Raw genomic sequence first — 144,179 nt, 5'->3', positions numbered from 1 at the left:
TCAATTTAAAAAAAAAAAGGATGTACATAAACAAGTGTGGTTTTCTAATTCAACATGTGATCTGCAAGGATTCTTATATATAATTTAATGGTTTCCACTTCTAATTATTTGATACCACTTCATTAGACAGTTGTATCTGTGATGTATAAAACTTAGAAGCTACAGAATGACTGTACTAAATGAGTTGACATTATAATATTGATTCAGTTTTTAGTAGAAAAAATACTAATTCTTTTACATAGTTCATTATGAGTTTTGCCTGTGACTGGTTAGCTCAGTTTTTTTAAAAAATGATGTCAGGGTCATAGGCTTGATTTCCCAATGTGAGCTAATTAATGAATTTTTATTCCATGGTACACATACAGTATCTGCCAGATTGGCTGACAATATAACAAATGCTTACTGTTGGTCACAAGAGGAATGAGGAAAAAGAATATTAAAGGGCCTTTTCAAACTGATTACCATGACTAGAAAAATAATTCTAAGACCATGCCCTACTAATGATGTGTCCACTAACATTATCAGGACAGTATGAAGTTTAAAATTTCTAATTATTCAGATGGATGATCCTCAGAATATAACATGCTTTAATATATTGAAATGACATTTTAATAGAACAAGACAGTTCATAAAAAGGTAAAGACATTTTGCATGTTGTTTGATAGGCATAGCTACATTTCACATAATAAAACAACCACCTGACAACATATGAATATGGGTGATAGGCCAACTTCAATACTCCACCCTAGCAGACCACAAAAGAAACAGTAAGGGCAAACAGTTCTCAAATCACATTCTATATCATAAGTTCTTTGAGAACAAAGGCTGAATCTTATTCATTGTTGTATCTCTCACAGTATTTAGCGCAGATTTGAACATTAAGTAGGTGCTAAAATATCCATCTAGTAAATGAAGAAATGAATGAGTTGCCTATCCACCCATTCTAACAAGTATATTTTTCATGTGATTGGGATAGACATTCTTCTGGATTGGGGGATAGAGTAGAGGCAGAATGACCAGCTTGGAGGGTATTATAGTAATTTTTAATGAAGGATCAGGACCTGACTAAAGATCGTTTGGTAGGAAACATGCACAAAGGTGCAAAATATTTTGTGAGAGTGGAAGTTGTCAACCAATCAGATTTGAAGAAAGAGGAAAGAGTGAAAGAGTGAATTTCCAAATGTTCAGTGACAAGAAAAAGAGGAAAGGGTGAAAGGACTGAGTTTGTGATACTCAGTGACAAGTGATGGTGGACAATATAAATAAATTAGTGAAAGTGGTAGGTTTGAGAGGAGAGATGGTGATTTCAGTTTTGGACATATTAAGCTAGAAGGATACAGCTATCTCCAAGATAGCTAAAAATATAAGTGGTAATTTGGGAAGAAATTCTGGGGTAAGAGATACATTTTGAAATTACTGCAGAAAGATGATGTTTAAAGCCAAGAGCATTGTTAAGATTGCTGGGGTAAAAATTGCAGAGAAGAGAAAAAAGTAAAGGATAAAACCTTGCTTAAATAATATCTACCTTTAGAGAGTAGAAGGAAGATGGGTAGCCAGCCAGGAGTGAGGAGGGGGTGGAATGGGGAACTGAGAAGAAATAGTCAGAGAAGTAAGAGAACTATCATGAGCATACAGTCTCAGAGAGGTCAAGGAAAAAGTTATCAAAAGAGAAGCACTGACCAACAATGTTGAGGCTGCAGAGTTTCAGCATGGAAGAACTAATGACTGTGACCCAAGCCAAAGAAAAGCTGACAGTAGGCCAGACTATACAAAAGCACCCTCAAGGCCATAAAAGGATACATTACTGACACTAGTCATGGATAGTTAGTATGCCAGCTCTAGAATGGTTGTGACAGAGCTGTGGAAAGTTGGAGAATTGAGAGTGAGAGAATGGAGCATTGGAGAATGTAGGTACGCCCCTTGTGAATTTGGAAAGATGGCTGTTGACTGTTAGGTCTTGGAACCACTTCTGTAAGAGTAACTTGTCAGTCTGGGAGTATGAGTCAGTCTTTGTCATTTATTCTGAGTGATTAATGGAGAAAAAGTAAAGACGCAAGATAGTGAGAATTACTGCTGAGTTTGAGTGAGGATGATTTCAGATAGGGAGCCCAAGAGTTCAATTCACTCCCCCACCTCCCCCAGCACCTGTGTGAGAAAGAATGAATGGTGAAACTGGTGGAGGTCAGGCAGCACACTATGCTGAGACTTCAAACCCAGAGAGTATTTGTTTGTAGGTAACAAAGATATTGGCATTTTTATAGAGTTTGATTACAAGTTGTGAACAAATCTGATTATCAAAGACATGAAGTTCTTTGCCCATGTTGTCTCTGGAGGGAATGGAAATGACTCAAACAAGAATCAAGAGTAACATCTATTATAGGAAGTATTTGTTCCCTGATAATGGTAATGTCTTGGTCCCGGACAATGAGAACTTCAGAAAAGTCATTGGAGTTTATGATCAAGTGTTAATTTTTCAGCTCTTAGAGTCTCTTTTCAAAAGAATGGTAGGACCAAAAGCTAAATTACAAGAAGATGGGGAATGAGAGTATGGTGAGAAACTGGAAGCAGCAAGAATGGAGTATACGCAAAATTTCAAACTACTTCCCCTAAGAAACAGATTTCAATTTGCCTCATATAAGATTTAGCTTTTTGTAAAATATCCATGACTGAAAAAATAAACTTTCAAATGGGAATGGGCAATCATTAATCCAATAAAAATTGAACATCATTGAGAGCAGATATTTTCTTCTGACTTTCTCCATATCCTCCATACTTAGCATAATACCTGGTACATAATGGATACTTAATAAATGTTTATTGACTAACTGGAGACATGATAGTCATCTTTAACTATGTTAAGGCATGTCACCTACGAGAAGGATTAGACTTGCTCTGTATAGCTTCAGAAGGCAAAATAAGAAACAGGAATAAGTTACATTAAACAGATATCAAATCAACAAAAGGAAGAATTTTCTGAATGATTTAATAAGCCCACATTGAATGGAATTTTTTGATGATATTTGTTACCAATAAGAACATTAAATTATTTTATATGTCAAAATTTTCAAATTCATTTCACATACAATACCTCATTTGGTCAACACAACAACCTAGTAGGCTAAATGATTCAAATATTGTTATTACCATTTTACACATGAGCAAAGTGAAGTTTTACAGATAAGTAAATTGAGGGTGAAAGAGGGTAAGAGCTTTTCTTACTGCCACATAGGATTATATAATTTATAAGCAGTAAAGACTGGCCTCAGAATCCAATCACCTCCATCATTATCTTCCCTGTAGAAGAGATCCTTAGTACAACAATTCTCAGACTTTCAAATCTTAATACCCCTTTACATTCTTAAAAATTATTGAGCATCCCAGAGATCTTTTCCTTATGTGGGGTGTATCTATTGATATTTACATCATCAGAAATGAAAGATAATAAAAAATTTAGACTATTAATTAATTTTAAATAATAATAAACCCATTATGTGTTAAAATTAATAATTTTCAATGAAAAATAACTCCATTTTCCAAAACAAAAAACATTAGTGAAAAGTTTTACACATTGATGAAAATTGCCCAAATAGCTCATTTAATTGAATCTCATATCTGCTTCTGCATTCAATTTATTGCCATGTATTTGGTGGAAGTATATAAAGGAATCTAGCCTCATAGAGATGTGTAGTTGGAAAACAGTATTTTACTAGGCATATGGCATTTTAGTCTTACTATGACTTAATAATATTATAAACTTAGTATTAGACTTTTGACCTTGATGATCTCCTAAACAAATCCTTAGTACCCCAGGGGTCTATGGATCTCTCCCTGAGAACCAGTGTTATAAAGGAATAAATGATGTATAATGTTTCTTCCAAACCTAAAAATGTAAATAATCTTGTTTATTTGTGTCCAACCCTTCATGACCCAATTACTAGAGTGGTTTGCCATTTCCTTCTCCACCTTAATTAATTTACAGTTGAAGAAACTGTAGCAAACAGAGTTAAGAGACTTGTTTGGGGCCATGCAGTTAGTAAGTATCTGAGGCCAGATTTGAACTCAAAAAGAGAAGTCTTCCTGACCCCAAATAAGATACTCTTAAATAATCTAAAAACCCTGCTTAAAGAATCTAAGAACTATTAAAGGACCCTAACAGGCAGCTAAGTGGCTCAATAGATAGAGTAACATGCTGGAAGTCTGGAAGATTCATCTTCCTGAGTTTAAATCTATCCTCGGACACTTACAAGCCGTGAGACCTTGGACAAGTCATTTAACCCTGTGTGTCTCAGTTTTCTGACCTATCAAAATACCTAGAGGAGGAAATGGCAAATTACCTCAGTATCTTTGCCAAGAAAATTCCAAATGGTATCATAAACAATCAGACACAACTATAAAACAAGAGAAAAGTTATATAAAATATTGAGAAAGATTTTACATGAAGGACAAGCTGTTACACTGATTATTAAAGTGTTGTTTATAATAGCTATTGAAAAATGTGGCTTTTACAAATACTTTTTTGAAGCTTGTCATTAAAATCACTGCTTTTCATTGTTCTATTAAACATTTATTAGATGCCCATTAAGTGTCTCCAATTCATAAAATGCTTAACTGAACATGTCCTGAAAGAATTGTGGAGCCAATTTTCTGCTAACATAATCAAATCAAAATCTGCTTTAAAAAGTTTCCAATTTTCCATATGTGTGTATATATGTGTGTGTGTTTACATATATATGTATATATAATATAATATACTATAATATATAGTATAGTATAATATAGTATAATATCACCAACTTATTAGAAGAAATGGTACTCAGATGCCTTAATAGATCTATGATATTACTGACATTGTTTTTAGGATATCAACAGGGCATGAGATACTTACTATTTTTATGATCCTGGGTAAATCATGTATTCTCTCAGCCTCCCTTCTGTGAAATGAAAATGATAGTGACATGTAAAGTGCTTTGCAAACTTTACAATGCTACATAAATATGAGCTATTAACACTCTTCTGTGAATTGTGTCTGTGTCTTCCCATAAATCCTCTGGAGGTACTCTCTTCAACTTGCTGAAAGGCTTCCTCTTGACCTTCATATACAATGAAAGCACTAATGGCTTGTCTGTAATGTTTGGGCTAGCTTTCTGGAGGTCCTTTGGATAGGCCTTGGTCTCAGCAGGACCGACACCACAAGAATAGTCAAGAATAGAGTCTATTTTCTTTATTCTGGCCCAGTCTTGATCTTAGTGCAGGAGGTATGAGAGCCATCATGAAGCTGGTCAAAGATAGAATGTCTATCTTCCAGTCCTATATATACCTTATTGTAACTACATCATTACAGAATACTGATTATGTGTGAACTTAGAGAACCATTACATCACCATACTAAGTACTAAGTATATATGTGAACTAGAGAACTGTTATCTCATCAATTCTACTGAGTTAACAGCTTGTTTCAAGTATACTTCTCCAGAGTTCCACCTTCTACTCTTGTCCAATTGTTATCTCTTATTCTCAATTGCATAACAAGTCTACCTTATCAAATTATAAATATCTTTAATAATATCTTCTCATACCCCATTTTTCTGTAATTCTTCATTAGTAAAATCTGCCAAAGCATGTTTATGTTTATCATGCTCTTATTCACCAATGCTTGGTTGATCTTCACTTTTGCTTCTTTGGATAAGTCTTTCTTTTAGAGAGACATTTAGGAGTAATTAATAATATTTAATAATTTCCCAAACATGATCCTACTCACTCTCTTATTATTATTCAATTATGGATCCAGTTCAGTGTTCTTCTAAGTGCTTATCCCATCTATCTATCTATCTATCTCTCTAAATATGTATGTACACATGTATCTCTATGTGTTTATACATATATTTGTGTGTCAATTCTCATGTATACATACAGATAGATAAATAGACAGGCAGATGGATAACCAGCTAACTAGATAGAAAGATATCAGACCTATCGAATGTATATCCAACTTCATATCAGATTCTAAACAAGAGGAATTTTTCATCCACTTTTTTATTTTGTGTAGTAAAAGCTAATCTCTTTTGAATGATTGTGGATCTGATTTAAGAGACTACAAATTGTCAAAACTTGATATAATTAACACATCATCTACAAGAAGGAAATCAGCATTTCAACATCTGTATTAAATACTTCTTTCATTTACACAATGCCAGCTTTATCCTCAATGCTAGTGACAAATACCTTTGATAAACATGTGACTCTATTTCATCTTTCATTTGATGTTAACTGTCAAAACAAGTAATATATGATATTTCCCAAACAAATGTACATGATTTCAGTATACATATAGGGAATAAATTTTTGGAAGTGTGTTTTTTTAAATAGTCAACAAACAGCAAATCCAGTGGGATATTCTATTTATTTAACTTTTCAGTTATTTATATAACTGTAAGGTGAAATGTGTTTTTTAATATAACTTATTTTATAAATCTATCTTTTTTATGCCAGAATCAAGGAAGCTCCTGGTGGGTAGGTTATTTTCATAAAATTTTTAGAGATGAGAAATGAGTTGTATGCCTCAGAAGTTATTCATGTTGTTTATTATGTGAAATCAAAATGTTCATAATTTTTTCCTAAGGATTTGTTATCTTTCCTTCTTTCAGATGTCTTGGAAATAATTTATTTAAAAATGTTAGTGCCTCCTGTAAAAAATTATTTAGCTATTCTTGGTTTTGTCCAGCTATTCTTCTCATCTTTATTTCATTAGTGACAGTTATGCTTAGTCATGAAGCTAATGAGGAGCTAGAATATTTGTATTCAAAAATGGTAGTTGGCATTTCATTGATAGAGAAAATAATTTATTATAAAATTTGTGAGAAATCTTTTCATTATTTGTCCTTATAGTTTTATCATTAAATGTGATCAGAATGATATGGTTTAATAGTAACTTACTCTAAATTTTCTTCAAATTCATGTTTCTTCTGCAATATTTTTCTACTTTATGATATGTCACTGCTTATAATATTCTGCCTTTCTATTCTATATTTAGTGTCTATGTCTGACAAGAATTTAAATTAATTCCTCAAAGAGAAAATTATGTGTCAAATTGTTTATATTTACTAAACTTCCTAAGGAATTAGTGATGGTCTGTGTTAATGTCTGTTCTTTTTATTAGTTCCTATTTTTCAGGATCATTTTTTTAAAAATAGTTTATATTGGAGTTTTTGTTTTTTAATTTTAGATAATGTCTTAGAAAGGTATTGTGGAATGATGGGGATAGAATTTTCTCTAACTAGAAGACCTAAATTCAAATTCAGCCTCTGATACAACCTGTATAAGCCTGAGTGAACCATTTGATCTCCTTGATCCTCAGGAACCTTTTAGCTTTACATTTTCAATGCAAAGGTTTTCATTTTTATTCTTCTACTTCTGTACTGATTTTTATTTTTCTTCTAACAAAGTTGACTGACTTAGACAACAAATTTGAAAATGTCATCTCACACCAGTAATCAATATTCCCTTTTCTTTAACAGAGTAAATTTGAAATTTTATGTTGTAATTTGATACTAACCAAATTAAATACTTCTTAATTCTCTTCTTTTGAAAAAGGTGCTTATGATATACAAAAAAAAGTTTTCATATAGTTTATAAGTGATTGGCTTCTTTTATTAATCCAGACCCATATTTTCCAAATGCCCCAATATCAATTTTACATTCAAGTCAGCTACTCCAATTACTGAAGTATATTTTGATTTAATTTAATGGTTAGTAACTTTTGTAAATAGAACTTCTATATATTTCCATTCTTTGTAACAGATCTTGACAAATAAACTGGAATTATTTTCACATTTGTCTCTTGGCAAATATTCATTATTAATAGAAAATAATTTCAACTCCATCAGAAAAAAATCTCCAGAGCAAGATGGATTTACAGGTGAATTCTACCAAATATTTAAAGAACAATTAATTCCAATACTATGCAAACTACTGGGAAAAATGGGGGGGGGGATTCATTTTATGACACAAATATGGTGCTGATACTTAAAGTAGGTAGGGTCAAAACAGAGAAAGAAAATTATAGATCTGTTTCCCTAATTTATATTGATGTAAAAATCTTAAATAAAATTTTAGCAAAGAAATTATAGCAAGCCATCACTAGAATAATACACCATGACCAAGTAGATTTATACTAGGAAAGCAGAGCTGGTTCAATATTAGGAAAATTATGAACATAACTGATCAAATCAAAAGACAAACTAACAGAAATCATATGATTATCTCAATAAATATAGAAAAAGCATTTGACTGAAAAAATCCAACACCTATTTACTATTGAAAATACTAGAGAGCATAGGAATAAATGGAGTTTTCCTTAAAATAATCAGTATCATCTACCCCAAACCATGAGAAAGCATCATATGTATCCAGTATAAACTAGAAGCATTACCAATAAGATCGGGGTAAAAGAAGTTTGTCCACTATCACAATTATTATTCAATATTGTATTAGTACCTTATTAGTAAGTAATGAGGAAACCAAATTGTCGCTCTTTACTGATGATATGATAGTATAATTAGAGAATCAAACTAAAAGATTAGAAATTATTTTTCTATTATTATTATTATTAGAAACAATTAACAACTTTAGCAAAGTTGGAGGATATAAAATAAATCTACTTAAATCATCAGCATTTCTATTATGTTTCTTTATCAACAAAGTTCAGCAGCAAGAGATACAAGGAGAAATTTCATTTAAAATAATTATTGATAATATGAATATTTGAGTTTAGCTGCTAAGACAAAGTCAGGAGCTATATGAACACAATTACAAAACACTTTCCATACAAATAAGGTCAGATCTAAACTATTGGAAGAATATCAAGTGCACATGGATAGAGCAAGCTAATACAATAAAAATGACAATTCTACCTAAATTTATCTACTTATTAAGTGCCATACTAATCAAGCTTCCAAGAAACTACTTTATAGAGCTAGAAAAATAATAAAAAGTTCATCTGGAAGAACAAAGATTCAGGTCAAGAATTTCAATGGAATTAAGAAAAAATGAAAATGAAACTATTTTAACTGTACCAGATCTAAAAGTATATTATAAATCAGTATAATATACTGATCAAAATCATTTGACACTGGATAAAAAATAGAAATGTGAATCATAGTCATCTAGTGTTTGATAAACCCAAAGATCCCAGTTTCTGGGATAAGAAGTCACTATTTGACAAAAATTGCTGAAAAAAATGGAAAATAGAGAAAAATTTGAAATAGGTTCATGATTTAGACGTAAAGGCTCATATTATAAGTAAAATGCAAATAAAGAGAACAAAGGATAATCAATCTCTTAGATTTATGGGAAGTAATTTATCACAAAGAAAAAGTAGAATACAATACAAAAGCAAAATGGATAATTTCGAGTATATTAAATTAAAAAGTTTTGTACAAACAAAACCCATGCAGACAAGATTAGAAGGGAAACAGAAAACCAGGGAAATTTTTTTTTTATATTCAAGGGCTCTGATAAAGGCCTAATTTCTAAAATATATGGAGAATTAATTTAAAATTTATATAAGAATGCAAGCTATTCTCCAATTAATAAATGGTCAAAGGATATGAATAGGTAACTTTCAGATGATGAAATTAAAATCATTTCTAGTCATATGAAAAAAGTGTTCTAAACTACTATGGATTGGAGAAATGCAGATTAGGTCAACTCTGATGAACCATTACAGGCCTCTCAAATTAGCCAAGATGACAAGAGAAGATAATGATAAGTTTTGGAAGGAATGTGGGAAAACTGGGGTACTAATACATTCATTGGTGGGTTTGTGAACTGATCCAACCATTCTGGAGAGCAATTTGAAACTATGTCCAAAGGGTATCAAATTATGAATACTCTTTGATCCAGCAATGTGTCTACTAGGCCTATATTCCAAAGACACCGTAAAAAAAGAAAAAGGACCCATGTGTGCAAAAATGCTTATAACAACCTTTTTTGTAGTGGCAAGGAACTGAAAACTTAATGGATGCCCATCAGTTGGAGAGTGGCTGAATAAGTTATGGTATATGAATGTTATGGAATATTATTGTTTTATAAGAGACTATCATCAATCAGAATGATTTCAGAAAGGCCTGGAGAAAGTTACATAAACTGATGTCAGGAGAAGTTAGTAGAACCAAGAATATTGTACACAGCAATAACAAAATTATGTGATGATCAATTCTAATGGACATGGATCTTTTCTACAATCTGGTGATTTAGGCCAATTCCAACAGACTAGTGATAGAGAGAGCCATCTGCATCCAGAAAGAGGATTGTGAGAACTGAATGTGGATTACAATATAGTTTTTTCGCCTTTTTTAATTTTCTTTCTCATTTTTTTCTTTTTGATCTGATTTTTCTTGTATAGCATAATAAATGTTGAAATATGTATAAAAGAATTATATATGTTTAACATATATTGGAGTGCTTCCTGTCTAGGGAAGAGGATAGCGCAAGGGAGCAGGAAAAATTTGAAACACAAAGTTTTGTAAGGGTGAATGTTGAAAATTATCTTTGCATGTATTTTGAAAATAAAAAACTATTATTCAAAAAAAATTAACAGAAAGTGACCATGTTTTCCTTGGAATAATATTAATATAGATTAACTCAAATTTCCATTTGCCACTTCAAGAAGAATCTAAGAGACATCCTTCCTTCCATTTATCAACTACCTTTGTCTTTAGGATTCATTTATAGTGAAAATAAGTTAATCGATATCTAATCTCTATTTAATACAATGTCATATTTTGGTAGGAAAATTTTTTCTAACCCTTTACCCCCTTGAAAGTTAGGCTAATTTTTCCATAAAAGGTATTTAAAATATTCTTAATACCTAATTGCTTTGGGGGATTAATGATTCATGCTATTGACATCATTTCCTATACACCTAAATCCAAAATAATCAGGTAGAGTTGAAGAATAACCTGATGTTTAGCTGTTGGATCATGACAAGCAACTCAGGCCAGGGAGCTTTGCTCAGTTAAATCCACTGTGGCTAATCAAATTGTCTCATTTTGCTGAATATTCTTCTGCTATGGCTACGTAAATATTTATTTATTAATTGCAGAAGGACCTATATCCAGGAAAGGAGCCCTGACTCAGAGCCAATTGAAAATAATTGCTTTGCTCATCATTGAAATAGAATCTCATAGAGTACCAAAAGATATTTTATGTTTATAAAGTCTAAAAACTGTGTGACTCAATAATTTTTTTACCTTTAATTCAAATTGCCATTATCATTGCAAACGTGGGGACCACATTGGACAGAGGAATATTTATCTTTTTATTCATTCATTCATTCCTTTATTATTACTCATTTTTTATTTATCAGCAATGAATTTGTCACTTCATAGTCAATTTATTTGTGATGAAACCCTTTCTAATTATAAGTTTATCCTTGGATAGCAGGCCATCTGTTGCTTGATCTCATATTATCATACTCATACCTGCATGGCTAACATTGATTTTATTCCTTTGACATGGAATATGAGAATTCAGATTCAACTTGTTATCAAGATTCACTGCTGAAATAGGACCTTTGTGGAGGAAATAGTAAGAATAGGACCACATTCTATAAGGATGAAAATTATGATGAATTCCCATTTAGCCCATATATCTCTGCTTTACTCACGTATCATTTTAATGTAAATTTTGATGAATACTACCAGATACATGAGTATTTTTAATCTCTTTTAATCACTGAGCCATTAGTCATACTAAGTCAAATTGGCAATATATAATATCATATTATATATATATATATATATATATATATATATATATATATAAAACCTCATAAATCTCAGTACTTAAATAGTTTTCCATTCTTAGTAGTTCTTTGTATAGCTACTTGATTTTTACTTTAAAAATAGTTCTCATGTTCACAGAAGTACAAAAAAGACATTGTGTTCAAGAAAATACCGGGTGGTTCCATTACTTTCACTGGCATAGACCTGAACTCATCAACCAAATTACTGTTGGTCATTTGTGAAAACAAATTTTCTCATCCCTCCCTCATCCTTATTTATAGACATTCCAAAATTCAACACATATTTTGGCAGGAATATGAATGGTTATCCTAGTGCTAAAATGAATCCTAAATATAAGGATGTGTATTAGAAGACTTGCTCAATAGATCACTGCTTTTCTTGAACTTTGCCTGATTTTTTTGTTTAAAAGATATGTTATTAGTTTAATATAATTCTTCCCTCCATTGGCATAGATTGTGCTCCTTCATGGTCCCCAAGAAATATTGTCAATCTTTGGGTAAAGAGAATTTTTCACTTTAGTGAATCTTGTTCTCATATATCAGAAAGAAAATCCATTTACCAGGCACAAAGAAAATCTCAAAGCCTTTCCAACTTAACAAGATATAACAGAGCTTTTGTTTCACCTTGATGATTTCCAGAAGGCAAAGTCATCTCTGTACCATGAAAAAAAAACTAGAGTTGCATTTTTAGTAATAGACATACATTAGAAAGGAAAGAAATTCCATTTTTAGAGAACTTGCATTTAATGGGAGAAATAACATACAAAGGAGGTTTCAGTCATAGGGCAGATTGTCTCAGGACTCATAGGAGAAGGAAAAGGAAATGCATCTTCTTTAGTCATAGTTCTTGATTAAAAAAAACATTAATTTTAGACTCTGAAACATTTAACAGTGCCACAAACTTTATTGGTAAGAACTTTCTTTTCTACATCTTTAGTAGGTATAGCTGTTGGGTAATCAGGAATTAAAGCACTTGCAGGGATGAGAATTATTGGCAGTTAGGTGGTACAGAGGATAAAACACTGGATTTGAAGTCAGGGACATTTGAGTTCAAATCCTATCTCAGACATGTATTAGCTAAATTGACCTAGATTAGTTATTTTCTCCCTTAATCTGTTTCTTTATCTTCAAAGTGAGGATAATAACATTTCCCTTATATAATTACAGTGAAAAATAAATGAGATAATATATATGAAGCATTTTGCAAATATTAAAGCTCTATCTAAAAGATACCAATAGCCTTAAAGCCAATGGACATGAATGTCTTCCTATAAGATCATACACATGTTATGGACATAAAAAGAAGAACTCTTTAGCTCTTTTACAGATTGTCCCTTTTATTAAAATTTATGACTGGATAAAAAAGATAATCATTCACTAACATTGTTCCAGCTTATATTTGACTGACCAAAAAGTTTCTTGCATGTAAGCTCATGTTAACTGTGACATGGTATCAAAAATATTGCACACACAGCTATCACATAGATGTCAGTTGTGCAGATACATACATATAATTGAATTTATCTTAACACTTCTTAGTTTAGTAAATCAATGAAAGAAGCCATTGACACTAGAGAACAATCTCAAGTTGAGCTCCTGACAGGCAAGATCACCATAATTTGCGGCTCTGTTAATGATTCTGGAGAAGAGTATCAAATACACATTTATGTCATTTGACATGGTTTTGTTTTTTGAAACTTCACTTGTGGAAGACATCTTCCATTTCAGGTGAGAGCAACTTTATGGAGATCTCTGATTATTTTATACCTAAGTTTATATTGATAATGTTAGGAACAATGAACCATTATTTATGAGTCAGTATCTACCAAAAAATGTATCATTTTAACATGTACATAGATAGAGAAAAAAGACTAAGGCTGCATTTGGAACTATGAAATCAAATAACATATATATATATATATATATATACACACATACATATATATTATATGTATATATAATATATTTATATGTGTATAAAACAATACACATATCTGTATTAATACTCAAGCAATAAGCATTGAGATCTTGTGTTCTCTATATCTAGTAATCTAGGTGCTGATTAGTGCGAATAAAAGTGAATTATATTGTTGAATATTATTGAATTCTAACTATTTGAAGTTATAATTATGCAAAACATGGTCATTGGTTGCAGCCAATTAGAAATGAGTATTGATAATTTGATGTATAGGTAAATATATATGGGAACTTCCAGGGAGTCATTTACTCTAATCAGGACCTAGCTGTAGATGTAGAATGGGACCAAAAAGTGAATTTGAAGACAGGAGAAATTGAGTTCCTATCCCAGAATGATCTCTTACAACTTGTATAACCATGAATATCTTATTAAAGTTTTCTAAGACCTCAGTTTCTTCACTCATAAAGCAAGGGGATTGGACTATATGTCATCAAATATCACTTGCAGTATTAAATGTATGATCAATGCCACTGAAACAGTAGGTTGACTGTAAATATATGGTCTGTGAATTTTATTTGCAAAAACCTACCAGACACCTTTTAAATGTCCATTAAGGATACTCTCTATACTTCTATAGCTCATGCTCACAAAAAGTTTATAGCAATGAGAAAATACCTATATAGATCTGTATTTGTTTGATTCCCAGTTAGATATAATAACATCCATTCTTCTGTTATCCTCTTCCATGTGAGTTATCTTGATATTTACCCTTCAAATGACTTCAAAATTCTATTTCCACCAATATGGATATTTTTTTTGTTCACTTAGTCATATTCCATTCCTTTTCTTGATTTCATATTCTTAGGGATTATTCAACTTCTCCTACAAGACACAGATAACAACCTAATACACAGTTAGACTCCAAAGTATAATGGCTTGATTTTCATTAATGTTAAGAATAGGTGACCAAATACTACTGTTGAACTTTGGCTTTATTTTTTTGCTTTATCCAGTTTTATCTCTAAATACTCTTTGGATAATTTGGTTTAATTTAGTCACTTAGAATATTTTTTTAGCAGATCCATTTTGTCTTACAATGATTTTTACTGTTTTGTAAAATAATACTGCTGGCATTTTCCTACAATCTTCCTTTTTAATGTTTTATAAACATTTCTCTCTCAGCATAGCAGGGACAGACTCTTTGAGTTTCTTAATTTACTTTTATGTATTATCAAGAAAAAGATATACCCATGCATATTATATGTATATACATATAAAGAAAAATATTAGATCTATTTTTGTATAATATATAGATATGCAAAGCTTTTCTAATAAATCATAACATTCAGCGGCATTATCTTTACTTTTACTCATTTCACATTTCAGCAAAAATACTTTTTTTAATGCAAAAGTGGAACTATTGTATTTGCACACCATTTATTATCATCTTTACCTTTCTAATTTAGCACTAATTTGACCATTGTGCCCATTTGTCCTTGGCCAAACAACACACTGACAATTTATTGAATAATGACTCCATTGTCAAAAGACCATTTGTAGAATATATACTGATTTCAAATAAGCCAGTGTGGATTTTCTTAAAGGAAGACAATTACTAATTCAGTCTTTCTATCTGAAGATCCTCATTCATGAATTTTGAATATATTTCTGTTTCCTTAGTGTATTATGAAAAAATGGGACTTTTTGGACTATGAGAGGCAGTTCTGTATAATGAGAAAAGAATTGAAATGGAAATAGAGTTGAAAATAATCTGTCACTTATTACAGGGCATGCAAAAGGGTACATCAGGGACATATGCACAAATATTCTTAAAGTCAGAAAATTATTTTCTCTGTGGCATATAGGTATTTATTTTCTGATAAGTCAAAATGAATATGTGGTAGGAAAAGTCCAAGACGTCCAATGTTTATACAATATTCAACTTTAAAAGGAATTTAATTTCAAATTTTGTGCGACGTACATAGATACTACATTTTAGTTCTACCTGAGAAAGAGACCAAGTTTCCAGTAACCAGCCATGTGACCCTGAATTAATTAGATATCAATTGTTTATGCCTCAGTTTTCCCAACTGTAAAGTGAAGGAATTAGATAAAATCATTTCTAAGATCTCTCCCATGTTTAATAGTTTTTGATTTTGGAGGCCAATAATGTCCCCATAGCTTCTTAAAATTTAGACATTCACATGCATTCATTACAAATGCTGTTGAATTAGAAAATCATGCTGGCCATCAAGTTTCTTTGTTATAGACTTAAGGGCTCTATTAAATAAGGAAAATAAATGCAGAGTTTTTTGGCTTTCCTAAAGGGTTTTCCCTGGCTGAAATCTTCTAAAGTAGATCCCAGATACCAAAGCTCCTGGCCATCGCCCACATAAACATCTCCAACAGTGTTGGCAATCTTACTATGTAGAGTCAGAATCCATGAAACAGGGCTGACACTCACAGAAAAATGACTTTACAGATTGTAGTCAGCAGGAAGGATTCTCACAACAGCCATTCCCATAGAGGAGGTCAACACATATATCCTTAAAGGCATTTGATTCTTATTTTTGACTCAGAGTTGGCATATTGCATAAAATTGTCTATTGAAAATCTAATTCTGATATTTAATCTTATGAGATTTCTTTCCTCCTTTCCCGTATTTTGAACCCTGTCACTAAAATAAAGTGAGAAAATAGTTCAAATAACCATTATTCTCCATGCAATAGAAACTATGCTGAATTTCAAATTAAAGGATCTAGGTTCACACACTACCTCTGTTATTTGCATGACTTTGAACAAATTGTTCAACTTGGCTAGACCTTGGTTTCCCCATCTTTAAAATTAGGTGATTTGACCAAATAGAGACGTGAGATTGGAAGTTAATAGAGGTTGGACCAGGAAGGGTAGACTTGAGAATCTTAAGCAAAAAGATGGTAATTAAATCCATGGAATTTGATATTGTCATGCAGCAAGTGAAGTAGTACAAAAGGAGAAGAGAACCAGGGGAACACCTATGGTTAGAAGGTGTGATCTGGAAGAGGAAAAAGAGAAATCTGGAAAGGAGACAGAGAAGGAGCAGTCAGTTAGGAGGAAAACACAGAAGAAAGCAATGCCCTGAAAACCTATAGAACACCACAAATCTTCGAATCATTGGAATTATATATTAGAAGATACTTAATAACAGTGAAACCTTCGGCAATTTACCTAATTTCTCTGGGCCTAAGTTTCTGCATCAGTAAAATGAGACTACTAATACAGAAGTGGACTAACTCAGGGAGTTATTCAGAGAAAAGTGGGTAGAAAAAGCAAGAAGAATTTAAAAATTTGATTTATAATTACTCTAAAAATCATTTTAAATGTTAGTAGTCCCAATTATTATTAAATTACTTAAGTAGGTCAGTCATGGAATTGTAAATTGGCACCAAGACTACCCCATACATTTTATACATAGAAACCCAGAGAAATTAAAACATTTTTAAGATCACATAGGATGTATTTAGTCAAGTTGACATTTGAATGACATTGAAATTTGACCTTTGTTAGTCTTTTGACTACAATGTTTGAGGTTAATACCATGTTCCACTTTTATTTTTAAGTCTATGTACAACTGTTTTTCAGTTTTTTTGTGAAATAATTCTTGATTCTCATGAGTAGACTGAGCTAATGTAACAAAGATGATAATTCTACTTAAATTAATTTGCTTATTCAGTGCTATGCTGATCAAACTACCAAAATATTTTATAGGACTAAAATTAAATGACAAATTCATCTGGAAGAAAAAAGGCCAAGGATAACAAGGAAGTTAAAGGAGGGGGAAAAACTGCAAAAGAAGGTTGCCAAGCTATACCAGATCTAAAACTGTATTTTAAGGCAGTAATTATCAAAACTGGCTGGGAAAACTGGAAAATAATGTCAGAAAATCAGCATAGACCTACATCTCTCACCCTATACCAAAATAAGGTCAAAATAGATTCATGATTTGGGCATAAAGGATGAAACCATAAACAAATTAGGAAAACAAAGATCTTTGGAGAAGGGAGAAATTTATGACCAAAGAACTAGAGAAGTTTATGAAGATTATGAACAGCAAAATGGACAATTTTGATTGCATTAAATTAAAGTTTGGGCACAAACAAAACCACAGAAACAAGATTGACAGGGAAGCATAAAGCTTGGAAAAAATCTTCATAGCTAGTATTTCTGATAAAGGTATCATTTCTAAAATATATAAAGAACTGTGTCAAATTTATGAGAATAACCAGGTTATTCCTCAACTGATAAATGATCAAAGGATATAAACAGATAATTTCCAGGTGATGAAATTAGACATTCATAATTATATGAAAAAATGCTCTAAATCACTATTGATTAAAATGCAAATTAAAAACTCTGAGGTACCATCTCATACCTCTCAGATTGGCTAAGATGACAAGAAAAGATAATGATAAATGTTGGAGAGGATGTGAGAAAACTGGGACACTAATGCATTGTTGATGGAGCTGTAAAATGACCCAATCATTCTGGAGAACAATCTGTAACTCTGCCCGAAGGGTTATAAAACTGTTCATTCTCTTCGACCCAGTAGAGCCATTACTGGATCTGTATCCTAAGGAAATCATAAAAGAGGGAAAAGGACTCACATGTGCAAAAATATTTGTAGCAGTTCTTTTTGTGATAAAGAATTATAAAAGGAGTAGATATCCATCATTTGGGGAATGGCTGAATAAATTCTGATATATAAAGGTAATAGAATATTATTGTTCTACAAAAATAAAGAACAAGCTGATTTTTAGAAAGACCTGGAAAGATTTACATGAATTGATACTGAGTGAAACAAGCAGAACCAGGAATACATAGTACAAACAAGAATGTGCAATGATCAATTATGAAAGGCTTGGTTTTTCTCAGTGGTTCAGTTATCTGTAGAGGGTCCCAGATAGTGCATAAGATATAAGGCCCTTCAGCCCAGAGAAAACTTGCTGACAATGTCTGGTTTGGCTCCCCATCTCTCCTAAGTGTTCTCGGCCTTTCTGAGAAGTCAGGCAAGGGATGACCACCTTCCTTTGGTGTTCTCCCCCTTCCTGAGAAGTCAGGGAGGAAATGACCACCTGTGTTCATTATCTTCTCACATGAAGGAATATATTCTGCTGGTCTGAGGTGGCTCCTGTATCACAACAGTGATCCAAAGCAATCCCAATAAACTTTGGACAGAAAATGCCATCTGCATCCAAAAAAAAATCTAAGGAGACTGAATGTAAATCAACACATGTTCTGTTCACTTCTTTTTTCTGTTTAACTCTCCCATGTTTTTTCCCTTTTGCTCTGGTTTTTCTCTCCCAACATGATTCATAAAACAATGAGTATTAAAAATAAATTTACTACTTAGAAATTTATTTGCCAAGGAAAAATCAGAAACTTTATGAGCAAAACTACAAAACACTTTCCACACAAATCTAACCAATTGGAAAAATATTAAATGCTCTTGGATAGGACGAGCAAATATAATAAAGATGACAATACTACCTAAATTAATCTATTTATTTAGCACTATACCAATCCAGACTCCCAAAAATCTATTTTAACGACCTAGAAAAATAACAACAAAGTTTATATGGAAAAACAAAAGGTCAAAAATTTCAAGGGAATTTATGAAAAAAAAATCAAATGAAGGTGGCCTAGCTGTACCAGATCTAAAATTATATTATAAAGCAGTAGTTACCAAAATCATTTGGTATTGGCTAAGAAATAGATTAGTTGATCAGTGGAATAGGTTAGGTTCAAATGACAAAACAGTCAATAACCCGAATACTCTAGTGTTTGACAAACCCAAAGACCCTAGCTTTTGGGATAATAACTTACTGTTTGACAAAAATTTCTGGGAAAATTGGAAACTAGTCTGGCAGAAACTAGGCATTGATCCACACTTACCACTGTACACCAAGATAAGGTCAAAATGTGTTCATGACCTAGGCATAAAGAATGAGATTATAAATAAATTGAAAGAGCATAGGATAATTTACCTCTCAGACCTGTGGAAGAGGAAGGAATTTATGACCAAAGAAGAGCTAGAGATTATTACTGATCACAAAATAGAAAATTTTGATTATATCAAATTGAAAAGTTTTATACAAACAAAACTAATGCAGACAAGATTAGAAGGGAAGCAATAAACTGGGAAAACATTTTTACAGTCAAAGTTTCTGATAAAGGCCTCATTTCCAAAATATAGAATTGACTCTAATTTATAAGAAATCAAATCATTCTCCAATTGATAAATGGTCAAAGGATTTGAATAGACAATTCTCAGATGAAGAAATTAAAACTATTTCTAGCCAGATGTAAAGATGCTCCCAGTCATTATTAATCAGAGAAATACAAATTAAGACAACTCTGAGATACTACTACACACCTGTCAGACTGGCTAGAATGATACGGAAAGATAATGCAGAATGTTGGAGGGGATGTGGGAAAACAAGGACATTAATACATTGTTGGTGGAATTGTGAATACATCCAACCATTCTGGAGAGCAATTTGGAGTAATGCTCAAAAAGTTATCAAACTGTGCAAACCCTTTGATTCAGCAGTGTTACTACTGGGCTTATATCCCAAAGAAATCTTAAAGAAGGGAAAGGGACCTGTATGTGCACAAATGTTTGTGGCAGCCCTCTTTGTAGTGGCCAGAAACTGGAAGTTGAGTACATGCCCATCAATTGGAGAATGACTGAATAAATTGTGGTATATGAATATTATGGAATATTATTGTTCAGTAAGAAATGACCAGCAGGATGAATACAGAGAGTATTGGTGAGACTTACACGAACTGATGCTGAGTAAAATGAGCAGGACCAGGAGATCATTATATACTTCAACAACAATACTATATGATGATCAATTCTGATGGACCTGGCCATCTTCAGCAATGAGATGAACCAAATCATTTCCAATGGAGCAGTAATGAACTGAACCAGATACACACAGCAAAAGAATTCGGGAGATGACTAAGAACCATTACATTGAATTCTCAATCCCTGTATTTTTGCCTGCCTGCATTTTTGATTTCTTTTACAGGCTAATTGTACAATATTCAGAGTCTGATTCTTTTTGTACAGCAAAATAACGGTTTGGACATGTATAATATATTTAATTTATACTTTAATATATTTAACATGTATTGATCATCCTGCCATCTAGAGGAGGGGATGGGGTGAAGGAAGGGAACAATTGGAACAAAAGGTTTGGCAATTGTCAATACTGTAAAATTGCCCATGCATATAACTTGTAAATAAAAAGGTATTAAAAAATTTAGAAAATAAAATAAAATAAATTAACTTACTACAATAAAAATTTTAATTCAACAAAAAAATATTAAAGCTGTTTGGTACTGTTTAAGAAATAGAGTGGTAGATCTGTGGAATACATTAGATACACAAGACTCAATTGTAAATGACTATAGTACTCTACTGTTTGGTAAACCCCAAAACTCCTGTTTTTGAGATAATTCATTACTTGACAAAAACTGCTGAAAAGAAAAAAAAAAAACAGTGGAATTGTCTAGCAGAAACTAGACATAGACAAACATATCACACTATATATCAAGATAAAGTCAAAATGGGTATATGATTTAAACATAAAGGGTGACACCATAACCAACTTAAGAGAGCAAGGAATTTACCTGTCGGATCTTTGAAGAAGTAAAGAATTTATGAGTAAATAAGAGAAAGAGAGCATTATTAAATGCAAAATGGTTAATTTTGTTTACTTTAAATTAAAAAGGTTTTGCACAAATAAAATCAATACAACCAAGAGTAGAAAAAAAGCAGAAAGATGGTAAACAATTTTTATAGCCAGTATTTCTGATAAAGTCATCCCTCATTCTCAAATATAAAGAGAACTGAATCAAAATTTAAGAATACAAGTCATTTATTTTGTAGTTGATAAAATATCTAAGGATATAAACAAGTTGACATTTACTCTGGCCTATTCATATTATCCTCCCCAATATAAAATTTCTACTTGCTTGTTGTCATGAAAATACTTTTTATTAGAGAAGAAGAAAAAGAGAATGATCTTAGGTATGAACAGTTCAGGAGAGCTAACCTGAAAATCCTGGGCTAAGTTGACCTGTTAGTATGATGGGACTACTAGACCCAAAATATTTCTTGTTATATTGTCTTATTTTTTCCACTTTATTTTGCAACTATACCTGAAATTTCATTAATTCGAAATTATTTTGGTTAACAAGAATTTTCTTTTAAAAATGCAAATACTTCAAATGTAAAGATTTGAGATAGCTTACACAAAGGAAATTATTTTAAATGAATCAGATAGGGAATTGATTTTTCAAATGTAAATATTTGAGATAGCTTACACAAAGGAAATTATTTTAAATGAATCAGATAGGGAATTGATTTTTAGTCATAGAATATTCTTAAGGAAAGGATTGGTCATAAGTGATATGTTAATACATTTTTTGGAAAGTTGATGGATGTAAATGGAACTATGATGGCATTTAGTAACAAAAGAGGATGGCGGGTAGGTAATGATATGGATAGAGCTAAGATTTAGTCAGGAAGAGAATGTCAAATTCTGACTCAAATATTTATTTGATAAGTAAATCCTGGGAAAGTTATTAAATGCCTCTGTGCCTCAGTTTCTTCTTTTATAAAACAGAAAAAAATTTAAAAAAACCTACTTTGCATTGTTAGTGTGAGGATTAATTGCTATGTTAACATGAGTTAAATGTTTTATGAGTATTTAAAGCACCATGTAAATGGTAATTATTCTTAAAGAAATTGAAATGGGGCAAAAGTACCAAAGGCAAATTGCTGTCTTAAAATATGACATAGAATCGGGCCTAGACTCAGAAAAGAGGTAAGAAAATTTGTCCTTTTGGTCTACCTCCACTTCTCTCTCCTTTTATTACACCATTAGGGTCTGTTCTCCTCAAACTTAGACTTGGGTGAGACTGTAGCTCTAATCCATTGTGATTAAATGGGGACTGACATGAAAACCTAATAATGTATAGAATTATTGTCATGCAAAATGCACTTCAAGTTACAAACAATCAAATATAAATACAACCTATTCATAAATTGGGAGAATTCCTATTTTGTACTATACTTTGTTTTTATTGATATGTTGAGGTTTTCAACCCCAGAAGAGTCATAAGGTCAATTCTTTCAGTTTTTCATTCTACTAAATATGTGGAAAAGGTGAAAAAGTACTTTGGAGAGTACTAGGATACACAGAGCATTTTTTCATTTCCTAACCATAGTGGAAACCTCGGCTCTTCTCCAGAAAAAAAATTGGCAGCCTCTGGGAACTGTGATAAGTACATCCAGCTCATTTTCCTCATGTTGTCTTTTTTAAAATTAGTTCTCTTTTGGTATATTTACCTTTTATATATGACTTCATTTCAAAGGGCCTGGGTGTTTTCCTGTATTTATTTGTACTGTTGGAATTTTTTACATATAGCTTTTTAGTGGAAACATTTAGCATAATTGCTTAATATTTCTTGAAGGGAAGTTTTAATGGAACCCACTTCTAACAATTAGTTTATGCTATGATTAGAAAGAATAGATGGCAATGTGATTTATGCTTTAATTTTTAAAAAACAACAACACAGGATACAAAAAAAAATTTATAAACTTCTATGTTTTCCATTGCTTTTTGAGGGAAATGAAGACATAATTTAATATTAAAATATTCATAAATAAATGGAAAGAAAATTCAGTTACATAGAGATAAGATTCACAAGAGGTAGAACTGAGACTTAGTTTCTTTATTTGTAAAATTAATAGAGTGTAGAGTGAGGTAAATAATTTTAATGAGCCCTTTTAGTTCCAACATTCTATGATTTTATGATAAGCAAGTGCTATGGAAGATAGTCATATAATCTCAGAAAGGAGCTGTTCTATAGAATGATAGATTTGAAATGCATATTTGAGATCATTTACTTTAACCTCCATGCAGTATAGATGTGTAAAGTAAGAACCAGAAAGATTAAATGACTTGCCTAAGATCACACAGGTGACTGATGGCAAGCCTGGGAATATACCTTGGCACTTCTGACTCAATTGTACCATATCCTTGTGGCAAAATCAGTCAGGATAACTACCTCGCATCAGGAATAGTAGATCACTCATAGTTAAAGGATTTAAGCAAATAATTATTTTGCTAAAATCATACCCCAATATTCTTAGGTAGAAGCAGTTCTTCAAGGAAGTTTGAAAATTGCCCAGGAATTAAAACCAAGTAACAAGTGCTAGTAAGAAGCACTTAGCAATAGGTTGTTGGGATCTCAGGAGCTCCCCATCAAAAGATCAAAAACTACTTTTACAGTCTTCTTATCTAAGGGTTCTATAGATAGGTCATAGATCAGTCCACTTGAGGAAAAAGTTAATTCCAACTGCTCTAGATATATACAATTTTCTATCTTCATTTAGTATTTCTGATGGTATTATGTGAAAATAAGGGGTTAATTCATACCTTCCTAGCTTAGATGTCCTAGCTTACAATTGGGATATGTGAACATATAATACTAGAAAAGTCTACAATTCCCTGGGGTTATTCCTTAGGATTTTGTACCAAAGGACCTGATTTCAAATCAACTGCCCTCCAGGGACTCAATTTGGTAATGTTTGTGGGAGCATCCCAACATTATTTCACAAGTGAGAAAGTTTGACCTAAATAGATTAAATGATTTGCTAGGATTCCAAGATTAAATGATTTACTAGGATTTGAAATCAGGTTTTCTGTACCAAATATAGAGGGGCCCACCACTCCAGTTAGTCATATGTAGTTTTTTTTAATTTCTCTTATTCATAGTTTGTATGGTTCAGTACTATTATTTATTAAATCATTCTTCAACTTTTTTGTGTGTGGGCAGTTAGATAGCACAATGGATGAAGTGCAGGGTCTAGAATCAAGAAGATCTGAGTTTAAATCCAGGTTCAAATTACTTAACCATGCTTTCCTCAGTTTTATCATATGAAAAATGAATTGGAGAAGGAAATAGCAAATCATTGCAGTATTTTTGCCAAGAAACCAACAAAGGAATCCCAGAGTTAGACACAAGTAAACAACAATATCTGCATATTTGGGGTACCATAAAAATGTTGGTATAGATTCACTATTCCCAATAGATACAGATATAAATGCAGAACTAGCTAGAGACAGATAAATAGATATAGATAGATGTGAATATTGAAATCAAAATTTCCAGAGAATTGCTGAGTCCTAAAACAAAAAAAAAAAATCTCTGTAGTGTAGGAATGATCTCTGAATGGCATACATCCCCATCTATTTGTAAAAATATTTAAGAAATACCTTTATGGATCTAAGAAAGAGTGGGCAGAAGACAGTTTTGGAATCAGGAGACTTGGATTCAAGTCTACTTCATAGCCTATATATTCTACCAGAGTTGCAACTGTAGGCAAGTTACTCAACCTCAAGATGTCCTAGACAATTCTCTAAATTTCAGATAATTATAAAATATATGTCAGTGGATGTAAAGTAAGTTTTTATTCAAGAAATTAAATGATTAAATCAGACCAAATTAAGGCAAACAAACAAAACAAATAAACTGCTAAATATAAGAATGAAGAATGGCCTAGCAATAGACCATGGCAGACAGTTTGACTTCTAACTGAAATTCCTATTTACAAGGTGCTTCCTATAGATCAAATACTGGTCTAGTCAGCTTCATTTAGTGAAGGAATGGAGGATTATCCTGATAACAATCAGTTTAGCAAATTCTCATGAATCCATTTAGCAGACTTTCCTATGACAGTGTTTTTTTGATAGAATTGTGAAGAGAGAGCAAGGGCTGAAACTTCAAATTCTGAGTCATCTAATGATTAAGTCCTCTAAAATTTCCATTCCTACTCAGTCTCTGAATTTGCCCAGCAGCAACAATCAAACATAAAGACAGAAATCCAGAGGTCTAGGCTTTCAATATGGGTATGTAATCTACCATATGTCTATTCCACCTCCATCTGAAGAACTGGGAAGTCACATATATACACCTATGAGTAGAGAACTTGTCATAGTTTGAGCTTTTATGTTCCTTCTCTGTATGTTGCTTATGATCTCTTTGCTGTAAGATACTATGCTAGGTGCCCCAAATAGGAGAAATTCTGACTTCAAGGACTTTACAATTTAATTGATGAGTTAAGATATAAATATAAGGAAGTAAAACTTTAAACATAAAGCAATATGAATAGCAGTATATAAATAAGTCAGAAAAATTCTGTTGGAAAAATATAAAATTTCACTTAGGCAGAAAGGCCCACCAAGTATTAAGTATTAAGTATTTATCAATACTTAACATCTTCTCAGGTTCCTCAATGCCTCTCCCCTCTAATTGGAAAGTTGGAGGGTAGAACAATAAACTCTTCTCAAAACTTTCTCTTAAAGAGGGCTCTGAATTTTTTAGAACTTATTTTCTACAAATACCACTGCTTGATTTGAACTCCATGAACATATTCCATTGCTGGGGTAACCATTGATGTCCTTTCTCCAACATTTTCAGCTTTCTTTTATCCCATCTTTCCCCATTAGATTATAAGCTCCTTGAAGAGAGGGCCTGTCTTTTCCTTATTTGTATCCTAGACACTTTAATAAATGCTTGTACAATTGGGAAACAAGAAAGGCTCAACAAGGAGATGGATTTGTCCTTACAGGCTAACAGATTTTGAGTAGGAAGGAATATGTGAATATGTGGATGAGGAGAGAGGTAGACTTGAGATCCAAAACATTCAGGTAATAATGCAATGATTCCCATTTGGATGGGAAAGGGGAACAAGCTTTCCTGGTACCTAATGAGGAACAATAAAAGATAAATTTGTAAGAGAAGGTTGGATCCATATCATCTTAAGAAAAAACAATCTAAGTCTAAAAGATATCAGTTGCAAGTCCTTATAAAAATCAGGCAATAAGCCTAAAATAAATTATTTATATTCCTTCTATTTCCTCTTACTTGGGAAGATATAGCTTTATATTTCTTTTCAGGGGAATACTACATCTGTGAGGGAACTCTGAGTGACTTTGCTAAAAGCAGATGTTCATGCTCTCTTATTTTAAGAGACAATTTGTAGAAGTGCAATGGGTGGGCCTAATAAGAGTTTTGTGAGTTAAATAGAATTTTTGAAGTACTAATGATTTGGAGGAAACCATCTGCAAGAGTGATACATATACTTTTGAAAAATAAATTTGCTTCGCAAACCGTTTTTAATCCTGCCAAGTTTTGGATATCCAAAGTGACATTTGATATGAGATTTATTTCAAAGAATATCATTTATAACTTTCAGTTTTCCCTTTCCCCTAATTTCCACAATTTATCACTCAGAACTCACCATCAGTTAAAATTAACTGGATACTGTAGTTGTCAGGGCTTTTTCTTTCTGGCATTGCTGTTTGATGTCTTATGGTAGTTCCATGTCAATTTATTCCTTTCCAAACCAACAATTTGACAATTCTAACCAAAAGAGCTGATTGTTGCAAAAAATGACTAGCAATTTTACAGTGATGTTTGACTTTGATTCTTGAATATATTACTGCCTTTATTAAACTTGCAGTACACATGGTAGGGGAAAGGAACTTCAATTTTGTTTTCTGAATTTTTGCTCAACAACAAATACTTCATTGAAATTAGCCTTTGTTCCTTGACTAGAAATATGTTCTATGTCTAGGAACATTGTTCATGTCCTCAGATGAAGAAAATTTCTCTTAAGCATCATCTTAACTTGGTTTCTATTATTTTGGTTCAGAAATTAAAATGCCTTAGTTGATTACAAGTAGACTTCTTTGGGTGCTGGGAAGGAAAATGGTTTTATAGAAACAAGTCAACAGTGCTTATTTTTATCACCAATTTGTTTTATAACTTTAGGTAAGGTATTTTTAAAAAGACCAGTGTCTTTTTTCATCTTTAAGATAGAAATATCAGTGGCCACCTAACTAATTTGTGTTGCAGAGAGAAATGAAAGCCTTTTTAAAAGTTACATAAAATAACACTGCCATCAAAAATAAAATTGAGTTCAAGTTTAAAACAGAACTACTCGTGGGGCCTTGGAAAGTCATTTAAATTCTCTAGGCCTCAGATTCCTCATTCACACACACACACACACACACACACACACACACACACAAATAAATTGGAAGAGATGACCTCTGAAGTCCTTCTCAATTCTAGATCTATTCCTCTAATGAAAAAGTCTCTAAATATTGAAAGTTTAAAATGTTATTAATGAAATGAACTAAATCAGTTAAAGTTGGTGGTTTTCCAGAAATTTAAAGCTCCCATGTGATGCATTCTCAAGTTTTCTCTGTTTTATGTTTTGTGTTTGAGGTTTGAATGAACCAAAAAAAAAAAAAAAAAAACGCAAAGTAAATATAAAATGAAAATGAAAAAACTGGGTATGCATAGTTTCACCATGTATCCCTCTGAAATCACTTAAGGTTCTTGAGGTTTCCACAAGAGTTTCTGTATGTATGTAAATGACTTATATGTTCTTCCTCTGGCCCATGATTCCTTGGAGGTCTGACCATCTTCTCACACTGACTTCTAAACCAATTTCATTTTCAGCAGAGAATGATATTTGAATTTTGAGAAATTTGAACTCCACAGTAGATTGAGAATAAGCAATGTGGTTTTGGAATCATATCACCTGAAGAATGATAGCTGATTTGGTTTTCTAATGATATCTTGGAATGTTGGGCATACGTGCATGTTGTGTTTTGACTCTCACCTGAAATGTTCTTGCTTAAGATTTAAAATTAGAAGAGACCTTAGCCATTATCTGGTTCAATGTCCTTACTTGACAGATTAGTAATTAGTCCATCCTAAATATTATTTCTTAAGTGCTTACTATGTGCCAAGAACTATATGCTAAGCATTGGGAATGCAAATGCCGTCATCAAAGAGCTTACATTTTAATAGAAAAGGACAACAACATATATAGAGGAAACTGAAAATGTGTTGGGTAGAGAATGGGATAGAGAGGGATATAGAATGCATCCTCAAGAAGAAAAAGGTGTGTTTGGTCTGGGAATTTTTAAATGGAGGTTCTGGAAACAGTTTTTAATCAGAGGAAGAGTACTTCCAATGTGTGAATTCCAAGACTGCAGTGAGACTTCAGAATGAAGACCTAGGACATGGAAAAGCAAAGACTGAGTGAAGTCTGGAGAGGAAACAGGGAAAATAAGACCCAGAAATGTTAATACTTTGTTGAAAATTCACTAAGATAGTAAGTAGCAGAGAAAGAATGAAAACCTACAACCTTATTTCATATCTCTTAACTTCAAATTTAGTTTTCTTTCTGTTTTACCATAACTACTTCTTACTAAAACTTCATGTATCAACTTAGGAAGCTAGACAAATGAAGGTATTGACTCATTGCTCTTACAATGAAAAGTATAAAAATCCAAGGAAAATATGGCAGTTTGGCTCCCTTTAGACATGGCAAACTCCAAATTGTGCGTTGATGGGTATGTTGATATGCATTTCTATATATTGAAATGTATGTGTATGTGTATACATACATACATTGTATATATTGATGTATATGCAAATTCATATCAATATCCATTTCCATACACATATGCACATGTCAGGTAGGGGGTAGATAGCCTCAATTAGGCATGTCTGAATCCAAATTCCAAATGTGACACACACCAATTGTATGATCCTGGGTAAATTACTTAATCTCTCAATGCCCTTTTTACCTCTCTAAGATAGGAAGATACATACAAGTTATTCATCTTCATCAAAAGAGAGGATTTACTCAGTGGGGATCTTTGTACTAAGATGAAATCCTATATCCAAGCACAATATATGTTTTTTGTTATTATATTTAGTTTACATATGAATATATATTTATTATTGGTCCCTAACAAATATTTTTGAAATTCTAAGGTGAATCTGCTTGGGATTTTTGGTCAAAAGCCTAAGCAAAATTTAATGAACCAAAATAAACTGGTAGCAGAAATAAAATTTCCACTGCAGACAATATAAAATATCTGGAAGTCTACCTGTCAAGACAAATTCAGGAACTGCATCACACAATTACAAAACATTATTTCATTTATATAAAGTCAGATGTAAACAATAGGGAAAATATCAACTGCTTTTGGGTAGGCTGAACTAATATGGCAAAAATGAAAATTCTACCTCAATTAATTTGCTTAATTTGGGTGCCAGTGCCATGCCAATCAAACTGCCAAAAATTATGTTATAGAGCTAGGAAAAAAAATAATAAAATTCATCTAGAAAATTAAAAGGTCAATCAAGGTAAATAATGAAAAAAAAATCAAAAGAAGGCAACTTACCCATACCAGATCGAAAGCTGTATTAAAGACCTTAGCCATCAAAATCATTTGAAAATGGCTAAGAAATAGAGTGGTAGATCAATGGAACAGTTTAGATATACAAGACATAATAGTTAATGATTATAGTAATCTGCTGTTTGATAAACTCAATGACTCCAGTTCTTGGGATAAGAATTCACTATTTGACAAAAATTGCTGGGAATTTTAGAAAAGAGTATGGCAGAAACTAGCCATAGACCAACAACTTATACCTTATACCCAAATAAGATCATGATTTAGAGATAAAGTGTGATACTATAATAAGCATATTAGAAGATCAAGGGTTAGTTTTCCTGTCAGCTCTATGGAGAAGGGAGGAATTTGTGACCAAAGAAGAACTAGAGAACAATGTGGAATGCAAAATAGATAATTTTGATTATGTTAAATTAAAAATATTTTGCACAAACAAAACCAATGCAGCTAAGATTAGAAAGGCAATAGAAAGTTGGGAAACAATTTTAATACCCAGTATTTCTGATTAAAGGCCTCATTTCTAAAATATATAGAGAACTGAGTCAAATTTATAAGAACACAAGTCATTTCCCAAGTAATAAATTGTAAAAATGTATGAATAGGTAGTTTTTAGATGAAGAAATTAATGTGATCTATAATCATTATTGATTAGAGAAATGCAAAAATAAAACAACTCTGAGGCATCACCTCACACCTATCACACCTTAACTAAGATGACAGAAAAAGATAGATAAATGTTGGAAGGCATATGGGAAAACTGAGACACTAATGCATTATTGGTCCAGTAATGAACTGATCTAACTATTATAGAAAGCAATTTGGAACCATGTCCAAGATGCTATACAACTGTGCATATCCTTTGGTCCTGCAGTGCCACTATGACATCTGTATCCCAAAGATATGTAGCAGCTCTTTTTTTGTGATGGGAAGGAACTGGAAATTGAGGAGATACCAACCAATTGGAAAATGACTGAATAAATTATTGTATATGAATGTAATAGAATACAGTTGTTCTCTAAGAAATGATGAGCAGGCTGATGCCAGAAAATCCTGGAAGGACCTACATGAAGTGAAGCTGAGTGAAGTGAGCAGAATCAGGAGAACATTGTATACAATAACTACAAGATTATCTGATGATCAGCTATGATAAACCTAATTCTTCTCAGTAATACTATGATCCAAGACAGTTTCAATAGATATCCAGAGAAAAAGAACTAGGGAGACTGAATGGAAGTTGAAGCATACTGATTCCATTATTTGTTGTTGTTACTGTTTTCTCATGGTTTTTTTATTTTGTTCTGATTTTTCTTTTCCAACATGATTCATATGGAAATGTGTTAAAAATTGATTGTGCATGTATGATCTATATCAGTTTGTTTTCTTTCTTGAGGAAGGGGAAGAAATGGAAGAGGGAAGGAGAAAAAAAAATTGGAACTCAGAATCTTGCTCCACTGGTGGTTAAAGGCCATTTGAAGGTTTTAAAGAAAGAATAGGTTAGATAAGTAAAACTGGATGCAAAGATGTTTCCAAAAGGAGAGAAAAAAATGATAAGAAGCAAAACATAAAAGGGATGACCCATTGGACATGTTTGGAGAATGAGAAAAAGAACTATTTTTCTGAAGCAAAGTATTCTGAAGGAACAATATGGGAGTTAACGCTGAAATTTCTTTTTAGGCTGAAATCATGAATGTCCTTGAAAAATAGTTAAAGGTGCTTCAACTCTTTTAGTGTTAAGGATGCCTGGGGTGCTAGCTGTGTATTCTCTGTTGATTCAATCCTAGTATAATTCTGGGATGTTATAAGATATATAGCATATACTGTGCTAACCATGAGATGAAGAGGAATTTCTTTGACTTGCTTGGAATTGGAACTAGGGTGTCTTCAAAGGACACTGGCCAGCAAAAGTGAGACACTGGCTTGACCTGGTTGTTTTTCTGCCTGGCTGCTTTCTGGTGAGAAAGACAATGCTGTAAGGGAAACACCCTAGGGCCTTCCCTATCCAAAGATGACATGTGTCCTGTGAATATGGGCCCCTGTTCTTGGCCTCTTTTTGTTTGTTCTGTCTGGCTTTTAGGTGAAGGGATATTGGAAACAGATATGACCTTGTATACAAGTCTGGAAAGATCTGAACAATGAACCACTGAACCATGGGAAGCTGGGAACACAGAGTGTATGGCAGGTTTTGCACTTAGCTATCAAGGCTCTGAGGAATGACTTAAAAGATCCCCTAAAGAGCAACAAGGGCCTGTTAAAAGACCCAAGGGACATAAGCCATCAGTAGCTGAGACACAGATTCCCCTTCTCCAACACCTATCACATATGTGGAAGTGAAATTGGTGGGATCAATGTTAAAACTGAGTATAATTTCCTTAGAGACTAAGGTGGTATAGGAGTGAAGTAATTTTTTTTAATATTAGATTTAGACATTATTAGTCGTTAAAAACAGGAAGGAAACAACAATAGGTGCTGAATATGAAAATTATGCTCCTGACCTCTCAGATATCCCTTTGAAACTGATGGGGGAAAAGGTATAATTGGCATTTCTCTGTAAGAGTCAATTCAGAATATAACTGCATTTGTAAGGTAAAGTGTTCTATGATATGTTATTTCAATGAATTCTTTGGGTTTAAGTTTTATTGTAACTTTTTGTTTCTGTCCTGAAAAACAAAATTTCTCTTAAACTCTCCCTTACCCCTACTAAAACCTTACTTGTAAAAACAAAGACAAAACCTTTAAGCAAAGCCATTCAATAAAGAAACTGCATCTATCTGGGCATTTATCCCACATTTCATAGCTATAATCTCCCACTTCTCTCCTGGGAGGAGGGGAGTATGCTTCAATTTTAATTTTCCAGGACTGAGACCATTAAAGTATATTGAGTTTAAGTGCTTTTCATGTGAAGAAATGAATTTTTGTTGAGGGTATATGGAGAGAAACCGGTAATGAGTCTGGATAAAATTGAATGTATGAATTAAGTAAAATAATAAAGTGATAAAAAATAAAATAAACATAGGGATGAAAAACTAGACAAGCACTATGACTCTTTCAGGAGTATGTTCCCAGGAGCAGACAATATGCTGACTGCTTTTTTCCATGATTCTTATGAGACTCAGATGGGCAGTTGATGTTCATCTCTCTGGATTTGGTAAGTAAAAGGGGATTGCTGAGATTGGCTTCTTTTCTCCCTCCCCCATTGCCCTTGTTGAAACTGTCTGGGAAGACAAAAGTATACAAACAGAGAATTCAACATTTTGGCTGTTCTATTCAAGTACACAGCAGTGCCAGAAACCACTTTATTTAATGTAGGCAGGGAGGTTCCACCCACAGCTTCCATCCCATCTAAATGTTCTGATCCAGTCAGTCCATGAATAATCTTTTCCTGTGGCTTGCTGCCAGTTGCTTGATTATTGCATTTTCCTCTGTAACTTTGAACTTGAATTGCTCTTCTCTACACTGTGTGAAAATATCTCAGAAGTTCTTCTGAAAAGTTGTTAACTCCTTCTGCACATTTTTGTCTCCCTACCCACATAAGATGAGGGCCTACTACTAATATTACTACTTCTACAGGATAATTAAATTCATTCATTAAAACTAGGGAAGTAGAATTGAATATATATGTCATTTTAGCATAAGAGAGGGAGCAGCAAAAAAGATGCCTGAGGTTACATTTTATTTCTTTCAGCTTTGCCTACCATTTTCTGTAGAAGGGAACGTTGAAAGTTGAAACTCACTCTGGTATTCATTAATGTAGCCATGGCATCAAGGAGGTGACGCCATGAAATGCAAGTGAATTGGATTTAAGTGGGGGAAGGTTCTGCAGTCAACAATCTCACTTTCTCCTCAGAGCCATCGGGGTTAAGTAGCAAAATATAGATCAATACTGGAGATGGATTCAGAAGCAGTGAGAGACTCTTGCCTTTTTAAGCCAAGGTCTTTAACAGGTTTTAGTTTGACTGAGACAAGAGTGATTTGAGTTTAAGGTCCTTAAATGTTCTAGGTAAAGGAAGATAAATTTTGACCTCTGAAACCTGGCTCTCAAAGATTAAGGAATTGTAGGTCCCTATTTGGTCATTGTTTGGTTCCTCCTTTCCTCATTTCTTACCTCACTTTAATCACTGATTGGGCATTACTTCAGCCAAAATAACATCTATTAAAGACCTTAGCTTCAAAAGACCAAGGGCTATCCTTGTAGCTGGGGCCATCTCCAGTCATCCTAATCTATGTCTTGACCACTGGACCCAGGTTGCTCCAGAGAAGAAAAATGAGACTTTGCACAGTCCTCCTCCACTTATACTCAATTTACTTGCACGTCATGGCATCACCTCCCTGATGTCATGGTCCTTTCACAAAACAACAGATAAACAACAATGTAGCTAGAAATCTGGTAGCTACATGAGGCACTAGCTCTAACTCAAAGCTGATTTCTTCCAAGATGATTTTTAGGGTGCTCTTTTCACAATGATTTTCATCTTAAATAGTGCTTGGATAGAAGGAACCATTTTTCTAATATGTACCCTTTCAGACAGAATGGATGAAAAAAAAAAGTTATTCACAGTTGTTAAACCAAGTTGCTCAAGAAGACTGTTCAAGGAAGAAAATGTCTAATGAGGAATATTAGGATAGTCATGAGGGACTTTAGAAGTTAGGAAAATTCATCAATTTAAGTGAAAACAGATGCAGTTTTTTTTTTAAATCTCCATAGAAAAGTGTATTATAAAATAAGCATAACTTGTTTTACTACATGCACTAATAGATTTTTTTTTCCCATAAGGAGGAAATTCTAAATTTTGAAATCCAGCTATAATAGGAAAATAGTTATTTGTACTCTAAATATTTGGGGTATATACATATTATCTTCTGTTTTTGATGCACAAATAATCATTGATTGCTTAGTCTGTGTCTACTTATTATAAAAGCAGTTTACCAAATTAGAGATATTTTCTAACTTGGAAGCTAGACTTTTAAGTATGCCCAATATGGCAAAAGATAATTATATTAAAATTGTTTTTCTTCATAGGACTGTTAACTCATCACCTTGTTATATTAATTTCTAATGGCATATAATTTTTCTAGTTCTTGGATAAATTATTTTAGCTCACTGAAGCATGGGTGCCATATAAGCTTACTATTAGGCTCAGTCAGAGCCTATCATACTTTACCACAGTAAAAATTTGACTCTAGGATCCTAGAGCTAGTGACCAAAGATGTGAAGATTTCAACAAAAACTTTTTTGGGGGTAAAATATATGTGTGTATATTTATACATATATATAACATACATGCACATATAATTTACATGCATATGTATAATATCTATTTTCTACGACCTAGGTTCACATAACATCTCAAAAACATATACAATATGTCCAATATAAATTTAGAGGGTTTTTTACTACATGGAAATTTTTAACAGATACAAACAGTACATTTCCTTTCCTATAGAAAGTATGTGCTAACCAAGTTATGACTTTCATTTAGTTACTCTTTTTTTTCAGTACTCCAAAAACTCTGATCTAATCAATGTGGGCATTCCTTCCTACAATGAAGTTCTAACCTCTCCACGTCTGCCAGTAGAGTGCAAACCTGGTTCATATCTTCCCATGAATTATATACAAGAAAACCTTCATTTTTTTTTCTTTTGCATTACATTGCACAGCTTTCAATGGAGCACATCAACTGTCCTCTAGATGTTTGTCCCCTAATTTTGTTATGTAGTTTACTTTTTCCTTTCAGCAATTTCTCTGATAATCTCTTTTACATTACAAGTAATTCTTCCCTTGTAAAAACTATAGATTTAAATTAGTGTTCAATTTTTAGTACATAGTCCATCACAGCAAGATAGAAACAATAGTCTTTGGGACATTCTGAAAAAGTCCATAATACATTTTGTTCATCCACCTGACTCTTCATGACCTCGTGGACCATTGCATGTTAATATTCTCCATAGATTTTTCTTAACAGAGATGCTGGAGTGGTTAGACATTTCCTTCTTCAGAGGGTAAGTGGCTTGTCACATAGCTAGTCAGTATCTGAGACTAGATTTGAATTCAGATCTTACTGATGCCAGGCCCAGTTCTCTATCCATTGAGTCATGTAGCTCAACAATAATGTTTTAAATGATGTTTGGGGTTGGCAATACCAGTACTTCTCAATGAGCAAAGTTCTTGAATATCTTTTTAATTAAGTCTATTATCATACAATTCCACAACCAGAATCTTTTCCCTTTGGTCACAGACAATACCTCCACCATCAATATGCTGAAAAGCAGTATGGTATCCTATAGAATAATTGTTGAGAATGCTACACTTAGAGTCAAGAAGATATGGGTTCGAATCTAACTTCTGATGCATATTACCAGTATGACCCTGGTCTTTAAGTCACAAGTATGACTTAATCTCTCTAAACCTTAATTCTCTCACCTGTAAGTGAGAAGATTGAATACAATAATAGCCAAGGTCCCTTTCAGCTCTAAGTATATGATCCAATGTACTAGTTAACAATACTTAGGGCGCAGCAACTAGATGTTCTTAGTTTTGTCTGCTACTACCATCTCTTTCTGCATCATACCATTAATGGAGTTGTTGCTAGGGCACAGATTATTACATATCACATCGAAAGAGTACTTTCAGTTTAATAAAGTATGATACTTCTACCACCACTACTACTACTTCTACTAGTACTTCTACTACTATTACCACTAACACTATTTACTATTATTCTTTCTGCTATTACCACTACTACCACCACTACTATTACTTCTACTACTACTACTACTACTATTACCACTAGTATCACTAACACTATTACTACTACTACCACTATTATCACCACTATTACTATTACTCTTTCTACTATTACTACCACTACTTCTATCACTACTACCACTTTTCCTATAATCACTACTACTACTACTTCTATTATCACCATTATATCACTACCACTACTATTACTATTACTATAACTACCACTATTACCAGTACTGGTATTTCTACTATTACTAATATGACTACTTTTGTTATTACTTTTACTACTATAGCCGCTATCACTACCACTACTACCACTATTATTACTACTGCCACCATTACCAGCACTACTACTGCTATCACTACCACCTACTACCACTACCACTATTACTACTAACTCTACTACTACCACCACTGCTACTATCATTACTACTATTTTTACTATTATCATTACTGCTACACCACTTCTACTGCTAACATTACTACTACTACTATTACCTCCATAACCATCATCATTATTACTATTACTGCATCCTTACTAAGCAGTGCCATCTCAAACTATCTAATCCTTTGCTTATAACAATCTAGTGATTTTGTCATCCCTATTTTATAGTTGAAAAACTTGGGTTCAGGGAAGTTAAGCAATATAATAATAATTCTGTGATTAGTAAACAAATAAATGTATTATTTTTATATGTATCCAAATGAGTCATTATCAGCATTGAGTGAACATCAACTATTCATCAATCTTTAGCAATGTCTAATTAGAAAATGTGTTTATTTTGCTATTTTTGTTTTAAATAGTATCCATTTTTTCCTTCAGTTTTCTTTTTCTTGCTTAGTATATTTTCTGGGAGTTAGATGAAGTGACAAAGTAAAACTTGACACTTTGTGAAGATCACTGTCATTAGGGTGACATTGACACATCTGCGTCTTTAGACAAATTGAGATAATGTAACATATTTCAAGTCAAGTCAATGTTTATTAAGAACCCTTTAGACACTAGTTATATGTTAAATATTATACTAATCTCTGGAGATATCAAGAAAGGCAAAAACAATCCTTCCCTAAAGGAGTACACTAAACAATTAATTAGTATATGTATGTGTGTGTGTGTGTGTGTGTGTGTATACACACACACACACATTAAGCACACCCCTATGTCTCCCCTCCACAAAAATATGTTCATTTATGTTATACATATATAAACATACATATATATATATATAATCGTATACATGTATATGTGTATTTATATGTGTGTATATGTACATATGCACATATGCATGTGTGCATGATCTTATAAGGCATTAGTATTCAGTGGGATCGGCAAGCTTCTCACAAAAGGTAAAATTTCAGCCAAGACTTGAAGAAAATCCAGGCATGCAGAATAGCCAACAAAAATGTCCAGAATTAGAAGATAAAATATTAGTGTGAGGAACAGCAAGGAACCCAAATCCACTTGATTAAAGAGTACTTAGAAGGAAGTAAGGAAAGTTCAGAAAGATCAGGGTTATGAAAGGCTTTAAAAGACAGGGTTTTATATTTTAATTTAGAGAAAATAGTCTACTAAAGCAGCCTGAATAGCAAGGTAGATAAGAAGCCACTAGAGTAGACTGAATAGCAGGATGGCCTGGCTAGAACTGAGCATTGGGAAGAACAATTTAACAAATGAGTAAAGATGGATTGTAATGAGGAAATACCTGAGGGAGAAAGATCCACCAGTAGGCTACTGGTGTTTGGGTATGACAGTCTGCTTCATGGTGGTGGTAGCTTCAAATTAGAGAAGGGGTGACTATAGGTGATGTTATCAAGGTAGAATCCATAGATTCGGCACCAAATTGGATGTGGAAGTGGGGTGAAAGTGAGTTGAGGTTGATACTTAAGTTGTGACTGGGATAATGGTGGGATTCTGGAAAATAATAAGAAAGTTAGGAAAATGACTTTGGGAGAAAGATAATTAGTTCCATTTTAGATATTTCAGAACTCATATACCTTTGATAGTTTTTCATATTTATCTATATCTCCCTGGATATTATTATGATGTCAAACACATATAATATATGAAAGGTGACATAAAGATAGTTGAAAACACACACATACACACACACACATATATATATATACACATCAATACATATATATATATACATACACACAATTTTGAAAAATGTATATTCTGATTTGATAGCATTTTACTAAAGTAAGTTATTAAAGTTTTTAAATTTAATTTGGAGTGTCAGATATTGATACATTGAAATAATTAGAGAAATGAAAAAAAATTATATGTTGGAAAAATCATATTTCAATCCAAAAGAGGTATAATGAGCAGTAACAATTTTAATTCTTAGGCAATTTGTTTATATGTGTGTGTATGTGTGTGTGTGTGTGTATAAAATATGTATGTAGATTGTAGATGTATAGATATGGATATATATGTGTATGTGTGTGTAAATGTAAATGTGTGAATTCCCCAAGAATAAAAATTTTTACTGCTCATTATACTTTTTTTGTATTGTTCCAGGGTATATTTTTTCATTTCTAATTGTTTCAATGTATCATCTGACATCCAAAATTAAGTTAAAATTTTTAGCTTTTATTTTTCCCAGTTACATGTAAAAACAAGATCTTTTTTTGGATATATATATGTATATTCATTTTTTTACATTTTTACTTATTAATCATATTGGAAGAGAAAAATCAGGACAAAAGGGGGGAAAAAGAAAAAAAAATGAACATAGTATGAATTGATTTACATTCAGTTTCCATAGCTCTCTGGATGCTAATGGCATTTTTCATCCAAAGTTTCTTGGGTTTGTCTTGGATCGTTGAGGCACTGAGAATTAAGTATGTTTTGACTGATTATCGCACAATCTTGCTGTCTCTATGTACAATGTTTTTCTGATTCTGCTTGTTTAGCTCAGCATCAGTTCATGTACATCTTTCTAAGCTGTTCTAAAATCAGCTTGTTAATCATTTTTAATAGAACAATAATGTTACATTACTTTCATATACCATAACTTATTCAGCCATTCTCTAATTGATGGTCATCTACTCCTTTTCCAATTCTTTACCATCACAAAAAGAGCTGCTAAAATAAGTTTAAAATTTGAGTAATTTACTCCAGGAAAATGCTATGAAATCAGAATATATATATATACATTTAAAACCCTTATTAAGCTATGAAATGAATACTAGAAATGTATTTTAATGAATAATGAGTTCAATGAATTATTTATTGCCAAAGCTAGTGGTCCAAAATATCCAGCTTTTCTAATATTTCAGAAAAAAAATATGTTAAAAACTCTGCATAATTAAATAAATAGATAAACATAAAACCAGAGCAAGAAGATACCTCAGAGATTAACTACCTCTTCCCCTCATTTTACAGATGAAGATACTGAAGAACATAATATATTAATTACTTCTCTTAAGTTAGACAGAGTAGAATATTCCAGGATCAGAATCTGAATTTAGGTCTTTGACTTCAAATCCAGTGCTCTTTCCATCATATCCCATTACTTGTGGGATATTTGAAAGAAATTTTTTTTTTGAATTTCTAAGTTATATTTTTCATTGTCAAGGGCTAGACTTAGGGGAATATTTCATGTATTATTTTAAAATAAATTATCTTAAATGTATGAATTAGCTTTGTTTCTAGGCATTTTACTTATAATCCAGAAGTTTTCAGGGGTATGTATAAAAATATCATTCTTTGTACACATTGTGTACACATAGTTTTATAAAAAATATTTTAATGACTTTGAAAAATACCACAATTTTATTAATCAAAGTTTAACATCAATAATAAACAACGATGTACGTGTTTGAATAAGATATCTATATTGGCTGACAGCGATGGTGGTGATTAAGGTAAAGGTGGCAGGGAGAAAAAGCTACCATTGAGACCATTTTTTCTTTGTTTTTGTTTTGTTGAACCCATTGGCATAAATATTGATTGAATTATAAAGCTACTATGTAGTGATCACTATGTTTCCTGTTGGAAGAAATATAAAGGAAGTTAAATTGGAGTGCTTTGAAGCTTGTAATCTAGCAAAGAACTATAGCACAAACGTGCTCCACTAAAGATAAACTAAAATGAAGTCAAGGTACACTTGAGTAAAGATACCATAACTCATTATTGTAGGAAGCCAAGAATTTGGGAAGTACTATGAGTACTACTGAGAGCACTAAATCTAGAATCAACAGGACCTCAGTTCAAATGTGAACTCAGACACTTATTAGCTGTGTGATGCTGGGTAGGCAACATTTACTGTGTTTGTCTCAGATTCCTCATCTGTAAAATGAGCTGGAGAAGGAAATGTGAAATCACTCTAGTATCTTTACCAAGAAAATCCAAAATGGGGTTACAAAGAGTTAGATATGACTAAACAATAACATTAATTATGTAATTAACAAAGGATAAAGGAACCTTTTCTTACAATTTTCCAAGAAGGCCCAGAACAAATACTTGAACTACCAATTCGTTGTATGTATGTATATCAGCAAAAATTCAACATGTTGAGAACACATCAGAGTGCATAAATATTCAATTGAATTAGTGATCTTACTGATGCAGATATTCCTTTAAAGAGCAAAACAGACCTCTTTTTTCTCCTCCTATCTGATGTTTATCTTCTTTAGGGGTGTACAAGAAAGCCATGTTTTAGTTTCTAGAAAGAAGCTTCTCTTGACTGACTTGGTCATTTATAAATGAAGGGTGGCCATGACCAAATTTCTTTGGCTTTTCCAAACATTATTCCTGTGCATCAAAGTTATTCATAATTAATCTTAAGGTTTCACAGAATTGCTTGATTGGACATACCATTTATTTTAATTGAATCACCCCCTTCTGAAACACTTTTAAGTTAAAAAAAAAAACTTTTGATTGTACATCTAATTCCAATTCTGATTTTTTTTACTTATCTCTTGACAATGCTATCCCTTTTAAAAATAAAAATTATAGCTTTTCCATATGCCATTGCCGATATTTTCTATTCTTGTTTCACATAGTTTCTATTTCCCTGCTTTTTAAAAATAAAACAAGAATTTGATGACAGTCTGAAAAGTCCATAATGACATGACTGTGTTCTTTTTGCTGTAGTATCCCCAGCATTCCTTTGCCTTCAAATTTATTCCTATTCTTTGGTCTTTGCCCTATACCATGCTCCAGTAGGGATTTCAGCCTTTACATTCCTTAGAAATTTTTCTTGCCAAGGACACTAATGAACATATGTTGGACTCATTTAGGAATTATTTCTGGTTTCCCCCCCCATAATATTCTTTTAAGACTTTGTAGTCAATTTCTTTTTTCTTATATCCCTGAATTTTCAGATTTTCTAATTATCTCTACTTCTGGTTTCATTCTCATTTTAAAATATTTTATAACATCTTTTGGTCATCTAAACTACTTTAAAATCTATTATAAGACTTTTGACCATGATAGCCAAGAGTACACACACAACTATCTAGACTCCTTCTTGCCCTCAGAATACTTTTTTTTTCATGACAAGGTCTTGGAATTAGAGCTTGACTGAAAAAAATGCATGAATACATTACCAATAGAAGATATCCTTGAAATTCACCAGAAAAGACCTGTTTTTACTTATGGGCAGAGACAGATCAGGTGCAGACTGCAGGCAGGCAGGGAAAGCAAAGCAGGAAGCGAGAGCATGGAAGGAAGTTCACACTGAGCAGACTGGAGGGGGGTGGGGTGTCATCTCAGCCGTTTCTGCAGGGAGAACTTTACCCTGGCAGCAAGCCAGTAGATTAGCAAAGAAGCTATAAACACAGGTGGTAAAGACAATAGCCCAAAAATCTAGGGTCTCTCAGGATCTGGCCACACCCACCCAACACCAGGAGTGACTCAGAATGCTCTCAGCAGCCATTACTGTCCTTTTGGTGCCTCACTACTACCTACTGCAGTCTGTAGAGGAAATTTGGTAATACCATCCAGCAGGCTGCATTTGTTTTTTTGTTTGTTTGTTTGTTTTGTGAGTTTGTTTTCTTTGATTCTTCTTTGACAAAATGAGCAAAAAAATTAAAGTGGGCTCTAACAATAGATAGCTTCTATACAGATAGAGAGCAAACTTCAGAACCTGAAGAGACTAAAAACAGATTGTCTCCAGATGAATCCCCAAAAGAGGATACGATCTAGTCCCCAACACACAAGACTCTCATAGAAGAAATTTAAAAGGCTCTTACAAGAGAGCTAGAAGAAAGATGGCAAAAGGAAAGGGAGGCTTGACAAGAGGATCTGGATAAGTCATCCCACTCATTTAAAGATAAAGTGAATAAAGAAATCAAATCCCTAAAAAAACAGAATTAGTGAATTGGAAAAGGTAAACAATTCCAAGGAAAACATAATTAGTGAATTGTAAAAAGAAAATAGCTCTCTAAAAATAAAATTGGCAAAATGGAAAAAAATGCAATAGAACAAAACAACTCATTTAAAAACTCAATTGGACAATCCCAAAAAGAAATAAAAATAATAAATGAAGAAAATAATTCATTAAAAATCATATTTGAAGAATGGAAATGAATGACTCGAGGAGACACCAAGAATCAGTCAAGCAAAACAAAAAAAAAAAAAAAAAATGAAACAATGGAAAAAAATGTCATATACTTTCTTGGGAAAACAACAGACCTGGAAAATAGATCTAGGAGAGATAATCTGAGAATTATTGAACTTCCTGAAAATTATGATAAAAAAATAACCTAGATACTATTTTCCAGGAAGTTATCAAAGAGAACTGCCCATATGTTATAGAAACAGAGGGTAAAATAGACATTGAAAGAATTCATCGATCACTTACTGAAAGGGACCCTAAAATCAAAACTCCAAGAAATATTGTGGCTAAATTAACTCCAAGAAATATTGTGGCTAAATTCCAGAACTATCAGACCAAGGAAAAAATACTACAAGCAGCTAGAAAAACAAAACAAAACAAAACAATTTAAATATAGAGGAGCCACAATAAGGATTACTCAGTATCTAGCAGCATGCACATTAAAGGATCATAGGGCTTGGAATCTGATATTCTGAAAGGCTAAGGAACTTAGTATGCAGCCAAGAATAACTTACCCAGTGAAAATGAGCATTTCATTTTTTCCCAGGGAAGAAGATGGACATTCAATGAAATAGGTGAATTTCATCTATTTCTGATTGAAAAAAGCAAAACTAAACAAAAAGTTTGATCTCCAAATATAGGACTCAAGAGAAACATAAAAAGATAAAAAGAAATCTTGGGAAAAATATTTCTGTTATAAATATATATAAAGAACACATGTATAATTTGTTCTAGAAACTAGAGGTGAAAAGGAAATTATACCAGAAAAAGGGTAAAGTGGGGGTACTACATCTCACGAAGAGGCAACAGAACTTATTATATTTGAAGGAAAGAAGGGAGGAGGATGAACATAGTGTGTAACTTACTCTTATCAAAACTGGCTTAAAGAGAAAAATATTAGATATACTCGATTTACAGAGAAATTTCTCCCACCTCATTGAAAAGTGGGAGGGGAAAAATGAAAAGGGAAGTTACAAGTAAGCTAAGTGGAAGGGAATACAGAAATTGTGAGGAAAAGGGGTAAGAAAGGGGGAGGAACACTAAGGTGAAGGGAGGGATCCTAAAAAGGGAGGGCTGGAGAGGTAAGTGGTGCTCACAAATTTAATACTGAGGAGGGGTGTAAAGGGGAAGGAAAGGAGAAAAGCATAAACAGGGGTTAACAAAATAGCAAGTAATACAGAATTAGTAATTTTAACCATTTATATGAATGGGGTAAACTCCCCCATAAAGCAGAAGTGGATAGCAGACTGGATTAAAAGCTAGAGTCCTACAATATGTTGTTTACAGGAAACACACTTGAAGCAGGGTGATACATGCAGAGTAAAGGTAAAAGGCTGGAGCAGAATCTACTAAGCATCAGGGGAAGTCAAAAAATCAGACGTAGCCATCCTCAGATCAAGCAAAAGCAAAAATTGATCTAATTAAAAGAGATAAGGAAGGGCACTATATCTGGCTAAAGAGTAGCATAGATAATGAAGCAATATCAATATTAAACATATATGCAAGACGTGTAGCATCTAAATTCTTAAGAGAAATTAAGAGAACTGCAAGAATAAATAGACAGCAAAACTATAATAATGGGATATCTCAACCTTGCACTCTCAGAATTAGATAAATCAAACCACAAAATAAATAAGAAAGAAGTCAGAGTCAAAAAGTAAAGAGGTAAACAGAACACTAGAAAAGTTAGGTATGATAGATCTTTGGGGAAAACTAAATGGAGACAGAAAGGAGTACACTTTCTTCTCAGCAGTTCATGGAACCTATACAAAAATTGGCCATATATCAGGACATAAAACCCTCAATTCAAATGCAGAAAGGCAGAAATAGTAAATGCATTCTTTTCAGATCATGACACAATGAAAATTACATTCAATTAAAAGCCAGGGGACCAAAAAAATATTGTAAACTAAATAATCTCATACTAAAGAATGATCGGGTGAAACAGCAAATCATAGACATAATTTATAACTTCACCTAAGAAAATGACAATAATGAGACTCCATACCAAAATGTGTGAGATGCAGCCAAAGTGGTAATAAGGAGAAATTTTATGTCTCTAAAGGCCTACTTGCATAAAATAGAGAAAGAGAAGGTCAATGAATTGGGCTTGCAACTAAAAAAAAAAACTAGAAAAGGAACAAATTAAAAACCCTCAGTCAAACACTAAACTTGAATTTCTAAAAATAAAAGGAGAGATTAATAAAATTGAAAGCAAAAAAACTATTGAATTAATAAAACTAAGAATTGGTTTTATAAAAAAAACAAAATAGATAAATCCTTAGTAAATCTGATTTAAAAAAGGAAAGAGGAAAATCAAATTGTTAGTCTTAAAAATGAAAAGGGAGAACTTGCCACCAATGAAGAGAAAATTAGAACAATAATTAGGAGTTACTTTGCCCAACTTCATGCCAATAAATTCGATAATGTAAATGAAATGGAAGAATACCTTCAAAAATATTGCTTACCCAGATTAACAGAGGAAGAAGTCAGTTGGTTAAAGAGTTCCATTTAGAAAAAGAAATAGAATAAGCTGGTAATCAGCTCCCTAAAAATAAATCTCCAGGACCAGATGGATTTTCATGTGAATTCTACCAAACATTTAAAGAACAATTAACTTCAATGCTATATAAACTATTTGAAAAAATAGGGATTGAAGGAATGCTATCAAATTCCTTTTATGACACAGACATGGTACTGATACCTAAACCAGGTAGGTTGAAAACAGAGAAGGAAAATTACAGCCCAATCTCCCTAATGAATATTGAGGCAAAAATCTTAAATAAAATATTCGCAAAAAGATTATAGAAAGTCATCCCCAGGATAATACACCATGACCAGGTAGGATTTATACCAGGAATGCAGGGCTGGTTCAATATTAGGAAAATAGCATTAGAAAAATAACTATAGCAACCTAGAGTTTGACAAACCCAAAGGCCCTAGCCTTTGGGATAAGAATTCATTATTTGACAAAACTTGCTGGGAAAATTGGAAATTAGTATGACAGAAAGTAGGCTTTGATCCACATTTTGCACCATGCACCAAGATAAGATCAAAAATGTGTCAATGATTCAAGTATAATGAACAAGATTATAAATAAATTGGAGGAACATAGGATAGTTTACCCCTCAGGCTTGTGGACGAGAAAGGGATTTGTGACCAAAGGAGAACTAGAAATAATTATTAATCACAAAATAGAAAATTTTGGTTATATCAAATTAAATATTTTGTACAAACAAAACTAATTCAAACAAGAAAAGAAGGGAAACAATAAATTGGGAAAACATTTTCATAGTTAAAGGTTTTCTGATAAAGGCCTCATTTCCAAAATATATATTTTGACTAATTTATTATTTGACTAATTATTGACTAATTTATAAGAAATCAAGCCATTCTCCAACTGATAAATGGTCAAAGGATATGAACAATTTTCAGATGACGAAATTGAAACTATTTCTAATCATATGAAAGGGTGTTCCAAATCACTATCGATCAGAAAAATGCAAATTAAGACAACTCTGAGATACCACTACACACCTCTCAGATTGTCTAAGATGACAGGAAAAGATAGTGACAAATGTTGAAGGGGATGTGGGAAAACTGGGACACCGATGCATTGTTGGTGGAGTTGTGAACAGATCCAACCATTCTGGAGAGCAATTTGGAATTATGCCCAAAAAGTTATCAAACTATGCATACTCTTTGATCCAGCAGTATTACTACTGGGCTTATATCCCAAAGAGATATTAAAGAAGGGAAAGGGACCTGTATGTGCCAAAATTTTTGTAGCAGCCCTTTTTGTAATGGTTAGAAACTGGAAAATGAATGGATGCCCATCAATTGGAGAATGGTTGTGTAAATCGTGGTATATGAATGTTATGGAATATTATTGTTCTGTAAGAAATGACCAGCAGAATAAATATAGAGAGGCTTGGAGAGATTTACATGAACTGATGATGAGTGAAATGAGCAGAACCAGAAGATCATTATACACTTCAACAATACTGTATGAGGATGTATTCTGATGGAAGTAGATATCTTCGACAAGAGATGACCTAATTCAGTTCCAATTGATCAATGATGGACAGAATCACTACACCCAGAAAAGGAACACTGGGAAATGAATGTGGACTGCTTGCATCTTTTTTTTCTTCCCAGATTATTTTTACCTTCTGAATCCAATTCTTCTTGTGTAACAAGAGAACTGTATGGATCTGCACACATATATTGTATCTAGGATATACTTTAACATGATTAACATGTATAAGACTGCCTGCCATCTAGGGGAGGAGGTGGAGGGAGGGAAGGGAAAAGTTGGAACAGAAGTGCAAATGACAATGTTGTAAAAAATTACCCATGCATATGTTCTGTCAATAAAAAGCTATAATTAAAAAAATCTATTATAGACTTTCTTAATTTCCTTATGCTCTTTTGAAACTTTCTAAGCATTTAAAATGAATATTTGCTTTTGAACTAACTTTTCTTTTCTATCTTATGTTGCTTACTCATGTTTTCCTTCAGTGGTCTTTTTTTTTATACCCCTCATTTTTGTTGATATCATTTACTTGCCCATTGTAACTTTTCCCTCCCTTGAATCTAGGAACTAAATTTCTTTAATAATCAATAATTAACAATCAATATATAGGAGCAGCTAGGTGGTACAGTGGATAGAGAACCAGCCCTGAAGTCAGGAGGACCTGAGTTCAACTCTGGCCTCAGACACTTAACACTTCCTAGCTATGTGTCTCTGGACAAATTACTTAACCCCAATTGCCTCAGGAAAAAAAAATCAACATATAGACACAATGATATGTGTCTGTGTCTCTCTGTAACTGGCTAAATTTAGCTTTGTTAGTTTGCCCAAAAGCACAAATACTATAAGAACATATTCAAACCTAACTGAAATGATTGTATATTTTGAAAGGAAACTATTAATCATGGAAATATTGTATCACCTGCCCCTCAAGACAGTGACTACTACAAGTGGTTCTCTGGGTGGTATTCATTTTATTTAAGCTTCTCAGTCAAAATCTTCATGAAAATCGGTTTTCTTCCATTTACTGGCTCTGTTTTCTGCAGTAGGGTTAACTCATATTTGAGTACATCTGGAACTATTTGTATAATGCCTGGTAAAAAAATTTAAACACATTGGCCTGTCACCATTAATCCAACCTTCAAGTTGCCAATCAAAAGCCTATTCCAAAAAGATATTAATTGGATTAGGTAAAAGAGAAGTTTTAAAAAGTAAGAAATGGTAAAACGTTCTCTTCATTTCCCTTTTTGATGAAATCTCACTTCATTATATCATAATAAACAAAGTTTAGGCACTTAAATAAACCTCTCAAATAGGTACAGAAATGAGAATTAGAATTCCTGTATGATTGGGTACTGGAATTCTCATCTGAATGATAGAATTCTCATTTATTGATTTAACATAAGTAGAAAATAGGCTCACATTCATCACTATCTGTACTTCTCTTCATCACCTGCTGGGCGGGAAGCTGCTTGCTTCGATACCAACACTTTCTGGAATCTCTGCTAGAGGAAGGAGAAATTATTTTTCATCAGGTACAATGGCTGAATGAAGAGAAGGCTTTGCACCCTTGTCTACTGATTTTCACTTTGATCCCTTTTTCAGAGACATCAGAACACTAGGCAAAATTCACAAGAAAGCTTCCAAGAGTCACATACTATGTAGGATTAATGCCTCCTACAAGATGTATGAGGAGGGGGCAATAATACAATTCCTTCATATCATATCCATTACATAAGTAGCTTAAACCAGACAACAGAAAATTGACTGTAATTTCATGATAAAATAATGTTTAAGAACTGATGACATGATTTTTTTCCACAAAAACCTGGGATAAAAAATTGATGCTTTAAAATGTCTGGTATCTAGAGCTTGAGAGCTATTTTTTTTTTTGTCATCCTAAAACAAGTATCTTAGAAGTGTAAGAACTAAAGTTCTTTAATCTGATCTTATATTCACCATAGAACAAAAATGATATGACAAGCTTAAGCCTTATCTATTTAAGCTAATACTTCATGATTTGAAATTCTTAATTTCTCACTGGGACAAGGAATTCAATACTAAAATACTTAGTTTAATTATAAAGAACTTATGTGACTAAAAGGTTGGAAATAGAGTGTCAGGAAGCAAAGATGAGAATTTCTCTATTCATTATGACAGAAGACTTTAAAATGTATAATAAAACAATAAAAATAAAATAGTTCTTTGTCATAGTTATTTTAACATTATTTTTAATATTTTGAGATAGTAGAGGATTTTTTTAAAACAACGAATTGACGATGACAAATCCCATTTAGAAATATGTAAAAAAAGGTTCCACGTCAGCATACTCTACTTGAGCTGGAAGATAATATTTAGTTTATTAATGATACCAGATGTCAAGCTAGCCAGCTGCATTATCTCATCATCTGAGGAAACTTGTTGCACGTGGCAGAATTAGGGAAAATTTGGACTTTGAATCTTTAACAGAGCCCAAAGAAATGGCCATATTTTGGCAAGAAGTGGGAAAATAAGTCAGGATATTTGGGTGTTGCCTGTGGGGCCTCAAAGCTTAGGCAGTTTCCACCCTTTTTCTTCACCTTTGTTTCCAAACGGGTGTTTGCCCAAGTCCTGAGTGGAATTCTAAATAAAAACCTTTTGATAAATGAGGTCTGCTTCCCACCATACCTTATCTTCAGCACTCCTTCTGGTAACTTTTGAACTGATTTTGGAAACTTCTTGTGTCATCAAAGGCCATTTTATGACATGGTAAAAGGGACTGTTAAGATACCTCAGAATTCCAGAACTTTATCCCTTGAAGATTTAAAGTGGTAGATTTAGGGCAAATGAAAGAAACTGCCACATTGTATCTTGAATATAAATCAATGGTATTAGTTATCACAAGAAGAGGTTATAGTTAAAAATGCAAATGCCTTCAATGATGATTTGCTTAAAGATTACTTAAGTATATTAGGGAGTGGTTAGCATCAAGAGGACTGGCAGTGAGCAAACAGATTAGATGACTTTCCAAGACTCACACAGCCAGTAAATGTCAGAGGCTGGATTTGAACTCAGGTTTTCCAGACTCCACACTGAACAGTCTATCCATTGTGCCACTTAGCTTCCTAAGACTTAAATACTGGGCTGATGAGCTTGAGTTTATTCTTATTCATGATATAAATTTTGAAATAATGCAAATTGGCAGTTAAATGAGTATTTTAAGATGATCAGTCTGGATCTATGCCTGGTACAGATTAAAAATCCTGGAAGCAGAGGGTATAGTTATGTCCAGGTATGTCCAGATATGTCCATGATAACACAAGGAAACAAAGAAAGTCAACAAACATTTACTAAGCACTTATGTGTGCCAAGAAATGGGCTCAGTGCTGAAGATACAAATATATAAAAGAAAGAAAGAAAGAAAGAAAGAAAGAAAGAAAGAAAGAAAGAAAGAAAGAAAGAAAGAAAGAAAGGTAGTCCCTGGCTCAAAGTACTTACTTTGAGTACAAAGTACTCATTGTAATCAATGAGGGGGAAACAATAAATAAAAGGAAGCTAAAAAGTGGGATAGGACAGGTTAAAATTCAGAAAGTCAAAGTTAATCCAGAAGGGGAAAAGTCTGACTGGCCTGATCTTCTCTTCAGAATGAAGGTCTCACCAAGAGAAACACTCACTAAAAGAAGAGCAGGACCAACAAATCAAAGGGAGAATCTGGGTTGAGGAAACTATAAGAGAGGATGAATTTTTTTCAAAGTTATGAGGCCCAAGGTGGTAAGAGATGTTGCAGAGTGAGATAGGATCTGATGTAGGGTGGCAAACATTAAAGTCAGAAATAGAGCCAAGAAGGGAATGAAAAACTGTCAAATGTTTTGCTGAAATCAAAGTACGCTACGTCTTTGATCTTATCATCCCACTTGCCTTATTTAGTAAGGAAAGGAAGTTAGCTGGACTGACCTGAATCAAAAATTTTGAGCTGGAAAAGACTTCAAAGACCATCTAGCCCAACCTGCATCCGGTTTAGATGGCTAGTTGAAGCCCCCTCCATTTGAGAGGTCTGTGATTCTTTGGTTCTATGAAATAAATACCTTCAAGAGTACTAAGCTTTTAAATATTAAAATTATGGCAAATGTAAAATTATAAAATTATTTCTAAGAAATCATGGTTCAGTTGATCAACTTTATAAGTATATCTTTCATATGACAATCATTTCTACCAATGATCTTATCTGATGATTCTTTGTTACTTGAACACTAAATCCTCACATAAGAAGCCATTTTCTGAAATATAAAATTTGACTTTGAAGAAGTTGAAGATTAAATAAAACACCTTTAAGAAAAAGAAATAATCAGAGAAGAAAACACATGGCTTTATACAAGGCAGAGGAAGAAAAAATTTCAACTTTAAAATCAGGAATTTAGAGATATGAGCCACTTCAGCCTGTCATTACAGGACAGCCCATTGCCACATATTTAAATCTTGTTTGAGATGATACTTCTGTACTTCCAGAAGGGAATCAGAATGTCCTATCCAGGTTTATATTATGGACAAACCCCAAGGGAAGGGAGAACTGATTTTCCCTATTTTCTGCTTGGATGATTTAGCACTGACCTCAGCAGAAGTTGGGATTGACTTTAAGAAGGAAAACTAGAAAAAAATGTTTTAATTCTGGAGTATTGTGGCTCTACATATTTCTGAATGAGTATATATTCTTTTAATATATACTTGAAATTAAAAATAAATTTATGACAATCTGTTTTCTTTGCATTTTATTTTTATAATTTTTAGTATTGTATTACTCACATGAAAGGTAGTGTGATATAGTTAAAAGAATGACATCTTTTAGTTTAGGGTAACTAGGTTTGGGTCCTGGCTGTGCTACTTACTGTTTGTGTGACTTTAATATATTCATTCACTTCCTCTGGGTCTTAGTTTCCTCATCTATAAAATTTTGACATGGGACAGATGTCCTCTAAGGTATCTTTGAAGTCCAAGTTTATGATCCTATGCAAAAAATGAACCTCAGAGAAGATTTTAATATATATATATGTATATATATATAAAATTTATCACTATGAAATAGTGTGATTATCCTTCTTTTTAAAGACATATCAGAAGATCACCTTGAAGGGAGGAAGGGAAGAGAACAATATTAATTAAATACCTGCTATATGCCAAGCACTTTATAAATGTTATCCCATTTGATCTGCAAAATATTGTTTGGTAGAGTTCTGTAATTATCCACATTTTATACTGGCTGTTACTCAAAAGAGTTGTATGGCTCCTCTTTTGGTATTACTTTGAAATTGAGTTTATATGCCACTCTCTCTGCCACTATCATCAGTCATATTACTTTATCTCCTTTGTGACCCCCAAATGTAATTACTCTGTTCTGTTACTCATTTTATTCATCAGAGTTGGCTGCAAATGAAAGTTGTTTTGAAAAACAATATCCTCTTTCCAAAAGATAAAAAATTAAAGAGTTTGACTAAGATCTTTTTCAACTCTGGAATTCTATTGCATTTATGATTTTAAGCCCCCCTTTCACTCTTTAAAAGAAAACCAGCAAATTTTTCCAATATTGAGATTAATAAAAAGAAATTGCTAAAGGCTCAGAAGACAATTCCTAAAGAGAAAAGACTTCAAGTTTTTGAGCAATGGAAGCATCATTACGTTAAATTTATTGGTTTCCACAATTATTACTTGTGTGCAATACTAATTTAATGTATAAGTTTTAGCATGTTAAGGGGGAAAATGAGTCCATTTTTCTGAAGTAATCTCAATCACAATTTTTTTTCTAAAAGAATGTTTGCCCATACTTTCATGAAATGAAATCAGTTTTGAAATGTTTTATTTAGTATAAAAATGATCCTAGGAGTGAATGAAAATAGTACACGTTTAAGCGAGGAGGAGAGAGAAATGATTAGTCATTTTATAGCTCATAATGCAAAACTTCTCCATATAAGTTCTACTCCAATGTTTCATCATGATAAGAAGGTAATCCTGAATTCCCAGAAGGTATTCGAGAGGAGCATAAGGTCCAGCAAGTTCAACTATGGTGAAAAGGCTTCCAGAACAGCCTCAAGGTCAGACTGTGTCTCCCATACAAGGACTACTTATGACACTAAGTACATAAAGGCTTATCATGAGTCCCTTGGCCACAAGATGATGGATTCTATATCCATGGTATATTTTCCTAAAAAAATAATAAAGCGTTTCAGAAAAGATAATTTTATATATATAAACTATCCCCATAAATAATGTGACTACTTTTCCTTTTAAATAAATATATCAGGGTAGAAATAGTCACATGAATACTGTTTTCTAAGTAGTCACTTTAAAGGGAGTAAATAAAGGTGACATATTTGACAAATACTTATTATGTGCCAAGTGCATTACAAATATTATCACATTTGAATCCTATAACAATATCATGAAGTATATATTAGTATCTTCATTTTACAGTAGAAGAAACTGAGGCAAACAAAAATTAAATATCTTGTCAAGAGTCACACAGGCCTAAGTGGAGACAGACTTTCTGCTTTCTAAGAACAAGCTAAGAGAGTAGCTAAGCACAGAAATGATTATCACCAGTCACTCCACCACCACATGATAAATTGTGTAGTCATGGCCTATCACATAAGAGTACAACACAAAGTTACTCTTAATCCAATGTGGCAGATTTCCACTTTAACAGTAGAGAGTAGAAATTACTAGGAATGTGAGTTTTTAGACTATCTGTAATACTAGTTAGCTATTAGGGCTCTACCTATGAAATTCTCATCCAATCACCAATCACCAACAGCACAATTGTGCTATAATACTCTGTAAAGAAATGAATTATATTTATATTTGACATCTATATTATAAATAAAACCAGAGACAAACATAAATAAGCAACTAAGAGACAGGACATTTTAATATTTCTCCTTGATGGAGCAAATAAAGGAGTGCATTTTTGAGAGTCTAAAGGCACAAAAATGTAAAATCTTGTGGGATACTTGATCATCTCACTTTACAATATTTATGATGAACATACATTTTAAAACTGCCATAAATATAGTAACTAACATGCTAATAAGTTGTTACATAAGATGAAGAAGTAGAAAAAACTCTAGGAATAATTACATAAGACCCAAATAAAGCAACATAAATTTATTATTCACTCACTACAATTTTAAAATGGGCATGGGGGGAGGCAGAAAAAATATATTAGAAAATATTATTAATGGCCAAGAAAAGAAAGAGACCAGATATTTATAGGCTTTCTGAATTTCTATACCCATATGTAACACAAATACTTTCTTTGAAAAAAGAAAAGTGGGAGTTAGTATTTATGAGCATTACAGCATTACAAAGAGAAATTTGCCTACCCCTAATAGAAGGATCCTTTCTAAATATTCTATGTATAGTCTTGCTAGGTATAGCAAGAGATATATAGTATATATAGTAGAGAGATATAGAGATATATAGTAGAGATGATTTTTTGAAACACTAAATTAAAATAAATTGAATTAATAGAATTAGAGAAGAGAGAGGCGATTTGATTTGCAATGAAAATATCTCCAATATAGCTTATTAATTAAGCTATTAATACTGACAACTAGGAAATGGATAAAAGAAGAAATATTGACATCATTATTTCTTACAGAAATCTAGCAGAAAAAAATTTTCAATAAGGAGGCAAAAATCCTGCCTTTGACAAAATCTATTGATTGTGTCGGGGGGCAAGTAGAGATATATGGCAGTCAATGGTTCAGAAAGAGCTTTTGGATAACAAAATCATTTGCAAAATTTTATGGATGACGATGACAAGATTATGAGCAGTATTGTCCCATAAAACAATGGGAAGTGATGGAGGGAAGAATGGATCTGGAAAAAAAAAAATTGGCATTTGCTTTAACTAAGACAGATCACCTGATAAGAATTTAAGGATACAAAAAAGCACAATGGATAGATGAAAAAAATGGAAATATCTGTCATTTACATAAGAAGCTTTTTCTGCTTTCAGAGATAGCAAATATCAGAGCCTTTGTGTGTTATACAAAAAAAGAATACAAAACCCATTGAAAAAGACAGAAAAAATAGATGGAGAAAACTAAAATCAAATAGAAGCAGAGGCAACACAGTTTTGAGAACATTGAGGAATTGATGCTCAAAATATCTAAAAAAGGGAAATAAATAATTTTGAGGTAGTGGATTTCAGATAGTATTATTACAAAAAATAAAGAAACTGGAAGAACATTAATGAGGTTCAAATTTTATATTTATTTTGTCACCTCTATAAATTGGTGTTAATCAATAGTCGGTTATATAATAATGTTATCTATGAGAATAATTTGTACAGCTATTCAGCAAAACCCTTATAAAATATGATGAGACAAACAACCTGTTAAAGATGATATTCAATTGCAAACACCATTTTTAGAGTTATATAATGCACTGGCAAGACAAAAACTGCCTATACTTATTGTTTGTTGGTTTTTTTAAGCTTTTAAAAGAGTGAGAATGCTAATAATAGGGGTATAAGGGAATACCCCAAAAAGAAGTTGACCTGAGTCATGCTTTAGGGGAAGCAAGGGACTCTAAGTAACTGAGGTAAGAAAGAAGTACTTTTCCAATGATGGAGGAACATTTAAGTGAGAGTACAGGAACTGGATGTGGAATATCAGTTTTTATTCATATTTGCCAAATCACTAATAAAATGAACATATGTAATGTCATTTATGTCAAATTATGGAACAATTTTGAAATTGAACAAAGGAATCTCTCCCTTTAGAGAATTTTAGAACTACATGTGATAAATCTGAAAGGTTTTACTGGTTATTTCTCCTTCCTCAAATCTAATACTAGTCATTAGAAGCCAAGTTTGTTTGTTTTTTCTTCCCATTAGCTTTTATCTTTTGGATGATGAGCCAGAAGAAATAGTTCAAATAAAATTTTCTTTGGGAAAATATTCATAAACTTGCCCCAGGCAAATTGTTTGAATTTTCTTTAACTTTTTTCCCTTGGCATGATTTTTGTTGTTTGGATTAATGGAAAAAAAGAAACAAGTAGTCTCCAAATTCTTTTACAGATATGTTTTATTGCAAAGTGACTATTTTCTAACAAAACTATCATAGAATATAGCCATTTTCCATTAGATTAATGTTAGGAGCTATTATCTTTAGTCAATTGAGTTACTTCCAAATGTTCATATTCACATGCAGAAATATATAAAACTAGATTTTTACAAAATTTAAATTACTCTCTAGGAGTAAGCTAGGTACTTTTGGAAAGTACATTGTCTATTTCATGATATAATTTCTCTGCTGTTGAGAAGGAAGCCATAATAATCTATTTGTCTTTCCATTTCAAAAAGATTATTCTTATGGTGACAAGGTAATGCAGGAATATGTCTGAAAAGGGTGTTTCTGCAATTCTTTTTTTGCTTCTCTTCCCAACCCTTCCATATTAATGATTTGGGGGGAAACTTGACTAACAAGCACAATTATAATCAGCAATCAGCTGTTTGGAGAATTTCATCCACATGACTCATAGGAACTATTTTAGAATCCCTACTAAAACACTGTTAAGTCACTTACTGAAGAATGGGTTGAAAATGTTTTGGTGTGATTTAGTAAGAATCAAAAAAAGCCTCTTGAGAGTCAATTGTGATTTTGAGAATAGAATGCAAACATTTTTTTTTTCAGAAAAAAAATGATCTTGGTGTCCTTGTATATTTTTAATGTCGATTCTATTTTTCCAATAATGTATCAAGCTACACTATTTCAATAATTAACAACATTTTTCCTCTGCTGTTTATTGAGCACAGTTTGTGATGGACTTCCATTAAATGCTATACCAGTTGGGGTGAATGCTAATTAGTACTCCCAGATGCCCCTCTCCTTTTGCTTGTCTAGAAGAAACTAAAGCAAGATGTTTCTGTTATTTGTGAGAATGGGAGTAAGCTAAAATTTTTAAAATGATTTCAAGAGCCTAATTTTATTTAAATTTCAGCTGTCATTCTAATGAAGCTACTTATAAGATCTGCCTATAAGAAGTATCTTTCGATTTTTTTCTTTATTTTTCTTTCCTCTGTCTACCATACAATGTGAATTCAAGGCCTGAAGGAAAGAGGAAAAGAATTAAGACAATTCTTTTTCCATATGGTAACTTCCATCCTCCCCTTGTTCATCACTTCAGGTTTGGGGGATGTTGTTAGGCCCAAGCCAAACCTCTTCAGCCATATTTTTGGCCCTTACCTCATACTATCCAGTTCACCCAGTCACAGACTATCTACCTCATCTTAGTCCTTAATGCTAGATATGAATCTTTAAGTGCGTCACTGACCAATTGCTCAATCCCCGCAGAATCACTGATTTCCAACCTAGTATCAGGGATTAACTTAATGACTAAGTAATCAGCCTCTGAATAACTCCTTTACAACTTAAATGTATACATTCTATAGAATATAAGACTAACAGATATTTTGTTATAAATCTTTTATTTTCAGAACCTTGACTTATTTAATTAATGTAATAATGAGTTATGTCAGAACTAGATTTTAGTAATATTCTAACACTGTTTTATTTTCCCCCAATTACATGGAAAAACAATTTTTAACATTGATTATTAGGGTTTGGGAGGAGTTCTAAATTCTATCTTTCCCTTCCCTTCCCACAAGACAGTAATACATCTGATATAGAATACACACACACACACACACACACACACACATACACAATAATATACATACACACAAACATATATATAAACACATATATTTGTATTTATGTTTATGAAGCCATGTAAAATATTTCCATATTAGTGAGTTTGTGGAAGAAAACTAAAACAAAAAAGAAAAAAGAAAAATAATAAGCTTTGGTCTGGATTCAGACACCGTTAGTTCTTTCTCTGGAGGCAGATAGCATTTTTCATCATGAATTCTATGGGATTGTCTTAGATCATTCTATTACTAAGAATAGCTAAGTCATCCACTGCTGTTCATTCTATAATATTACAGTTACTATGTACAATGTCTTCCTGATTCTGCTCACTTTATTCTGTATCAGTTCATGTAAATCTTCCCAGTATTTTATTTCTGAAACCATTCTGCTTGTCATTTCTTATAACACAATAATATCCCATTGTGGTCATATATATTACAATTTGCTCAATCATCCTCCAATTGATGGATATCCTCCTCAATTTCCAGAATTTAGCCACTACAAAAAGAATTGCTACAAACTTTAACAAATAGAAATTTGTTGAATAATTGAGTGACATATCCAGGAATTACATTATTATTCTTGATCATGGAACAATGTTGTTTTATGTTAATACTGACATTTAAATCATGCAACTTGAACAACTTAAATACTGTCAAAATCCCCAGTAAATTTGGGATCATATAATTAATTTGAATAATTTAGAGCATGAGTTATTATTTTATATCTATTAAATTGGCTAATAGGGAAGAAAAGGAAAATGAGAAATGGTGGAGAGGATATGGGAAAAATGAGACATTAATGCATTGTTGGTGGAGTTGTGAACAATTTCAACCATTCTGTAGAGCAATTTTGGAATTATGCCCAAAAAGCTATAAATCCATGCCTTCCCTTTGCCCTAGCAATACCACTACTACATCTGTGTCCCAAAAGATATTTTTAAAAAGCAACAAGGAAAAGAACCTGTATGCACAAAAATATTCATAGCAATTCTTTTCTGATGGAAAAGAACTGAAATTGAAGGGATGCCCATAAATTGGGAAATGGTTATAAAATTTGTGGTATATGAAAGTGATGAAATGCTATTGTGCTATAAGAAATGATGAGCATGTTACTCTCAAAAAACTTGAAATTAAATGAGCTGATACAAAGTGAAACATATTGTGTACAAAGTAAAAGCAATATTATGAAATGATCAAGTGTGAATGACATAATTCTCACCAAGACAACACTGAGGTTATTTATGATGAAAAATGAATGGTATCTATCCTCAGAGAAAGAGTTGATTGTGTCTAATACAGATCGACACATACTTTTTTACTATATTTTGAGAGTGTTTTTTGCCTGTGTTTTCTTTTACTACATGAGAAATGTGGAAATGTCTTACATGACTATTCATGACTACACTAATCTGTATCAAATTGTTTGCCTTCTTAATGACGGGGATTGGCAGAGATAGAATTTAAAATAAAAAGTTTTAAAAACAAATGTTAAAAAATATTTTACATCTAACTGGGGTAAAACAAAATACTATTTTTTTTAATTCAGAGAAGATTTAGCATACCATATGTTTTGGTAAGGATGAACTTTCCAATGTTTTTTACTTATAATTTGTTATGCAGCTATTTTTTGTTTTTGTAGATTGTTATGCTAGCTATTGAGAGTGTTCGTGATGTACAATTTGCATATCCTCATGAAACTTTAGTTTAGTAAAGGAAGGCCACAAACGTTGCACAATAACAAATTAAATATATATTGGAAAGTTGTAAAACAATGTTTCTGTAAGGTCCAGTCATGTGAAAGTCAAGAAAAACTTCATGGAGAATGAATGAACATTAAAGAATAACTAGGATTCAAGAAACCAAGAGTTCTTTTTCCTCATGGATCCCTTTGTCAGTCTGGTGAAGCCTATATATCCATTATCATAATAATATTTTTAAAGCATAAAATATATAGCTACAAAACATAACATTTATATTCCTCTACAATTGTCTAAATATTTTTAAAGATTACAGATCTTAAATTATGTGTCCCTTCAATAGGCAAAGAAGAGGAGGGACTACATAGTGTAATAAATAAATAAATAATGATAGCAAATAATGTAATTTCTTAAATTAAAAAAAATAACCCAAACAAAAAATAAAATTGTTCTTATACAAAGTAGAAAAGAAAAAGAGGGTTGTATATAAAATGATGAATTAATTCTATTATGTAATAATGATCTATATTATTTTTCTTTTAAAGTATAAATTAAATTCAGTGTATAACTTTAGAAGTTGTCTCATTTGCCTCTGCTTCTGTTTGGTTTTCCTTCCATTCTCTCCTGCAAATTTTTTAAAAAGGCTTTTCTTTTCTTTTGGAAGCAACCCTATCACTGGTCTCCAACATCCCATCTACCCCAACAAAAAATAATAACCCTTTTTAATAAAAATGCATAGTTAAGCAAAAATAATCCCACACTGGCCTACTCTGAAAATACCTTGCTCTTGGTCCTTGAGTTCATCCTTTCTATCTAGATAAAGGTAGTAAGTGTTTCATAATCAATTCTCTGAAATTGTGGCTGTTTTTTACATTGATGAAAAATATAATAATTTATCTTCAATATTCTCTCTCCCTCACACACATATATATACACATATATTTTCACTTTATTTTCATTTTTCAGTTAGAAATATATAGAATAATATGAGAATTTAAAGAATCAAAGAAAGATTAAAACCATTAAAACTATTATGGGCCAGAACTCTGAACTTTAAACAAAAAATGTTTACAAGCTACTAAATGGAATTGATAGAGACAATGGTCATCTGGTTTAGCATGGTTCAGTATTATTGATTTAATCCTACAACAAATAATGGTTTCCTAGTGACAGAATGATTGGTGTATACTCAGGGTGGAGCATATAAGCAAGGACTGAGAGTCACAAAGGAGAAACTCTCAGGGCTAGAGAGGACAGGTGCACTAGAAGCTCTCAGTCACACAGACAGATTCATTCCATCATCTACCTTTTTGCTGGCTGGAGGCTGGAGCACAAACCTTTGGATTTAGAGAGATTCAGAGGGCAGAGAAGACAGGCGAGAGCTCAAGCTAACTAACTGGGCTCCAGGAAAGGAAACAAGACTTGAAAAGAGACAATAAAGGATTTGGACTTTAACCCCTGGCTACTCGTGTGGTGATTACTGAACTGAAAGGAAGGCTGCTCCCAGAGACCCCAGGAAAACCCAAAAAAGAACACTACATAAAACCATCTTAAAACCATACTCACAAAATTCACACTTAAGTTCTTTTCTTTTTGATTACTATCCCCTTTTTAAAATAAAATAGATTTTAAAAATTTCCAAGACAACAGTTTTAGTCCTAATTGGATTTAACTCATATAATAACTCTTGTTGGGCTCATTTGGTAAGGCACACAGGTTTCATTCAACTTTATAAAATGTATCACAACAGAAAGAAGTATTATCATTGTGTTGTTATTTTTGCCCTTCAGTTGATTATGTCAGATATATTAAAACATCACATTTTGCTGATTTCAACTTTTTAACTAACCAGACCTAATGATTACTTTTATCACTGTTATTAACATTAATAAATGCCAACTTTTATTTGTTTCATTTCACTTTAAACTATCATAATATCTTGAAGTACTTTTTATCAAAAGAAAAACTTCCTCCAAAGAGTATTCATGTTCTATAAGTTATTAAGATACTTAATAAATCATTTTGAATGACAAGAATCAAAAGAACACAATGAATATCCAAGAAACAGTGATAGTAAAGTCAAAGAAAGATTATTTAGGTGCCTACAAATAAGAGAAAGATACATACATACATATATGTAAATGTGCATGTTAGAATTTTGGAAAATATAATGAAATAAATGGAAATATTTTTAAATTATTAAAAATATTTAGGAATTTTAAGGGAATAAATAGTCCAGAATTAACACTAATCATGTCATTGTTATGGGTAATATATTATTCCAGTTGCATTTCTTGTGTACACATTTAGACTTTTCCTTCAGAAACGTTGAGTACCATCAGTCATGAGGGAAACTTCACTTAGGAAATTTTGTAGTGGGAAACATTACAAGGACAAGTGAAGACTGAATGCAAAGTGGCTACTATTAGACACTGAACTGAGATATTCTATGGGAGGAAGGGCGGGAGGAAGCAAAAGAAAGAAGGAAGAAAAAAAGGAAAGAAGGAAGTAATAGTGAAGTAGAAAGAGATAAAAGACCATAATTTTTAGTAAAATGGATTTTTAATATATTAAGATATTGTAGTTTGTAATACTTTCATATGAATGTGATTCGAACTTTCTAATAATGTGTAACATACAGTAACTTAAAACTTATTTGAATTTAGCTCAAAAATATGTTGTCATTTTTCAGTTTTCCAGTTAAATCTGATCCTTTGTGAACCCATTCATATGATATTTTCATGGCCAAGAATGGTTTGCCATTTCCTTTTCCAACTCATTGTACAGTTGAGGAACTACCACAAACAGGATTAAATGATTTGCTCAAGATCACATTCAGAGACTAGATTTGAATTTAGGTCTTTCTGACTCCAGATCCTGACTCTATGTACAGGTCACCTAGCTGCCCCTTAAAAAATACTATAAGATTTCTTTTTATAAAACAGGTAGATGTTGCAGTAGATTGAGAAATGCACTTGGAGGCAGACAGTTCAAATATGATCTGATACCTCCTAAGTGATTCTAAGCAAATCAGTTTACATCTTTCTGCCTCAGTTTCCTCATCTTCAAAATAAGAGTAACAAATGGAACTTACTTTCCAGGGTTTAGTGAGGATAAAATGACTTTACAAACCTTAAAGATCTACAAAAATGCTAGCAATAATAATGATGATGATGGTGATAGTGATGGCAGAAAAAAACAATTTTTTGAGGATGCTTGAGATTAGTACTGCTTAGCTAGATAGAAGCAACAAGAAGAAGTTGCAAAAGGAATATTTAGAGTTGGTGTAAGAAAAAACATTCAAGAAATTAGAGATACACAAAAGTAGAATAGGTTGCCTCAAGAAATAATTAGCTCATGATTAATTAGCCTACAAAGGACATGTTTAAATGAAGAAAGGCCATTATTCAATTAGATTACACTATATACAAAATACTGGGATTATTCAGGATTTACTCTTCTATTCTTAACTAGTGTTCTTTAATTCTTCTAATCTTCATATCTTCAACCTTTTGGGTAATTGTAGCACAATGTAAGCTGGTACTACAGCTACTTCTAGATCCTTCTTCCTCAGAAGTAAAGGTATTTAAACCTTACACTAGAAATTAAATTAAAAAGGTTAATGTAATATAATTACTATCTTTGAACTATTTTAAATGATCTTTTCTTCCTTCTACTTTATCTTCTTCTTCCTCCCACTTGATGACAGTCATAAATATGCTTGAAACTTTTGTTATAAAAGCTATTTTTTACTTAAAGAGCTATTCATTTATTTAAAACTTCCTGAATGTAGATCACCATGCTAAGATCCAGTGGCAATATAAAGTTTAGATTAACATGACTTTAATTAAATGTGCAGTGGAGTCCAAACATAATGGATGAGTTTGATTATTATTTCTCCAACCACCATTTTGGAAAATTATTTATATTTCAGTATACACATGTAATATGTGCATGTATATTTGTATATATCACACATAAATACATACAAAGACACATATACATATGTAAGAGAAGGTAAAGGGCCCACTTTTCCTTTTCTTCCTTCTATTTTATCTTCTTCTTCCTCCCACTTGAGGACAGTCATAAATATGCTTGAAACTTTTGTTATAAAAGCTATTTTTTGCTTAAAGAGCTATTCATTTATTTAAAACTTCCTGAATGTGGATCACCATACTAAGATCCAATGGCAATATAAAGTTTAGATTAACATGACCTTAATTAAATGTGCAGTGCAGTCCAAACATAATGGATAAGTTTGATTATTATTTTTCCAACCACCATTTTGGAAAATTACATATATTTCAGTACACATATGTAATATGTGCATGTGTATTTGTATATATCATGCACAAATACCTACAAAGACACATATACATATGTAAGAGAAGGTAAAAAAAGGGCCCACCTTTCTTATCACCAGCAACAACTGCTGACTACTTGCTACTTACAGGCAGATACATACAAGAACCCTGGAAGTTGTAGCAGCTTCCCATAATACCAGTTCTATTGTTGTCTCAAGCCTCATAGGCACTATCTAGAAAAGAATTTCCTGTGGAGAAGGGGCCAGTTGGCACCACTAACTACTAATAAACTGCCTCTCAGAGTGAATTGAAAAAAATTCTTCTCAAATATTCAAATAGAAGTATGACCAAATTAAGCAGTTATTGATGAGTTGACAATTAGAGATGAAGATGGAAAAATATATTCAAAAGTTGTGTGTGTTTTTAATTCTCCATTCAAAAATCAAGACAGTCTTACACAAACACCCAAACTTGAACCCTGGATTACCCAAAATATATTCAAAATAAATACTAAGACTGTGGGCTCATTAAGAGCAGAAATTTTTTGCCTTTCTTTGAATTCTATACTTAGCAAAGTGCCCAGGACATAGTAGGGGTTTAATAAATATTAGTAGATTGATTGACAAAATAATATGAGATAATTTTGAGGAAAGGGATATAATTGAAGGGAAAGGAGAAGTATCAGGACATCTTTCACATAAAAGGTTGCTATGGACCAGAACTCTGAACTTGAAACAAAGGATTCTTACAAGGTACTAAGTCAGTGGAATTGATAGAGACAATAGTTATCTAATTTAGCATGGTTCAATATGATTGATTTAATCCTACAAGGAGATGTTATGGGCCAAAACCTGAAACAAGGTACTAAGTGGAACTGAGGAAACAATGGTTAAATCTAGTTTAGCATTGATTTAATGCTACAACAAATAATGGTTTCCTAGTGATATAATGATTGGTTTATACTCAGTGTAGAGCATATAACGGAGAAGCTCTCAGGGCCAGAAAGGATAAGCATACTAGAAGCTCTCAGAGGCTGAGACAGATTCATTCCATCCTCCACCTTTGTGGTGACTGGAGGCTGAAGCACTTTGGATTCAGAGAGATTCATAGGCCAGAGAAGGAGGCAAGAGCTCAAGCCCACAGAACCAAGGAGAGAGATGGGACTATAAGAAAGCTAATGGGCCGCAGTAAAGGAGATAAGACTTTGAAGGAGACAATAAAGGATTTGGACTTTAACCCCTGGCTGTACCTGTGATGATTACTGAATTGAAATGAAGGCTGCTCCCAGAGACCCCAAGAAACCCTCAACAGAGAACATTACATTTTGGAGAGAACACTACAAAAGGTGATGCTAGAGCTGCATGTTTTACAGATTGTTTGAAAAGCTTTGAAACAAAAAGTCACCTGAAGTTATATGAATTTTTAAACATAAATACAAAGGTAGTAATATTTCATCTTTAAGAGCTGAGAAAATAAAATGAATATGCTGGGGACAATTAACTGAGGCAAAGACTTTATATTTGTGGCTTTAAAAAGAGTGTGAAAGTTTATCAGCAATTTTGTTCTGTCCAAAATGAGTGCTTTTTAGGATGCTTTCTCTTATTAAAGTACAGGAAAATTTGATTCTCTTACAAACCAAAAGTTTTTGGATCAAGTTGCATCTATTACCCAGAATTCTATCAGATCTGAGAAATAGAATGGAAAACCTTTCATATTCAGGAGGCTGTTTTCTATCACATCAGAGTAGTGACTAATCTCTAAGCAAAACATAGACCATAAAATGGAGCTGAGCCCAAATTCATTTGCTTTCATTTATTTGAAGAAGGAAAGGGAAAAGGAAAAAAGCCTTTATATATCACCTACTATATGCCAAGCACTGTGCTAAATGTTTTTAATTTTTAAAAACATTTGATCCTTCCTTGAATCTTCTTTTTCCATGACACCAGTTATACCACAGTCTCACCCTTTTCTCTGTCAGGGAGTACTCTATTAAACTCTACCCACTAGATAATGCTCCAAAGTTGATTTTTAATACCTCCTCACCAAATTACCCATTACAATTCATCTCATACAAGAATACTCACCTAAATGATACGTAAAACTTGCTCAGTATAATCCATACTATTTGTGAATGACCCATGATCCAATTCAATTATTACCCATTTGAAATCTGGCATTTGCTCTAATGACTTTTTATTTATTCTTCCCCACCTCCCCTTCATTCCCCACTCTATGACCATTTGTAGAACTCTTTCTTACCTTTCAAAATTACTTGAATGTTTTGCTGGCTCCTCAAATTTTTCCTGAATTATCCCAAGAATGATAATACACACACACACACACACACACACACATACATACACACATTTTTCCATAGCACTTTATGCCTTTTTTATAATTAATTTATTATGCTGATCATAAGCAACAAAACACCCATATATATATATATATATATATATATATATATAGCATTCCATATATATAGCAAAATATAATAATAAGCAGATTAAACCTGAAACTAAATATCTACTTTTACCACTTAAAAAAGTACTGTCCTACTAGACTGTGCTACCTTCTGATCCTTATATTCTTTCTGAACAATTTTTTAAGATGTTTCAATAAAACAATCTTTTAAAAAACAGCTTCACCTCTGCTCATCACATAAGCAGCTAGGTGAAGTAATAGATAGAGACCTGGAATCAGCAAGACTCATTTTGAAATCATCTTTTAAAATTTCTAAAAATACAATAAATTTCCATTTCAATTACATATCACAATTTATGTAGCCATTCACAATCTACTACTCATCCTCTTAGATTCCAATATTATAATTTAATACCTCTTAATATCTTTAGGATCAGGAAGTTTGTTTTGTTTGCATTTTTCCTCCCCTAATATTATCCTTCTTTTTTTTTTTTTTTTTGAAAGTTAAAGATACTTTGCTTTGATCTGCATTCAGACCCGATGAGTTTTTTTTTCCCCTTCTGGAGATAGATAGCATTTTTCTTTTCTTTTTTTTTTTACCAGTAAATGTTAAATATATTAAAATATAAATTAGATACACAATAAGTATACATGACCAAACCGTTATGTTGCTGTACAAAAAAATCGGACCCTGAAATATTGTACAATTAGCCTGTGAAGGAAATAAAAAATGCAAGTGGGCATAAATATAGGGATTGGGAATTCAATGTAATGGTTTTTAGTCATCTCCCAGAATTCTTTCGCTGGGCGTAGCTGGTTCAGTTCATTACTGCTCCATTGGAACTTTATTGGTTCATCTCATTGCTGAGGATGGCCAGGTCCATCAGAATTGGTCATCATACAGTATTGTTGTTGAAGTATATAATGATCTCTTGGCCCTGCTCGTTTCACTCAGCATCAGTTCATATAAGTCTCACAGGCCTTTCTGAAATCATCCTGTTGGTCATTTCTTACAGAACAATAATGTTCCATAATATTCATATACCACAGTTTATTCAGCCATTCTCCAATTGATGGACATCCACTCAGTTTCCAGTTTCTGGCCACTACAAAGAGCCCTGCCACAAACATTTATGCACATACAGGTCCCTTTCCCTTCTTTATGATCTCTTTGGGATATAAGCCCAGTAGTAACACTGCTGGATCAAAGGGTATGCACAGTTTGATAACTTTTTGAGCATAGTTCCAAATTGCTCTCCAGAATGGTTGAATGTATTCACAGTTCCACCAACAATGTATTAGTGTCCCTATTTTCCCACATCCCCTCCAACATTCCGCATTATCTTTCCCTTTCATTTTAGCCAGTCTGACAGGTGTATAGTGGTATCTCAGAGTTGTCTTAATTTGCATTTCTCTGATTAATAATGACTTGGAGCATCTTTTCATATGGCTAGAAATAGTTTCAATTTCTTCATCTGAGAACTGTCTGTTCATATCCTTTGACCATTTATCAATTGGAGAATTGCTTGATTTCTTATAAATTAGAGTCAATTCTCTATATATTTTGGAAATGAGGCCTTTATCAGAACCTTTGACTGTAAAACTATTTTCCCAGTTTATTGCTTCCCTTCTAATCTTGTCTGCATTAGTTTTGTTGGTACAAAAACTTTTCAGTTTGGTATAGTCAAAATTTTCTATTTTGTAATCAGTAATGATCTCTAGTTCTTCTTTGGTCATAAATTCCTTCCTCTTCTACAAGTCTGAGAGGGAAACTATCCTGTGTTCCTCTAATTTATTTATAATATCATTCTTTATGCCTAAGTCATAAACCCATTTTGATCTTATCTTGGTGTATGGTGTTAAGTGCAGATCAATGCCTAGTTTCTGCCATATTAGTTTCCAAATTTCCCAGCAATTTTTGTCAAACAGTAAGTTCTTATCCCAAAAGCTGGGGTCTTTGGGTTTGTCAAAGACCAGGTTGCTATAGTTGTTGACTGTTTTGTCCCTTGAACCTAACCTATAACATGGCTCAACTAATCTATTCTTAGCCAATACCTGGTTTTGGTAACTGCTGCTCTATAATATAATTTTAGATCTGGTACAGCTAAGCCACCTTCATTTGATTTTTTTTTTCATTAATTCCCTTGAAATTCTTGACCTTTTGTTTTTCCATATGAATTTTGTTGTTATTTTTTTTCTAGGTCATTAAAATAGTTTTTTGGGGAGTCTGATTGGTATAGATAGGTTATTTTTAAGTGATTTTAATTGATGTTTTCTGTTTCTTATATCATCATAGGATCTTGTATATACCTATCCCACCTTCTCCTTGACAGTCATCCCATATGATAAATAATAATTAGTTATTTTTTTAAAGGAGGCAGAAAAAAGTTAGCATAGCTGATTGATACATTGACAAAGTCTAAAGAATGTGCAATGTGTAACACTTTTGGACCTCTCACCTCCCCAAAAGATTAAGTTAAACATATCTTCTCATATCTTTACATTTGTGCTCCAGTTGATCTTTACAGTTTTAGTGTATTTACTTGTGTTTTTTTGTGTATTGTGTTCTTTCCATCTACATTGTCGCAGTTACTGTGTTTATTAATTTTCTTACTTCAGGTTAGCTTATTTCATAAAAATCTTTCAATAGTTCTTTTTATTGATCACATACATAATTTCTTGTAGCACAATAATATTCCATTGCATTAATGCATTGTAGTTTGTTTAGATGTTCCCCAATTAGTTTGTTTCCAATTCTTAGCTATCACAAAAAGTGCCACTATAAATATTTTGGGGAACACAGCAATATTTTATTATCTGTGGCTTTCTTCAGGTGTATTCAATAATTGAGTTTCTGGTTCAAAGGATATTAATATTTTAGTCACTTTATTTGAATAATTCCAAATTGTTTTCAAAATGGTTTTACCATACTACAGTACTACCAACAATGTATTAATGTAATTTTTCTTCCCAAAACTTCTCCAATATTGACTGTTGCCATTTTTTGTCTTTGTTGTTGTTTTGCAAATTTGTAAGATATAAGGCAAAACCTCATAATTTGTTGTTGTTGATGTTGTTTTGATTTCCATTTCTCTTATTATTAATGATTGGGAGTATTTTATGTGTGTGTAATTTAAAGTTCTTTTGAGAATTCTTTGCTTATATCATTTGATCATTTTTCTTTTGGGGAATATCCATTAACAATAATGTGTGTACATACACATATCTATACACAAATATAAATATATGCACACATACATATGAATAGATAGATAATGTTTTTATCTTGGATTCAAATGCTTATTAGAGAATCTTGATACAAACATTTTTCCCCATTTGGCCACTTCCATCTCTTATCCTAGATGCCTTAATATTATCTGTGCAGAAGCTTTTCAGTTACAGGTAATCAGAGACTTATCTTTTACAATTGTCTCTAACTCTTGTTTGATTATGAATACATCTCTGACTCATGGCAATGAGAGGTATGTGATTTGTTTCCCTTTTAATTTTTTTAAAAAAAAATATTCTCTCTTTAACCCAACTTGTTTCTTATCCTCACTTGTTTCCCTGTTGTGTTTGATATATTTTTATGTGTTAACTCTCTGTGGCAAAACTCTAAACTCTTATTACCACTAAATACAGAGTCTTGCAGGTGATGTATTTCTGGCTCAACTCTGATCACATTGACTGGCTGTGGTTAATTTGCCTATACTAATTCTGTCTTTGCAAGAAGACTTCCTTTCACATTACTCTTGAGGTACTATAAGACATTTTGTGTAGGTCGGCAAAGGAGTAAGTGAGCTACTAGAGTTAATAATTGGATTTCTTGATCAATATGTGCACTTATCACATCCCACATTTGTCTTTAGTTACTTTTCTTACCATTTCATTTGCCTTTGTCCACTCCTAGACCATCAACTCTACCACAGTAGAGATTATGGATTATTTTTCTCTGTATCCTAGCCAAGTTGGGTATGGAAGAATATATATGTGATAGAAGAATATATAATTGGATACGCATTAAAAATTGTGGAATTGGGGCAGCTAAGTGGCACAGTAGATAAAGCACCAGCCCTGAAGTGAGGAAGACCTGAGTTCAAATCTGGTCTCAGACACTTAACACTTCCTAGCTCTGTGACCCTGGGCAAGTCATTTAATCCCAATTGCCTCAGAGAAAAAAAAGTTGTAGAATTAAAACAAATGATTAATAGCATCAACCTTTTAGGGCTATTTGAATTTTTAAAATAGAAACTTAACCCAAAGGAATTAATCAAGGTCTGTGAATTTCTAATGGAATTATTTTTAATGTGATGAGGGAAACCTTTCAAATTATACTACACAGGTCAATGTCTTTTTTTTCCTTTGCATATCCAATCTTTTATTTGCACATGAGAGTATCACTTTCTGGCAGATGCTCCCTCTTTGTCTTCCATTTGAAAATATGATTCACTCTTTCTTAAGAGGAGAGAAAAAGATTCTTCTTTGGGCAAGTGAACTCAGCATTCTGGGCCTCAGATTTCTTCTCCATAAAATGAAGGGTTTATACAAAGTATTATAAGAGCATTCTTTGTTTCTATGGAATTAGTACCCAATTATAGAAACAAAAATATAAGAACACAGCTTGGGGCCTCTTTTTTTTGCAACAGAATTCAGCAAAAAGAAGCCCCATCCTAAAGTCTATCACCTCTAAAATAGTGCTATGGTATAATGAGCATAGCATTATGAAGTCACCAAGAATTTTAAATTGAAAATAATCCAACAAAGTAGAAAGGTTATTTAGAATGATCTTTGGTTTAAACTTGAATAACAAGCCTAAGGAATTTTTCTTTTCACTTTTGCAGGGCTTACTCCTAAGTGATTTCCCCCCATCTTAATCTTTATGCTATAATTATATTGTAAGTTGCTCTAGAACAAATCATAATTTTAATGTGTAGATAATAGACTGATGACTATGTGTGAGAAACTTAAGTAGTTAAGAAAAACTTTTTGAAGCCATTTTTATTAAGGAAATGGAGTATCCATGAAGAACTAAGCATCACCTTAATTGAAAAAAATATATATGGTGCAATAAGAAAAGAAAGAAAGAAGTACTGCCAGTTCCTGAGGCTTAAGTGACCTAGATTATAGAGTTTTTTACTGCTGCTGTAGAGAGCACTGCTGACATTCACTGGCTTACTAAGTTAATCACAGCTGTGTTATTTGTGTATTTATCCCAAGACATTTTCCCCTCACTAGAAGGGAAATAATTTGAATTTTTGCTTGATAATCTGCCCCTCCCAAGTCTTGGTTCATCTTTATAGCAACTGTCCTTGTTGCAAGAAAACCAGCATAATCACTTCTTTGGTAGGTTCAGGTGTTTTATTTGCACTAAAACTCTATAGGCATTCTAAAAAAGAAAAAGAAAAAAGATTTTTGCTTGTCTTGAAAAATATCAGGAATTCTACAGAAAGCAATGTTATTGATTTGTAATTGCAACACATAAAGTAATACATAATAGAAAGTATAAGAAACTAGCATATTTTCAATCATAGACACACATACTCCATTCTCAAGTTAAGATGCAAAATGGGACCCAAAGGAGGAGCAAGATGAGCAGGATGATTTTCAGGCATGACTCAAAATAAGGGAACATAGGAGCTAATTCAACGCAAAGGTCAATAAGACCTTGGTAATAATGTGATTCAACCAGGGAATATTGTATTGTGCTCAATTAACTATATGATGTCATTTGGCATGATCAAAATACAAAGTAATGTATATCTGGTCAGTATACTAGAAAATGTTTTTAGATGATAGTAAAAAGAAGAATTGTGAGAATATATACTGTAGGGACAAGAATGAATAAACTAAGAGCCAAGATTTTTGAAAATGTCAAGTGACTTGGAATAAAGATGAATAAAACATTCAGGGATGAAGAAGGACAATTTGAAATATCTGGAAAGTAACTAAAAAAGACATCATGTAGTACCATGAAAATTTTAAAAATTGAAAGACTGAAGTTGGTAGGTTCTCTGTATAAAATGTATTTCTCCATATATAATATGCATACATTTGTATATAGCACACATGTATATTGAATATGAATACTACATACATGCATACATGTACTGTATTGTGAACTATGGATATGCACATTATTTCATATAGGCAGTGCTTATACTCATGTATGTTTTATATTTGTACAACTTATGTGTTTTGTACTGTGTACACCCACATGTATGTTGTACTTTCATATATATATATATATATATATATATATATATATATATATATGTCTTTGTGTGAATACATGCATTTTATATATATATATGTGTGTGTGTGTATATATATATATATATATACACACAAACATTTATAAGGGAGATTTTTGAGAAGCAGACTGTTTTAATGGATAGAAAGCCAACCTTAAAGCCTCAAAGCTTCAAGCCAGTCTTCTATCAAATTCTTCCTGAATAACCCTGGACAAGTCATTTAACCTTTAACCTATTTCTAGGCAATACTCCAAGCTTATAAATTGAAGTGAAGATATTAGCTGGCATTGGAAGAGGAAATTTCTCCCTTTGGGAGTTTCTTCAACCAATGAAATCATATACAACACACACATGTCCATATATGTGTGCATTTATTCCAATATTTCAATGGATTTTTGATCTCATGCATTTGAGTATTCTTCCCCCCAAAAAATAAAAAGACCCACTTTATATCAACCCATCTTATTTGCCAACTTCTGATTTTACATATTAATATAAAAAATTTACTAGGAGTGTTAACCAAAAAAGAATAAAAGATGATTTGATCAAAAAAGTATTTATCTAGCATATATGTACACATATGTATTATGTGTATATGTGTGTATATATGCAAAGTTCATGCATATCTATGAAATTATGAGAGAATTATTTTTATGTGTAATATATGAGACAAAACAAGAAGCATGTCTTCAAAATATCTTTATATTATTGTCTAAGAAAGGTTCCATAAATACAGTAATTTCCCTATTGAACATTTTAGAAATCATTTTAATTATGGAGTTTACTTTCATTTTTTGTTAGCTTCTGTATATGTGAAATGAATATAATTCAATTTACGTGAGTATCCATATTGTGAAATGCTGGAAGAAGCTGTAATACATTGAATTAGGAAAAAAGATGGATAATCAGATTTTTTGGATGGTTTTATACATGTCTTTCCTGAAGATTGGAAATAAAGGTCTGATTTCTTTATTCCTATAAAACATTACTTCTAATTATATAATTATACAGCTCAGTAGAGAACAATCTTCATACTCTTTGACATTTTTGGTGAAGATAGAACAAAATCCTATGTGTCTCATTTATTATTTAGGTACCCACTTATTTCTTAGGATTTACTGCCCTCATTAAATTTATCATCATCATCATCATCCCCACATTATTATTGTTAGGATTAGTATTATTGTTATTAAATTAAAATTGCTGTCTATGTCTGTTAGGCTTCCCTTAACCAGTGAATTCCTAATTCCAAGACCAATATTTATGGAAAACATGCATATTCATACCTAGAACATAAGAGGAATCCCCCAATTGAGTTAATATAAGATACTATCACAGTTCTTTCTGGATTCAGACTCTCTAATACTTAGATTGATAGACCTAGATTCCAAAGTATTAGGAGCTTTTTAGGAGTTTATGTATGGCTAGAGATGAAATAACACACACTGAACTTAAAATTTATATCTGAGTAAGTCAGTGGATCTAGTTAGAATGAAGTCAATACTTTCATTCTGTTAATTTCCAGAGATATTATTGACACCAGAATCAGGGAAATGTAGTTTTCTTCAATTTTCTTTTTCCTTGTTATGGCAGTTTTACAAAAAGCTACAGAGCTATTTGAGCTGGTTCAACCATCAGTTCCATATTGGTTTAACCCAGATTTCTCATAGGAGCTCAGTGTACTAATATAATCTCTGTTAGGAGACTACAATAACTATTCCTATTTTTATTTTCCTCTGAGACACTCCTGTATAGCTTTCATATTTGCAGGAATAACATTTAAACCTAAACAAGTTACAGAATCCTCTCCTTCCTACCCCCACACCATCCTTCAGAAAATGTAGTAGAACCCCCCCTCCAGTAATCTTGTTTCTGTTCTACTTATGACACTAGACATCATATTTTCCAAAGACAACTTTAGTAACAAATCAATAACACTTCCAATTGTTGAATCCATAATTTTAACCATTTTTCTGTCTCTTAAGCAAGAAGGGCACTGACAAAAAAGTGGCTTATCAAGAAGCAAAGTTCACAATCTGTTTTATTACATACACAAGAAACAGAAGTGCCTTCTCTATTTAACTATATGTTTTAATTCTATCACTACTTAATTTGAAGCAATGAGCTCTGGATTTTCCAATCTGTGAAAATACTTACTGTATAATGAAATCTAATAGGGTAGGATTTGGGAGGTTTGGGAATCATGATTATTATATTCTATATCTGAAAAATTCATAGGATCATATAAGTAAGTTTTAAGCTAATTTTATCTTTTAAAGCATAGAGGTAACCTTCAAAAGATTAGGATCCAACATTCAGAAAAATGCCTTCTAACAAATGGTTGTGGTTTAATAATCTGCCCTGCACATGTACAAGTTATTCTTCACTGATGATGAATTATGACTTCCTTTATTTCTACATCTCTGCATTGATTTTTTTTAAATCCTTGGTTCCAAAATGGAAATTGCATGTAAGACAAATTAGCATTGTGGAGCAAAAACAAATCCTTCTGGCTATCTTAGTGGAAATATACATGTTTGAACCTTCTTACTTGTGGGGTATTAAATTTCATAAGTCACAGGAAAATTTAAAATAATTTATGGAACAAAGAAGTACAATTTATTTGGTCCATCTGTGAAGAATGGCCATACATAGAAGTCATTGTTTTACTGTCTCAAATTCTATAATATCAGAAATGGTGGGATTTTATAGAGAACCAAATGTTGTGGAATAGATATTCTACCAGAAGAATGGTTTACTATCAGTTGAAATAACTTTTTCTTAAACTAAATAGAACTATTTTTTTCAATTATGAAAGTTAGATTGCCAAGTCCTATATTGAGTGTTTTGCTTCCAACTAATGTTCCCTTTTTTCAATTTTTTGTTGGCAGCCATAGGAAAAAAGGTTATCTTTTCTGGCTCAGGAATCTGAGGAGTTGGGAAGTCAGACTTTATAGATTTCTTAGGTCTTAGATATAGATGAGAATTTACAATCTAGTTGGAGAAGAAAACAAAACATAGATTCTTGAAAAGACTTGACAACAGCAGAGAAACAATTTCAAAGCAAGATTTCCATGATTGCTAAATACTATGGAGTTCATTCCAAACTTACAAGCAGGCTGTCATCCAAAAGTTCATGTGCACATAGGTTGTTTAAAACTCAAAACAGTTGCCCATAGAAACAGTATTATAATGGAGGTCGAGTTCCCAAGCTTATCTACAAAAATCCATCTAAACAAAAGTGTAGATGAAATTAGAATATTGTGAATGTGGCAAACAAAAATAAAGTAAAACAATATTTTTGTGCTAGCAAGAGAGAAAAAAGAAACAATGTAACTGACTAGATAGAGTTTTCTAATCAATTACTGGTATTTAGAGAAAGGCAAATTTAATTTAAAAATATGAAGGAAGAAGATTTTGGAGAGAGCCTAAAGGGCATTGCTGAGTACTTTTAAGGTCTGTAGAATTTGATGGTATTGGTCTTTTATGGATACTTTCCCTTAAAAATGTAGAACTTTTCATTTCCTAGATGCAGATATATTGCTAGCACTCTTCTTACTAAGCATGATTGGGATAACTCCCCTCCAAATATGAGTCACAAGTGAAATAAAGAGGATACATTAAAAAAGAAAAGAAAAATCCTCAGGCAACTGAATGAGAATTGGAAGGAAAAAGAAAAGAGATAAACAAAATGTGTATGACAAGAGATTGCCTGAGGTGGAATAACTGAGAATTAACTGAACTTGGAGTATTGAAAGTCAGAAGGATTACATATACATGGTTATTTTCAGAGGGAAGAAAGGAGGTGGTAGGGGAAAAAAAAAATTGTATCAGGCAGATACCCATGGCAGCAACCAAATGATTCTATGAGCATAAAACATGTTGACTGCTATCCAAAGTAACTGAGGGCGATGAAGATGGGGAAGGCAGAGAATATTTGATTCATTTGTGTGGAATACTTGCTTTCCTAATTAAAGGAGTGTTTGTGCTGCACTACAAATTCAATCCATAAGTGCTAAAGAGACACAGAGTAAGAAAGAATACCATTAGATCACTGCTGTGTTTATATAAAAAGTTTCCCAAAGAATGAAAATTTGGGAATTATTGAAACAAATTTGGAGGAGTGGGAATTTTAGAATAAAGGAAATGTGTAAATACTTATCAGAAAGTTATTCTTTGAACAAGGAATTGATCATCAGCATAGCTAAACTAGAGTAGATGTAGGAGGATATATAAACTGGAGTAGATGAGAGGTGAAGCTGGAGAAATATAATTGAGAATTAGGAAAATGATAGAACATTTTACCAAATTCTTAAGAGAAGCCCAGTGGTCTTAGAAATGGGGTCAGTTTATATGTTCCAAATATGGTCCAAGTTTTATCTCTTATAGTTCTGGAATTGGATTGAAAAGATGTGGTCTACAGATCTGGGGTCTACATACTTTTTGAACTTTTGAATTAGGAATGCTCATACCAGATCAGATAATGAAAACTTGTTGAGACATTCTGTTACCATGTCATGTGATAAGTTATATTTTCCATCCAACTTTTGCCTAAAACAAGGAATGGAGGAGCTAAATTTCTTCTAGAAAAATCTGTTTTAATGATATTTCTGGCTAGGGAAATCAGTAGACATGTTGGAAATCTCACAAGAAAATCACCCTTTGCAAAGTCTCCAGCATGATTTGGCTGACTGGATAAGTTTGTGGAGGGTATAAAAAAATTAGATAAAGATCTAACTTTTTGAATACTATTCAAGTTGAACCCAGATACTGAGCATTTAACTTGGTGTCTCATTGGAATTCAACTCTCAGCATTCAGGAGGGGTGGGGGGAAGAAGGAGTGGGGCTTTTCTTTCCATTAGTTTCCCTGAGCTCTCCCTTTGATTGTTCAGTTTAGCTTGGGTGTATCCTGGAAAAATTCCAATATAAATAATTTCTTAATAGGATCAGGTGTAAAAATTACCTAGAACTAAAATATGGGCTGTGCATGTTCTCAAGAGAAAATCAGTTCTTAACATCCAAAAAGGGGATTCTTAACATCCCAAATTTTCCCTACAGAAAGTTCAGCAAACCACTGTGCTTTTTTCCATATTCATATGTTATAGACAAATATACATATACATATATATGTATATATACATATGTCATATAGCACAACTCATTGTATACCAATAGCTATTATATACTAACAGCTCCAGATGTGCCTTTTATCTAGTTTTGGAGGCTGTTTTAGTCTATAAGAGCAGGAGAAATATTAATCATTTCTTTTACTGTTAAGGGGATGGGTGCTGCTCTCATATTTCAGAAAGGGGCTGGAAAGTAAAGGAAGCCAAAGTTTTTCCTATTTAAGGCCAAAGCAAAGGAATCTCAGTGGCTGTTTTATGAAGGGCCCGGTGCTGAAGGGCAGGGAGCAATTGATGGTGCTACTTTGAACTGACTTTTCTTTCCCCCCTTCTTTTTTGCACAAAGAGTCTCATGTCTAATATTTAGACATGATGAGCTTTGTGCAAATACTGACTTTGGTAATTCTTGCTGTATTTCACCCCTCAGTTATTTTGGCACAACAACTACCAGAAGGTGAGTAATTCCCATTTCAAATAATTTTATAACATTTTTCCCTTCACAACTGGGTTCTAGAGGGAAGAAAACAATTTCCAAAATGTATATTTTCTTGGTAAACTGATGATTTTAAAATATCTAATCACCCATAATTGTGTTTTCTATATTTTGTTTTACAATATTGTTTCAGTGCTTAAAATGTTCTGCATTTTGGTTCTTTTTAAAGAAGAAAATGCTCCTATACTAACTGGTTTTCACATTAAAGACACTGGAAACTTTTAAAATCGCTATTTAAAAAAAATCATGGATTGTTAACATCTTGGAATGCTTCCCTAGGCAGTCTGGAAGTTATTGGTTTCTTGTAATACTTCTGTGTTTCCAGCTGTTTTCTAGATTACCTCTTGAAATTGTACATTGGGCATTGTTTGGGCATTAAAGTGATATGTTTTAAAGGATTTCATTTTAAGAAAATTACTTTAATTCATGAGTATTATTGAATATACTTTTTGCAAAACATCATAAGGAAATGTCTGTCATCCCCCAACTTCTTATTTTCATGTACAAGAGAAAGGTAAATGATTTTAGCAGTCTTTAAACATATTTCATCTGTCTTGCTTTAAGTCTGTTTCAAGTATTTGAAACGATCTTTTAAAACTATGTTTTGTAAGATGCCTGCATTTTTCTGTTATGGTATGCCTTATAATTTTATCTGAATTAATAAATAGATTATTTTCAGGATTACAGTTTCATCTTGAATGGGTTGCCTAGTCTGCAAACCAGGTAATATCCTAACTTATATCATCAAGTTAGTTGAACTGCTGAGTTGTTGAATGAACTAATTTTCATCTTATATAAATTTCCCCCAATAACTTTTAGGTCTCCCATTTTTTGCTTATGAAATTGATACTTTTCTTTCACTTCTCTTTAAGTAATGGGAGTGTTGGATGAAAATATGAAATGGAACAGAAATAGAATACAGACAATGATTCTTAACATATCAAACTAATGAAAAGAAAATAATAAAATGATTGCATTTGCCCAAAATTGTAACGATAAAATATTTTGTTTTTTGGTTTTGCATTGTAGCTGACCCAGGATAAAGTAACAATCACTTTTAAGTTAACCTTCAAATACCAATGTTGCTCTCACAGACAAAATAAATGGAAGTTAATTCCTTGCCATTTCTAGAAAAGACAAAAAAAAAAATCTTCCCTCCCATTTACCTCTCCCCTCACAACTCCATATGCTAATAATTGATTCCCTAAAGTCCCAGCACCCTTTAGTAAGATTCTTGTTCAGGTTAACCAAACTCCTATATCATCTCAGGAAAAAATTATCTTCCTTCCTCTTTTGAGCTACTAAGCAGTCCTAACAGCCCAATGACAAAACTTCTTTTTCATTGAAAGTGTTACCAAAAAAAAAAATATATCACCATGCCGTTTTCATCTCATAATTTCATCGTATCAGATAATACTCTACAAAGATAGTAACACTTGAAAATGGGTAGCAAAAGTTATGGTTACTTATGTCCTGTTAATTTGTCTTTATGTTGTTTTGACCAATTAGCTTTAATGAAGAAAAATGAGCCTTTTCTGATAATTTCATTCTCATTGAAGCCACCCACCTTTTTTCCTTCAAAATATCTAGTTTATATATTCCATAGGAGAGGCAATACAATAGGGGGAAAAAAAAGATTCCAAATAGTCCCAAATGCTAGTGTTGTTAATACAAATAAGTGTCAGTGGGGGAGTTTGAGAAGGAGGGAAGATTCTTATGGTCTTCTCTAAACACACACACACACACACACACACACACACACACACACACCTCCACAAAAGAATAATTAATAATGTAATATGAGTATACCTTTCTTTCTGAAGAGTTTCACATGGTTTCCCCCCCCAAAAAAAATTTGCCAGTAGTTAAACTTTGGCAAGGTTGACAGGAAACTGGGGAACGAATATACAATCCGTTGAGAATAGGCAGATGTAGCTTGGGGCTATGTGTTTCTTGAGTTGGCTGTTGTAAGGACACATTCCTCAAAATACAGGCGTTAGCTCAAACTTTCTGCTCTATTCAGAGCAGTTTTCTGGAAAGTCATCCTCACAAATATCTTATTTTTTAAATGTTTTAAAAGCAACATTTAATTTATGAACTTTTTCTACTCACCCCCCCCACCCCCCCGCCAGTGGAGGAATGAAGTCTGTTAAATTTGCTGTAGTTCAACTCTCACCCTTTCTAATAGAATGAAGTGCCATCTAGTGGTTGACAAAAGATTTCCTTCAGAGAGGACAAAATCCAAAATTAATATAAGCATAGGCTTTGTTAATTTGAATGGCATGACTATGGTGAATATTTCAGAATCATTTTGTAAAATATAAAGTATTTGAATAGGAAATATTATGCATTATGTTCCAAATGAAAATTCCTTAAAATGTTTTGCCATTTCTCAGTGACATTGTCATGTCATTTGAAATGGTTCCTGGATATTGTACTGATTCAAAATTATATATGGTGTTATAACTAATTTTCTTCCCAAATTAATATTATTTGTTGCTTGTTGTTGATATTAAACTATGTCTAATTCCACCATTTAAAGGTGTGTGTATGTGTGTAATGTTTTAACTAATGTTCAAGATTCTATTTCTCTAGCTATTCTCATTAAATAACTATTTAATCTAACATGGATAGTAATTATAAATAATTATTTCAGAATCAACAAATTTGGATCAGCTTTAAATTTGTTTCATATGCCAATACTTTTTAAATAATTATAGCAATAAGGAAAATATAGCTCCAAAAAGAGATTGATAATTTCCATAGTACATAATGTATATAGTACACAAAACAACCTTGGTAGCATCTTACTTTTGTCTTTTCCAGTAAAATATAAGCTTCTTGAGGACAGGTATTTTTTTGTCTCTATAGCTAATATGGTACTTTATATATCAAAGGTATTTAATAAAATTTTGCTGAGGATAATTAATTGAATGATACTTGATCTTATACATTCTTTTCTTTGGTTTTTTGGTAAAAGAAAGGTCTTCAGAGGAAATCTTCCCATGCCTACTCATCCTTACCTTCCTCAACTCATATTCATACACATAACGGCTCTTCCACTCCTAACAGCTTTTTAAATTTGACTTCACTATTCAGAAAGAGATTTGCATCAACTTACTTGACTAAACATGATTAAACTTGGTAAGAATAAAAAAAAATAAAAGGATAAATATGGTGGGTATAATTTATCAATAGCTACATGATAAATGCCTAGATTTTCAGTTTTTGCCCATGAAAATAATAATAAAAGTCAGCATTTTTCAAATGCATTAGAGTTTCCAAAACATTCTTTTATATATTATTTCCAAAACATTCTTTTATATATTATTTCATTTGCCCTTCCTTATAGTCTTCTGAGGTAAGTACTATTATCTCTATTTTACAGATGAGGAAAGTGAGACTAAAAAGAGTTATGTGCTCATTGTCACACAGTTAGTAAGTACCTGAGACAGGATTCAAATTCTGGTCTTCTTGTTCCAATTCCTTATTCTATCCATTATGCCATCAGCAATCTATTGAGCAAAAGTGTAATTACCATATTTCTAGTCTATGGTTTAGTTGTAGACTAACTACTGCTGTTGGTCTCGCTGAGAATCAATACATAAAGAATCATTTTTAAGTTTCATATCAGTCATTTGTCAAACAATGGGAACATATGGAGAAAAAGAAAAAAGCCCCTTCTCCAAGTAATTTACATTTTACCAATGTAAGCAATACATATAAATATAAATTATTCAGGCATATGGTATTTTATAAATACATAATAAACCTGGAGTTTGATGAGGTACAAGCAGCTAGAGAATTCTTTTTTAAAGCCATATACCAAAATAGTGTTTTCAGAGGGGAAAATTGCATTCTTCATTGCTTTAGAATTTGACCCATAATCCATTCCCTATAGATATTTATGAAAAGAATTGAGATAGATATTAAAAATATATGACCACAATTCAATATTAATTGCCCTATTCATAATAAGTTTATCACATCTTGACTCGGTCAATAGAATAGAAAATACTTCAAGATTTAAAAAGAAATACCAATGGATTACTGACCTATATATACTCTTTGTATATGTCATTCCTTAAAATAAGTATGCCAGTACAGAGTTGAACAAAATGGAGAGGTCTGAATGAATGACTCACCCATAAATGACAGTCCACATAGCCAATCCAGATGATTTAAGCAAAGAAGATGTCATGCTGCCTGAGTACTTTGGCTCTAAAGAGTCTCTCTTGAAGAGCTCTCTAAAGCTCTCTAAAGAGCTTCAGATTTGCTGAATAATTGTTTAACCTTTCCTTTAGTTTTGGTTAGGTAGAAGTAACTTGTTTTGGTGTTTAAGAAAATCCGGAAGTGACTGCATAGCAGAAAATGAGAATTATATAATTTAGATCAGCATTATTATTCAAGAAGATAATCTTAAAGAACTTCAGCAAATGAATAATGATGCACAAAATGACATCTACTATGTTGATATTCTCTTGAATTCTATGACTGTGATGTTAGTAACATGCATATTTATATTAGATTAAGCTAGACCTTTAGAGAAGGGAAGAATCTCTTAGAAACTGTTTATTAAAACACACTCATTTGACAAATGAGGAAAATAAGAGTTGAAGGGATTAAATGACTTGTCCAAGGCTAGTTCTCCATTTCTTTAGAATTAGTACTACAACACAGGTCTAGTATTTTTTTCTTCACAAATACATTTATCAAAGTTGGAAATCAGAATCTTGACTATTATTCACTTTTTAATTTTACTAATGTAAAAAATAAGTTTAAATGAATTTTTATTTCTCTATCTTATTTAATCATTATAATAAAGGATTAGATTACTATTGCCTAGAATCAACAAAAGGATTAGTTTACTACTTGCTGGAGTCACTTCTGCCATCAAGATAATATTTGGCTAGAGTGAGACAGATTGAGACCAAATGTTTATTTCTATCAATGGGAAAATCCATAATCTTTGACTATTCAATCCTATTTATTAAATATTAAATATATTATCCAATTAAAAATGTAAGATTATTCTAGGCTCTAGGCCAGACTCAGAGTTTATAAAGGATAGTATTTCTAATCTTTTGAAGCTTATAGTCTAGGAAAGAGATATGACAGAAATTATAATACAACCCGGAGTCTCATTCATTATTGTTGTTAATCATCAAACAATTCCACCAAATCAGAAGAGGCATATACCACAACTCACAGAACTGAGAGCTGGTAAATCTATCAATCTTTTCCCTGATCAGTCCATGTGATATTTCCCATGCTACCTATCTTTTCCTTATTGTGGATTTTTCTTTGATCAAGAAGCATCAAAAATCCTGCATGGATCAAACTTGTCATTTATTTTTTCATGTTACTTTGCCAAAACTGCTTTTGCTATTCAGCATTTCTTGGGGTGACAGGTTTAAATCTAAAAAACATTTATTAGCTTTCATAAAAAAAAACTTATTCCTGTAATCTTGGGGTCACTCATTTATAGCAAATTATGAAACATACATTAGTGCAATATCTTCTTTAGACCACTAGGATTTCCCCTCTATAATCCTTTTCCAATAACCATTATCCAAGTAACCAGGAAGCATCGATATGCTTCCAAAAAATTCTAGTTTAAGGAGATACACAATGTCTTTTTTTAAACAATATAATGTATGGTATTTATCCCAAATTTCCTCTACCCAGTCCATACATTGTATATTACAATTTTAGAATTAATGGAAGAAAAGAAGACAATAATGATTTAAACCTTAATTGTAGCAAGTTCCTAGTCTCAATCTGGGCTATAGTTAGAGAATAAATATGTTAAATTTTTATGTTGCTATTATTTTAAAAAATATTAATGTTACCTGAATAACTTATTATAGATTGGTCTTACCCTCAAAATATCTGAGTATAACTCTTGCTAGATAACTTATAGAAAAAGTAAGTCCCCTGGAATTCAGTGTATTGGGAAGAAAACCACCTAATGAACCTATAATTCTATTCAAGTAACCCATGTTGAAAGCTTTGGTTAGTCCATCTTTTTCTGTTGATACTACCCAATGACATAGCAATCTTGAAGTAATTAAAAAATAAAATTCATTGCTTAAAATTTAAGAGGAGGAAGAAAATGTATATCCTTGAATGTTTTAGATTTAACCAAGGACTGTGAAGTTACCTTTTATGAAATCACTGTTTGAATATTCTGTAGTAAAATGTTTCTTGTTAAACAATATTCCTTGGGGAAAGCCTGCATTTTTTTTAATTATTGTTTTTCATGCTTAAAAAATTTGGCTGTAGGAGGAAAAAGTGTGGAGTTTTCAATGTCAGGAACTTTGCATGTTTCACGTCAAGATGACAATGGCAAACACAAGACAACCATTAATGCACAAGTCATTTATTAACTGCAGTTTTCAGGAGTTCCATTAGCCTTTGGGATTTCTGTCTCTACTTAGTGAAAACACTGCAGAAATGAATTCCTTTTAGATTACCTAATAAGCCCCTTCCATTTTCCAGGCTTGCTGAAGAGATCTGTAACTACACATGTATTCTTTTAGCTGAACTCATATTTAAAAAAACAAACAAACAAACAAACTTATTTGGCTTTGTGGAGGGGAGAGATAGCGTACAAAAAGTCAAAAGGAATGGCACTAAAATATTCAACACCAATTAATAAATCAACAAAGATTTATTAAGCATCTATCATGTGCCAGGGATCATATTTGCTGCTAGGCATACTAACTTGGAAACTATTAAAAGATGTTCACCATGAGCCCCAATTCTTAGTCATTTTAACTCCAAATAATGCATAGCTTTTTAACCCTTTTGTTTATTTTCTGTAGTTTTGTTTTGGAAAGAGAGAGACTTCTTAAGTCAGACATAGCTATTAGAAGGAGTCATTTGGGGTTAAATATCCATGCAGAAAAATCAAACCTTAGTAGAAAATGTTAGTCTTTGCATCAATAACTCAGTAATTACATTTGAAGGGAAATAAGTATGTTTGAGAACATTCTATTTAATATTGTTTAGCAATTATTCTACAGAAAATTCTTTGGAGACAATGTTTAACTACAAACAAAAGACTGCAGTTTGAATTTGAATTCTTCATTTTAGAGTATGACATGGTGTATTCTGGAACTCTCTAAGACAAGTATAATCCTGCTGGTGGTCTGGATGTCATCAGGGTGGCCATCTAGATAAATTACTCTCTTTCATAAGGTTAGAAGAAAATAAACAGTGGAATTCAACTCCAGCTGTGGGTTTTCATGTTGGGGGTCGAAAGGGAAGATATGTTGCTTTGCACTATTATCTCTTCTCAATCTGACTTTGCAGAATGCTGCTGGTTCTATTCTTTTATGCTTAGCAGCCATAATGAGGGAGTCCAGAGCTTTGGAGTCAAATCTTATTAAGACTCTCCAGCCCTCTTTATGGCAAACTTACCAACATTAGAAGAAGCAATCACTGAAAAGGGGAATTGAAATTCTCAGAAACTTCACAGCAGAGAAATGTGAATTAAGGAATAACAGATGTAGGTAAATTTGAAGGATGTGTTTGCCAACCAACTGTGGTAAAACTTTTCTAATACTTTTTATCAACTCTATCATTTTGTAATTGATAATAACATGACAAAAATAGATTTCATTTCTGTGTTAATAGTGGCAAAGACCTATTCAAAGTCCTGTAGATACTTTCCTTAGTTAAAAAATTAGTAAATTTCAAGGAAATCTCTAAAATTACAGGGATTTCAATCAGACTTGTGAGAAGGAATAAAAGGCACACTAAATACCAATTACATTCTAAATTGAAATGTTCAATTAATATAATTTTACAGATAATTGTTTGAAGTCACCTTAGCAACTATGTTGTAGTTAAATATCATTTTTTGAAAGATACATCAGAAAATTCAATTCAATCAATTATTTATTAAATGCTTCCTATGTACAAAACACTGTATGCACATGAGCATCACAAATATTAAAATTAAAATGATTCCCTGAAAAATCTGAAAGATTTAGCATTCATTCATTCATTCAAAAAAGCATTTGTTGAATTGTGATACGACACATTCTCTGTATAGTAGAACATATGGCACATATGTTCCTCATCCCCAGCTTCAAATACAGTGCCTATAGTAAGCACTTGATAATTGTTTGTTGAATTGAATTGTAATGAATTTAAAAAGGAAAGCTGAATTTTGCTGCCATAAAAGATTTCTTGTGACAATTTTTAGTGCTTCAAAGTAAATACTGTATCAGTAAAAATTATACATTTTCTACTTAATAGTGTCAAAATAACTGCTTAATCATGAATTTAGTAAAATGAGCAGTGAACTAATTAATAAGTGAAAAAAATAAGTTTAACAACTTTCTCATATAATCTGGTGCCTTTGAATGGTTATATTCATTTTAGAGTGTCTTAGTACTTCTTTGTTTTCCTCCATGCCACTCATTAATTTATTCATGATGAGGGACTTTGATGAAAGCAAAATTACAATTTAATTTATCCTGTAGTACAAAACAATTTAGTAGAATAAAATTTTAAGATTAAGTTCATGAAAAACTAAGGACACAAGTTAGCATTATTTTCCTTCCACACAATATCATTGTATACCAATTCTTAAACCAATCTTGAAAATAAGAAAACACTGGTAGTTTTATTTTAAAAATAACAAGAAAAAAAAGTGTCTTATGAATACTGTTGCATTTGGGAACATTGGTGTTGGTTCTTTAAAAAAGGAATAAATTATTTTAAGAAAATATTTTGAAAATATGTAAAATAAACTGCATGGCAAAAAGAAGAATGAAGGGAGAGAAGAAAAAGAAGGAAGAGGAGAACAAAGATGTTGAAATTGTTCTAAAACAGACTATTAGAGAACAAACTGAACTCATTAAAAAAAAATCAGACCCTAGAAATAAGAGAATTTATTCCAATTTCTCATTTGCCTGACCATAAATAAATTGGTTTCAGTCCTGAGAGACAGGAATACCAAAAGGCTCAAAAGAGTAATACTTCAAAGTCATTTTTAAGTAGGAATATATTGAATGTCTTAGTTAAATAATAGTAATAATAATAATGTCACCACCACTTTTTCAAACTAGTATAGACAGATTTTTTTTTTGTTTTGGTCATTATTTTGTTAATGAATTTCTGGTTTGTTATATGTCACTTTAGCCCTAATCTTCAAACTTGTATGATTCTAGGTATCTCAGAATCCAAAATGAACAACTCAGTATGGTTATAATATCATTGCTCTGTCTTCCCATCTGCCATGTCTGAAGAAACTTCCCTACATTTGCTATAGTTGACTGATGGCATGCTTCATTTCAGTTTTACATGACGACAGTCTATTAGAATACCTTTGCTGTCTTGCATCTCACCAGTTCCTGCCATTGCCTCTCCTCTAAGCCAGTTGGCTTCATAACTCCTATACTCTAGTACTTAACTGTTCCTCTTCTGACCACAAAAACTTCTTATTCAAACCCTTGGAATAGGGCTAGTTCTGTGAATAAAAGAAGCAGGCAACTACTTATTTTGTGCGAATTGAGAAATATTTTAAATCTGACTTGACCAAAGCTGTTTCTTCCATTGGTCTGCTACACAGACTAAAATCCTCATATTTAAAACACTACTTTTTGTTGTGGAACAACTAGGTTGTAAAACATTTACAGGCCTTTAGTGAGAAAAACTCATATTCCTGATTTCAAAACTGACTTCAGATAGTTACTAGCTGTTTGATTCTGGGCAAGTAACTTAACCCTGTTTGACTTGGTTTCCTCAAATGTACAATGAGCTGGAGAAGAAAATAAACCAACTTTACTTTTTTTGCCAAGAAAATCCCAAATCAGGTTAAAGAGTCAGACTCTAAAGAACTATAAAACTTTTGTTGTAGACTTTTTTTCAGACCTTTGTATTTTAAATGGGTTAAGAAAAATATATTACCTTAAAAGAATAACATTTATCCAATTAATACACTAATAAGAACTAGTTTGTCTCATTAAACTCATTACCACACTTTATTTTAAATAGCCTTTGGGAAATGTGACACAGCATAGAAATTCTTGGTGGGAGAAAATTTTCAGGGCAAAAATTAATTGTTGAGATGGATAAGAGAAGTCCAGGGAAGATCTTAATCTCAAGACATAGAGGTGGAAGTTGGTGGGAGGCAGATCTCAGGATGTGACAAAGAAAAACAGAGATCCCTAGAGCAGAGGACCTAGTTAGCCAACTCCTTCCTAGCTATTTTATCAGGGAAGAAAACAAAGAAAGGCCAAGCAGAAAAGTTCTCCTGGTATAGTTTCCTGGGCTAATCTTTCTTTCTTTCTATTTATCTTTCTAACTTTCTTTCTTTCTCCCTATTTAAAGGATAAGAGATTCCTATTTAAAACAGACAATGTTGCCAAATCTAAATTTTCTCTAGCAAATAGGTTTTTTTTAAAGATTCAAGGAATTTATTGTTTTAAAATATTTACAAGTATGATGTAAAATTCTATGCCTAATTCATTCCATGACTATAGTTCATTCCCATTTAACTATGTATGATATAAAAAACATTTAATCAGTTTTCATCTTTTCCTATCTCTATTCAATTCTTTTTATTTCTCTTTCCTTTTTTCTTTACCTTAATTTTCTTTCTCTCTCCCTCTCACCTCTTCTATCTCATCCATTGTTCCCCACTTCTCCATCCCTTTCTTCTTGCTTTCCTTCTTTCCATCTTTCATCTCTTTTTTCTTTCATTCCTTCCTATTTCTTTCTTCCTGATTTTTATTTATTTAAAATAATTATTAAAATTTTAAATTTTTAAAAAATGATTATTTTTTGACAATAGCGTGTATTTTATTTCATGCATTTAACATAGTTTTTCTTAGAATGAGCTCATATTCTGCCAAAAGGTTCATTACACATACAAACAGGTTAAGAATTTATAGTTTAAAGAGTGTTTGCTTATATTGTAAAACTATGAAGGAACTGGAGTAGCAGATAAAGGTTTGATCTTGGAGCTGGAAAGATCAGAGCTCACCTCTGAGACATATTAGCTATATGACCACATGAGCAAGTCATAAGTCATTTAAAAAAAATTTTTGTGCCCCAGGATTCTACATTCGAAATGGATTACTGCTCCATGTTATGATACATCTTGAGAATTATATTAAAGATTTTTGGGAATTACATTTAGTTATTGGGATCCTAGCACCTTATTTTTTAAATAATGTATAAGAAGTTCACATTGAAGATTTGCCTCTATATTTCTTAGTGAATCTTCTTTCAAAGATAACTTTGAATGCCATCATTCTTCTTTCTTGTGTTATATAGTGGATAACACTTTAATAGTTCATGGTTTCAGATAATATCTAATTATCCCAAGTTCAGAACATTTGGGATCCTGGCTTAGAGAAACAATGAGCTCATTGCAAAGTTTCCATTTTGTTTCCATTACTGTTTTAAACAAGAGAGGAAGAATGATTTATTTTCTCTCTTCCTTTCTTCTTTTTCCTTTCTTCCTTCTTCCTTCCTTTCTTTTTAATTGTAATCATTGTACCAGTCACCTTTTTAGGTAGGGCATTTGGCACTCTGCTTTCTTGTTCACTAAGTCCAAAGGAATGCTCTTTTAAAAGCTGAGACATTATTTCTTTCCAACATCCTCATATATCTCTTTCAAAACATAGAGAAAGAATTAGAATAGTTTCCTTCTAAAATAAACAAATTCTTTCTTGACTATTTAAAATGCTAATAAATCAAACCTGTTTTCTTTTACTAACACTAGATGCATCTAAGAAATGTTAAGGACTTTTTAATTCCTAAGTTGATGGAGAGTGAATTAAGACTGTATCTTTGCACAATATATAAAGAAGAAAACTGAGACTGTTTTCTAGAGCATTCTTGGACTTGGAAAAAAAAAATTTCCCCTCTGACCTATAAAATAGAGCCCAAAGTACTTTGATTTGAATAGTATGGCCCAAGATAAAATGTTTCTAAACACATATATTCACATTTCCTTCCTCTCACATTAGGCACTTCCTCCCTTCTTGGTATTCTTAAAAACCTGACCTCTTTCTAATTCACCAGCTTGAAAACCTTATTGTTAAGAATTCTGCTATTGGGAACAGTCCATTCTGTAGGCCTAGCATCTAGTGTCCTGTCTTGCCCAGATGATTATATTTCCTTACTATGACATCAATATAATTACAACAATGGGTGGTGGGCAAATGGGCATCTTAGCAACTGATGAGCAACTTGATAGTGATATTTGAAATAAATTACCATGCTTTTTTCAATTTTCATGACAAAGATATTGAACTTTTGAATTAACTACCTAAATTTCCTTTCTGTTCTATCACTCTTTTCTCTATGTATACATAATATATGCATTTCAGAATATACACATAGACACATATTACCATGGTCAAATAATTTCAACAAATTTTGTGCATAGGCACAAAGCACAAGCACAAGCATGGTAGCTTGATAGGAATCTTGGATGATAGACATAGTGTTACTTAAACCATATGCTGAGTCTTCTCAACCTTGTAACCCTAACCAGAATTTATATTCTACTGTCTTATTCAAAGCCAGGAATAATTTCATATTTCTATGAGGCACAGGAGTATAGAAATGAATGAAGGATATTTGAAGAGTATCGATTTAAAAAATTAACCTCATTTCAGTTCAGCTTTCATTCAGTTTTTCTACTCATCCTTTTTTTTTCAAAAAAGGTTTGTTCAGGTACTGATTCTACTTCTTAACCTTCCTTTCACCTTTAATCATCTATGATTCTGTTATCTATGTTGAAATATTTTCCATTGAAAACAATTTTGTGAATTAGTGAATGGACTAAGAAAATTTTAAAGATGGTTTTTAGACCCTTTCCTCAGTATGGTTTCTAAATTATCTCATATGGTTACAGAACTGTTAAGCAAAAAAAAAAAAAAAAAAAAAAAAAAAAAAAAAAAATTGTGGAATTTTCACATTGCATGCTCAGAAGACTTGGTCAAAGTTTATTTTAGGACCTTACAATGTCACTCCATTAGAGGAAAAGGGATCTGAAGAGATGCTTGAAGCTCCATTGATAGGGATAGAGTCTAGAAAGATAGCTTATAAGACAATTTCAAATGTGTCATATGGTAACATGCTATGTGGTTAAGTCCTGTGCCCCTCCCAGATTATTTTTCTTCAGCAGATATCTCAAAGCTCTGAGCATTAAGTAAATAGAGGAAATCTCAGTGTTTCACAAAAATATACAAAATTACTGAACAGAACATCACTTGTAGTTTACAAAATCATTTGCAGATGTTCAGAAATTTATTATGTATTTTCACAATTACTGGCAAGCCATCTCAGCAATCATGAAAGAACTAAAATTGTATATTACCACAGTCTGCAACTAGTGCTTTAAGAATTAAGTACAGCTTTTGCTCTGGCAAACTAAGACTATTCATTCTTGATATTTAAGAATGTCTTGGAAGTAATAATATGTATTATGAGGATACCAAGAAGAAAATCTTGATTGCAGAAAATATTCCATCACTTTGAGCCACAAGTTATGAAAACGAATCAGCTTTCTCCCTCTTCTTGTTATTTTTACCTATGATTTGCCAGTGGTTGAAAAGAGATCAGTTTACTAGAGTAATGTGGAACTCTTTCTAAAGCCATATGTGTAACACATGGTAGGTTATATTGCAAGTTGAACTACTGGCATACTTCTGAACACAAAGCAGGGATAGGTATACAAAACTAAATTAGCTCAAAGTTTTCCCAGGAAAACCTAGTGAGCATATTCATGCTGCCAAGAACTCTACAATTTTCCCTTTCATTTCTCAAACCAAGATAATAAAACCCAGAACAGAACTGGGGACACTCATCTTTTTATTTAATATCCCCACCTACTGTTCAAATGGAGGATAGCAAACTAGATTGGTGGGAAAAGTTTTTTCTTATACTGTCAGCATAAGACCTGGGATTTCCGTTGGTAAATGAACTGATGTGTGCCAATTGGCTAGCTGACTGATAGATATCCTTAGAGTAAGTGATGTGAAAATACCAACCAAAACTATCCTTTTATTTTTCCTCAGTAGAAGGTGTTAAAGTTATGTTGGGATCTGTAGAGTCTGAGGGAGAAAAGCTTTCACTGAAGATGAAGATGATGTAGAAAGCCTGAGTTTGTCCTAAAATTAAATAGGGTTAATCAAATCAATAAGCATTTAATAAAGCTTTGTTATATACCAGGTGCTTCTCAGGAACTTTTGAAACATAAAACACTTAAATCCAAAAAAGAAAAAAAAAAAGAGCATGAAACCATCTTTAAGTATTTTAAGAATATATTGATTATAGAAAAAATAATCTAGACTTAGAACAGACTTTAAGGCAATCTTCTTTGAGAAGCTAAGAAATCAAGGACATTTTAAATAATACAACAAAGAAAGGCTTCAACCTTCTAGACCAACTATAATATTTTCAGTAAACACTATCTCATTAAATTTAATGACATTGAAAAGGGTCTCATTCTCACAAAATAATATTCAATCCAGAGATGATCAGGAAATGACCAAAAGTAGTGGGAGGTAAGTAAAATATTCGAACCAGCGAATTGAGAAAATGTTATGCCAATAGTATATTGAGTTATTTGATATAGGAAACAGTAGAAATAGTAGAAAACCATTTTTCCCCACCAAGAAGCCCAAGGGAAAAAAAGTTTCATAAACCAAGATATTCATCCTACATGGCAGTGAAGATGAGAAGGGGGGGAATGCAAAAGATTCAAATTCTAGAATATGGGAAGAAATATCTAGACATGGCTAATGACTATATAATGGTTAAGAAATGCTTTAATACATAATATTTGGTGAGAAGCAGATAAATTATTGGTCTGCTTATGATATTGAGGAATTGAGTATAAATGTTAGGGGAAATGACATGCTACACTTTTAGATGACAGCAAGAACAATGCATAAAATATTCTTGTTTTAATTATTATAGGATCAAAAATCTGTCATTTTTCCACTAATTCTATGGTCCTGTATTCTCAAATTAATAAACATTCTTAAGAGGGTCCAGTAAATGCAAGGTGTTGTGCTAGGAAGTAGAATTACAAAAACAAATATCACATAATGCCTGCCCTCAAGGAGTTTGTAATCCAAAATACATCAAAATACTCTCTCCTTATCTTGTTTCTTTTCATCAAAACTCTCTGTCAGTATTGTTAACTAAAACAGGCTTATTGTTTAAGTCAAATCATTCTCCTTTAAATTAAAATACCTTTAATATCATTGGATAGATAAAGAAATAATTTCTCATTTACATAATATAAAAAGACCAATAGATTGAAATTATGCTTTACTTGTGATTTCACCAATGCACTCACATTGTCTAGTTTATATTTATTTATTTATTTAGGTGGCAATTATTTGTTTTCCCAAAAGTTTGTTTTACTTCTTATCAGTTAGGCAGATTCATTCATTCATTCACTCACTCACTCGTTCACTCATTCATTCAAGATAAAGATTTTTAACTTCCAGAATCCTACAATCTGCTTGAGTTTCAATCTCTATCAATTTAGGAATTCCCAAATTATATAGGCTGCGCTTATATCTGCAATGTCTTTTTTCTTCCAATTTTCCAAACTTCTCTTGCCTCATTCAAACAGAACCAGAAATCCCACCTATCCCATGAAATTTGCCTCAATCTAACTGGATGAAAAAGTTCTTTTCATTGGATACCAATATGTATATTTCATTGACTATAGATGATAAAAGGATAAGATATGTGTTATTAATTTATGGATTTTTTTCAATACTTATAAATGTGCACCTCTTTTCTTTCTATATTATTATCAATGTTTTATCCTTAGGGCAAAGCATATATATATATATATATATATATATATATATATATATACGTAAATTTTACAAAGTCGCTAATGCATTGCTACACATGTTCAGGCAAATAAAAATAATTTAGGTTGATTTCATTCTCTGGGAAAATTTATATTCCAAACACATGAGTGTTTTAAAATTCAGACATAAGGTGATGAAAAATAATTAGGAAAAAAACTTAAGAATGATACTGACAAATCAGGTTAAGGACCATTATTCACCATTAGAATGACTGACATTCAGTTCAGAATTGATCATACGTTTATATGCTTCAAAAATTATAAGTAAAAAATGAGAAAAAAATCAGTGCTATCCAGTACTAGTAAACATAGATGATTTAGATTACCTAAGCAAGAGGGCAAAGTGAATGGGTCAGTTTAGACGGCAATAAATGGTTACATGAGGAGATGGGAAAGGAAAAAGGAAAATTCAACTGGAAGGCCAAGACAACTTTTCTGGCTAGAGAAGGAGACAAATTTATGCAAACCTCAAGCCAAGATAAATAGTCAAGTTACCCTCTGCTTATGCCATATATGTGTAATACAAAATTCTGGAGGCCAAGAAATCACTGTCACATAATTGTTGGCTTAGAAGACCAAGAAATAGAAACATGATGCTATGTAAAGATAGAAGCTATGTTAGAGATATCTAGTCTGACTACACCATGAGGGTGGAAAAATGAGGGAATTTCATTTTGGAAACAATTAATGACTTTTTTTCTCCATATACCAACTTACTTCCAATTTATACTTTTACCTAATATAAATGTAAATTTATATACTACATATAAAATGCATACAGTGGCAAGAAATAATTTCTCATTTACATGATATAAAAAGACCAATAGACTGAAATTAAAGATTTTGGGTTCAAATTCCAACTCTGTTATTTATTACTTGTATGGTCTTAGGCAAGTCACTTGTTTGCTCCAGTTTCTTCATATGTAAAATGAGGTATTTAGACTCCATAATTTCTAAGACACTTTCCAACTGTTACATTCTATCATTTTGATTTTTTTTATATTTTAATACCTAAAACAAATAAACAAACAAAAAACTTCAAAGTTGTCAACAAGAGAGAAAAAAAAAAAATATTGGTTCCTTAGCTTGCCTTGTTACAAATAGACACAATGGTCCCAATAAAGGTATTTGTGTGTATTTTCATGTTAATATTTCACAAGTCTTCTTTTTTCTTTCGGCCTCTTCAAATCAATTTTAGTTATTTATTCATATACCAATTTTGAGCACAGAAATGCTAGAAGCATTAGAAATCTTGATATTTAGTTTGAAAAGGAAATGCATTCATGATACATACTGAATTTTCTATTGGATTTCTACAATGAAAATCTTTCCCTATAAGTAGTTTTCAGAATGAGAACAGATATCTCCAGGAGAGTCAGAGGAAATATCAATTTCTCATCATCATTTCATCTAAGACTCTGGTTGCTGATATCCTGAAAATTCTCTGTTAAAGAATGCCACTTATGCTGAAATTTATGTTATCTGTGCCCATGTTGAGGGTAGGAAAGGTACTTACTTAGCTTATTGAATGCTTAAGATGAGGCCAGTGAAAGACAACAGGCTGGTTATGGTTAATTAAGTTCAGACATGTTAAGACAAATGGGAAAGAGGAGCAGAAATTCAAAAGAGGTAGCTTCATGTTTGCATTTTTCTGATGGAACAATTATAGGTACCAAGAATCTCTCTCTCCCTCTCTCTCTCTCTCTCTCTCTCTCTCTCTCTCTCTCTCTCTTTCTCTTTTCCTCTCCCTCTCTCTCCCTCGGTAAAATAGAATATTGGAAAACAATCATTAGAAGGAAGTTCATAGATTGTTTAAACTAGTTCTCATTTTACAAAAAGAAATTAAGGAAGATTGAATGACCTGACCAAGGTCACATAATTAGCGAACAACTAAAATAAGGTAGGAGTATAAATACCTGAACTTACATTCAATATGCTTTCTTCTACACCATGATTACAGGTAAAGTAATAGGATTTTCCTGCTTACTTAGTTTAATTAACTGATTACTCTAAAATATTACATTGTATGAGAAAAATAATAGAAGTTACTATGAGTGACAATGCTATATGCAGATAGCCATTAAAGGCTTCTGGGAATTATAATAAGATATGATCCCATTGTTTGCAGTTATTTCCAAATGAAGTTGGCCTACAATGGTTAGGGGAGTTGCATTTTTGGATTTGGGGATGGCCAATCAGTCAACAAGCATTTATCAAGTACTTACTAGATACTGTGCTGAATAATGGGAATACTGAGAAAGGCAAAAAATTAGTCCCTTCTGTTGTGGGCAATGATAAAGTTCAATGGAGATGGTTTTTATAAGTTAGTTCAAGGTCAAAAATTTTTAATATTCTGTGATGTGATGGTATTAGACTCTACAAAGAGGAGTTACAGCATTAATTCACAATACCACATCAACTGTTTCCAATGCAAATTTCAAAGCATGGGACAAAATAGATAAACTTATAAAGGTACACATGTGTGTGGATATATTTTTTTTCTTGAAGACCTTACAATGAACTTTTAAACCTTTTGAAACATTATAGAGCACATGTTTAATATTTGAAATTAAAGTTGAGCAATAAGTGTTTAGTGCAAAGTAGACATAAAGGGAATTTTTTTAAAACTTGGTCCAAAGTGTGTTTCTTTTTCAATTTTGGGAAAAGATTACATTGTATTTTAAGTGTTTTTCAAACCTACTATATAGAGAAATATTATCCATTGAGAAATAGTTATAGAAAATATGACACATGAATGTAACAAAATATTACTTCTCTGTGATAAAGTATGGAGAACTGAGAAAATAGGAAGACTTCTATGACTTGATACAGAACAAAGAGAATCAGCAAAACCCTGTAACTAAAGATTACTTCAATGCAATTGGAAATTACAAAAAGTTCTTAGATGTTATATAATTTTAATGATCCATTTTTCATCCCAGAGAATGAGAAAACATCTATTTTTCTTTGCAGAATTAAGAGACTACAGATGTATAACTGCATATGCTATCAGACTCAATTGATCTCTTAGTTATCTTGACTTATTTTTTCCCCTGTATTCTTAATGATAAGGGATGTTTTCTGCTTATTGGAGAAGGAAAGGATACATTTGGAAATAAATATAATGTAAAAACAAAAAAACCTTCTATTATATAAAAATAATTTGATAAGAAAAAATACTTAGAGGAGTTCACCAATATTTAGAATTTTGAGTTTTTTGTTTTGTTTTGTTTTGTTTTCAAAGAACATAGTAGACTACAGCTAATCTATTCAATTAATTTAAGTGATCTCACTCAAGATTTCTTTGGACTGGACTTTTAATCCTGACTTATTCAAGTAGCCTACAAAGGAGAAGATAGATGGAGCAGTGCAAATTATTTACCATTTCTGGAATAATATTTTAAAAAATTCTTAGACTGCATTATCTTTGAGCATGAGAGATATCATATCATGGAAATTAAATTTCACTGCTTTTGTAAAAAAATTTTTAAGAAGAACAAGGAGTTAAGGAATTTTTAGTATGTGTTCATGTTAAAAAAGTAAAATGAGGGTATTTTCAAGAAAGGTTGGCAAAAAATGGTTACTAAAATGTATAAAAACCTTAACTTGCGTAGCATTCTATTAAACTCTGATTTCACTGGTTTACTGATTTCTTATAAACATTAGATGTGCAAATATAATTTTCTTAACTCTATTTGTATTATAAGAATTAAGTATGAAAAACACAATATTTTTCAAAATTTGAATTATAAGTTAACTAATTTAGTTTCTTCCACCCCTAATGATATCATATAAACATCCTTTGACTAAGGAAGGTTTTAGATTAAAAGCACTTCTTATTTCTTACTATAGTAATGTTTTCCATGAAGTGGAATTACTTTAAAAATTGTATTTGCTATATTAGTTAGAGGCAGGGGTGGAGGGTGGGAGTGGTGAGGCACTTCAGAACTTCCACTACATAAGAAAAATATATTTGAGTGATCTTGGACTGAATGAAAAGAATCAGTTTCCTCCTTCAAAAAAACAATCAGTTCAAATGTAATGCAGTGAAATGTATATATTAAGATCACCTGAAATTATTTATTTGCATAAAATTTCTAGATACTTTTTAATCTCAGTATCAATTTATAAACATTCACACACACACATACACATCCTTTAGGCAAATTTGGCAAAATTGGTAATAAATTTATCTTAGTAAGCTATCGCACACATTCAAAGGAGCCCAGAACATGTCATATTTGAATGAAGCAGAAAGCTATAAAGGTCATATCTCATTTCTCTTCCAGCTGTTGACGCAGGATGTACTCATCTTGGCCAATCGTATGCTGATAGAGATGTTTGGAAGCCAGAACCATGTCAAATATGTGTGTGTGACTCAGGATCTGTACTTTGTGATGACATAATATGTGATGAACAGGAGTTGGACTGTCCAAGCCCAGAGATTCCATTTGGAGAATGCTGTCCAGTTTGTCCACAGCCTCCATCATCTGTGAGTTTAAAGAAAACCTTAAGTAGTGTAATATTCACATTTAAAGGGATAAATTTGATATATTTTCCTGGGCCAATGACAGATGTTTTTATATTTCTTAATCAAAGAATTGTCATTTTTACTAAGTGACTTTATTTTATGTTATTCATAAGTAGCTAAATAAAAATAGACTTCAAGAGTACATAATTTCATCACTATAAGTATTTTTTCCAATAATAAAGATTATAACTTTCCTGTAACTTAGTCCATGGTCTTGAAAAGTTGCTGTGGCCAAAAAAAAAAATGGGTCATTCTTCAAAGCTTGTCCATTGATAGCAGATAGGAACTACACCAAAGATATCCTTTAAAAATAAATATAACTTCAAAATGTTCAAAATATAATTTTCAAAAAACAATTTCAAAATTTCAAAAAAGTTAAATTCAATGTAATTGATAAATATTTAATCATTATCTCTAAGTTTGTGGTTTAGTCTTGTCAGTCATATCTGATGTTTCATAACTCCCTGGATTTCTGTCCTTAGGGTGTTATTGACAAAGATATTTGACTGGTTTGCCATTTCCTTCTCCAGTGATAAACAAAGATTAGATGGCTTGCCTAGGATCACCCAGCTAGAACGTTTCTGAGGCTGGATTTAAACTCAAATCTTCCTGACTTTCTATGATACCTGTTTAAAAAACAATTATGCTATATTTATCAATAAACATTCTTTTTACTCAATAATTCATAATGAATTCAGCTCCAGAATCTTCTACAGTACTCTACATTCATAAGAGCTTAAAATATTGAGATAATAGTTTCCTATAATCCCAGTAAAATGAAAAAAAAAATAGGGATCAAACTATCAGGTAATATAAAGAGAATACTGTGAAAATCTTCTTGGTCTGAAGATTTTCAGATATTTATTAAATATGAGACAAAAAGTGACAGTTGGAGAAAAAAGAATAAAACAACATTAAAAATAAATGAAATTATACTTAGTGTACATTCAAATGAAAAATCAAAAATGGAAAATAGATCTAATCTTTTCTTTATCCCAGCCTCAAACTGGGCTAAAACTATTGAGTTGATCCAAAATGGCCTTTAGTAAAAAAACATTCTTTAAATTTGACTTTCCACATATGCTTTGAACTTTTTGATATTGATAATCATTATCACCATTATGGTCATCAACAATTCAGATCTGTGATTTCATCTATGTAAGTCTTTCCCCAAGTGAAAACTCTCTCCACATATATAGATTGACAATTCATTTGTCATATAACTAATTTTCTTAGAGAATTTCATAAAGACAAAGTTTAAATTATTTGCCTATGATAATATGGCTAGTTTGTTCCTGTGGTCAAATTGAACCTGTGTCCTCTGATAACCTAAATGATTTCAAAGGAAACAGTCTATTCATTATATATAGTACATATTTGAAAAGCAATTCTATTACACACTTTTTTTTTAATCATTAGAACTCTGAATAATCTAAGCTCTACTTCTATATAGCTTAAAAGATTAGCCCCAGTAAAATGATAGGAAGGAAATTTTTTTTAAATAGCCACAAATAAAGATAAAATATTTTAACTAATAATTTTAACCCATTGGTTAAAAATTATTTTTCAGGGTTTTTTAGAGTTTCGGTAATATTTTTAAAGGAAAGAAATTTCACATTTTCAAGAAACTATAAGGGAATACATTTATCTTTTCTTTCAGAGAGATTGAAATAAGATGAAATATATCTATCTAATCTCATTGACTTCTCATCTGTAAGAAACTGTGGAGTAGAGCAACATTTCCAACAACAGGAATTAAACCCAATGTTCAATAGTATTTGTTTAATTGGTGCATTTTCTATTTCATGAGAAAGTGGTTTCTATGTGTTTCTTATCTTGTTTTTCTGTTTCTCCCTAGACTCCCCGTCCTCCAGATGGTCCTAGACATGCAGGCCCAAAGGGAGATCCTGTAAGTAAAAAATTTTCAGAAAAAGAAAACGAATCTAATGAGAGGTTTATAATATATCTATGTTTACCATAGCCTTTTCTAGTTGTGATAATTTCCTCATTCATATATGCTTTTATTGCCACTGGTTTGGATGCTAGGTACTGTGATAAAATTGGTACAATAATGGTTTTAATTTTACATTTCAGCTTTTATATTGTTAAAAACTCACATAATTTCTGAATCCCATGTGTCACTGTGAAAATTACAATTAAAAGCTCACAAATTGACCACTATCTTTTAGCATTTAGAAATCCAGGTTCCATAGATTTATTAGAGACCTGTGGATAGTTTCTAGTGGAACTGTACATTTTAAATTATTTTGATAATTGCACTTAAATAATTTTATTAGCCTTTGTATTTATTTTTTTCCATTTTAAGTGATATATAAATTTCAATAGATTGCCAAGGGGATCTATGACATACCCAGAAAGAAGAACCTCTAATCTGGAGTCATATTAAACAAAGCACAAGTTTACATATGTAGTGCCATTATCTACCAAGTGATAATTTCTCCAATAGTTAAAATATCATTTGTTCCCAAGAGATTGTTTTTCTCATATAAGACCATTAATTAAACTTCATAATGTTATTTATCATTAGGATTTTGTTATAATGCTATTGAATGTATCCCCATTTTAGTTATTTCTTTTTTTTCTTTTTTAGGGCCCACCTGGTATTCCAGGGAGAAATGGTGATCCTGGGATCCCTGGACAACCAGGTACTCCTGGTTCTCCTGGCCCTCCTGGAATCTGTGAATCATGTCCTTCTATTAACCAGGTAAAATATTAGAATGACAGGAGCATTATTTTAATCTAGTAAATCCTTTGTTTAACCAAGATCATATTCTAACCATTTGTAAGAGCTGAAAATAGACTTAAAGATTCCATGAGATCTTTTGAAGATATCCACATCTCTTTTCCCACTCTAATTGTCTTATATTCCCCATATCTGATCTAAATAAATCTCTCATACTACAGTTTTCATCCTTCTTGTGCCATCCTCAGTGGAGATGAAGAATATTTGCTCACCTTTTAGTAATAAGTTTGCAAATGCTGAAAAAATATCATTATTGTGCCCCTTCATTATCTAATTACTTTACCTTTTCCTTAGAATATGACTGCAAACAAATTTACTTTTATAATATCCATACACCCACTCTCTGACCTTTTTTAACAGATTTTTAGTCAAAATAAAAAAGAAAATAAGAAGGGGATAATTGTACTCATTGATAATATAACCCCAGGATTTGGGGACCCAGTGAAGGGATGCAGATTTTATAAGAATTATTGAAGAAACTTGGCCTGTTGAAGAGCCTAACCCTGCTCCCTATTAATTTCAGTTAAAAGGACCATTTCTTTCAAGACAATGGCTCTTACTACAATTTGAGAGATGTTGATGATGGTGACATGGATAGCAGTCCTCACACTGTCTTTCTTCTATTAATGACATAAATATAACATTTACTTCTTTCTTGTGGTTCATATTTCATATAAAACAATAACTCTTCCTTGTTTTAATTTATAAAATTAAAGACATCTTAATAATCATTCATTTATCCAGAGCTAAAATATAAAAAGCCTAAAAGAAGCCAAAGTTCTGTCTATTTTCTGTTAATGCTTTCAGTGGAATTTATATGTATTGGACAAAAGCAGTATAGACATGACCATTCAGGTATATTTTCTTGATTTTATGTTTTGGATCATGACTTAAGGGAGCTGGGTTTTATCCCTAACTAGATATATGACCTTAAGGAAGTTTCAAGTTGAGTTTTTTGTTACTTTGTATATTAGGCTTTAATTTCATCTTATGTAAAATTAGGGGATAGAATTAACTGGTCTTCCAGATGTAGATCTATGTGATCTTATGACAGGTTATGATTATGAGGAATGGAAAATAAAATAGACAATTATGTGATACAATCCTATTTAACTTGAGAGAAACTATATTGCTCTAGCCTCAAAGAGCAGAAAAATGCCTTTTTCTAAAACATACAGAATTGTCAAACCATTCATTAAATAATCTGACTGCCATAAAAATGAAGTTTTGATTTAATTCAGTCACATTTACTTCAATTTTTCTGTTCCAGAATTTCTCTCCTCAGTATGAATCCTATGACGTCAAGGCTGGTGGTGGTGGTGGTGGAACGGCAGGCATGCCAGGGTTACCTGTATGTACAACCTTTTATCTGCTTATTTTCCAGAGTATTAACTTGTTTTTTCCCTTTTAGATTGCTATGTTTTAGATGTTTGTTCTTCTAAGAAATAGATGTTCTTGTTTTGTTTTGTTGAATGATCATCTTGGAACTATCCAAAAAGAGCTATTCCCCACTGAGGATGTGCAAGAAAGTGATGGTGCTGGCTTCTATCATATTTTCTCCAGAATAACCTTCTCTACTCCACTTCCCTTCTCCCATCATAATTTTTCCACATTTATTTATTCCTACCCATATTTTATTTTTTCTACCTCTTATACCCTTTTTTATTTCTCCTCTATCTTGCTTAACAATTCATTGTTCTCTTTGATCTTTGACTTTTCATCGCACAATCAAAAGGGATGAAGACATGTTCAAATACATGCTCTATCTTTTATATCCCATGTGACCTTAGACAAATAATTTAACCTTCATGAACTTTCATGTTGTTATCTGTAAAATAGCAGTTGGACTAGATGGCTTCTAAGGTCCATTCTACTTCTAGATCTATGAGTTTATGACGTTTTCTTGTTTCTTTCTATTCTTGTAATTGCTCTACCACATTAAAATCGTGAATACTTATGGGCTGACTCTAATTTACAATTAATCCTTTAAAGTGAGCTACCTATACAATTATTTCTATAAATTGGGATTCTATGCCTCATGTTTCTTTACTTTTAGCTTTTATGCTTCATTTTAATTATGAATTATGGCAATAACATTATTATTGATTATATTATGCATAATTATATGTGAATATAAATTAATAAATATTTCATGTTATAATTATAAATTTTTGAAATCTAACATTTATATAGAACACTGAACTTGAAGTCAGGAAAATCTGAGTTCAAATATGGCCTCAAACAATTACTAGCTGTATGACCCAGAGCATCACTTAATCCTGTTTGCCTCAGTTTCCAAAATGACCTACAGGAGGAAATGACAAATCATGCCAGTATCTTTGCCAAGAAAATCCCAAATTTGTGTCCTGAAAAATCAGACACAATTGAAATGACTCATCAACAACAATAAATTTAAGTTTGTAAAGTTTTACGATATTATCTAGTTTTATTCTCAGAACAATACCCCAAACTAGTTATTAAACCTACTTTACAGATAAGAAACCTGAGGCTGTGAAAGGCTAAATAATTTGTCCAGAGCTACACAGTTATGAGATTTTTGAAGTAAGATTTGAACTCAAGTTTTCCTTCTGACTTCAGGATCAGTATGCTATTCAATTAGGTGTCTCACTGACAGCTTCTGTCCATTACATCAGATGATAATCCACCCAAATATGAGCCCATATGTGTTATTAAGTCAGATTATGTTGTTATTAAGCTAAGACATTATTGAGCAAGAAAGGGAAAAGAAACAACACAAATCTATCCCCAGTGGGTTTCAATGCAACACCAATGTGCATCCCATACCAAAACTCAGCTTGGAGATGAAATTAAGGGTATAGCTCAGCTCCAAAAATGCCCTAATTTTCAGAAACATGATAGACCTGTACACGGTAGAATTTTGTTTTCTTAAAAACTTTTTGTCTTTACAATTCTTGAATTCCTTGAATCAAATAAGAAAATCTATATCCCAAAACAGTGAATGCTGTTAGAAATTTATTTTAAATATAAAATGAAAGGGGGATATATAATTCACATTTAGATATCAAACTGACAAAAAAAGATTTAATACTTTGAAAATGTATATAGAGACTTAACACATATTTTTTCTGGAGACATGAATACTCATTCTTCCCAGTCAAATAGCAATCCATACATGCTTTCTTATCTTTGAACTCCTTGTCCAAATCTTCCCATAAAATCACAACTCTGGGACTTTTCTAGTTCTCCAGGAAGAATGTGCCCCTTAATGTATCAGCATATCAGCATATTTTCTAGACTGCCCATAGGAAAGGGAATTTTTTTTAAAAAAGAAGAAAAAGTAAGGAGATGGGATAATATCTTAATTTTAGACAAACAAAAGCAAAATGAAACATATTCATAGTAATATAGAGAAATTTCAAGAGAAACATTTGCATACTTTGAAGATAACAAAGAAGAATGAATATCTTTGATTTGGACAAGTTTTCCTTGGAAACAAAGAATTTACACTATTCATTGGCTTACTAATGCTCTGTTCCAATGCTGAATATTATTGGAAGTCATTTTATTTTATCATCTAACTTTTATTACTAAGTCAGTAAAATGTGACATTCCTATAAGTAAATGTAATATTCTAATCGCTTCTATACTTCAAACGGTTTTTTTTTCCCCTTTGAAACAACATTAACAGTTTGGGCCCAATTGTAAGCCTATAAATACCTATTAAATGCTTTTGTCACAGGATGAGTTCAACTCCAGATAGTACAAACACCATCCACCACACTGCTCCTTCTTAACTCTCTGCAGATCAGATACTGATATTCTAAAATGCAATCTTTCTGTTTCATTTCTCTATCTTTTCAATCAAACTACTAAAAATATCATTTGTTGACAGTTCAGAGAAAATGCTAACAACACATTAATGTTATTTCTAACCTCTTTTTGAATTTTTAGTAACATCATTGGAAAATAATATGATTTATTTAATTCTTAGCCACTATATGGATGCAGCCAGAGCTAGCTTAACTTATTTCTTAGATAAACTCAAAATCATACATGATCCTACAGAATTATTTTCAACTAAAATTCGTCTTTCATATGTTCAATTTCTGAGTTCATCTCACCATTCACATGTCATCTTCTTCATTAGAATGTGAGCTCCTTGAGAGCAGAAATTTTCTTACTTTTCTTATTATATTGCTATAGTATATGTATATAGAGAAAGATAGATATATATAGGCACAGTACTTTGCACATAGTGAATGCTTACTAAATGTTTTTTTTTTCATTTATCCACATATTCATTCACTCTTTTATTCATAAGAACCTCCACTTTTAGCTGGATATTTGGTTGATCTTCTAAAAAGGACCAGAAGAGTTGCCCAGCAAAAATTCAGGCATCCCAACAGGAGATATTCTACCAAAGGAAATAGTGAATTTCTGGTCACTTGTTTCTGCCCTTGTTTCTGGTTTCTAGACTCCTCCCCTCCCCATTTCCCTCAATCAGTGTGTGATCAGGTCAATATTACATGGTATATTGGTAGCAATATGCTATTTTGATGATTCCAAGAAAAATAAGACATTTTGAAGTTAGCTAAAATGTTAAAAAAAATCAAATTGTCAAAAGTAAGCTGTAAATCCCTTATAACAAATCAAATCTTATGCATATTAATCAGTCAACTAGCATTTAAGTTTCTTGTATGTGCCTGGCACTCTGCTAAGCTTTGGGAATTGCAAAAATAGATAGAATCCTAAATTTAGAAATAAACAATTAACTTTAAGTGGATATGGTTTCACTGATGAATTAAAGACACACACTTTCTTTACTGATGCAACTTAATGATATGGGTCTTTCCATCTGACTTACAGCTAAAAATCCTATAGGTATTATCTTTCCTTATTAGAATGTGAGTCCCTTGACAGTAACAACTGTATTGTTCTTTTACCATTTCTTGCACTTGTCACAGTGATTTGTATTTAGACAATGCTTAGTAAATACTTGTTCATATTTTCATTTCATTATTAAAAAAAACAAAATTTTGAAAGATGTCTTAAGTCATTAGAGTAAGCACTGGTTCTACAGTCAAAAGACCAAGATTCAATTTCTATGGTTCTCTAAGACCACAACAAATGGATATTCTTATCTTAGTGAATATAGTAAATTCTAACCCCAGTAAACCTGGAGGATGCAGATGATCCTTACCCAATTTTCTTGTTTCTGTTCTTTGTTGTGAGTATTCTCCTTCTATGACTATCAACCAATCACTTAACGACTCTGGGCCCTTATCTGAAAAATTAGTAAGATGAACAAGATGACTTCTTGGTCCTTTCCAGATGTATGTCTAGGACCTTAGTAAATGTCTCACCAATTATTTCCCTAATTTATGAGTCCAATGCTATTTATGTATTCAGATTATAATTATTGTTCAACCAATTATTCTAGGGCCCTCCAGGACCTCCTGGTCCTCCTGGCGCAATTGGTCATCCTGGTTCCCCTGTAAGTAATACAATTGATGTTTTCTTGTTATTACTGTTATTGTTTTTGCATTATTAAGAATTATAATCACCTATTTTTCTTTTACTTTTTGTAAGATAATAAATCTACATAGATATTATTAAGTAACATTTAATTCCTTTCCACTAATGATGATTAGTAGCACAGAAAAAAATAATTACATATATATATATACCATGTTTAACATAAATTGGACTACTTGCCATCTAGGGTAGAGTATAGAGTAAGGGAGGAAATTAGAACACAAGGTTTTACAAGGGCTAATGTTGAAAATTGTCCATACATATGTTTTGAAAAATAAAAAAGCTTTGATAATTAATAAATAAATAAAAGGAAAAGGGGAAAATAAAAAAGTTATTATATACAATCTATTTTTATATTACAAAATTTCTCGTTCAAATATTTTAAATCTCAGTTTAGAGGAAGTGGCTTAACCTGCTTTCCTCCACAGCTCTATCTCCACTTATTTCATAGGAGGAAAAGGAAAAGCCATTTCATTTAAATCATGTTATATACTTTGAAATAAGATTTGACACCTACATCAAGGAATCTGAAATATTATTAACTCTTCAATGTAAATTTAACAGATGGAAAAAAATAATTCTAAAATAATTTGTATTCTCTGTTATACATTAGGGTTCCCCTGGATACCAAGGTCCCCCTGGTGAGCCTGGACAAGCTGGTCCCTCAGTAAGTACTATTTGTATGTTTATCTAACTTACCTAATACAGGTAAAGAAAAGTTCATTAAAAATATTAACCTTATTCCTTTCTATTTATGATCATGATATTCAGATTTTCTCAAGACCACCATATTATTTAAACTTATTAAGTACTTCTATATTTTTTCTGGGCTTATCTCAGTAACTTTTTGTGATTATTTGAATAATTTTTAAATTGAAAGGATCATGTAATCCAGGTGACTTGGGTTAACTCTTCCTAGCCTAATTAATTCTCTAAGGCATATAGAAAATAGAGATTCTTTCCCTAGCAAATCAAACCTTTTTGTGACAGTGGCCCAATTTGCTAACCTAGTGTATTTTATGTTTTTGCTTCATTTTAATACAAGCAGAAGTTACCTTCATTTTTCTAAAAACAAAAGTACTCCTCTTTTTTTTTTTTTTTACTCTCAATGGTCCAGTGAAGATAATATATGGAGAATGTATATAAGTTGTATTTTGGTGGGTCACAGAACTTTAATTTGCCCCTGGAAATTACAGGACCATTAGATATAATATAATATAATATAAGACAACTTTATTTTTGGAAGTAAAATAAATATTAAAATTATTTAGGGGAAAATGTTTTCTGGGGTAATCAATAATGTATTTATCAATACCAATCTTTGTTTTGCTGCATCTCCTCCCAATCCCCACCAAAATTACAAGCATCTTTTATCTTACTATAATGTTAATTCTTTTTTTTTTTTTCCAATTTCAGGGACCCCCCGGGCCATCTGGTGCTATGGGCCCAGCAGGACCAGCAGGAAAAGATGTAAGTTATTAAAGGTTGAATATGGGAAGAATAAAGTATTAATTTCATTAATGAAGTAAGTTCGCATGTATATGATATTAACACTACAGAAGGCAGATAAGTAAACTCTTAAGTTATCTTTTGAAATTATTAAATTTAACACCTTAACTATATTCTGTTTGAATGTTAAATAAAACTTATCTTGTGTATGTCTTAATAGCATGTGCAAAATAATGCCATGTTAATCCATTTATCAAAGTCCTTCTCCAAAGCATTTCTGGGATTTCTTCCTTCCTTGTTGATGATATAAACAAAATATTTGGAATGTAAACTCCTTGCAGAAAAATTTTCTCCATGGGGGTTGTATAACCAGTGCCTTATATGATGCTATTAAGGAGCTTAATAAATACTTGTTGATTTGGGATAAAACTAAACTTTCCTCAGCAAAACAGGCAGGAAACTAATGTCTGAAATGTTTAGACTGTTTAAACTTACTTATTCAGTGGGACAGATCAATTCAATTCAATAAAAATTTGTCCAGTACCTATTAAGTATCACACATTTTGCTAGGTACTGGAGGTACAAAAACAAAATTGAAAACTGTCTTTACCTTCTTGGAATTTACTGTGAAGAAAACAAAGTATAAAGAGAAAATTCCATATAAAAAGAAATAATAATATCCCTCACCCCATCCTAGAGATCAATTCAATTCAATAAAAATTTGTCAAGTACCTATTAAGTATCACACATTTTGCTAGGTACTAGAGGTACAAAAACAAAATTGAGAACTGTCCTTACTTTCTTGGAACTTACTGTGAAGAAAACAAAGTATAAAGAGAAAATTCCACATAAAAAAGAAATAATATCCCTCACCCCATCCTAGAGTTACTGACACATCAACTTGACTCTACATAGCCGGCTTTACCCTATTCAGTGTTTTCTGTGCATTTCAACTTCAAATCATTGGTATGGAAATAATTTATATTTATCCTCCAGAAGAAATATTCAAACTTCCAGAAATTCCATTCCCCTGAGAGAAAAAATGAACGAAAATCTATTTGCCCCTTTCATCTGCTCTACTATCATAGGCATTTCTGAGAATCAAATGATATAATAGTTTACAAGACTTTGCAATCCTAAAAGTATTATATAAGTATTGGCTATTATTATTACAAATTGACATTTGGATCCTGATTGTGTTGCACCTGGATCATTCTTGCACTTTACCAACCCCAATTCTGGATGGGTGGAATTTCTCATAACGTGATATGAGTTGGTACAAACACTATAAGGTTCTAGTTACCCTAATGTAGGCATTTGTGAAGGTTATGAACAAATATAACCACATATTCTTAATTTCCTCCTTAGGGTGAATCTGGAAGACCTGGACGACCTGGAGAACGTGGCTTGCCTGGAGCCCCGGTAAATCCCAATCATCTGAAATCAAAATTTCATAGCCCATAATGGAGGAGGGATCAGTCATTATCATCTCTATCTTTTTATTTGGAGGGACTTTCAATATTAAATTGTGGATGTGATTGAAGGATGCACATCCTCAAAATTACAAAATTTCAAAGGACCTCAGCAAACCTCTAGAATAACCCATATATAGAAAAAAAAATTCCAATTATACATGCCCAGAAAGTGGTCATCTAGATTTTTCTTGAAAATTTCTAAATAAGAACTTAGTATCTTTTGAAGCAGATCCACTTCAAATTATTTGGAAGTTTTTTGCCTTACATTTAGCCTAAATATACCCTTTGGACTTTACTCTCATGTGTCCTATGGAGCCAAATGGCAAAAAGTCTAATCTCTCATGTGTATGACTGCTTTTCTTTTCTCTAGGTTAGGTATGTCTAATGCCTTAAACTAATTGTTATATGACCCATCATCCTTTACTATCCTGCTTGTTGTCCTCTGGAAACTCTAGATTTTATTCCTTTGTTTTAGGGTGTCAAAGGTCCTTCAGGCATGCCTGGATTCCCTGGTCTAAAAGGACATCGAGTAAGTTGAGTTTATTTCTAAGTTATCCATAAATATGCTTCTGTGTGAATGCTTTAAAAATGGTAAGATGAGGAAAATGGTGCAAAAGTGAGTTCCATTATTTAGATGCAAATAGAGTCATTATAACAAGTCTAATGTGCTATAAAATGTATTAATAAGTAATATTTTATGGCAACATTTTAACAACAAAGTGCTTGCAACAATACAGTATAGCACAGGATTCTATAGCCATACAAGGGTTTTTTAAATTTCTTTTGAAAGGCATTTAAATCAAACAAACATGATTATTTTCATGATATCATTAATAGTAAAATAAAAATAATTGAATAGTATTAATAACACTAGAAACTTCATGGCAGAGTGAATAGAGAGCTGGCCACAAAGCCAATATGACTTGGCTTCAAGTCCTGCCTTTGAAACAGACTAACTATGTGACCCTAGATAAGTTTTTTATCTTTTGGGGGGGTTGAAGAAAATCTGGGTCACTAATTGTATATGGGGTATTAATATGAATTAGTATAGAATTCCCTTATTGTAGAAATGCCTATGCTAATGAAACTACAAGTCCAGCATTAACTATTGAATAATTTAATATTATTATACTAAAATACTAATAATAAGATAAAAACTGATTCATAAAAGTATGATTAATTCAAAGTAAAATCAATACTAATTACAATTTAGAACCTGTGGCATATCACTTTAAATGTGTGTGGATTTAATTGATTTAGCCAAGAATAAGTCAATTTAGTAATGTTTATATCATTTTTTAGGGTTTTGATGGACGAAATGGAGAAAAAGGTGAAACAGGAGCACCTGGATTGAAGGTATGTCATTCACTATAAATATTAATTTTGCATTTTAATTTTTAATTAAATTTGGAAATTTATCTTTAGTGGTCAATATTTAAACAAATTTTATGCTTCAAAAAGTAGTGGACAGAATGATGAAATATATTAATGTTTCTAAGAAAGCTTATTTTCATATATGCCTTGATCTTAAATAAATAGAAATGCTAAAAATACATGCTGTTCACCTTAACTTTTCCTTTTTAATGAGGGCTTATTTTGAGTGAAACAAAGTGTCAACAGTAATTTTGAAATGGAAAGTCTGTCCTGAGCTGAAATTGCCTTTGGTTAGATACCAGAATAGTTGACAAAAAGCTGAAAATTCAATCTTCCCTTTTCTCTAAAAAATAGGGTGAAAATGGTCTTCCTGGAGAAAATGGATCCCCTGGCCCAATGGTAAACTTTTTTCTGCATAATAATTTGTAGTGCTTAAATTACTCTGATCCTAGCTATATTGTATACAAAACAATTTTTTTCATCTACGTTTGTTTTATTTCAGATTAATAAGTTCAGGTTAATATTTATGAAAAAGTTGATGCTATAAACTTTGTTTTCCTAAAAACAATAACAACAACAATAACAATTGTTATATTTTCCCTAGGGTCCAAGAGGTCTTCCTGGAGAAAGAGGACGACCTGGACTTCCTGGAACTGCAGTAAGTACTTAGACATGTGTTGTCTGACATTCAAACCCACAGAAATCATGCCAGTCTTAGTCTGACTATATTTCATTTAAAAATCAATGAGAAAATTTGATCCTATGGAAAAAAAAATTTACAGAGATATTCAACGAAAATTCAATTAGAATGATGGAACAGAGAATAGTTCATCATTAGTATCTATGCCTAGAATCAACATTTTCTCTAATGTTCTGATTTTATAAATGATTCTAGTTTAAAATTGATAGTTTCATAAAAATGTACAGTGATATTTAGAAACAAAACCAATTTTGAAAAACATCATGATAGTAATTGTATCATATACATTTAAATTGTTGAGATTATATTCAATACAAATTATAGTTTACTTGTATCTTTTTTTTTTTTACTTGTGACCGTGTTTGGCTTTTTTTATTTTAAAGCCTGTTTTGAAACATGTTGTCACCTTTTTTTTAGGGGTCTCGTGGTAATGATGGAGCTCCTGGAGCATCTGGCCAACCTGTAAGAAGTTATTTTTATATTATATATTGATTTTTTCCTTTTGTTTTCAATATTAGACATTATGAGTAAATATTTCATAATTCAAACATAAGGAGAAACTGGTAAAGGTCCTAAATTTTCTAGAATAAAAATCTTTCTCAGCTCAATTCACTAGCTACTGGTGTTTTAGGCCAAGGATAAGTATAATGGAGAGTACAAGATCCGACAATGAGCAGAGCATTGTATTGGAATAAAAAAAGATTCAGATTATTAAATAAATAATAGTTTAATTAATAAGAACTTTTGACAGTAAACATTTTGTAGTTTTAAAAATTTCTGGGAATTAGCAATTGATCTAACAAATAAGAAGTTACACCAAATCCAGCTAGTCATCAATGCTTTTCATTTAATTTTCAACAATGTCACTATAATTTTATTTGTAAAGAAGTCTTTCATTATGATATAGAGTATAAGAATGGAAATTAGGTTTGGAAGCAATAGATAAGCGTCAAAATCCAGAGTTTTTTACTTCCTATTCCTATAGCTAATATGACTTATTCTCTCTTTGCTTCAGATTCTTTTGTGATTCTATAATCTAGAAAATAGGGAGAATAAGATCCACAATGCCTACCTAAGAAAGTTATTCTAGTCATTAAATCAAAAGTATAGTTCTAGAAAAACAATACAGTTCTATATACATATGTTATAGTTATGTTAAATTCAACATTTATCAATAAATTAATAACACATTATTAGACATGATGCATGTTTTTATTTTGGGGAAAATGAAAGGCAAAGTTAATTTGATTTTTTCTTCCCCACATATCACAAAATTTTTATTCCTTGAAGCAGAATTTTAAACACAAATTTTAAAAGAATATTTTAATGATATGAGTGAGTTAAATTAAATGAATTAAGTATAAATTGTAAATGTAAATGTAAAAATGTAAATTAAATGTAAGATTTGAATACTTTGAAATTAATATAGATTCATTTCTAGGGATATCTAAAGTTGTTCAAAGATTTGGGTCTTGTCAGATTTTAAACTTATTAGGACAGAAAAATCATGTTGAAGAAACAATTTCCCATACTCCGCTATTTATGTTCTCCTTCCAAATTAAAGTAATATTTAACTATGAAAGTGTTATAAGATATCACTGTCAATGTTTCAAACACATGATCCTAATTTATCTGTTTACTAGATACATTGCCTAGAATATTCTTTATAGTTATACTAATGTAGATCTATATTTTTGAAGTGCTTAAAAGTTATTGCTAGCTTATATTTTACCTCCTATCAAATCTTATTTTTGCATTTCAGGGTCCTCCTGGTCCCCCTGGAACTGCAGGATTTCCTGGTTCCCCTGGTGCTAAGGTATTTTGATATACATTTCTAAGGAAGCAAATAATAAGTCTTAAAGATTCAAGGGAGCCAAGATAGTTCTTTTTTAATGGCTTTCTTTAATTTTTAGTTATTAAATTGCATAGAAATTTATCATATTCAATATCTTTCATATTTAACAACTAACTAATGAACAGTGGAGTTTCAGAATAAATCTTTTATATAATAAAGGTGTTATTTATTGAGATATTTAAAATTATTTTGGGGATACTGATTTCAAAAATTATTTTATTTTTCTTTTCTATTATAGAACTTTGTCTTTATATTAGGGTTTTACTAAAGATTTGTATGTTAATATCATAATCCTAAAAAGAACTCTTCAAGTTTTCTTAGTCCTTATTCTTAATACTATGACTCCTTCTCTCTGCTTTCTAACCTTATCTAGACAATTATTGTTTACATAGTTTCCCTATTTTATGTATTAAGGATTTAGGGTAAGTTTCCATGGAATTGCTTCAATTTCTTCTTGTATAAAAGAAGACTTTGGTTTTGATAATCTCTAAGAAGTTTTGCAACTCTAACAATGCATGATCCTATCAATCTATGAACTGATGCTATGCCATTTAAAGGGAAAAAACTTGTGTGCTTAATAAATACTCATTGACTTAACAATAAATAATTTGTAAATTATTCAGAAATGACTATTTCACCTGATTAGTGACATGGGTATTCTTCTCTTTTTTAGGGAGAAGTTGGGCCTGCAGGTTCTCCTGGTTCAAATGGCTCTCCTGGACAAAGAGGAGAACCTGGACCTCAAGGTCATGCTGGTGCTCAAGGTCCTCCAGTAAGTACCACATAGTATGGTTGATGTTTTCATTTTTATACTTTCACAAGAAAGCATATGTGCAGAATTTTAAGATGTTGAAATTGCCATTTTCATGTTTATTAGAAAACTACACAGACATATTATGCATATGAAGCCTTATTAACATATTATTGCAAGCTACTGTAAGACAATAGCAAACTTGGGCCCCTTTTTGTAAGATTAAATCAGTAAAGAATTTAGCTCAAGTATTTCCACACTATAACATCTGATAATCATAGCTATTATGGAAAATGTATGTGACTGATGACAAAACAGATGGTATTTTATTTTAAATTATGAGAAAGCCATGAAGTATAATTCAGGGGTCCTCAAACTACGGCCCACAGGCCAGATGCAGCAGCTGAGGATGTTTGTCCCCCTCACCCCAGGCTATGAAGTTTCTTTATTTAAAGGCCCACAAAACAAAGTTTTTGTTTTTACTATAGTCCAGCCCTTCAAGACTCTGAGGGACAGTCGAACTGGCCCCCTATTTAAAAAGTTTGAGGTTCCCTGAATTGATTTGGTGTCAAACATTTCAGCATCTAGTGCTCACAACATTCAAGCAAAACTCCAAATCAGGCTTAAATATCATTCAAAAATATTAAATAAAATAAATAAGAACATAATAGAACATAGTTAATGTTAAAAGATAGTTTTCTATATCAATAGATAACCTGTAGGGATTCTTGTATAAGTTTTAGTGACCTCCATTTAACTTGAGCTTATCATTGATTTATATGGCTAATGGTAAAATGGAAAGTTAGTAATTGTTAGGTAAATTTGAAATCTATAAAAGATAACTAGATACTCCAGGATGATTCAAGTTAAATCTTTATGTGATGTTTATATGATGTTAACAATCCAATAAGTTAGAGATATAAAGGCAATATATCACAATGAATAGAGGACAACCTTGGTGTCAAAAAGAATTGGGTTGAAGATATGCCAATGATTAGACATTAGTTTAATGGTTACCATGAAAAAATTACTTAATATCTAAGTGCTCCAGATCACTATCTGAGACAAAAAATAAGTTACTTATCTGCATTTCAAAGTAGTTTATCCATCAGAATTCACTGCCCTAATAACACTCATGAAATAGCAGGTCTAACCTACAACCCTACTTGTACTCTCTCCACTTGATCCATATTGGTGAATATCTGCTATAGTTGAAACAATTATTTGGGAATTAGCTTGGGGAAAGAGGTGGAATCTTAGAAAAAAGTATTTTATAAACAAATATTTTTAAATAGTTCATGTAGAAATTTGTTTTTTTAATCAATTTTTTTCTTTTTTGTTTGTTTCTTTTCTTCTTTCCTTCCTTCCTTCTTCCTTCCTTCCTTTCTTCCTTCCTTTTTTCCTCCTTCCTTCCTTCTTTCCTTTCTTTCTTTCACTTTCTTTGTTCCTTTCTTTTTGGTCAGGGCCCTCCTGGAAACAATGGCAGCCCTGGTGGTAAAGGTGAAATGGTAAGTCTTTTCCCAAATATCATCTACTGATCCACATAGACCTGTTAATGGTTGGGTTGATCAGACATTAAACAAACAAAAAAAAAAGTCTTAATTGACTAGTGTTGTTTTTCTTTATGCAGGGTCCTGGTGGTATGCCTGGACCTCCCGGATTAAGTGGGGCCCGTGGTCCTCCAGGAACTGCAGGTACACCTGGCACTCCTGGACAGAGAGGACCTGCGGTAAGTTTGCTTAAGTCTTTCCTTAGATGTCCTTAGAAAATCATTTTCATTGCATCTAACTTCTTGTGACCCCCATGATCTTTTCCATGAAGCTTTCTTGACAAAGATACTAGAGTAGTCTCCATTTTACAGAAGAGGAACTGAGGCAAATAAGGGTTAAATTATTTATTATATGTTATATATTATTCTAGTTTGATCTCATCCTTTAATTTTTTTTCAAATTCTTATATTTTCAAATACATTCATTTTGGTCTCTCACTTTTTTTGTTTTATAAGACTAAAACTGACTTAATTACAAGTGACAAAAGCCCAGGAATTCATTTATAGGGACCTACAATTTCAATGTTAAAGGAAATTTTCTGGATGGGTTTCTTCTTTGTAACTTATAATATTGAAGAATTGTTTGAAGTGGTGAGAGCATGAAGTGATTTGCTGAGGGTCACACAGAGTTTGTATTAGAGGTAGGACCTGAATGCCCATCTTCCTGATTCCCTCCTGGTTAGCTCTCTCTTCACCATACTAAACTACCATCATTTCATTTATACTTTTTGGAAAATAAAATTTTAAGAATTTCATAAAGAGCCCAAAGAGGGAGGAAAAGACTATATTGCATTCTTTTGCTCATGAAAAGCTAAACATAGGATAGAAAAGTAAAAACAAATTTTATACAAAGAGCCCTGATTTTATAGAAACAGTATGTGATAGTAGGTCTGGAGCGTTTCTTAAATATCATTTAGATAATTGAGGGTAAGTTGTTCACATTTCTTAGCCTCAGTTTCCTCATATGTAAAGGGAAATTAAAAATACATGTAATATCTACCTCACAGAGTTGTGATAAGGCTTAAAAAATATATACAAATTACTAGAAAACATCAATTATTATTTAGAAAATATTACAGATTTATTGTAGTTTTCCCTAAAATGTTTAGATACTAATTTCTAAACTATGTATTTCATATGATATTTTTTAAATCTTCATATATTGTTATATCTTCCTAAATAACAACCCTGTGGTCAAATTCAAGACTATGTCAGATACCCTGGCTTTGTAGTGAGAAGAACTGCTTCAGATCCCAGCTCTGATACTTTTAACCTCTATGTACTCAGTCAAGTCCCTTACCATATTTAAAAGTCTCAGATTTTCAATCCTAAAATGAGGAGTTTGGGCATTATGGCTTCTGAGATACCTTCCAAATTGACATTAATGAGTATCACTATTATTTCACTTCCACTAAAGAAAAAAAATGCTACTAATTAATTAGTACAAATTAGCCTAAAGATAATATGCAATTAATTATACTAATGAAAACTTTACAATAAACAGAATTTAATTATACATATGGTCTCTCTAATAAATAAGGAGAATTCAAGTTGACCTATGAAAGAATATGTCAGTTTGTACAATCCATCCATTCCCATGTACCAGGGCAAAGTGTTATTATTAGTGATGAGGTTATGGTGATTATGATACAGGTGGTGGTGATATTGTCTTTTATATAAGAAATAGTCAAAAATGTGATCCTATATTAGGAAAGTGTCTGCTATGTCTTGTTTTTCTAGTAGTAGAGATGAATTTGTTGCTCTGACCTTACTCTAGATTTCCTAGTGTAGAAGAAAGAAATAACAAAGCGAAAAAATTGTTTTTAAACATCTTCATATGAAGTCACTACTTTTATTAATTCTATAGACTTTAATTAGGTTTTTTGTTTATTTGTTTTTACTCGTAGGGTGAACCTGGTAAAAACGGAGGCAAGGGAGAGCCAGGTCCAAGAGGTGAACGTGTAAGTATGTTCTTCAACAAACATAGATGTTTCTTTTAAAGAGGGCACATTTTTAAAGAACTGACTAATGCTATGAGATCTGGTCATTTTATTTTATATCTGGGTATTTCTTTAGGGTGAAGCTGGTATTCCAGGTACACCAGGAGCTAAAGGTGAAGATGGCAAAAATGGCAATCCAGGAGAACCAGGTGCAAATGGAATCCCAGGAGCTCCCGGAGAGAGGGTAAATTCCAGCATATGATCATTTCATAAAATGATTTCTTTTCACTATCATTCTAATCTTTTGCTTATCAGTGAGCCATTGATTTTCCTATGCTGAATGTCCAGCCTTAAACACTGCTTTGAAGTACAATACAAATGTGAAAACATAGAATAATAAACAGGGTTGATTGATAAACATATGGTGTGGCCTTAGAGAAAAATGCCATCATTTATATATATGTTTTCCTCTTAATGAGGAATGTTTCCAAAAGCTATTGACAAGATTCTCTGCTTTCTGTCTAGCTAGGCTAAATGATTCTCTACCCCTAAATAGTTAGGCATAAGTTAAAGTATAAGAATTTTTATAATATAATTTTAATATAAATTTTTTATATTTTTAATTTTAATATAAATGACATACAATTTTTCATGTTAGAATGTAGTGTAAAAATAGTCAATCAAGTATTTTGAGTCCCTGATAAAGAGGAGATACTTTGTTTAAGACCAAACTTAAGAACAAAAAATAAAATCTTGATAATATCAGTATGGAAATGTAATATTGGAGCCTACAGAAAAAAGGAAACTTCATTCCCAGCTTTTCTTAATAACCTTTCATTTTCTTTTTTTTTTAATTTGGCAGGGTTTTCTTTCTTTTTTATTATTATTATAGCTTTTTACTTACAAGTTATATGCATGGGTAATTTTTCAGCATTGACAATCACAAAACCATTTGTTCCAACTTTTCTCCTTCTTCCCCCTCCCCCCTCCCCCCAGATGGCAGGTTGACAAATACATGTTAAATATATTAAAGTATATGTTAAATACAATATATCTATATACATGTCCATACATTATTTTGCTGTACAAAAAGAATTGGACTTTAAAATAGTGTATAATTAACCTGTAAAGGAAGTCAAAAATGCAGGCGGACAAAAATAGAGGGATTGGGAATTCTATGTAGTGAGTCATACTCATTTCCCAGAGTTCTTTCACTGGGTGTAGCTGGATAACCTTTCATTTTCAATATGCTTCAAGAATAATCTGTACTGGTTAGAAAATAGTATATACCTTCAATATCTATGACAATTGTGGTATAATCCAAGTAGAAAATTCTCACGGTTAATTCCTTTCTCTAGTGTTGTCATTTAGATATATGTACAGAAAATAAATGCCAAACATTTATTTATGTTTTAGATTTTTGAATGCCTTCATTTTTCCCTTCCAATATTTTGGTAATTTTCCTTTTCATATGAAATATTTCACCTTCCTACTTTTCAGGGAGCCCCTGGATTCCGAGGTAGTGCAGGAAGCCCTGGCACTCCAGGTGAAAAGGTAAGGGTGTGTATGTGTGTGAATGTGTGTAGGTTGAAGAAAAACCCACATTTAGGATCTCCTTTTCAGTCTATGAAATTGCTCAGCATGCTGTTTTTACATGCATATATACACAGTATTAAAAGGAAAACCAATTAGATTGAAATAAAGTTATCAAAATGTTCTTTAAAAAAGTTCTTAGACCCCATTTAAAGAACTCTGACCTATAGCCAACCTGAGGAAATCAGAAAAGTGTCTCTAGCAAGTTTCAGAAAAATGACTTTACATATCAATACAATGCTAGGGAATCATGCCAAAATTAAAAAAAAATGTGAGACTGACAAAATAGGCAAAGCCAAAAAAAAAGCAAAGAAAAATAATTTTTATCAGATCTTCCATAATTCTATTCCATTGATTTAACAGTAATAATGACTGTTAAGCTGTAAGCAAGATTGCTGTTAATGATAACTTAAATTTCCTTCAATAACATTTGTGCCCAGACCACATTTTCTGATTGAAGATCCTGGTTCACTTTATTCAAATTCAATTGGATTGCTGCTTTAAATGTCACTTTTAATGAGTGGGTCATTGGCTAAAGTTAAGAATCTTGTCAAAAAGAAATTTAGTTACCTTGCGGTTTATGGTACTACAATAGAACTTTATGTTGTATAAAAAGAGGTTCACTATTCTAGAAACTGTGTAGCATTTTTGTAGGATAGTATTGCCACTTTTGCAATGTAAGTTAATAAATACATATTTCAACAAATTTCTATACAGCAACTTCATGAAATTGCCTACAACTTAATAGGCAAAATGATGCTTACCTCCATTATATTTGGGAGTCAATATTTTTTAGTTATTTTTTATTCATCTTAACCTTCTGTTATTTAATCAATAAGGGTCCTGCTGGTGAGCGTGGTGGTCCAGGTCCTCCAGGGCCCAGAGGACCTATTGGTGAAGCTGGACGGGATGGGAATCCCGGAAGCCCAGGACAAAGGGTAAGGTGAAAAGTTGTATTTGAATATGGATTTAATGAAAGCATTTGTAGAAAATTGAAGTGTTCAACCAAACTATGCCTTTCTTAAGATTCAAGACACTTGGAAATTTTAAAGCTATGCTTTTAAATGAAAATTCACCAAACTTATTACTTCCAGATTGATACAAGCTCTGAATTCTGGAGATGCAATCAGTTACAATGGGAATTGCAATACACTTAAAAGTTAACTAAAGTATGTTTCCAGGCTTATTTCAACTACTCAGGCATAATTGGGCACTCATCATTCATTTCTCTGTTACAAGATGTAAGGCAAGAGTCTTATGATTTCTGTTTATGAATCAAACATAAAACCAGCTATGTGATCTTAAAAAGTGCATTCAAATGCTGAATTAGATTTCTTATATATATTTCTTATATATATATTCTTATAGACTAATTCCATTTATTATAAGGATGATGGAATAAGATAAGATTTTTCATTGTATTTTATTTTTTCAAATAAAAAGAATTTATCTTCTTTTATACCTCTCAATTTAAAAGAAAAAAAGGAAGAAAAAGACTTTGTAAAAACTACATTTAGTGAAGAAAACCAGATTCTCACATTGGCTTTCTCCAAAAATGTCTTATTCTACATCTTGAATCCATCATTTCTCTCTCAGAAGTTGAGTAGCATAGTCTTCTTGCATCCTAGTGGCTCAGTGTATTTCTCAGAAATATCAAGTCATTCAAATTTTAGAGTATTATTATTGTTATATAAATTATTCTACTGGTTTGTCACTTCCTTCAATATTAGTCAGTTCATAAAGGTCTTTCCAGGTTTTTCTTTTGGAAATGATCAGTTTTTATAAAGCACTTTAGAAAATTCAAAGCATCATAATAATTGTGATTGTTGTGATGTAATAGTAATGCTTACCCCAGTTCTTTGAGATGTAGTGGGTCACTGAAAAGTTTTTCAGCAGGTTTTCTATGGAAATTATACTCAATTTTCAAGATCTTTTCTTTAGAAACTTAGATACATTTGATAGCGAACAAAGGGTATTAGTTTCTTCATGAGTTATTCTATTCTGATAGCTGATATCCTATTCTGATTCTGATAGGCAAGAGTTACATTGCTCCTTACCTAACATATCTCCATTTTTGTTCATATAGCAATCTTAATTCCCTAATATTGAAACAAAAAAGAAATACCGAATATATATAGTTAGTCTAATCTCTAAACTCACACTTGAAAAAAGAAGGATTAAGTAATTTTCCCCTGGAGACCTTTAAAAACAGGATCACTATCTCTCTAAGAGAATTTAAATAAAATCTTTTTTAGACTTCATGAAATTCTTTTTGGGGTTAAGTTAGAAGATACTTAAGCTTTATTCTAATTCTGGGAATCTGTGATAAACATAATATGTACTGCTTTGATTGTCATCAATACACATTGTAAAGACATATGAAAATATATGTAAGGACTCTGAGTGTAAATACATGTCATAGTTAATACTGTATTTTGGAAACTAATGATTCACAATCATGTAATTTACTGATTTCATCAAATTCAGGGTTTACCAGGAAGTCCAGGAGGCCCAGGCTCTGATGGCAAACCAGGCCCACCAGTATGTATATTTCATAAATCTTAGTCTACAATACAATAATAACTGAATTGTGCTAGTTCTATATGTGAATACATATAAATTGAATAGTTGCCAATGTGTGCATTTATTTATTGTACTAATTCATAATTAGTTTATAAGAGTAACCATTGATATGAAAATAATCACTGTGACCAAAGAAATAGAAACCCAGAAATGTTACTTAATCATTTTTACAATCAATCACCAATTTTCTCTATTATCACACCCCTTGTTTTAACTTTGTTCTGTGGATTTTCACCTTTTTATTTCACTCATTAGGGCAATCAAGGAGAATCTGGTCGAGCTGGTCCCCCAGGCCCATCTGGTCCCCGAGGTCAACCTGGAGTTATGGGTTTCCCTGGTCCTAAAGGCAATGATGTGAGTCAATTATATGACTGGTACTTTTCTCGTGGGATTGAAAAGAGCTAATTATTAAAACTAACCTCTTCTTCTTTAGGGTCCACCTGGAAAGAACGGAGAACGAGGTACTCCTGGAGGTCCTGGTCCCCAAGTATGTAGCATTTATCATATTTAATTATATTTTTGTACTCATGAACTTTTTTTTTGCCCTCTAACCATTAGATTTGCAATTCTAATAATCTTTTTTATTTTATAGGGTATTGCTGGAAAGAATGGTGAAACTGGACCTCCAGGTCCTCCAGGATCTGCTGTAAGTTTATTTATATATCTAAAAAACAGGGAGCAAAATCTGCTAGATGGAACTCAATAGTCTTCATCATTATTATCTTACATATATAAACTTTAACACTTTACAATTATAGATAAACAAAACAATTGTGGAATTTGTATACTGAAAAAAACTTCATTAATAGAATATCAGTTTCATTAATGGAGGCTGAATAAATAATTGATATATGTTCTTAGATTCCATGAAATGTTCTATACACACACACACACACACACACACACACACACACACAAGGGAGGGAGGGAGAGAGGGAAAGAAAAATAAAGAGAGAGAAAGAGAGAGAGAGTCTGGGCCTAAGCTTTAATTAGGGGGAGAAAATCATTATCCAAACTCTTTCACTGATGCATTAGAAAATATTAGATCATTTCCATTAGTTTTTTAATGACTTTACAACTGTACCTCAGGCTTTTCACTCCTTACATTAGATTACCTCAGGTTACCCAGAAAGAAAAGTTGTTATATGAAAAAGTCGCATTAAAGGGCTCTATACCAATCTATCCCTTTGTTAAAAACCAAAACTCTGTTCAAATTTTGTTTGGGGGCAAGAGGAGAAAGGGACAAAACTAAGTAGTTTGAAATACTACTCATTACTACTATGAAATCTCATAATTCACCTTTGTAAAACTCAGTTCTTAGCCCAGTGCCTGTAGCATAGTATGCCTTCAAATATTTATTGACAAATTAAATTCTAACAAAATCACAATTGCTGATATTTATATTGTATTTTAAAACTTTTCTTTCTTTTTTGGTAAAATAATCCAGTTAATGTAATTAAATGAACATAGTACAGAATATCAATAACATTTATTAAATTCCAGGAAGCAGGCTAAACACTTGGGATGCAAAGAAAGCCAAAGTATCATCTTTGCTTTCCAGGAGATTATATTCTGATTATTACAATTGGAATCCATATTCTAGGTGGATAAAATATCATGAAATTATGTACTATCTCTTTATTAAGTTAGCATGATATGTCACATCATTATGACATTATATAGATTGCATGTTATTTTTACATGTGACTGAGGAAAGGGAATACTGATATTAGGTTGTAATATTGAGAACAGCCATTTTATTCTTATTAGCCTCATTGAGCAAGAGGTTTGAGTCATTTGTAAAATCCTTTATAATCCCAAAAGTCTTAAGGTTAGTATTAAGGAGGAAAATAGTAACAATTATTTAATTAATATCTACTCTGCCATTTACTAGCTACATTTTTGGGTCATTTTTAATGCCTCTGATATACAAAAAGTTGAAAATTACTGAGATGATCCATTGTTCTTTTATTATCAAAGTTGAACTGAGAATAATTTTTACAACTTGAATATAGTTTTTTTAAAGGAAAGTCTATATGTAGATGATGTTATGTCACCAAAGTAAATTAAAGATGAGGTAATTCATTTTTAATCATAAAGAAACTATCTTTTCCCAACAGGGCCCACCTGGTGAAAGAGGAGAACCTGGAGCAACTGGGCCACAAGGTTTCCAAGTATGTCCTTTTTATTTAATCCCTGGATATTTATTTCTAAGAAACCATCTCTTCCATGCTATGCAGACTTGATTGCATTAATGGACTATGCTACTAGTTTTCTTCATATATGATGAAAAGAATATTTATGATTTATATATGATGAAAGAATAGAGAGCAGTAATATTAGAGAAAATATTTACATTTACTTATATATAATATGAATAAATATGAGTAATTCTATTTTTATATAAGTTTTATATAAACAATAGTAATCATACATTTGTTAAATGTTTTAATAATTTTGAAAAGGCAAAATAATGGACTAAATTTGTTATTTATTTTCCTAAAATAAAGACAATTAATATTATGTTGTTGGAATCAGTAAATTTTCATATCTGAAAAAGGGTTTATAGAACTAGGACAATTGTTTAAAAAATGTAAGAGTAAAAAATTATCTTAATTATCAATCTTTTTAGGGGTTGCCTGGGACTAACGGTCCTCCTGGAGAAAATGGAAAGCCTGGTGATCCTGTAAGTGGTATTTCCTTTTCTAAAAGCAATGAGCATAAAAAAGTAAATAATTAATTCCTTGGTTGTACATGCTTTTGCATGTCACAAATTATAGATTTAAAGTTAAATTTTGAATGTTTTTGCTACAACAAAAGATGAAAAATCAACAGATTAAATCAAATAGAAACCATTTCTTTATGGTAGTAATCAAGAATTTGACTTAAAAGAGGATATAGGGAAATAAAGGAAAACTAAAATGTCTCATTCCTACTTATCTAATTTGTACCTAATCTAATATCTTTATATAATAGAAGACATATCACTAAAATGTGAATTCTGATATCCCATGGAACAGAATCTAAAATCTGATGTCATATAATCTATAAAACATAAGTTTATTAAATTACTCATTACTTGCATTATTGATTGGTTATATGAATTAATTTGATATTGAAGAGAGAGAGAAATATTATTTTCTTTTTAACTAGGGTCCAAAAGGTGAAGCTGGTGGACCTGGAATCCCAGGAGGCAAGGTAAATATTTTAATTTACCAAACATAAATTGAATTGGATAGTGAAAATTTATTTTCAGAAATATAAATAGAAATTTGTTAATTATATAGAAATTAGTAGTAGTAACATGATAAATTATTTTCTTAATGTTCATGATTTTTAGAAACATAAACACAGTCCTGTTATGTTAAACTTAATTAGCAGGAAAATAAATTTCCAAGTTTTCTGCTCCCTTACCCCAAATTAATATTAAACATATTAGGTCTATATAAAAGAATCACCTGCTAGGGTTCCATTTCTTATTTTAAATTTGGGGTTATCTAATATGTCTCCATGTTGTTTCTGTATAGTTACCCCAAATTAATAGTAAAGTGAACATAATTGGTCTTGATCATTAAAATTATAAAAGATTGAACATAATGCTGTTTTAACACAATGGTCATCTTTTAAAAAATTAAAACTTAAGTTTTACCTTTTGTAACTTCTTTGGGTATTTTTTATTATTGTTGTTAAATGCATTTTAGCTTTAAAATGGCACAAATTATCTTATTATAGGGTGATGCTGGTCCACCTGGTGAACGTGGTGCTGCAGGAAACCCAGGAAACCCAGGAGCAAGAGGTATACCTGGTCCCCCTGGTCCTGATGGTGGAAAAGTAAGAATCAAATTTTTATAGTCTCCTAACAAAATTTCAATAAATGTGTTATACACCATTTAATTGATTTATGATTCTGTCATTAGGGTCCTGCTGGTCCACCTGGTCCTCCTGGCAACTCAGGTCCACCTGGTCTACAGGGTATGCCTGGAGAAAGAGGAGGTGTTGGGCTTCCAGGTCCAAAGGGTGAGAAGGTATCCATTTCTTTTCTCTTTATTTATTGAAGCACCTTCTTGGTTAAAAGGAAAACATCAACACAACCCACATAGATATGCATATATGTATTATATATTATATTATATATGTATTATATTATATTGTATTATGTATGTATATTGTATATATTGCCCTGTTAAATTTGAATTGTTCTTGCAAGCCTAACTAATTACAATACCAGAAAACATCTTGGAAAATAAGCAGAGAACAAAAGGGAACAAAAAAAATGGAGTAGCAACAAATCAAAATATGTAAATGTATCAACTTACTATTATAATTAGATTATTATAATTTTGAATTATACATAATAATTCTTTGGGGCTCACATTTGACAGGGTGAACCAGGCGGCAAAGGTGGTGATGGACCCCCTGGGAAAGATGGCACAAGAGTGAGTATTAAACACTTGATTCAGATACAATGATACTGAAATAGATTTATTGAATTAACCACATGACAAATACCCACTATTCCAAATATCATAATGTTCAAATGTTAAGCAATTTAATCAGAAGACAGCCCCTCCCTCTACTTTTGTAAATTTAAATAATGCTTAGGAAAAACAAATTACTTGCTATCTTGATATGCAAGCTAATCTGGATTCCATCATGTGCTCTCTCATTTACAATACATGACCCAACAATGAAAAAGTTGAAATGTTAACATAATAACTTCTTTCATTAAATATTAAAATTTAGGATAAAATATTATTTATTTAAAGAAAATTATAACTAAAACCCTGAAATTACAAGGAAAACTTCACATTTAAAATTTGGGATTTAATTATTTTTCAATTGTTTATTAAGATTTAGGAAATTTTTTGGTAAAATCCCAGGGAATTAGACTATGATATAAAAATTGTTTAATGTGCAAAAACCTAAGCAGTGACTTATGAAAGTTTCTAAGATACTAAAACAATGACTTTCAAACGTAAAGGGTGAAATTATAAATTTTTTCAAATTATAATTTGAATGATATGAATGAATATACTCTGGAATTTATAACAAACTAGGTACAATAAACCATGAACAGCTGTAGTGTATTTTTCTTTAAAATTCTTCCCAAAAATAATGGAGGGGAGGGTGGAGGGAGGGAGGAGGAGGGAATTTGACCAGCTACACAGAACACTCAGTGATCACTGAGTAATGACAACATTTAGTATTTTCGGTATTTGTAATTACATTTCTCCATGTTCCTCATTTGTTCAATTAAGTTGGACAGGCATAAAGTAAGCTTTATACCATGCCCAAATGAACATACAATTTATATCAGTTATTGTCCTTGCCCTCATGGAACTTTTTGCCTCTTCTTAAATTCAATATTGAAATATTTTTCCTGTTTTCTTTAGGGTCCAGCAGGTCCCATTGGACCACCTGGTCCAGCTGGACAACCTGGAGATAAGGTAACAAATAATTTAGAAATAAAAAAGCAAATTCTAATGCTTTACATGAAGTCACTTGATAAGCATTATTACCTTTGTTTTTCAGGGTGAAAGTGGCCCTGCAGGGCCTTCAGGTCTTGCTGGTCCTCGTGGTGGCCCTGTAAGTTATATTAATTGTTTTTCGATATTGATTTTATGTTTTTACCTGTGTTTACAATTCAGAAACTTAAGAAATCATCAAAGAAAAGAAAAATATCAGCTAAAAGAAGAAACAAATACACTGAGAAATTCCAACTCTCTGTCTCTTTAGAGTAGAATAATTCAACATATGCCATTTCCCAAAAGGTCAATGGAAAGAGACATTATCTTTTTTCTGTATACCACAGTGTTCAAATAGTAATTCTCCAGCAATTCTACAGTCTTCAGACTCATTTTACATAGTCTCTTCCTTTGTTTACAAAAACTAGGTGATCTAAGATTTCTCTATTTCTAAATTATTTCATTCTATAAACAGTATTCTCAATTAGTGCAGCTATAAAATATTCAATTAAATTTTAAATCACAAATTATTTAAAAGTATATGAATGAAAAGATAAAACCTGAAATGCCAAAAATCAGAATTAATTCATGAAATGTTATGATGAATGAGAGAAATTAGAAAGCTAATTCTGCCCAAAATATTTGTCAAGTTGAGGAAAGTCATGTGTCAAAAACAGATTTTTTCCTATGAAATGAAATTATTGCATATTCTACACCACAATTTATGTCTGAAGAAATAGAGGATCTTATCTTAAGAATAAATTTTGGCCTTCTATGAAGGGAATATTTTTGTTGTGTTAAAAAAATATATTTTATATTATAGGGTGAAAGAGGTGAACATGGACCTCCTGGGCCTGCTGGTTTCCCTGGTGCTCCTGTAAGTGCAAATTATATAGATTAGAGAGATAGATAGATAGATAGACTTTTCCACAGACATAACAGATTTTTTTTGAGAAATATTGGTCCTAAATTAGTAGTTATGGGAAAATAACTACAAGAGCTAAAAAATTATTTGCTCTGCCTTATCTATAAAATGAAGGAGTTAGATTGAGTGATCTCTAAGGCACTTAGAATGCTAACATTTAATGATTTTAACATTGATTGCCAATAGGTAGTTTATTTCATCCTACTAATTTTTTCTGTGGTTCAATAACTTCATCTGTAAAATGGGAATAAAAATAATTCCTTCACCTATCAAGCAAAGTAATTGTGATAATAGCAATTTGGATGAGATCCTCCAAAATATGATTATAGGTCTGCTTAAAGGTTTTAAAATATAAAACAAAAAGTTATATTTTAACAATATATCCCTACCTCATACATTTTTATAATGAATATGGCAATTTTCCTTTCTTCTACATTGAGATATGGACTTTGAGGAATTAGGATAATTTATTCCATATGTATTTATGCCTTGTTATTTTGGGATATAGGGACAAAATGGTGAACCTGGTGCTAAAGGAGAGAGGGGTGCTCCAGGAGAAAAAGGTGAAGCAGGTCCTCCAGGTCTGGCAGGGCCCCAAGGAGGCCCTGGCCCAGCTGTAAGTATTCCATCTTTCCAGATTCTTTTAAACCAAAGAATACATGTCAATAGACACATAAAATTTACTAGAGAACAGCATATCTTTTAATGTTGCTCCAACATCTCTTTTTTTCACTTGAAGTGAAAAAGCCTTAAGACTTAATGATGACTTTCCTTCCATGTAGGGTCCACCAGGTCCTCAAGGAGTCAAAGGTGATCGTGGTACTCCTGGTGGTCCTGTGAGTATTTTTCTCTTTTATTCTATTTCTGTTCCATGTAACTTCCATTACAATTTGTTTAGTGCTAATTAACAGAAAGCAATGTGAAGGTAAAATAGGACTTCATGGCATTTTTATTTAGCCATGGTTAACTTGTAGCCATTTCTAATGAGAGCAAAATAGTTAACCTAAGACCAGGGTTCTTGATTTCTCAGTTTTTCTGTTTTTAAGGTAGCAGTGATAGAAACTGGTCCCATTTACTACTACACAAGATTTTTTGGGGGAGGGAAATGATAGACCGCATTATAAGTACTTAAGATAGCAACTTTATTAATCCTATCCCTGTACAAAATCATTTGATTGTTCCCATACAGAAATTATTTATCCTTGAAAGATACAGGTAAAGAATTAACTCATGGTTAGTATATGCATTGGGTAATGACCCCCAAAAATGTTTCCAAAGAATTAATTATATTTTAGGTGATTAAGATTGGTTCAAAGATAGTCTGAAAGATTCCATTGTCTAGGAACTAAGGTCCCACTACCAAGACACAGGTCATTTATACCATAGACTCTAGACAGTTTTTTTTTCCTACTGTAGTACTATTATTTCAAGAGTGATTAAAATGATCATAATTTCACAGGGTACTGCTGGTTTTCCTGGTTCTCGTGGTCCTCCTGGTCCTCCTGGAAATAATGTAAGTTATATTTGGATGTTTTCATGCCACTTATTGTAGTAGGAGCAATACCAATACTGATCTAGTAATCTAAATAAAGCTTCTTTACAAACAAGGAAGCACAAAAAAATAGCATAAAATACTATCATAGCCTATCTCCTTAACTTTTGCTTAATCAAGGAGGAAAAGGAAGGATTGTGCTTCTTTGTTTTGTATTGCTCAGTTATAAGTCTCTATTCTTAACTTTTCTTCAAAGGGTAACCCAGGCCCTCCTGGCAACAATGGTGCACCTGGCAAAGATGGACCCCCTGGACCAGCTGGTAATAGTGGAGCTCCTGGCAATCCAGGAAGTCCTGGTCCAAAAGGTGATGCTGGACCACCAGGTGAAAAGGGACCAAGTGGCCCACCAGGAACACCGGTGAGTAACAACATTGTATTAATCATTTATTATATGAAACCTTGGATTCACATATCCAAAATTTTGAAAAGCATTAAGTCAATTAAATCTTCCCATGCTCTTCTGCTCTTTCAACTCCATTGTATTTTAATAATTATTTCAACTACCCACATTTACCCCTCAATTATATTTTGAAATTTCATCCCTCTACTATTAAATTTTTATTTTATCCATATTCAGGGAGAGGATTATAGTTTTACATAGTTAATCAAAAGTTAAGCTACTTCAAATTTTCAGATTATCAAAACTCAATTTGCAAAACACAACATTTTTTGACTTTGAAAATTTTACTACTCTAAAACACTTCATTTTCTTCCCAGGTCCTTATGGTACTGAGTATTCTTGGTCTTTTTTTTGGAACTATGAACCAGAGCTGCCGCAATAAAGGAAATGTGAATTAAGTAATTGTAACATTTAGATAACATGTTTTTGTTCTCTTTCTTAATAGGGAAGCCCAGGTCCATCAGGTATTACAGGTATTGCTGGAGCACGAGGTCTTGCAGGACCACCAGGTATGCCAGGAGGTCGGGGAGGACCTGGCCCACAAGGACCCAAAGTGAGTGGAGATTCATGGTTGCCTAATTGTTTCTTTGTATCTTGAGCATCTTTTGGTGTTCAATTTTTAAAGGTAGATTTATCTTTAATAAGCAAAATATTTAGCTTCAGAATGTCCCTTCATTTTTAACAAGTTATCCTTATTTTTATAATTTGGCAAATTAAATTCGATTTTTCTTGTGGGGAGGGTGAAGGAAACTTGACTTGCTCCTAGAACTTTTCTTCCAGTAAAGAAATAAGTCTAGTAGAGGGAAGTTTTAAAAATCCATATATGTATAAGTTTTAGGAATCTTTAAAATGCCAATAATCAAGTGATACAGACCTGTTTATATGGCAACAAATGCTAGCTGTCAATTATACAAGAGCAGCCAGATTACATAGGTCCTCTTGGTCTCCTAATTCATATGTGTCAGAAATTAGGTTTTCTTTTTCTTTCTGCCCAAATATCTCAGGCAGAATGTACCCTGTGTTTGCATATGTCACATCTGGATTATAAACTGTATAATAATTGGTTTACATCTAGAATCATCATTCAACTGAAAGGAGAGAAAAAAAAGTATAAAGAGAAATTACAGCACTTATATCTGTATATCAGGTTACTCTCAAGTGCTTTATTTTGACCAGGTTAAATTGTTATTTCTTTCCAAATAGGGTGAAGATGGCAAACCAGGGCCCAGTGGTCAAAATGGAGAACGTGGTCCTCAGGGTCCACAAGGTCTTCCTGGTTTAAGTGGAATGCCTGGGGAACCTGGCAGAGATGTAAGTCAGTCCTTTGGCAGCTTTTCCATAGTACAATCAAATTAACCTCAATAAATCTAATTTTCAACAGCAGCCAATTTAGTCTTTGTGAATATACCTCAGTTGAGATTTTCAATAGTCTAGATAAAACCAAATGACAGCATTCTCTTTTTCCTTCCTTCCTTCCTTCTTTCCCTCCTTCCTTTCTTCTTTCCTTCTTTTTCTTTCTCTTTCTTCATTGAAAGATACCTTCTATAGTAAAATTTGATTTGGGCTTCATGATATGAAGTTGTGATAATTATTTAATTAAAAAGATATTATTATTAGAAAGGCATAGGAATGTGATAACTTTCAGGAGGGAGAAGGCTGAAGGAGCTGAAAATGCTTGCATGTCTGATTTCATCTCTTAAGCCATGGGTGGGGAATATCCATCTCAAGGGCCTATAAGGCCCATGAAATCATTTGCTAAGGCAACCCACAGGTGAAGATGAGCTCAAAGATAATACTATGATCTCCCACTGCTTGAGTTGTATAACTTCATAATTTTGTGTGGGTTGTAAATGATGTCATAAATATCCAAATGACTCTTGACAAAAGTATGGTTCCCTAATCCTGTCTTAAACTGTGTGTAGTGTCAACTTTATTAATATGTTGATAGTTTCAAGTAATTCTAATTCTCTTGGCTTTTCCTCATTAGGGAAATCCTGGATCAGATGGACAGCCTGGTCGTGATGGTGCTCCTGGTGGCAAGGTACAATCTAAGCCTCTGGTGTCCTCAATAGGACTGATTACCCACAGAAGTTATCATAACTTTCTTCTCTACCTTCTTTAATCCTCCTACAACTCTCTGTTTCCCATTATTTTTAGTTAATACCTTGCCTATTACTGAAAAATAAACCGAGGTAATTTTCTATGAGCATACTCTCCTCTCATTCTTATCTTAAACCCCTAGACCTCATTTCCCACTCTTTTTTCCTTTGCCTTAATCTCTGAGAAAGAATGGCCCTTCTTGCCATAACCAATGCTTCTGTAACTGCACTTGATTCCATCTCTTCCCCTCTTTTCATCCTTAATCATTCTCTTCTCTCTTTCTAATCATCAGCTTCTCCGTGTTAACTGATTCCTTCCCTATTGACTACAAACATCTCCAAATTTCTCCATTCTTAAAAAATACTCACTAGGATCACCATGCCCTCCAATTGTTATCCTTTGCTATACTGTTAGTATTTGAATAAATAACATTTGGAATTCTGTGATTTTTAAGTCAATAAAGACAGTAAAACAAATTTATGAATCTTGACTAAAATATATCTACATCTATATCTATATATCTATCTAATTTCATTTGATCTCTTTAATGACTTACCCTCCATGTCATGATTCCATTCTGAAGATGGTTCTCAAGGTTGTATCTTGGCCTTTCTTATCTTCCGACTTTATACTCCTTTGGTAATCTTACTAGCATCCATGGTTTATCATTTCCTTGCAAATAATCACTAGACCTATATATCTAACTTCAGTTTCTCTTTTGAAGTGTAGTACCATATCACCAATATCCTATTTGACATTTCAAAATGGATGTCATGAGAATTTCTCAAATTCAACTATCAACAGTCAAAAATTGAATTCATTATCTTCCTGTCAAACCTCCCTGAATACCAGATTTCTTCATTTCTGTCAAGAGTACTATCCTCCTACTTTCTTAGGTTCATATTTCTGCTATAATCATGGAATCCTCCATCTTATCTCCCAACTATCAAATCAGTTATCAAATGGCTCTTTCTACCTTTATAACATCTCTTGCATCCAATCTTTTTTCTCTGTTCCTGTATCTGTCACCTTAATTTAAGATGTTATCACCTCTTACCTAGATTATTGCAATGGTTTTCTACCTGTTCTCTTTCGTCCAAGTCTCTCACTACTCCAGTCTACCCTATATAGTCTTAACAAAGTAATTCTCATTAAATATAAATTGGACCAAGACATTCTGCTATTCAACCAATTCCAGTGGCTTGCTATTATCTTTAAAATAAAACATGTGTCTCTGATTAGCTTTTAAAACCAAACAGAACACAGTGAACACAGTCTTCTGTGGCTGAAATAGTCTATCCTAACTTTTGCCTCATAAAACTCCTTCCATCCTTTAAGACATAACTCAAGCTATACTATCTAAAGGAATCTTGTCCTGATTTTCCCAACCAGTAAAGCTCTCTCCCCCAAACTATCTTGTATTTAAGTACTTGTTATATTTTTGTATTCATTAACTTTATATTTATTGTGTACATATTTATATGTGTATTTGGTATTCCTCCTTACAAGGAAGATTTATTTTGAGTAGAGATTGTTTCATTCTTTGCATGCCAATGCTTGTAAAATGTCTGGCATACATTAAATAATCAACAAACACACATCTACTAAAGAGATAGATGGATGACCAGGAGGTTAATTCAATACAGAATATATTAATTTTTTTACTCTGTACTTTGTGAATTTGTTCATAGGGTGACCGTGGTGAAGGTGGCCCTCCTGGAGCTCCTGGCTCTCCCGGACATCCTGGTCCTCCTGGTCCCACTGGTCCATCTGGAAAAAGTGGAGATAGGGGAGAATCTGTAAGTTCAAACAGGATCAGTTGTATTTTTGTATGTGTGAATTTCTCTCATGATATATATCAGTAGATGGAAGGAACTCACATTCTGGAATTTTTTCACTTATCTAGCAAGTAGAGGAAGGGATAAGTCTTTTTAAAACAAAAATTTCACTTTCATAGCAGAGAAATGATTATTTCAAATCAGAATTTCTGATAAAACCCCATGAGGAATTATTATCAAAATAAAAACCATCTATTAATGACACTGAGAAATAGAAAATTATGTTTCTAGTAAACTGGAAGCTGGATTAATAATGATGTACTTTTTTTCCTGCAAGTCTATTTTAATGCACATTCTAATGTAAAGTAAGTACTATGGATATTATTATCCTAATTTTATAAATGAAGAAACTGAAATTCAAACAGTTTAAGTAACTTTCTCTTAGTCAAACAACTAGTGTCATGTTGGAATACACAGGAGTTGTTGGAATACACAGGAGCCACCTGATAGTGACTGCTGGAGATCCAACCCAGACCTGCAGAATGTATCTCCTCTTGTGAAAGGATGATACATGGAGATTGAGAGTCAATTGCTGTTCTCTGACCTCTCTAAGAGGCCATTGCTTTGTCTGACCTCTCTCCTCTTCCCTCTGCCTCCAATTTATCTCATTTCCAGTCTGCAACATTTGTGTCAGCAAAAGCTGCCTTGCACCTTCTTCAGATGTTATAATTCACAGCTGTGGAGGCTCTCAGAGAATTGACCTGTCCCTTAACAGTGTCAGAGTAAATATTTGAATCCAGATCTTCCTAACTCTGTCGGCTAATTAATAAGCAGCTATTTCAAATAGATGTTTGAAACATTTAAGAAATATGTCAAAGCTAAAAGTCATACCATTAGCATTTTTTTCTTTCTGGTTCAGAACTGAGTTTGTATATTTACTGAAAGAGCCCGTGGCCTTCAGCTATTATATGTCAAAGAGCACTTAACCTGGGGGTCTTCCTGACTCATTGATTAATATATATTGATATTATTTAGCAATTCAAAATGGAACTTTGATTACCAACGTTGAGTACAGTTTGAATTAGAGAAGATACTAGAACTATTCTTACCTGGTATAACTATTCTTACCAGGTATATACCTGGTATATAAACTATAAACCTGGTATAGTTTACAAGATTCTTAATGGTTTTTTAAACACATGTGAACACCAAAATAAGAGTTTTCCAACTCAGCACTTTAAAAATTATATGAATTAACATTTTCTTTATTTACTTTAGGGTCCTGCTGGTCCTAGTGGTCCTCCTGGTCCTGCTGGTGCTCGAGGTGCTCCAGTAAGTGATATCTTCACATCTAAAAGCAACAGAAAACTGAAAATTGCTAGCAGAAAGTTACAGTTCAATCCACAAAAGGATTTCCAATGTTAAATCAATTAGAAAAACAATACAAATAATGACTTGTTCAGTACTTTCAACTGATTGCAATTAAACAGGCATTTATGAAAGGTGTGATATATGTTAGATACTGAGAATATAAATCCCCAAGTTAAGGAAACTTCCTGCCTTCAAGAAGTTTCCCTTCTAAAGTGTTCCTTGCAAGAGTTGATGTTAATTTTGTCAAATGGTCATTAAAATATTCCATTGAAAATATGGCAAATGGGAAAAATGACCCTAGAGTGGATTTGATGCAGAATATAATTGAATTTTTCTTTGATAATTCAGAAGGTAGCCCAGGATGTCAGAGCACTTCAGAATTATCATTTAAGCATCAATTATTGTTGTTCTATTACTGTGCAGAAGTGTCACTTGATCTAGAATTCTAGGTAAAAGAATATCAGACAACAGAACATATTTTAATAAAGAAATATATTGATTATTGCAAAAGCAAAATTATTATTATTTCTCACTGTATTTCTACAGGGTGCTCAGGGTCCCCGTGGTGACAAAGGTGAACCTGGTGAACGAGGTAATAATGGCATTAAAGGACATCGTGGTTTCCCTGGGACTCCTGGTCCACCAGGTGCCTCAGTAAGTGTTTAAATTTTTTAAAGTCCTCTTTGTTAGTTAAAACAAGCCCACACAGGGTACTAATTTTGCAACAAATTTTCATATTAAGCTCAGAACTTGGCCTTATAATCTTACAATGTGTTAATTCCTTATTCCAATGGAATTGCGTGTCCGTATTTATTCAGCTATTCTAAAAGCTAACATGTATTTTATTCTCCATTTAACATCACAGTTCATCACATGAACAAGTTATCATTACAGATAAAAGGAAAAATATATTTATTATTATTTATTTATTTATTTTTGCTGAGGCAATTGCGATTAAGTGGCTTGCCCAGGGTCACACAGCTAGGAAGTGTTAGTGTCTGACATCACATTTGAACTCAAGTCCTCCTGACTTCAGAGCTGATATTCTATCCACTGCACCACCTAGCTGCCCCTAAGGAAAAATATCTTACTAATTAAATCAGCTTTTTGGTTGTATCATGTCCAGTGAAATATAATCACTCTTATTTTAAATAGTATAACTATTAGTTTATTTTAGAACATGAGGTTCTAGTATAGGAGTATTACTTTGGACTAGCAAATAACTTTGGGGACTTTCATTTTTCTTTTTTAAAAAAGTAAAGAATATTATAAGTAAAAAGAAAGTATGCATTTTCCAATGAAGAAGTGACTAAATTCTCAGGTTTTCCAGATAGACATTAGAGGTGCTTTATCTTAGAGTTAGCTTGAGGAATTGGATAAAATAAGAAAGAAAGTATAATGGATTACTCTAAGTTATCATAACCATGAAACTGAATCTCATATAATCAATGATGACACTTTGAACTTTTAAAAATTTCTTAACTAATGTTAAAACTATACTACCTTTTCAGGGTGCACCTGGTCACCAAGGTGCCATTGGCAGTCCAGGACCTGCAGGCCCCCGAGTAAGTAATACTGAAAGATGACTACATGTTGCAAATTTTATAAGCCTATTTGAAAATGAAAAAAAAAATATATATATATTCACTTAGTGAGATTTCTATGACATAAATACATTTGAAAATAGGTTTCACATGCTTAATTTTGTCTATTTCCATTTTCTTACCTATTGTATGTGTTTCTATGGTTTTGTTAATTGTTTCCTTTGAATCTTATTTAGGGCCCTGTTGGACCCCATGGACCTCCTGGAAAAGATGGAGCAAGTGGACATGCAGGTCCCATTGGTCCTCCAGGTCCCCGCGGGAACAGAGGAGAAAGAGGATCAGATGTAAGGAGACAGAACTAGGATCAGATCCCAAATATCTTGGTCCATTATTCTTTGTTTAAAATACATCTGCATTAGAATTCAATTTCTCTGATTTTCACTAAGCAAAGAAAAGAATGTATTATAATGAAAACACTTGAAAATTCTCCCCACCTTAGGTCTCTCTACAAAATATGGTTTTTAATTTTGGGCCTTTTATCCTTTTTAAATAAATAGTAAACAAGTAATCTGAGAGTAGCATTAAGTTTACTAGACCTGGAATTTGCTTTAAATTTTCCTTTCATTTAAATTTTTTGTAAATTGTTTGATATTTAAGTTTTTTCAGTTTTTAAATCTTTTTTGACCAATGTCTTTTCAGTTATTAATTTGGGGAAAATAATATAGAAGATTGAAGCAAAAACATTCCATTTTATCATAATATAATTTTTCATTTGAAGTATATTTATCAGAAATATTTACCTTCTTAAAGATGACCATTGTATTTAAAACAATTAAGCTAAAAGGTTATCAAGTCATTACTCTGTTAGAGCCATTTAATTTAGAACTGAGAGGCACTTCGAAATCATCTAGTCTCATTCATATATATATATATGGAAACAGAGTCTTAGAATAGTTAAATTACTTGCCTAAAGTAACACATATATCTAAGTAGTAGATCCACAATTTGACCCCAGTTCTATGAGTTCAAATTTGAAAATAGTTGACTTTCTACCACCATGTCTCTCCAAATTAAGCTATGTTTTCTAGGGAATATTATAAACTTTTTCCATGTAGCTTTTCCAAGAAAAGAATATTTAATCATTGTCCACATTTTCTTCATTTCTTAGGGCTCTCCTGGTCATCCTGGAAACCCAGGTCCTCCTGGCCCACCTGGTGCCCCTGGTCCCTGCTGTGGTGGTGGTGGTGGTGCTATTATTGGACCTTCACAAGAAAAAGCTGCCCCATATTATGGAGATGAACCCATAGATTTCAAAATCAATACTGAAGAGATTTTGTCCTCACTCAAATCAATGAATGGACAGATAGAAAACATCATTAGTCCTGATGGATCACGAAAAAATCCTGCACGTAATTGCCGTGATCTGAAATTCTGCCATCCTGAACTTAAGAGTGGTATGTATATTGCAATGGAAACTCCTTTCTTTGTGAGGGTAACTTTTGCAAACGTAATAAATGGCACACTTCATCCCTTTATGATGTAGCTCATTTTTTCCCTAAAAAAATCAGGAAGTGAAACAAAAATACTATAATAGTAGTATTTAAAGGAATTAGCAGAAATGCATTTGAACTAGCTTGAAATAATGTTCTTCCAAGCTACTTTATGGAAGAAAAACTTATTAGATTATTAGTAATTTCCCCCAAAATTAACATTGCCATGAAAAATACATGTTCTAATCACCTTAGTATTCTCACTAAAATTAGACAAAAGAAAGTATAGAGAGTATTAAAATCATGTCAAGGTATCAAGAAATTATTTTTCTGTGACTCTCACACTTTCCTTAAAGACTCATACCAATTTTGTGTTAAAAGAGATCTCAGAACTTGAAATAGAGTCCAGCTCCCTTTTCAATGCAGGAATTCACTCTACACTGTCCTTGATGGGTGATTTTCAGCCCTCATAATATTTATTTGAGAAAAAACAAACTATTCTAACTTTGTACTTGATTAATAGAAAAGTAAAAGTTTCCCTCCAGATCCTCTAGTATAAAATATCAGTACATGTAATATACAATCAAATACTCTCATATATTTCAGATTTCTTTCTAATGTAGTCAACCTTCAGAACGGATTGCTAGATAAGAAAAAAATTTTTCATCCTAGATGAAATAATGAATTTTCCAAATGTACTTCATAATTCCATGAACTTCTATGTTGTGTATGTTCAGGACAATACTGGGTTGATCCTAATCAAGGCTGCAAAATGGATGCTATCCAAGTGTACTGTAATATGGAAACTGGTGAAACATGTATAAATGCCAGCCCCATGAATATTCCACGGAAGAACTGGTGGACAGAGTCCAAAGCTGAAAAGAAACACATTTGGTTTGGAGAGTCCATGAATGGTGGTTTCCAGGTAAGTAGAGAAATATTTTTATTAGCCTCCCAATTATATAAATTTATCTGATTTCCTACTATCCCTCTTCATTTTTCTTCAATTTGACAAATAATTATTATGTGCAAATTTATTTAGCAATTTTAATAATAGCAATAATTAAAATTTATATAGCACTTGCTATGTACCAGACACTGTGCTAAGTGCTTTGCAATTATTCTCTTATTTGATTCAACAACCCTAAGAGGTTTTACAGATGCAAAAACTAACGCTGAGTGATTGGCTCAGGGTCACATAACTAGTCAGAATCAGAAGCTGAATTTGAACTCTTCTGAACTCCATTTCTGGCATTATACCACTTACCCGCTTCTACGAAAGAAGCTAGTGATTTTGTAACATAAAGTGTTCTTACTGAGTAAACTTCCTCTATCAGTGCAATTCCATAAAGTATATGACTTATAGTGACATCTGGGTTGATACTTGCTCAGGACTACACAATTCTGCTCTGGTTCTCTGTATTAAAGATCAGGCTTAAATGTAGGGTGTGAGAGATAGTCTTCTATTTTCCATATCATGCTTCCTCTTACGTTAATGAAATGAGTATTCAAAATGAGTAAATAGTACTAAGCAGCTTTCCTTTAGCTACATGTTTAAAGAAAGCTTAAGAATTATGTTTAAATGAATCATTCATTCTTATGATGGAAACATTAAAATTTTCTGAGAAATATATTTACTTTGAAGACATACATTATAATAAAGTAAAAAACAAATTTATTACTATTTTTATATACATTATTTTAATATGGAAATTTTCTCTGCCATCTTAGCAGCATGAACAATCCTACACCATAAATGCTATACTGTGCCCCCTTAAATAGATGAAATCAAGAGACAGAGAGTGATAATGTTCTTTATCAGTTACATTTCTTCCACTAATCTGCTAGTAAATACAACATATGTATATAATAAATTATAAAATATAATAAATACAGATACACATACACACATATATATGTATATATTCCAATTCAATTTCAAGAACTAGAATTAAAATTTTAAATTCTTGTCTAATTTTCTTTCGTTTTTTTTTTTCCTACAAAAGTTTAGCTATGGTAATCCGGAACTTCCTGAAGATATTCTCGAGGTTCAATTGGCATTCCTCAGACTTCTTTCCAGCCGTGCTTCACAGAACATCACATATCATTGCAAGAACAGCATTGCTTATATGGATCAAGCCAGTGGGAATGTAAAGAAAGCTTTGAAGTTGATGGGTTCAAATGAAGGTGAATTCAAGGCTGAAGGAAATAGTAAATTCACATACACAGTTCTGGAAGATGGTTGCACTGTAAGTGAATAATTTAAAAATTCTTTTCTTAGTGTTCAAAATTCTTCCCTAGAAGACTACTTAATTCATTGGGCACCTTAAGTATACAGAGCAGCTCTCCCTTTTCTTGATATCTATGAATCCCTGATATGTAATTGGAGGGAGAACTGTTCTCCACATGTAAAATACATCCCATTTAAATATGCAGTAAACAAAGCTATTCTTTCATCATAATGACAATAAATTCTGCATCTCTGGAAGAAATCAGAGGCATACCCTCCAAAATTAGGTGACCTTAAGTAGGTTCCAGCATGCCATTTGATACAAAAATTTCAATTTCTCAATAAGGTAAACCCAAGGCTTTTTATATGGTAGGCACCAAGTAACTTGGGGTCTCTTTCTCCATATATAAACAACTTATGAAACACTGTTGATTTTCAGGTCATTAATGCAATTTTTTTCTCTTTTATTCCTTTTTTCCCCCACAGAAACACACTGGGGAATGGGGTCAAACAGTCTTTGAATACCGAACACGCAAGGCTATGAGACTTCCCATCATTGATATTGCTCCCTTCGATATTGGTGGTCCTGATCAAGAATTTGGTGCAGAAATTGGCCCTGTTTGCTTTTTGTAAAATAAGAAATTTGTTCTCTCTAAAAGCCCAGCAAAAAATCCACACTCCAACTGTGTTCCTCTTGTTCTAATCTTGTCAACCAATACAGGTGAACAACTGTATTCCAGTTATTTATTTCCAAAATTTCTGGAAAAAAAAAAAGATGATTTGATAGAAAGGGATCTTTTTTTGTTTTGCTAGTACACCAAATACAATTCAAATGCTTTTGGCTTTATTTTTTTTACCAATTCCATCTTCAAAATGTCTCAGTGGTGCTATAATAAACTTCAACAGTCTTACAACAATTCTGTGTTCCAGTCTTTGAATGCTGCCCCATTTGCAAGGCACTGAATATCCCAAGCATGAACAATTTAACCTCCTTTCTGAGATGGTAAAAAGAAAAAGCTAGAAAGGACTTCCCTGTTTCAACTACCTCATCTTGGACAGAAACTGGGATGAATTAGCTATCTCATCCAAAACAAATAAACAAGTAAAAACTTTATAAACTTTTGAGAGATTTCTAAATTCAATTCATTCATTTCATAAAACTGGTATAGTTCTGTGCCGATGGGTAGTGGACAAAATACAGGCTAGTGCAAGGACTGAGTGGCAGCCCCTTTTTTAAAGCTACTCAATTTTATTAATGAATTTAAATACATTTTTTCAAAGGTGCTTCTATACTTTCTTGTCATTGCTGGTCAAGACCACTAAAACTTGGGAAGGCAAATATGATGGTGCTATTCTATTTTCATTTTTAAAACTGCAGGTCAGGATTATTGTTGACTTGCACTAAAAAGCCTAGATTTTCAACATTTGTCAATGTTTCTTGTTAAAGATTGTTCTTGAGGGCTTTCTCCCTTCACTGTGTATATTTCAAGAAATAGCCTAGATGAGGCTACTTTGGTCCCATTCAAACAGTAAGCATGTTGAAGGATAACCATCTTTGTAAGCTTGTATGTGGTTGTTGGTCTTTTCCTCACAAAGACACATAATAAAATCTAATAAAATTTCTCATGGTCAAATTTTTCCCTCTTTTTTGTCCCTTTCCATATCTTTAACTCACATAAATCTACATAAGCAGAATTCTTCATAAGAATCCATTTTTTGGAAATTTTTAGAATTATGAAGCTAGAAAAGTAACTGGGTGCAGGGACTCTAACAAGGGGAGGGGAGTAAAATTGGAGAAGAGACAATGCCCAAAAGAGAATCCTCCAGAATTTTAGAATATAATGTACTTCCTGTATTTTAGGAGTAATAATATTCTACATACTCCATCTTAAGTTTCAAGATTTAAAGGTCAAAGGAACTTTAGGAATCCCACATCTAAATTAGTCATTTTACAGCTAAGAGAACTGAGGTTTTTTGAGGTAAAATGGTAAAATGATTTGTCTGGGGCCATATAGCTAGAAAGTGGCAGACCACAGATTCAAACTCAGATATTCTTGTCAAAATCCAGCACTCTTTCTACTATACTTCCTAAGATCTGCATAATAAAATAATAATGAAACCACTTACCTAGGCTCTCTTATAGAAGAATTTATCTTTACTCATTCACCTTTCCCTGAGATATATGAATCTTAACATAAATTATTTGATGGCATAGAGGTATGTCTCTTGCAAGTAAAGTCTTTTTAAGTTTGTTTTTTTTAAATATCTGAAATATTAAAAAGAATATAATATCAGATTCCAGAGATTTCCCACTGGTGGAGAATAATGGGATGAAGAATACTGGAAACTAATCAGATTGGGGGATATAATAGGATTAGAAAACATTTTTTTAATAGCTGAAGATTACTGTGTCTATTTAGGCATACTTCCAAGTCTCTCTGTTAAAAGTAATGTTAAATAAAAATATATTACCAGTCTTTTGGGAGCTGAACTCCCAGAATAGGCAGTACCTCCACAACAATATGGTATCATTTTGCTTTCCAACACTAGTTTCTATTCCTTTCCTAGGAGCATCTGATGGATCTTTGGGAACAGTGATTCAGCCCATGTCAAGTTTATCCATGTAGCATAACCATTGTATCATAAACTCACAGAGGTAGAACTGAGAGGGACTTTAGAGATTATTAACTCCAAGCTTTTACTTTTACAAATAAGGAAAGATAAGGTGAAATGTCATAATCAATGTCACATAAATGATAGTGATGAGATTAGATTTAGGGAGCCAAAATGATGAGATTAGGGTTCCTGGAGGTTTGGAGTTCAGGGAACCAAATGAAGAGGTTTGGCTCTCCTAAATCCCCTTAGGATCAGTGCAAGGTAGGGAGTTGTGGTAACCCCCCTTTTGGTGGTGCAGAGGTCCTTTGTAAAGGAATTTACAAGCCTGAAAAGCTAGACTGATAAAAAAGAAGTTTATTATTGGCATTG

At 32.2% G+C, this 144,179-nt stretch overlaps 1 protein-coding gene and 1 long non-coding RNA gene across 3 annotated transcripts; one reads left to right on the top strand and one right to left on the bottom strand.

The window, feature by feature from the left end:
• Positions 1–48,355: 48,355 nt before the first annotated feature.
• Positions 48,356–50,287, bottom strand: LOC100930075. Of its 2 annotated transcripts, none has more exons than XR_004232670.1 (3): positions 50,076–50,287; positions 48,831–48,910; positions 48,356–48,501 (listed from the first exon to the last, which is right to left on the bottom strand). It is a non-coding gene; the product is annotated as an uncharacterized LOC100930075 (long non-coding RNA). The 2 variants fall into 2 exon arrangements; XR_147661.2 differs by having other exon boundaries at positions 48,831–48,913; positions 50,076–50,285.
• Positions 50,288–78,128: 27,841 nt separating this feature from the next.
• On the top strand, positions 78,129–142,817 carry COL3A1 (collagen type III alpha 1 chain). The gene is made up of 51 exons (XM_003764039.4): positions 78,129–78,348; positions 98,548–98,750; positions 100,648–100,698; positions 101,401–101,514; positions 102,824–102,904; positions 106,976–107,029; positions 107,684–107,737; positions 108,487–108,540; positions 109,888–109,941; positions 110,470–110,523; positions 111,297–111,350; positions 111,723–111,767; positions 111,973–112,026; positions 112,486–112,530; positions 113,831–113,884; positions 114,597–114,695; positions 116,138–116,182; positions 116,305–116,403; positions 118,131–118,184; positions 118,300–118,407; positions 119,664–119,717; positions 120,596–120,694; positions 122,244–122,297; positions 122,595–122,693; positions 122,773–122,826; positions 122,932–122,985; positions 124,460–124,513; positions 124,972–125,025; positions 125,493–125,537; positions 126,072–126,170; positions 126,257–126,364; positions 126,722–126,775; positions 127,733–127,786; positions 127,872–127,925; positions 128,628–128,681; positions 129,238–129,345; positions 129,512–129,565; positions 130,189–130,242; positions 130,478–130,639; positions 131,127–131,234; positions 131,885–131,992; positions 132,669–132,722; positions 134,473–134,580; positions 135,838–135,891; positions 136,477–136,584; positions 137,442–137,495; positions 137,711–137,818; positions 138,643–138,928; positions 139,702–139,889; positions 140,971–141,213; positions 141,681–142,817. Exons 1-51 carry the CDS (start codon positions 78,264–78,266, stop codon positions 141,825–141,827), a joined length of 4,395 nt encoding a protein of 1,464 aa, XP_003764087.1. The 5' UTR covers positions 78,129–78,263; the 3' UTR covers positions 141,828–142,817.
• Positions 142,818–144,179: the final 1,362 nt, after the last annotated feature.

Source organism: Sarcophilus harrisii, chromosome 3, assembly GCF_902635505.1.
Source record: "Sarcophilus harrisii chromosome 3, mSarHar1.11, whole genome shotgun sequence".
Taxonomy (NCBI): domain Eukaryota; kingdom Metazoa; phylum Chordata; class Mammalia; order Dasyuromorphia; family Dasyuridae; genus Sarcophilus; species Sarcophilus harrisii.
This window is presented reverse-complemented; position numbering and strand designations above follow the sequence as displayed.

Bases quoted from the DNA above. Each gene is read 5' to 3' on its own strand.
- COL3A1 (XM_003764039.4), top strand. From the start codon at position 78,264: ATGATGAGCTTTGTGCAAATACTGACTTTGGTAATTCTTGCTGTATTT. The intron at 107,738-108,486 runs GTAAGTACTATT...TTCCAATTTCAG, and splicing joins CTGGACAAGCTGGTCCCTCA to GGACCCCCCGGGCCATCTGG. The intron at 132,723-134,472 runs GTACAATCTAAG...ATTTGTTCATAG, and splicing joins ATGGTGCTCCTGGTGGCAAG to GGTGACCGTGGTGAAGGTGG.